At 39.9% G+C, this 144179-nt stretch overlaps 8 protein-coding genes and 1 pseudogene across 8 annotated transcripts; 6 read left to right on the forward strand and 3 right to left on the reverse strand.

Moving 5' to 3' along the window:
- Positions 1–25241: 25241 nt before the first annotated feature.
- On the reverse strand, positions 25242–26771 carry LOC122043812. The gene is made up of 2 exons (XM_042604388.1): positions 26427–26771; positions 25242–26282 (listed from the first exon to the last, which is right to left on the reverse strand). The coding sequence occupies exons 1-2, from the start codon at positions 26769–26771 to the stop codon at positions 25242–25244; spliced, it is 1386 nt and encodes a 461-aa protein (XP_042460322.1).
- A 15038-nt stretch (positions 26772–41809) lies between these two features.
- Positions 41810–43044, reverse strand: LOC122039807 (chaperone protein DnaJ-like). The gene is made up of 5 exons (XM_042599247.1): positions 42754–43044; positions 42587–42677; positions 42428–42498; positions 42293–42349; positions 41810–42172 (listed from the first exon to the last, which is right to left on the reverse strand). Exons 1-5 carry the CDS (start codon positions 42874–42876, stop codon positions 42023–42025), a joined length of 492 nt encoding a protein of 163 aa, XP_042455181.1. The 5' UTR covers positions 42877–43044; the 3' UTR covers positions 41810–42022.
- A 20622-nt stretch (positions 43045–63666) lies between these two features.
- LOC122041566 (two-component response regulator ARR2-like) lies at positions 63667–68130 on the forward strand. The gene is made up of 7 exons (XM_042601291.1): positions 63667–63982; positions 64082–64234; positions 64536–64946; positions 65195–65271; positions 66104–67399; positions 67547–67611; positions 67709–68130. The coding sequence occupies exons 1-6, from the start codon at positions 63850–63852 to the stop codon at positions 67556–67558; spliced, it is 2082 nt and encodes a 693-aa protein (XP_042457225.1). The 5' UTR covers positions 63667–63849; the 3' UTR covers positions 67559–67611; positions 67709–68130.
- A 178-nt stretch (positions 68131–68308) lies between these two features.
- On the reverse strand, positions 68309–73672 carry LOC122041567 (acetate--CoA ligase CCL3-like). Its single transcript, XM_042601292.1, has 3 exons — positions 73365–73672; positions 69487–70077; positions 68309–69371 (listed from the first exon to the last, which is right to left on the reverse strand). Exons 1-3 carry the CDS (start codon positions 73575–73577, stop codon positions 68475–68477), a joined length of 1701 nt encoding a protein of 566 aa, XP_042457226.1. The 5' UTR covers positions 73578–73672; the 3' UTR covers positions 68309–68474.
- A 13717-nt stretch (positions 73673–87389) lies between these two features.
- Positions 87390–90538, forward strand: LOC122041568 (sulfite exporter TauE/SafE family protein 3-like). The gene is made up of 12 exons (XM_042601293.1): positions 87390–87803; positions 87913–88072; positions 88340–88540; positions 88617–88681; positions 88772–88799; positions 88871–88941; positions 89030–89116; positions 89208–89261; positions 89355–89576; positions 89743–89836; positions 89926–90066; positions 90158–90538. The coding sequence occupies exons 1-12, from the start codon at positions 87588–87590 to the stop codon at positions 90241–90243; spliced, it is 1425 nt and encodes a 474-aa protein (XP_042457227.1). The 5' UTR covers positions 87390–87587; the 3' UTR covers positions 90244–90538.
- A 5332-nt stretch (positions 90539–95870) lies between these two features.
- Positions 95871–99212, forward strand: LOC122041569. The gene is made up of 8 exons (XM_042601294.1): positions 95871–96268; positions 96363–96563; positions 96657–97145; positions 97520–97630; positions 97856–98038; positions 98109–98450; positions 98860–98980; positions 99070–99212. Exons 1-8 carry the CDS (start codon positions 95906–95908, stop codon positions 99180–99182), a joined length of 1923 nt encoding a protein of 640 aa, XP_042457228.1. The 5' UTR covers positions 95871–95905; the 3' UTR covers positions 99183–99212.
- A 1366-nt stretch (positions 99213–100578) lies between these two features.
- Positions 100579–104854, forward strand: LOC122041571. The gene is made up of 4 exons (XM_042601295.1): positions 100579–101032; positions 102767–103028; positions 103673–103850; positions 104339–104854. The coding sequence occupies exons 1-4, from the start codon at positions 100588–100590 to the stop codon at positions 104711–104713; spliced, it is 1260 nt and encodes a 419-aa protein (XP_042457229.1). The 5' UTR covers positions 100579–100587; the 3' UTR covers positions 104714–104854.
- A 2539-nt stretch (positions 104855–107393) lies between these two features.
- On the forward strand, positions 107394–109858 carry LOC122043813 (annotated as a pseudogene).
- Positions 109859–123617: 13759 nt separating this feature from the next.
- LOC122041572 (ubiquitin-conjugating enzyme E2 variant 1C-like) lies at positions 123618–127022 on the forward strand. The gene is made up of 5 exons (XM_042601296.1): positions 123618–123932; positions 126107–126246; positions 126349–126474; positions 126549–126675; positions 126757–127022. The coding sequence occupies exons 1-5, from the start codon at positions 123905–123907 to the stop codon at positions 126813–126815; spliced, it is 480 nt and encodes a 159-aa protein (XP_042457230.1). The 5' UTR covers positions 123618–123904; the 3' UTR covers positions 126816–127022.
- The last annotated feature ends 17157 nt before the right edge of the window (positions 127023–144179 follow it).

Below are 144179 nucleotides of genomic sequence, written 5' to 3' on the forward strand. Positions count from 1 at the left end.
GCTCGAGCTCGGCTCGATTATAAACAAGTCAAGCTTAAACATTTAAAAATTCGACTCGACTCGATTACACCCCTATGTATTTGAACCCGTACCCAACCAAGAATTCTGTCTCGTGAGAATAAGCCGCGCTACTCTTTGGGACTTTATTAAATTGAATCAAGATCGATGAAAATATTATCGCCAATAAGTAATTTCATGAGAAAGCCATTAATTTAAACACAGTTTTAGTATTCGACTACAAAGAACCACTTTTTTTTTAATATTTTTTTTATTTTCATTTAGCAACAACAGATTTAATATTAATTAAATGTTAAAGTGTTTTTTTTTTCAAAAAGGCTAATGAATATGAAAGATATTTTTAAAATTATTTATTTTTTAAAATAATAATGGATGAAAGATAGCCATATAAAGTTAATATGCGCATATTTTGTGTGTGTAATATTCATTTTTTCTCATACAAATTAAGATTTAATTTCAATTTAGAAGGAAATTCCAAACACTATAATTTATAAATAATTAATAATTGAGAAACACAGAAAAAATCAAATAAAGACAGGAGACGGAAAAAAATAATGGACCGGGTAATATAGAATCTGGAAGTAGAATATAAATTATTCTGATGTATACAATTTTAGAAAAATTAATAAAAAAATAAGAGAAAAATAATGAAATAAGAATTAGCTTAAGGTTGAAAAACCTTATAAAAAAATAAGTACAGAAATAGAAGAATAAATGAGATGTGGTTTAAATGAAACCAATTGATTAAATATCAAAATAATTTATTATAAATATCATCTAAACATAGATATAGCTCTTAAAATCTTTAAAAAAATCTAAACGAAAAAAATAACTAAATTTATTCCCTGAGATTTAAGATAAATTAATTAACAAGACTTAGTTCCCTAAAAATTTAGGATAAAATTAAATATAATTAAGAAAAAAATAAACTAAACTTAATTAATGGATAACTAATTAAAAAAATTCAAATGATGTAAATCTGAATACTTTGTATCCCCTTCTGCATTAGTCATCCGGAGTTGAAGAGAACTCGTCTTCTAGTTTAGGGTGGGTGTATCCAGCTCCACAACACATTAACTTAGATATTTCACATTAAAAACATCAGAAGTTTTTAAATAATTAGGAAGTTGCAACCTGTAAACATTATTATTAATCTTTTCTAGTATCTTGTAATGTTGAATCTTCCGATCTTTGAGCTTATCATATTTACCAATAAGAAAATGGTCACGAGTTAATACAGCCTAAATCATATCACCAATGTAAAAAAGAACCTAATGTCGATGTTGATATACCTTTATCTCACTACAAGAAATTTTACATTTTGTGGCGCTGAAACACATCGCCAAATGTAAACAAAATGTGTCGCTGAACATTTGGCTACGCCAAAACGCGTCGCCAAGACGCGTCGCAAATTGCTCATATGTAAATGTCGATTTGCTATTTGGCGATGCGTTAAGGAACACATCGCTAAAGGTGTAGGCATTTGGCGACGTTTCCCGTACGCGTCGCCAAAGGGTATTAACCATTTGGCGACGTTTACCTTGCGCCGCGAAATATATTTCTCGATTCAATTTTTTGAAATTATTATAATCATTTGGTGACGCAAAAATGTGTCGCCAAAGATATTAAACATTTTGTGACGCACTTCAACCGTCATAATTTATTTATTTATTTATTTATTTTATTTTTTATGATACTATGAAAGCGTCGCCAAATTGTGTCATAAATATGAATATGAAATAAAATACTTACAAACAATGAAATTTAAAAGATGTGCAATTTACTATTCACAAGTCAAATATTTTTCAAAAAGTTAAACAACTACTAAAATAATGTCCAAAACATAATTAGTCAAACACCAATTAAAAAATGTTTCAAAATGAAAGACTACATAGGTGTTGCTGAATGCCAATGATATAATGGAGGAAATCATGTGGAAGAGCTTGTCGGCGGAGGTTGAAAAGAGAAACCAGGAATGACATGTTGAAGTTGTTGCAATAATGCATCAAATCTTTGTTGCTGCTAACCTATCATCTTTTGCTGCTCACATAAAGTGTATTTTGTTCATCGATCATTTGCTGCATAGTCGTAATTTTTTCACCATCATTATTATACTTTGAGCTGATGTTTGTGGCCCTAGGACCACCTGTTATAAATAGTTTAGGTAATGAACCTAAACCCTTGATGTAACGAGACCGTGAGTCTAAGACTTACGTCATGATATCAGCATCTTTAGGATGGCGCACATTATCGACAGTAGAGACAGAAACTTCACTTTCTAGCTGAGTCGACCGAATTTCCACCATTTCAGCCTAAAAAGAAAATAAAATTTTAGTATGAAAATTAACTAGATATAATGTGAATGTCATCTAAGGCAAATAAAACTAATGAATACCTAAAAATTATACAAAGACATTTAAACCAAGGTTAAGATATTTGATATAGCAAATAATTAGAATGACACCTCAGAATCCGAGTCACTCAAGAAATGTTAATGAATAGCACAACCTACCAAAGTTAACACCCAGCACTAAAAAAGAAAAATCAAATAAAGAGCAAAACATATGAATACTGACTTTCTGTTAGTGTGTGCACTTATATGCCAACATATTCGTTATATATTTTGTGGATAATTATTTAATAAAGGTAAGAATTTATCATTAATTATTTACTTTTCTGTACGTATATGATTAATGATAAAGTCCCACAGATTAATGGGTATATTAATCTGAAAACAGTTCTTGATCGGATAGATATTTAGAGGGGACATGGATATCTAGATCAACGCTGAGTATGACTAGGTCGAGATAGACCGGAGGGATGGATATCCAAATTGTACTTGGGGGTGCCTTGAGTCTAGAGGTACACTGGACACGCCCCGCTCAAGAGGAGACCACATATTAAGCATCATTGGTTATTCCTCTTATGAACGAGTGTAACTAATCTTTTGACTTGAGACCTTCATTTATTCTATGCGTAAAGTTATGTGCTTTGACGCCATTAAAAGCAGTCTTTAATCGGATTGTGATTAATACGGTAGTTGGGTGTATGACAAAATGTAGAAAGAATAGTGTTGAGTCAATAGAGGATTCATCGCTCTCTTGGATTAGGAGTTAACATCCTGGCCGCTTGATAGAGATATTAGTGACTCAAAATCCATGGCCATGGGAGGAATGATTTATCATTCAAGAGGAGTCTATTATATCTTGGAAATCAAGTAAAACAATTAATTTGGTAATGATGCATAATGTATCGAATTAATTGGGATGTAGACTTTAGATGAAGAGATTGAATTACACAGTAATCGGTTCATAGTGTTGGGGTTGCAAGGTTGCAAACATAGTCCCATATTGAAAACACATGGAAAAGATCATGGGTTTATAAGAGAAAAGATATCTCCATTGGCATGAGGCCTTTTGGGTAGAGCCCAAGAGCAAAGCCATGAGGGCCTAGGCCCAAAGTGGACAATATCATGTCATTATGGAGATATCTAAATTCTTTTCAATCCTACAATTGGTATCAGAGCCCGGACTGCCAGAAGGTTTAACCACCGGCTGTGCACAAGAGCTATGGTCTGATTGAGCCATGTGGGTACAATATTGACCTCGAACAAAGAAAGTGGGGGCTTCTATGTTCGGATCAAGAGGACCAGACACCAGGCAGGAAGTCCTAGTTGCGACTAGGCAAGGAAGTCCTAGTAGGTCAGGTGGACCGAGGGGCAGGAAGACCTGGTGGGTCGAGAGTCCTAGTTGCGACTAGGCAAGCTAGGCAAGGAAGTCCTAGTAGGTCAGGTGGACCGAGGGGCAGGAAGACCTGGTGGGTCGAGAGTCCTAGTTGCGACTAGGCAAGGAAGTCCTAGTAGGTCAGGTGGACCGAGGGGCAGGAAGACCTGGTGGGTCGAGTATCGGACGTAGGAAGCCTATGGTCCTTTGTTTGAGGGGGAGATTGTTAGGGTTGCAAGGTTGCAAACATAGTCCCATATTGAAAACACATGGAAAAGATCATGGGTTTATAAGAGAAAAGATATCTCCATTGGCATGAGGCCTTTTGGGTAGAGCCCAAGAGCAAAGCCATGAGGGCCTAGGCCCAAAGTGGACAATATCATGTCATTATGGAAATATCTAAATTCTTTTCAATCCTACACATAGTGGTTTACAGTTTATGACTGATATTAATTTTATCGCGTTGGGTGGCTAAAAACTGTTGTTAGACGATTACCTTAGTCTGTGTATGGATTTACACTGCCTTCGTGTATAAAACCTAGAGGGTCGTCGCACGCATAGCACATAGACATGAACAATGGTATCGGAAGCTAGTCGAGATCAAGATCAAATATGGATTTATTTGATACAAAGAAGAGAGAATTCGAAGAGTCATCATAATGATAATTAATGAAGAATTTGAAGAGTTATCATAATGAAGGTTATAAATGAAGAATTTATAGAGCCTATAACTCTTCATCTTCCTTATTAATGAAGATCATAAATGATGAATTAATTGAAAGCTTAACTCTTCGTATTCCTTGGAAGCTATAAATAGCCATCCTCGGAAAGAATCAAGGTAAGGATTTCATTCTCTCCATTTCTCCTTCGTCAACTTGGTCTTCCACCGGAAGAGATCGGTAGTGCTTCTAAGATTTTGTCGATCCAAGTGGCTAGCACCTAATGGATCTTATCAAATTCGTGATCTAGTGCGCGTGGATACCGCTAGAGGAGTCACACGTGGGGCTCTTATCTGTCTATCTGTCTGTAATATCATTCACACCTATCGAGGACTCGAGGTATGTTTTATATTATTTTTATGTAAAACTATATGTACCACGAAAGATCCATGATTTAATATATGTCTTCTGCTGCGCTCCGAACCCAACATTGGTATCAGAGCAAGGTTCATGGTTGGATCATATAGTACGAAGCAGATTCTTCAAAATTTATTTGAGGAATCAGTGTTTCGAGAGATTTCAAAGAAATCTTAATTTCTTTATTTCAAGTTATATGCCGTAGCATTTCATGATAGAAATTAATTTTATCTAAAAACATGTGAAGTAATTCATGTTGTAATTTAGATATAAATTCCTTGTGGCATAAGTAGATTAACATGCTAAAAATCTCCGAGACCTATTTGTCTTAAAAGACTATAAGGATTAATGGAGATAAATCCCGTAATAAGATTGTGCAAATGACAAGTAGTTAATTATGGTGAGACATTTTAATAATTACAAAAATCCCTTAAATATATTAAAGTCAAGATTTGTTAAATGCCCTCCACTAATAACTATGATGATAGTTAGGGTTTTTACATAAGTCGGTACAGCTCAGCTGTGGGCTTGTGTCCAAACATCTATAATTTATCATAATTATTAGTGGGTCGACTTAACTCAAATTCGTTGACTTGTTTAGCTCAGCTAAGGTTAACTGATTTGAGGGGCGAGAGTTGAGAATATAAGGCTCGACAAGAATATACCGAAAGTCACATAGATTTGTGATTGGCAAGTTAAGGCCTACTTGATGAATGTAGCATGTAGGTACAACTCAGCTGTGTGCATTCTATATGATTCAGGGTTTCGGTCCTATTAGGAATTATTACCAACTAATTCCCGATTCTGACAGTGAGGGCTGTTGGACTTGAATAAAATAATAGGAGTTATAAAAGACCTTTATTAAATAATTCCATAAATACTAAAACTCTGCTTTAAATTTTAGATGGCAAACACAAGTTCCTTATCGCTGCGAAGCATTCTCGAGAAAGAGAATATCCTCCTTGGTTCCAACTACCTAGATTGGTATAGGAAACTAAAAATCGTCTTAAGACATGAGAGAAAAACTTATGTGCTTGAAGACGAACCACTGAAAGAGCCTACACCCGATGCTTCAGAGGAAGATCAGTCATATTATTCACAGTATATGGAAGATGCACTGGATGTGCAATGCATTATGCTGTCTTCTATGTCTCCCAAGTTGCAGAGACAGCATGAGAACATGAGTGTTAGGGAGATTGATCAGCACTTGCGTAAGCTCTTCCAAGAGAGTGCGAGAGTAGAGAGGTATGAAACCTCTCGAGCACTATTTCGTACCATGCTGGAGGAAGGAAACCAAGTTGGGTCTCATATACTCAAGATGATCGGGTACATAGAGAGGTACGAGAGCTTAGGTTCCAAGTTGGACCAAGACTTGGCTGTTGACCTAATCTTGTCGTCACTACCTCCATCATTTTCTCAGTTTGTGTTGAACTTCAACATGAATAGCATGGACAAGAGTTTGACTGATCTGATGGTAATGTTGAAAACCGCTGAGAAGGATATGAAGGTAAATCCTTCACTGCATGCAATGATGGTCAGAAAGACCAACACGCGCCCTAGCACCGAGAAGTTTAATCCTAAGGCTAATGCAGTGAAGAATCCTAAATATCAAGCTCAAAAGAAGCTTAAGAAAGGGATGCAGGTACCCCAATCTGATGAGAAGGAGGTCATATGCTTCCATTGTGGCAAGAAAGGTCACTGGAAGAAAAACTGCTATATTTTCATGAAGAAGAATGCCAGTGGAGCGGATGCTTCAGGTATCTTTATGATAGAGTGCAATCTTTCTGTTTCTTCATCATGGGTCATAGATTCTGGAAGTAGTTCTCACATTTGTGCGAACATGCAGGGTCTAAGTGACTGTAGACGGTTGTCCGAGGGCGAAATGGACCTACGAGTAGCTAATGGAGCGAGAGTTGCTGCGTTAGCTGTAGGAACCTATTCAATAAATTTGCCTAACGGACTTGTTTTGAATTTAGAAAACTGCTATTTTGTTCCTAGTTTCTCAAAGAATATCATTTCGGTGTCAAGTTTAGACACCAAAGGATTTGTATTTCAATTCAAGGACAAGTTATGTTCCTTTTATTTGAATAATGTATTCTATGGGAATGGTTCATTGAATAATGGTCTTTATGTTCTTAACTTAGATGAACCGATCTATTGTATTGAAAGTAAGAAACAGAAATTACATGACTCAAACTTAGCATATCTCTGGCACTGTAGACTTGGTCATATAACCTAGAAACGCATCGCTAGATTACTCAATAATGGGTATTTGGACTCTTTTGAATTAGAGCCCATAGATACATGCGAAGCATGTTTACAATTAAAAATGACCAAGAAGCCTTTCACCAAGATAGGTGAACGGGCAAAGGAACCACTAGAACTCATACATAGTGATGTTTGTGGGTCATTGCAAGTTCAGGCTAGAGGAGCGTATACCTACTTCGTGACTTTTACTGATGATTTAAGTAGATATGGATATGTTTACTTAATGAGACATAAGTCTGAAACTCTAGATAAGTTTAAGGAGTTCAAGAATGAAGTAGAAAATCAGCGTGGCAAGAAGATTAAGGCCCTTCGGAGTGATCGAGGTGGCGAGTATCTAAGCAAAGAGTTCATTGATTACCTAAAAGAGTGTGGGATAATTTCCCAACTTACACCTCCTAGAACATCGGAGTGGAATGGTGTTTCGGAAAGGAGAAATCGCACACTCATGGATATGGTTAGATCAATGATGAGTCATGCAAGTCTTCCAATGTCATTTTGGGGCTATGCCTTAGAAACAGCAGCATAAACACTTAACCGAGTTCCAACCAAGACAGTAGATAAGACTCCTTATGAATTATGGTTTGGAAAGAAACCAAATTTATCTTATCTTAAGATATGGGGTTGTGATGCTTACGTGAAGAATGAAAATTCTAATAAGCTTGCAGCAAGATCCATAAAATGTACGTTTGTAGGTTATCCCAAAGCAACAATGGGATATTATTTTTATCTCCCAAGTGAGCACAAAGTTATTGTTGCTCGATATGATACTTTCTTAGAAAAGGAATTTATTTCTAAAGAAAATAGTGGGAGTAAAGTAAGCCTTGAAGAAATTATAGACTCTACAAACAGGTTGGAAGATGAACAGTTGGATAATGAGACAGTGCCACAAGCACAAGTGTCTCCTTCATCCGGGACTGCTCAAGAAACGCGAGATCAACGTAAGTCTACAAGAATACATCGAGAGCCAAACAGATATGGTTGGCTGGTAACCTAAGATGAGGAAGTGTTACTCATCGAAGATGATGAACCGTCGACTTACGAGGAAGCAGTTGCTTCAAATGATTCTGAGAAATGGCTGGAAGCCATGAAATCTGAAATGGACTCCATGTACACCAACCAAGTTTGGGAGTTGGTTGATGTGCCAGTTGGGGTAAAACCCATAGGGTGCAAATGGATCTTCAAGAAAAAGATTGACATGGATGGGAACGTAAGTACCTATAAAGCTAGGCTTGTGGCAAAGGGTTTCAATCAACGTCTTGGAATTGACTATGATGAAACATTTTCGCCTGTTGCATTGCTTAAGTCCATTAGAATTTTGCTAGCTATAGCAGCTTACAAGGACTACGAGATTTGACAAATGGATGTTAAAACTGCTTTCCTAAATGGAAAGTTACAGGAGGAAGTATATATGGTACAACCTCCCGATTTTATAAAATCCGAGAACGCCAATAAAGTATGTAAGCACAAGAAGTCCATTTATGGACTAAAGCAAGCATCTCGGAGTTGGAATCTACGATTTGGCGAAGCCATTAAAGATTTTTCTTTTGTCAAGAATCCAGAAGAACCTTGCGTTTACAAGAAGGTTAGTGGGAGCAAGATTACGTTCCTAGTGTTGTATGTTGATGACATACTTCTTATAGGCAATGACATCCCTAGCCTAGAATCTACCAAGACTTGGTTGGGAGAGTGTTTCACAATGAAAGTTCTTGGAGATGCAACCTATGTCTTAGGTATTAGAATATACCGAGATAGACAAAGAAGGTTACTAGGGTTGAGTCAAGGTGTATACATTGATAAAATGCTGAATAGATTTGGTATGCAGGACTCCAAAAGAGGATATTTACCAGTGTCACATGGTGTGCATCTTTCCAAAGCTATGTGTCCAGGAACACATGAGGAAAGAAGTAGAATGGACAAGATACCTTATGCTTCGGCTATAGGGTCAATAATGTATGCTATGATATGCACTGGACCAGATATCTCGTATGCATTAAGCATGACGAGTAGATATCAGTCAGATCCTAGAGAGGGTCATTGGACTGCGGTAAAGACTATCCTCAAGTATCTTAGAAGAACAAAGAACATGTTCTTAATTTTTGGAGGAGACGAGGAATTAGTCGTCAGAGGATATACTGATGCAAGTTTTCAAACAGATCGGGATGATCTGAAGTCGCAACAAGGATATGTGTTTTGTCTGAATGGTGCAGCTGTTTGCTGGAGGAGTTCCAAGCTAGGGGTGAGCAGTCAATCCGCCAAACCGACCAACCCGCTTATACCGACCCGAACCGAACCGAAAAAAAATGATCCGCCAGATATAGGGCCGGATGTAGGGTCCTAATATTGCATTATCTGATCTAGTAGGGTCGGATAGTGTTTTATCCCAATAACCAAACCAACCCGATCCGATCACCCCTACTTGTAACAACTAATATTGATAAGCTGTTACACGTTGTAGTAACTACTGCCGATAAGCTGCTACACGTTGTAATAGTTATTTCCGATTAGCTGTTATAACGTGTAATGAGTAATGTCTATTATCATTTTAAAAAATTTTATTTTTTTTGTTATATTTATATTTATATTTATATTTTATATTTCATTGGATATAGGGTCAGATATCCAAATAACTGATAACCCGTCGGATATCTAAAACATAAGAACCGCTGGATATAGGGTCGGATGTAGGTCCCGATTTTGCATTATCTGATCTAGTAGGGCCGGATAGTTTTTTACCCCAATAACCGAATCAACCCGATCCGTGATCACCCCTATTCTAAGCAGGAGACAGTTACAGATTCAACAGCTGAGTCCGAGTACATAACAGCTTCAGAGGCAGCAAAGGAAGCTGTGTGGATCAAGAACTTCATAGCGGAGCTTGAAGTGGTTCCTAGCATTGTTGATCCAGTTGTGCTATACTGTGACAATAATGCGGCCATAGCACAGGCAAAGGAGCCAAGGTCTCACCAACGATCCAAGCATGTACTAAGGAAGTATCACCTCCTTAGGGAGATTGTTCATAGGGGTGATGTGTTGGTTAACAGAGTAGATACCAGCGAGAATATCGCAGACCCACTCACAAAGGCCTTACCTCTACAGAAACATGAGACCCATGTGAGGAGCCTAGGACTGAGAGTCCGTAGTGTTTGGCAATAATGCAAGTGGGAGATTGTTAGTGTGTGCACTTATGTGGCAAGACACTCCTTATGTATTTTGTGGATAATTATTTAATAAAGGCAAGAATTTATCATTAATTATTTATTTTTTGTACGTATATGATTAATGATAAAGTCCCACAGATTAATGGGTATATTAATCTGAAAATAGTCCTTGATCGGATAGATATTTAGAGGGGACATGGATATCTAAATCAACGCTGAGTATGACTAAGTCGAGATAGACCGGAGGGATGGATTGTTGGAGTGTATACTGAAAGCCTAAGCTTTGTAAACATTCATTATGAATAAAGAATCACATTTGGTCAAATTGTCTACATTTAGTTGTAGTTGTTCAATTAATTTATACTGTAGATAACATAGTATGTAGTGCCACATGCAGAAGATGATGTTATCAGTACCTTATAAATTATAAGCAGTAGCTCACGACCAAAATGGAAAGGAACAAACCATTAGAAGGTCGTAGTGTAATTAGGTATCAGTTTATCTTGACTGTATAATTACACTAGTACACTTAGAGTGTAATGAGTAGGACCATTTGAGGTCGTTTCTTTTATACTGACTTTATAAAGAAACAAAGACCTCGGTTATTATGGAAGTGTGTGCTCTTAATCCTAATATAATAACAAGCACATATATTTGATATTTATTTCTTTAATTTATCAATGGGTGAGATTTAGTTCGATGAATCAATAAGCCCGATAAGTTGGGAAATGGTATCACTTATAGTGTGTGTTGTTGATTATAGAAGGAAATTGTGTCCTAGAGATACTAGGTTGATAATGTCCTCAAGAGGAGCTCATAAGGATTGTCATGTTAAACCCTGCAGGTGGACTTAGTCCGACATGATGATAAGGTTGAGTGGTACTACTCTTGGACTAAGATATTAATTACATGAGTTGTCAGTAACTCACTTAATTAGTGGACATTCGATATCTTAAACACAGGGAGACTAACACACTCATAATAAGAAGGAGCCCAAAAATATAATTTGGGATTGGTGCGGTAGTTCAATAATAGTTCTCTAGTGGAATGAATTATTATTGATAAAATTAAGTTGTGTGTTCGGGGCGAACACGGGATGCTTCATTTTATCGGGAGACCAAAACCAATTCCTCCTCTCGGTCCCTATCGTAGCCTCTTATTTATAGAGTACTATACCCACCTATACCCACTTTCTATACCCACCTATACCCACTTTCTATACCCACCTAATAGGGGTCGGCCAAGCTAGCTTGGGAACCAAGCTAGGGCCGGCCTAAGCATAAATTGGTGTGGCCGGCCCTAGCTTAAACCCAAGCTAGAGGGGCCGGCCATATTAAATTAAAAAGGATTTTAATTTTAATTTTTATTATGTGGAAGATATAATTTATTTAAGAGAATTAAAATTAAAATATCTCTCTTGTAAAAGATCTACAAAAGATTAAAGAAAGAGATTAGATCTCTTTCCTTATTTGTAGATTGGTGAGATATTTTATTTTCTTTTTAAAAATTATTCACATGTTGTTAAATTAAAATTATAGAAATTTCTTTTTATCAACCATGAAGAGATTTTTGAAGAGAAATTTTATTTTTAAAATTTCCGGAAACAAATTAGGAAGTTTTAATTTGTTGATTAAAACTTGTCTAATTTATTTCTTTTGATGTGGCCGGCCAATATTGTTTTAATTGGAAATTTTATTTTATTTTTCTCAATTAAATCATGTCAAGAAAATTAAGAAAATTTTATTGTAATTAAATTTCCTAATTTGCCTAGGCCAAGGAATATAAAAGAATGGGTGGGGGTGCCTTCATGAGAGACAACCTCTATTATTTCTCTCCCTCTTTTGTTCCTTGGTATGGCCGGCCATCATCATCCTCTCCCTCTCTTCCTCTTGTGGTGGCCGAACCTCTCTCTCCCCTTGGAGCTCTTGTGGTGGCCGGATACTACTTGGAGAAGAAGAAGAAGAAGAAGAAAAAGCTAGCATCTCTTGGAGCTTGGTTGGTGTTTTGATCTTCTTCCTTTGTGAAGCTTCCTTGTTGTGGCCGAACCTAGCTAGGAGGAGAAGAAGGTGGTTGGTGGTTTCTCATCTCGGAAGATTGTTGCCCACACAACGTCCGAGGTTAGAAGAGGAATACGGTAGAAGATCAAGAGGTCTTTCTAGAAGGTATAACTAGTAGTTTTTCCTTTTCCGCATCATACTAGTTATTTATGGAAATAATACCAAATACAAGAGGCTTACGTTCTAGTATTTCGAATATGTTTTTCGGAGTTGTGTTTTTTTTTGTTTTATTTTTCCTTGTGATTTGATTGTTCTTTTCGGTTAACCTAAAGTTATTTTAGGAAATTAAATATTAGATTTCTATAAAAGGCTTTGTCTAGTCGGTGGTGGTTGCTCCCATATCCAAGAAGGTCATGTGCCTCGCCACGTCAGTACTGGGAACCAATTATGGAAATTAATATTTAATGGAATTAATAACTTAAGGTGATTTGGGTCGAACGTGTTAAGTTCCGCAGGAGATCCAAGTCAAAACCTAAAAGAACAAATAGATTAAGTTTTGGATCAAACGTGTTAAGTTCCGAATCAAACGTGTTAAGTTCCGCAGACGATCCAAAATTTAATTTAAAAGAACACATGGTAGCTAGGAAAAGGTTCAGACATTTGTACAAAATTTTTATACAGTGGAACCTCTAGGCTTTCCGAGTAGCAACCAACAATTGGTATCAGAGCTAGGGTTTTGCCTCTGTGTATTTGGTATTAGTTTAATTATGCACATGTCATACATAATTTAGGTAGGTTAATAGTAGGATGTGCTAACTTTGTGGATGCAGGATCCAACTATTATGACTTTTAGTTATTATGTGTGATTGGACCCTTGGACACGTCAAGGGCATTTATATGTGTGTGCATGATTGTATTAAAAATACAGCAGGAGCTGTATTTAGTTTTATTAGGATTTTATTTTTGATCTAGATACATGTACATTCCTTTTATGGAATATAGGATCAAAAATGTAAAATTCTATTTATGTCGTGGATCAAATCTTGCAAAGCGTGGAACCTTCTAAGGACCAGAGGCGCAGCGGAACTAGGAGCAAGATGGATGCGACAGCTAGACCCGGTGGCGGTGGCCAAATATGGCAGCAGCTTGGGATGACAACACACGGAGGACAACTATAGATAAAAGTCATAATAGTTGAAAATTAGATTTTCTATTTATTGCTTTTATATTGTGTTGTGTGTGCATGTTAGTATACATGACTAGTAGGCTAGCATAGTTAAAATTCCTCGTTTATAAATAACTAAGTGGGAGAGGGATTTTTAAATAAATCCCATGGTCTCCATTACTGGTTTGTAAGTGATGCAAACAAGCTTGCGCATTGGCTCTGAGTGCCTTCCTCCATAACGGATGAGCTTGTTTGTGGATCACTAGAATAGACTTCCATTTTTGGATGACTATAGGAAGTTAATTAAGAGCATGTGATCTTCTCCAACGGAAGGGGCATAATCTTATTAATGGACTTAGTGTCAAGTAATGGTATACACTTAGACACATCTAATAGTATCCTCCCCATCGGAGTCACTGCTATTATTTGTGTGACCAAAAGACACCAACTATTAATTTTATTTGCCAAAAAGTTAGGTTGATAAGATAATAAAATTAATGGGTTAAAATCCTCCTTTTACAAATATTGAATTTGTATACGTCCACACTAACGTGGCATACAAAATTCACGGTGTTTTGAGGTGTTGGTTAATTTAAAATAGTATTGTTTGAGGAATCAATATTATTCTAAATTTAGAGTTCTGACCAAAAGTTATTTGTGATTCTTAGGATGACTTTCAACCCACTGTCCATCATACTTCAACAGAATAGACTTACTGGACCCAATTACATAGATTGGAAAAGGAACCTGGACATTGTTCTTACTGTTAAAGCTATAAATTTGTACTGACTGAGTCTTGCCCTGAAGCACCTACTGGTGAATCTACCCAAGAGGAGATTGAATATCATAGGAAATGGGTAAAAGCATATGAGATGGCGCGGTGTTACATTTTGGCTTCAATGTCAAATGTATTACAACATCAGCATCAAGATTTACCAACAGCTTATGATATTATGAACAATCTCAAGGAACTCTTTGGTCATCAGGATAGGGCTTCTAGACAAGAAGCCATGAGAAAAATAATGACAACCACCATGCAAGAGGGTACTCCTATGAGGGATCATATCCTAAAGATGATGGTTTATCTGAACGAGATACAGATCCTTGGAGGAGAAATTGATGGGGAAACCCAGATCGATATGATCCTCCAAACACTACCTAGAAGTTTTGAGCAATTCCGCCTGAATTACAATATGAATAAAAGGGTATATTCATTGGCGGAACTACTGACAGAACTTCAGGCAGCAGAAGGATTGTTTTGTCACAACTCTCATATTCACTATGTTGAAAATGGTTATACTTCTAAGCCAAAAGGAAAGAAGAAGAAGAAACAAGTTGGTTCAGCAAAGAAAGTGAATAAAACTCAGAGTACAGGATTTAAAGCTGGAGTGAAGAAGCCGAAGGGCAAGTGCTTCATCTGCAAGCAGTCAAGGCATTGGAAGGCGGACTGTCCTCGTAGGAATCAGAACAACAAAGGTATATCTCATGCTCTAGTTGTTGAAACATGTTTAGCGGTGTTATCTACCAGCACCTGGTGTGTAGATACGGGAGCCACTGATCATGTCTGCAATTCCCTGCAGGGGTTCCAGGAAACCCGACGACTAACTGAAGGAGAGATTACCGTCTACATGGGCAATGCTACTAAGGTGGCGGCTATTGCAGTGGGAGACGTCTACTTATCTTTTAGTAGTAATAGAAATTTGGTTTTAAGAAATTGTCTTTATGTACCTAGTTTTAGAAAAAATTTAATTTCAGTTTCTAAACTGTTTTTAGATGGATATTCAATTTCTTTCAGTAACGATGTAGTTATAAAGAGAAATAAAGTGATTATCTGTTCTGGTACATTAGTTGGCAATTTGTATACTTTAAATCCAATTTCTTCCACAAAGCAAAACATGGAAATTTATAACTCATCTTCTAACTCAAATAAAAGAAAAGAACCTTCAGAAATGAACCAAGCATATCTTTGGCATCTAAGGCTTGGTCATAGTAACTTAAGTAGGATTCAAAGGCTAATAGCCGATGGACTTTTGGGTTCATTAGAGTTGGAAAATTTTCCAACTTGTGAATCTTGCTTGGAAGGTAAAATGACCAAGAGGTCATTCAAGGCCAAGGGGTATAGAGCCAAAGAAGTGTTGGAATTGGTTCATTCTGATTTGTGTGGTCCTATGTCTGTCCAGGCAAGAGGTAGTTTTGAATATTTTATCTATTTTATAGATGATTATTCAAGATACGGATATATTTACCTAATGCGCCGTAAGTCTGAGTGCTTTGATAAGTTCAAAGAATACAAGGCTGATGTGGAGAAACGATTAGGTAAAAGTATCAAGACACTATAATCTGATCGTGGTGGCGAATACCTCTTAGGAGAGTTTAGGAATTACTTATCAGAGGCCGGGATTCAATCCCAATTATCTGCACCTGGAACACCCCAACAGAATGGTGTAACAGAATGAAGGAATAGGACTCTTATGGAGATGGTTAGATCGATGATGAGTTATTCAGAATTACCAAATTCGTTTTGGGGATATGCTCTGGAAACAGCAGTGTATGTTCTGAACTTAGTACCTTCTAAATCAGTTTCTTCTACTCCCATAGAATTGTGGAATGGGCGAAAACCCAGTCTAAGACATATTCGGATTTGGGGTAGTCCAGCACATGTGCTGAAACCAGATGCTGATAAGTTAGAATCCCGTACAGAAGTTCGTGTGTTTGTAGGATATCCCAAAGGAACGAAAGGTGGTTTATTTTATAGTCCTAAAGACCAGAAGGTCATTGTTAGCACCAATGCCCAGTTTTTAGAAGAAGACTATATAATGGATCACAAGCCCAGTAGTAAAGTTGTTTTAGAAGAACTAAGAGAGGACACGTCTACTTTAGTACCAACAGTACAAGATGAAGTACCACAAGAGACTGCAACACGTGTCACACATGATACACAACCATAGACAGTGCCTCGTCGTAGTGGGAGGGTTGTGAGGCAGCCTGAGAGATTCATGTTTTTGGGAGAGTCTTCGGACTTGATCCCGAGTAAATATGAACCTGATCCCCGGACATATGACGAGGCATTCCAAGATATAGATGCAGCATCTTGGCAAAAGGTGATGAATTCTGAAATAGAGTCTATGTACTCTAATAAGGTCTGGGAGCTTGTAGAACCACCTGATGGTGTAAAAGCCGTTGGATGTAAGTGGATCTACAAAAGGAAAAGATGGACAGATGGGAAGGTAGAAACCTTCAAAGCTAGGCTTGTTGCGAAAGGGTACACTCAGAAAGAGGGAATCGATTATGAGAAAACCTTTTCACCGGTAGCCATGCTTAAGTCTATCCGGATACTCTTATCCATTGCTGCTCATATGGATTATGAGATTTGGCAAATGGATGTCAAGACAACTTTCCTTAATGGAAGTCTTGAGGAAAACATCCATATGTGGCAACCAGAAGGGTTCATTGAAAAAGGCAAAGAGCATCTAGTGTGCAGGCTTAATCGGTCCATTTATGGACTGAAGCAAGCTTCAAAATCTTGGAACATCCGGTTTAATGAAGTAATCCAGTCATATGGATTTATTCAAAGTCCAGATGAGTCTTGTGTATATAAGAAGTGTAACGGAAACGTGGTGGTATTTCTTGTACTATACATAGATGATATTTTGTTAATTGGCAACAATGTCAAGGTATTATCAGACGTAAGGGTATGGTTGTCCAAACAATTTGATATGAAGGATTTAGGAGAGTGTGCACACATTCTTGGGATCAAAGTAATAAGGGATCGCAAGAAAAAATGTTGTGTCTGTCCCAAACTTCATACATAGATACAATCCTTGCTCGTTTTAGTATGCAAGATTCCAAGAAAGGTTTCTTACCTTTTAGGCATGGAATAACTCTATCTAAAGAGATGTCTCCAAAGACATCAAAGGAGATAGAAGACATGAAAGTGGTTCCTTATGCTTCGGCTGTAGGAAGCCTTATGTATGCAATGCTATGTACGAGACCTGATATCTGCTTTACCGTGGGCATGGTCAGTAGATATCAGAGTAACCCTGGACAAGGACATTGGACTGCGGTAAAGCATATATTAAAGTACCTGAGAAGGACTAGAGATTATATGCTAGTTTACCAAGCAGACGATTTGCTCCCTATGGGTTACACGGATTCAGATTTCTAATCAGATAGGGACAGTAGTAAGTCTACATCAGGCTATGTGTTTACTTTAGGAGGTGGAGCTATTTCATGGAGGAGTGTTAAGCAGAAATGCGTTTCGGACTCAACCATGGAAGCTGAGTATGTAGCAGCCTCTGAGGCAGCTAAAGAAGCAGTATGGCTCAGGAACTTTCTAATGGACTTAGATGCGATTCCTGGTTTGGCCAAAATCATCACAATTTATTGTGATAATAGTGGTGCAGTCGCAAACTCGAAGGAACCACGAGCTCATAAGGAAAGTAAACATATAGAGCGCAAGTACCACCTGATACAAGATATCGTGAAGCGAGGAGAAGTTGTCATCGCCAAGATTGCATCAGCGGATAACCTGGCAGATCCTTTCACTAAGGCCCTTCCGGCGAAAGCTTTCAATCAGCATGTGGAGAGAATGGGAATCAGATGTATTGTAGAAGATATGGCAGCTTAGTCATTAGTATAAGTAGGAGATTGTTGGAGTGTATACTGAAAGCCTAAGCTTTGTAAACATTCATTATGAATAAAGAATCACATTTGGTCAAATTGTCTACATTTAGTTGTAGTTGTTCAATTAATTTATACTGTAGATAACATAGTATGTGGTGCCACATGCAGAAGATGATGTTATCAGTACCTTATAAATTATAAACAGTAGCTCACGACCAAAATGGAAAGGAAAAAATCATTAGACGGTCGTAGTGTAATTAGGTATCAGTTTATCTTGACTATATAATTACACTAGTACACTTAGAGTGTAATGAGTAGGACCATTTGAGGTCGTTTCTTTTATACTGACTTTATAAAGAAACAAAGACCTCGGTTATTATGGAAGTGTGTGCTCTTAATCCTAATATAATAACAAGCACATATATTTGATATTTATTTCTTTAATTTATCAATGGGTGAGATTTAGTTCGATGAATCAATAAGCCCGATAAGTTGGGAAATGGTATCACTTATAGTGTTTGTTGTTGATTATAGAAGGAAACTGTGTCCTAGAGATACTAGGCTGATAATGTCCTCAAGAGGAGCTCATAAGGATTGTCATGTTAAACACTGCAGGTGGACTTAGTCCGACATGATGATAAGGTTGAGTGGTACTACTTTTGGACTAAGATATTAATTAAATGAGTTGTCAGTAACTCACTTAATTAGTGGACATTCGATATCTTAAACACAGGGAGACTAACACACTCATAATAAGAAGGAGCCCAAAAATGTAATTTGGGATTGGTGCGGTAGTTCAATAATAGTTCTCTAGTGGAATGAATTATTATTGATAAAATTAAGTTGTGTGTTCGGGGCGAACACGGGATGCTTCATTTTATCGGGAGACCAAAACCAATTCCTCCTCTCGGTCCCTATCGTAGCCTCTTATTTATAGAGTACTATACCCACCTATACCCACTTTCTATACCCACCTATACCCACTTTCTATACCCACCTAATAGGGGCCAGCCAAGCTAGCTTGGGAACCAAGCTAGGGCCGGCCTAAGCATGGTTTAGCTTGAACCCAAGCTAGAGGGGCCGGCCATATTAAATTAAAAAGGATTTTAATTTTAATTTTTATTATGTGGAAGATATAATTTATTTAAGAGAATTAAAATTAAAATATCTCTCTTGTAAAAGATCTACAAAAGATTAAAGAAAGAGATTAGATCTCTTTCCTTATTTGTAGATTGGTGAGATATTTTATTTTCTCTTTAAAAATTATTCACATGTCGTTAAATTAAAATTATAGAAATTTCTTTTTATCAACCATGAAGAGATTTTTGAAGAGAAATTTTATTTTTAAAATTTTCGGAAACAAATTAGGAAGTTTTAATTTGTTGATTAAAACTTGTCTAATTTATTTCTTTTGATGTGGCCGGCCAATATTGTTTTAATTGGAAATTTTATTTTATTTTTCTCAATTAAATCATGTCAAGGAAATTAAGGAAATTTTATTGTAATTAAATTTCCTAATTTGCCTAGGCCAAGGAATATAAAAGAATGGGTGGGGGTGCCTTCATGAGAGACAACCTCTATTATTTCTCTCCCTGTTTTGTTCCTTGGTGTGGCCGGCCATCATCATCCTCTCCCTCTCTTCCTCTTGTGGTGGCCGAACCTCTCTCTCCCCTTGGAGCTCTTGTGGTGGCCGGATACTACTTGGAGAAGAAGAAGGAGAGAAAGCTAGCATCTCTTGGAGCTTGGTTGGTGTTTTGATCTTCTTCCTTCGTGAAGCTTCCTTGTTGTGGCCGAACCTAGCTAGGAGGAGAAGAAGGTGGTTGGTGGTTTCTCATTTCGGAAGATTGTTGCCCACACAACGTCCGAGGTTAGAAGAGGAATACGGTAGAAGATCAAGAGGTCTTTCTAGAAGGTATAACTAGTAGTTTTCCTTTTCCGCATCATACTAGTTATTTATGGAAATAATACCAAATACAAGAGGCTTACGTTCTAGTATTTCGAATATGTTTTTCGGAGTTGTGTTTTTTTTTGTTTTATTTTTTCTTGTGATTTGATTGTTCTTTTCGGTTAACCTAAAGTTATTTTAGGAAATTAAATATTAGATTTCTATAAAAGGTTTTGTCTAGTCGGTGGTGGTTGCTCCCATATCCAAGAAGGTCATGTGCCTCGCCACGTCAGTACTGGGAACCAATTATGGAAATTAATATTTAATGGAATTAATAACTTAAGGTGATTTGGGTCGAACGTGTTAAGTTTCGCAGGAGATCCAAGTCAAAACCTAAAAGAACAAATAGATTAAGTTTTGGATCAAACGTGTTAAGTTCCGCAGGCGATCCAAAATTTAATTTAAAAGAACACATGGTAGCTAGGAAAAGGTTCAAACCTTTGTACAAAATTTTTGTACAGTGGAACCTCTAGGCTTTCCGAGTATCAACCAACATGGATATCCAAGTTGTACTTGGGGGTGCCTTGAGTCTAGAGGTACACTGGACACGACCCGCTCAAGAGGAGACCACATATTAAGCATCATTGGTTATTCCTCTTAGTAACTAATCTTTTGACTTGAGACCTTCATTTATTCTATGCGTGAAGTTATGTGGTTTAACGCCGTTAAAAGCAGTCTTTAATCGGATTGTGATTAATACGGTAGTTGGGTGTATGACAAAACGTAGATAGAATAGTGTTGAGTCAATAGAGGATTCATCGCTCTCTTGGATTAGGAGTTAACATCCTGGCCGCTTGATAGAGATATTAGTGACTCAAAATCCATGGCCATGGGAGGAATGATTTATCATTCAAGAGGAGTCTATTATATCTTGGAAATCAAGTAAAACAATTAATTTGGTAATGATGCATAATGTAATGTATCGAATTAATTAGGATGTAGGCTTTAGATGAAGAGATTGAATTACATAGTAATCAGTTCATAGTGGTTTACAGTTTATGACTGATATTAATTTTATCGCGTTGGGTGGCTAAAAACTGTTGCTAGACGATTACCTTAGTGTGTGTATGGATTTACACTGCCTTCGTGTATAAAACCTAGAGGGTCGTACGTAGACATGAACAATGGTATCGGAAGCTAGTCGAGATCAAGATCAAATATGGATTTATTTGATACAAAGAAGAGAGAATTCGAATAGTCATAATCATGATGATTAATAGAGAATTCGAAGAGTCATCATAATGATAATTAATGAAGAATTTGAAGAGTTATCATAATGAAGGTTATAAATGAAAAATTTATGGAGCCTATAACTCTTCATCTTCCTTATTAATGAAGATCATAAATGATGAATTAATTGAAAGCTTAACTCTTCGTATTCCTTAGAAGCTATAAATAGCAATCCTCGGAAAGAATCAAGGTAAGGATTTCATTTTCTCCATTTCTCCTTCGTCAACTTGGTCTTCCACCGGAAGAGATCGGTAGTGCTTCCAAGATTTTGTCGATCCAAGTGGCTAGCACCTAACGGATCGTATCAAGTTCGTGATCTAGTGCGCGTGGATACCGCTAGAGGAGTCACACGTGAGACTCTTATCTGTCTATCTGTCTGTGATATCATTCACACCTATCGAGGACTCGAGGTATGTTTTATATTATTTTTATGTAAAACTATATGTACCACGAAAGATTCATGATTTAATATATGTCTTCTGCTGCGTTCCGAACCCAACACTTTCTAGGTGAGTAAGATATAGTTATATTCAGATAAGGTAGATAAAGTCCCTCAGGCTCTACGAGAACAAAATACTAAAACCATTGAGTTGTATCCTTGGTGTCCATGGAAAGCCATAAGAATGTTACAACTTACAAGACATGGTGAAGAATAATGTCAAACATAAAGTATGAGATGTATGCAGTAAAAGATGATTTTAACAAATATAAGATCAATAACTCAATTATAGAAAAACATCAATACATATTTGACACATGCCAAAAAGGTGTAATCAACATTCAAAGACACAATCAAATATAATTCATGCCAGCAAAATTGTTGAGAGAATATTCAATCTACCAAACTAGAATCTAGTAAAACTAATTCAATCCATCAAAAACCAAAATCAATTCCAAGACATGAATACACCAAGTGGGAAAAAAATAATTAGTATCCATCGCTCTCCTACAACAAAAATAATAAAATATACTTACATATTTTTGTGCAGCCCAATCATTCTTTCATTGTCCTCCTTTATGAAACAATTGCTCAAAAGTGTCGACCATGCTTGGAAGCTCTCCCGTCACAGTATCGGCCTTAAAAATTAAAGCATTATTATCATATAAATTTTAAAATAAATATTATTTTTAAATAAAACTTGCAGTAGCGTGATAGTGTTGGACCAAAGACTTCGATCCATGAGCGCCCTCAAGTGGCCTACAAAATCGATTATTCGTATTCTTCTCAGATTGTTCCTGAAAAAATAAAGAATAATATTAGTTTCGGTAATATTAAAATATTTATCAACTAATCTCATTATTACTAACCATTTGTTCCTTTTTTCCAAAATAATCACAAAGAAAATTCCAATCATCTTGGTTTACTCCCTTATACGGTTTCCTCTTTGGCACATCCTTATTTTGCAACCCATCGAGCTGCTTCCAGTGCCTCCTCATCTTACACCTTCATTCTCAAATTGCTCTCATGGCGAGTCTCTCCACCTCTGCCTTCACCAAGCTCGTCTTTGGATATATAAACTTGTTCTTAAAAAAAAACTCATTAATGCTTAGGTTATTATTATTATTATTATTATATAATTAAAATAGTATAACATAATTTTCCAAACTTACATCAAGACGATCAAAAATGAATTGATTTTCAACCAAAGCCACATCCTCCCAAGCTGTAATACGAGGAGATATTGTATCTCGAACAATTTGAGCTATTAAGTTATTAAACCATTTTCCAGTTTCTCCAACACTACCCCCTGTATACTCTTCAAACTCAACCTCCAATTTATCATTTTTTCGTTTTCTTAATGCCTTCTCAAAAACTTTACTACAAGATTGCCCTCTCCATGTTGTTTGTCTGCCTCCATTCTCTCTTGATCCACCATCTCCAGTACTAGAACCACTAGTATTCAAATTAGACATCCTGTAAAAAAAATAAAAAAATAATAACATGAATAATGAATGACATCATAAACCATGGAATAAATGGACAAAATCATAAAGAATAGATAAACCAACAGTAATATGAATAAATATATTTCTTACTTCTTCTGATGTTGCATCATTAGTCTCATTTTCAATACTATCATCATCATCAATTTCAATACCACCATCATCTTCTTCATTATATTCTTCTATTGTGTCATCCTCAAAATCGTCATCATCAACTATAAAATCACCTATATTGTGCAACAAATGATCGATATTTATAATCTCTGTCGGTTCGATATCATCACGATGGAAGCTGGTATTCTCAAACTCGGGTAAGTCTACCACCAATTGCAATGATCGTGAATTAATTTCTTGCACTATGTGAGCAGCGATAGTAGTTGTGTCAACATCATTTTCAGCTTCAATATTTGGATAGTCCCATAAATTCCGTGGGGTATAAGCCTGAACCAATTTCCACATTGGGTCATTCTTGTTGTCATTCAAGTAATACACTAATTTCGCCTGTGATGCAAGTATAAATGGATCATTCTTGTACCATTCTGCCCCAGTATAGATGCTTGTGAATATATTGTCCACTTGAATTCTTCTTTTCCTAGGATATGTGTCAAACCATTTGCACTTGAATATTAACACTATGCAATCTTTTAAATAACACAACTCTATAACTTCTTGAAGAACACCATAAAAGTTTTTCCCTCCTACACCAGGTACAAGAATACCGCTATTTTGTGTGGTTCGCCTCACATCTCGTTCTTCCACAAGTAACTTAACGCCATTGATAAAAGCACCAGAGTATGAGTACACACTGAAATTGGATCTATTAGCTAATGCATACAATTCATCTGTGGCTTCACATGACCCCGTTGCTCGCATTTCATTAACCTAAAAAATGTTTAGAGAAGTACGATACAAAGATTTAATTTGATTTGAAATTATTCAATTCAAATGCAACCTATTTTTATTTAGGATTGAACAATTTATCATATTGACTTGAACATGTTTTTTACTTACCTTATCCCGAAACCACATTGGAAACTCAATTTCTTGTTGTTGTTCCACATTCCGCACTCCCCTAGCTAGTAGATCATTTCGATGCTCCCTACATTTTAAAATATTATTATTAGCTACATGAGATTTAAAATAATATTATTAGCAAATAATATGAATTTAGTTATAGATGACTTACTCAAGGTACTTTTCAACTTATGATAATTATTTAACACATACCACTCTGCCTTACTCCGTAAAGAAGGTTCAAGAACTTTGAACTCTTTCTTGCCCAAGGGTCGACCAACATGCTTGAATATAGAAATAACTCGGGAAGGGCATGTGTTCACCCTATCATCATTTCTTTCTGGGCGATTATATCGGGTTTCGATATCTCGAAAATACATCGAACAAAAGGTTAAAGCCTCATTAACAACAATGTAAGCTTCAACAATTGATCCCTCTGGACGTGCTCGATTATTAACATATTGTTTGTAAATACCCATAGCTCGCTCAATGCAATACATCCATCTAAAATGTACAGGACCACCCATTATTGCCTCTTGTGGTAAATGAACAATCAAGTGAACCATAATATCAAAGAACGCTGGAGGGAATATTCTTTCCAACTTGCATAAAATAAGCACAACATTTATCTTCAATAATTTAAGATCACTGACATTCAAAGTCTTGGCACATATTTGTTGGAAGAAATTACATAACTCAATGATAGTTTCACCCACTTCTTTCTTCAAGTATGGCCTGATTCCTGCCGGTAATAAACGCTGGACCAAGACATGACAGTCATGAGACTTAAGTCCCAAAATTTTACAAGTGGTCTCATTGACATTTTTTGATAAGTTGGCAGCAAAACCATCCGGAAACTTCACCGATTTGATAAATTGACAAAATAAACGTCTCTCTTCAGCACTTAACATATATGTTGCTGGTGGCTTCTTCCATTTATTTCCATCTTTGTAGAGATGCAACTCTTTCCTAATCCCCATGGCTTGAAGATCTAGTCTCGCCTTTTCTGTGTCTTTTGATTTTCCTTCTATGTTCAACAAGGTGCCAAGAACACTATCACATACATTCTTCTCGATGTGCATTACATCCAAGTTATGTCGAAGTGGTAAGTGTTTCCAGCATTCAAGATGGAAAAATATGCTTTTTTCGACCAGTTAAGCTCGATAACTGAACGTTTGCGCTTTATACCTCCATATTGCTTATGCTTTCCTGGAAGACCAACATGCACATGTTCTAATTGAGCTAATATATCTTCAGCAGTTAATTCTCTAGGAGGAGATCTTGGTTCCACCTTACCATCAAATTGTTTGCTTCGCCTCATTGGATCATTTAAAGGAAGAAAACGTCTATGTCCAATGTAAGCTATCTTACTCCTTATGCCTTTTGAAGGAGTGTCTTCGTTACAAGTTGGACATGCTTTATACCCTTTTGTACTCCATCCAGACATTAAAGCATATGCAGGATAATCATTAATGGTCCATAAAACCGCTGCACGCATTAAGAAATTATCATTAGTCACTGCATCTCGAGTATTCACGCCTTCCCATAATTTTTTTAACTCTTCAATTAGTGGTTGAAGGAAAACATCCATGTCTTTTCTAGGTGATGTTGGTCCAGGAATTAATAAAGACAACATTATGTTTTCAGACTTCATACACTTCCAAGGTGACATGTTATATGGAACAACCATAACAGGCCACATGCTGTAAGTCATGCTCATGCTACCAAATGGATTAAAACCATCTGTTGCCAAACCAAGGCGCACATTTCTAGGATCAATGGCAAATGTTGGAAATTTCTCATCAAACATCTTCCAAGCAGAACCATCCGCGGGGTGCCTTAAAACACCATCATCTTTTAGCCGTTCAGCATCATGCCATCTCATATCTCTTGCAGTGTGCCTAGAACTATACGAACCCTTTAATCTCGGAGTTAGGGGAAAGTATCGCATTACTTTTTTTGATATTTTTTTACCTTTCGTATTTTTGTCAACCCATCTACTCACGCCACATATAGGACAATTCAGAAGCTCAGCATTCTCTTTCCAATAAAGAACATAATCATGTTCACAGACATGGATTGACTCGTACCCCAATCCTAGTTCACTTAACTTTCTCTTTGCCTAATAGTGTGAGCCAGGTAATATTGCTTGAGGAAATGCCTGCTTCAATAACTTAACTAACATATCAAAAGATTTGTTACTCCATTTGTTTAGTACTTTCACATTCATTAATTTTACCAAGAAATTAAGCGTTGAGAAATTTACACATTCGGGATACAATTCTTTCTCAATCTCCTTCAACATATCATCAAAATTTTCAGTTTGGAAACCTTGATGTCGAACAGGCTCACTGGATTCTCCTATCTCTACTGGTCCAGTCAAATCAGCCAAAACATCTATCATTTCATCTTGGGCATCACTATCAGATAAAACTTCATGCTCTATTAGTGGATGTTCATATTGCTCACCATGGTAATCCCACACTTTGTATGACTGTTGTATCCCATATTTTATTAGGTGTATCTCTACTAAGCGTAGTGGCTGATACAGATGATTCAAACAAGTATTACATGGGCATCTTATTTTTCCCTCTTCATTGGTGTACTCCATAGCTTGTGTTACAAACATCCGAACACCATTTTTATATTCGAGAGAGATTCGATTCTTCACACTCATCCAACTTTTATCAATCGTCATTTTGTAAAACTACAGAGCAAGCAAACTTATACATTAAATTTCATTACATGCCATGAAATCAACCAATTCCATACATTACTATCTAGTTGAATATTACTAACTGAAGAATAAATTGCCAACTTCTAAAACTGATCCATTAACATTTATAAAAAACCTCTAACAAAAATTACAAACAAACCATATAAGACAAAGGAAAAAATAACATTTTAAAAATTGAATTTGAATAAATGATGACTTCAATAATTTAGCAAGAACTGAAAGGTTGAATTTTATGGCAAAGAGAAGATTTTGAGTAAAGAATTGCAAGTAAAAAAAACAAAAAATAATACCAAAACACTAACGAACAATGATTTCAAGCAGGCTTGTAAATAGTTTCCATCCATAAATCTCTCCTTCTCTTGAATATATCTGAATCATATGCATAAAGAAACAAGTATAACAAGATAAAACATCGTATAGCCAAAAACAACCATAAAAAAACTTACAAGAAAATAACTTTTTAGTTTATGAGGCACAAAAAACAATTCTTGTCCAATCCAACTATTTCACCGTCAATACAAGTTTAATATAGCAATGCAAGCAAATGCCTAAAAAAGGAGATATAGGCGGGAAAAAAATTAAATACAACTAAATAAATAATAAAAAATAAAAAGAAACTGAAACGAATAGAGAGATGACTAACAATGGGTTGTTATTGGTGATATGCACAGGTGTGAGCGGCGTACCCAAAACGTCGAGAAGTAGCCTTAGATCGGACCTCGAATAACCCAACTTTGAAGTCGAAACAGGAGGAGCACGACAAAGCCAATGGGCCCAACTCTCATTCCGCGATTCCCCTTATCGATTGCAATCAAATTTTGATCCTGCCTCTTCCGATTAACAGAAGCTCCCTGAGAATCCTTCACTTGAAGCCACTTCCCAATAGAAAAAATAGATTTGGAAGGAGATGATTTGGGGATTTTAGGCGGGGAGAGAGTGTTGATGATTTTTTAGGGATTTTGATTGCGACGGGAAGATGTGGAGTGAGGAGGGTTTTGGTGGGAGATGAAATTTTACACATTATATATACAATAATTATTTAGATATATAATACTTATAAGAAATAATATACCAATTTTGCTATGTTCAACCGTTAATGGAATAAGGAAAGAGAAATTACGGTTTGGTAAAAAAAAATACTATTAGGCAACATTTGGAATGCGTTGTAGAATGATATACCTATTTTGCAACGCTTCTAGCTTATCTTTCTGCGACGCATAATTGAGTCGCGTTGCCAAAAGATAGAAAGCGGGGGAGAGAAAATTTCCTACTACATTTTAGCGATGTGAGCGTTCTTCGCGTCACCAAATGCTCACATATGGCGACGCATTAACTTTGTCCGGTCGCCAAATAACCTAAAATAAAAGAGGGAAAAAGTAGCTGCGCAATTCGCAATTGTAGCGACGCTGAGCATATTGTGCATCACCATATGGTAACATTTGGCGACACTGACCATGTCATGCGTTGTAAATGTTAGGATCTTTCGTACGGCTAGAGAGGGGGGTGTGAATAGCCGCCCCAAATTCTCGCGTTTCTTCCTACGATTAGGGTTAGCGCAGCGGAAAATACAATGTAGAAACGACAAAGAAAGAGATCAAACCTCAACGCATCGATGTAACGAGGTTCGGAGATGAAACTCCTACTCCTCGGCGTGTCCGTAAGGTGGACGAGCCCTATCAATCCGTCGGTGGATGAGTCCCCGGAAAACCGGCTAAATCAAACACTCCTTCTGGGTGGAGAAACCTCGCCACAAAGTCTCTTGCAACAGCAAGATAAGTGTACAAGAAATACAACAAGAAGCAAGAACAATAAGAATGTAAAAACACACACTATCTTGCCTTCGACTGGTTTCCGTTGACGAAGCAGCAACTTCTCGGAACGATAGCAGCAGCTGACCAGCCGGGGAAGCTCACACGAAGCTTCACGAAGTAGAGAGCTCAGCAAAGCTCAAGCACAGCAAGAAGCAGGGGCAAAGAGAAGAAGAAGAAGAAGTTCAACAGTAGCTTCTCAACCTCTTTTATAACCTGCGAAGAAGACAGAAGAAACTAGCCGTTGCGTCGCAACGGCTAGAACCCTGATCGGTCTGTGGACCGATCAGGGAAGAGTCCTTTGTTGCTCGCCCCCGATTGGTCCACGCATCGATCAGAACTCTCCGATCGGTCCGGGACCGATCGTGGAAGAAGCTTGTTTGTCCCCCTCGATCGGTCCATGGACCGATCAGAACTCCTGATCGGTCCATAGACCGATCAGGAATCTCTGATCGGTCCGGGACCGATCAGCTTAGGCTGATCGTCCCCGACCGATCAGCCCTCTCGCGCCCGCCTCCTGCTCGCTTCGATCGACTCGATCGGTCACCGCACCTATCGCTTATCACACAATATGTTATTATTACCGATCGGTCACCGCACGATCCGAATATTCATGATCACCGGATCGATCACCGATCGATCCATCATGGTTTTCGCCCAAACCAAGTTCAAACCAACATCCGGTCAATCTTGACTGTTGGTACATCATGCTTAGCATCCGGCCACCCTTGACCCGCTAAGACTCTCCACCAAGTGTCCGGTCAATCCTTTGACCCACTTGACTTTCTCCTCTTCACAAGTATCCGATCACCCTTGATCTACTTGGATTCCCAACACCCGATGTCCGATCACCCTTGATCCATCTGGATTTTCCCTTGCCTGGCTTCACTCACCGGGACTTTCACCTAGCTTCACTCACTAGGGTTTTCACCGCTTCACTCACCAGGATCAATCGGCTTCACTCACCAGACTTCCAAACCGCCTGGCTTCACTCACCGGGACTTTCCACTGCCTGGCTTCACTCACCAGACTTCCACTTTCACCTAGCTTCACTCACTAGGATTTTCACCGCTCCACTCACCAGATTTCTCGACCGCCGGCTTCACTCACCAGACTTCTCCACCGCCTCGGCTTCACTCACCAGACTTTCTCATCCGCCTGCTTCACTCACCAGGACTTCTCCGACCGCCTCGCTTCACTCACCAGACTTTCCACACCGCCAACATCCCGCTTAGGACTTTCCCACCGCCTCGGCTTCACTCACCGTGACTTCTCCGACCGCCCGCTTCACTCACCAGACTTTCCACACCGCCTAACATCCCAGTTAGGACTTTCCCACCGCCTTGGCTTCACTCACCAGACTTTCCTCTAGCTCCCTGCTTGGACTTCTCCGTGCCAAGTCTCCATACTTGATCTTTCCAAGCCAAGTCTCCATACTTGGACTTTTCCTGCCAAGTCTCCATACTTGGACTTTTCAGGTCAAGCCTGCTTGGACCTTTCCAGGCCAAGTCTCCATACTTGGACTTTTCAGTCAACCAGTCAACCTTGACCTACTATTCACCAATAATCTCCCAAACATCTATTCTTGTCCCATATCAAGAATAGAACCCCTCACGAGTGTCAACATCAACATGCAACTCAACTAGGTCAACCTTGACCTAAAGTTGCATCAACAATCTTCCCAAGTCAAACATCAAAATACAACTCGAGTCAAGTCAACTTGAGTCGGGTCAACCAGGTCAACCTTGACCTAAGGTTGCACCAACAATCTCCCCCTTTTTGATGTTTGACAAAATCATAATCAAGTTAGGTTAACCCGATAACCTAACTTAGGTTTTCCAACCATCTTCCAATGTCCAATGTTCTTTCCTTGAACATTCTCTGGACATTCTCCCCTTAGGTTAACCCGATAACCTAACTTGGGTTCTCCAATAATTCTCCCCCTTTTTGACACACATCAAAAAGAATTCCAATGTTCTTCCTCGAACATTCCTTGACATTCTTCCCCTAGCTTAGGTTAACCCGATAACCTAACTTGGGTTTTCCAATAATTCTCCAATGAACGCTCTCCCCTTTTTGACACACATCAAAAAGAAAAGGAGGGTATCAAGGTCAAGAGTTTCTTCCTAATGAAAGTCCCATACCTTTCATTGAAACTCTTAATTTCCCCTTGATACTAAGCTCAACAATCCACTTAGTGATAATCCCATATCACTAATCCTCAAGGAGTAAAAACTCCCCCTAAAGGTCAACTGACTAATAGTTAAAACTCTCCCTAAAGGCCAACTCCCTTACCATTGCACCAACAATGTCTTGGAGAGTTTCAAACCTTTATAAATCTAAAACCAACTATCACCAAATTTCGACATGCAATGAATTTCAAGACATTGGCACGCTTATCGACTCACCGGATCGGTCACCGCATCGATCCATAAGACTGGATCGGTCCAAAGGACCGATCAGCCTCTGGATCGGTCCAATGACCGATCCAGACACTGATCACTGGATTTCTGATTTTCTTCTCCCGAAATTCGAAACCCCTAATAAATTCGAAAATTCAAAAATTGTGAAATTTTGAGGATACATTCCTCATAACATACATTATCATGGAAAATAATTTTCTATGAAAATAGTTTCCATTTTCAAATCTTGATAAAATTCAAAACTTTGAAATAGTTCAAAGTTAAGTCAGCTTTGTATCACAATGTTCAATGATGAGTGCTATCATTAGAAAGCTTCATCAAGGTTTTTCAAATCAATTTCAAAATGATTTTAAACCTTTTAATTGGGACCACAATCTTAGGGCTATATGCACATGACTTGTACACAAGCTTTCCTATGATCCCCATTTCTTGAATTAGGCTCATCTAGGTACAAGAACTATGTACCTTGATCCTAACTCATGATCCTAATATCTCACACACATCTAAGGTGTATCAAATCACATTCAAGTCAATTTGATGTGAGATATGGGTTTAGGTATCTTAGACTAAGGTCTCATGCATTTTCTAAACACAAATTTGATCTTAATATCAAAATGTGTTTTTCATCCTTAAATCAATTTCATTGATTATTAATGCAAGAGATGATGACATGGCATAAATTAATAACATAAATGAAAACATGTGCCAATGTCATGATGTCATGGCATAAAGTTTGAAACTAAACTAACACATGACATATAGATAACCTAAGCATTATCATGACATTTCAAATGATAATAAAATAAATATGATGTCATGGCATGGCATATGGCAACCAATCATGGCAAGTTAGCACAAATAAAATACCTAAATTCCCTATCTAAGTATCCTTAATCACTTAGCTAACTTAAGTCCTAATCCTAGATTGCCCAAAGTGCTCCAAGAAAATGTCAAAACCCAAATTGGCATTTCTTGATCTCTTGTTTGATTTATACCATTTAAAATTCTACACGAGTAGCACTTCTAATTTAAGGCCCGGATTGCCTTGATTACCTAAGAGAATATCAAAATCCCAATTTGATATTTCTCTAGGTTTTTCAAAATTGTGTCAACTTAAAGTGAGATTAATATATTCTCACTTTGGCACACTTTACTCTTCCAAGGAGTGAATGATAAAGATTATTCCATTTCATTTTCAAAGGTTCCCAAAAACCTTGAAAATGCTCCTTGAGTGTCAATTTCCTCAAAGTTGGGTTAACTACCCTTCTTATTGGAGTTGACACTCTCTAACCCATTTATGGGGTAGAGAAGATGCTCCTAGGAACCCAATACCTATTTGAGCTCATTGGGTTCACTAAATATTCACTAGGGATGACTTCCCTAGCAACCCTCCTAATGACCCTCTTAGGCTTTAAAGCCTTGGTCATTTGGGTCTCATCAAGGTCAACTATAGGGGTGACTTTCCTTGTGACCTTGGTGGTGGTCTTCCTAGCCCTAGGTTTTGTTCCATAATCGAATGGAACACTATGATAAGTGGGCTTGACCACTTGGGACTTAGGTTTGTGACCCAAACCTTTCTTGTCCTTGAACATTTGACCCTTAGGCCCTAGAGTTGACTTCTCTAAATTTTTAAAGGCCTTTTCTAGGGTATCAAGCCTTGACCTCAAGACTTGATTCTCCGTTTCTAATACCTCAATTTTTGATTTATCACTCTTCCTTGAGGTATTCCTAGGCATATGTCTAGTCTTCTTGGGATTTCTACCTAGGTTTTCCTTAACTTTAGAAGCGTTAATCCTAGGGTTGGTATTTCTAGTGTTATCCTTACCTAGGCTAACATGTTTAGCTCCTAAGCACATGTATTGGTTCCTAAAGTTAACATGCTTATCATTATTAACAATTGCAACAAAACTACTAGCATGAGTTTTATTAGAATTGCAATAATGAACCTTAGAGATTACCTTAGGGTTTGCCTTAGCTCCCCCTATCGATGTGCCCGGTCTCTTGCCCTTGTGAGGTTGCCTCCCCCTCGGACAATGGCTCCTATAGTGTCCCCTTTGCTTGCATTGGAAGCACACGATGTGCTCCTTGCCTTTGCGTGTTGGGACTCCGGCTTCCTTGACCTTTGGTGCCGGTGGAGTCTTTCTTACCCTCTTTGGACACTTACTCTTGTAATGTCCATGTTTCCTACACTCAAAACACATTATGTGTAATTTGCTTGAAATCACAGTGTTTGAGTTACCTAGAGTTGTGAATGGAGATGAGCTTTCTTCTTCAACCCTTCCGGAGGTGGAAACTTCTTCTTCTTGCTCCGAACTTGAACAAGAGGAATTCTCCTCCTCTTCTTCCTTGGATGTTGAGTAGCCCTCAACTCCCAATTCGCTCCCTCCATGATGTGAGCTACTTGGCTCACTAGGCTCCTCTTCATGGCTTGAAGTGGAGCTCTCCTCATGGTACTTGGCCAAGTTATCCCATAATTCCTTGGCATTGTTGTACTTACCTATCTTACACAAAATATTAGTAGGTAATGAAAATTCAATTGTTTTAGTTACCTCATTGTTGATTGTAGATTGGTGGACTTGTTCCTTCGTCCACTTGTTCTTCTCTAGAGGCTCTCCTTCTTTATCCATTGGAGGAGTAAAACCTTCTTGTACACAAAACCAATTCAACATATTAGTCCTAAGAAAATACATCATCCTTACCTTCCAATATGCGAAGTTGTCGTTGTAGAAGGGTGGAATGGTGATGTCTTCTCCGAATTGATCCATCTCTAGCTTTGCTCCCACGGGTGTTGATCCGATGAAGAGCGACCTCGCTCTGATACCACTTGTTAGGATCCTTCGTACGGCTAGAGAGGGGGGTGTGAATAGCCGACCCCAAATCTTTCGCGTTTCTTTCTACAAGCTAGAGTTAGCGCAGCGGAAATACAATGTAGAAACGACAAAGAAAGAGATCAAACCTCAACGCAAGGATGTAACGAGGTTCGGAGATGAAACTCCTACTCCTCGGCGTGTCCGTAAGGTGGACGAGCCCTATCAATCCGTCGGTGGATGAGTCCCCGGAAAACCGGCTAAATCAAACACTCCTTCTGGGTGGAGAAACCTCGCCACAAAGTCTCTTGCAACAGCAAGATAAGTGTACAAGAAATACAACAAGAAGCAAGAACAATAAGAATGTAAAAACACACACTATCTTGCCTTCGACTGGTTTCCGTTGACGAAGCAGCAACTTCACGGAACGATAGCAGCAGCTGACCAGCCGGGGAAGCTCACACGAAGCTTCACGAAGTAGAGAGCTCAGCAAAGCTCAAGCACAGCAAGAAGCAGGGGCAAAGAGAAGAAGAAGAAGAAGTTCAACAGTAGCTTCTCAACCTCTTTTATAACCCGCGAAGAAGAGAAGAAACTAGCCGCGCCGAACGGCTAGAACCTCGATCGGTCCGTGGACCGATCAGGAAGCCTCCTGTTCGGTCCCGATTGGTCCACGGACCGATCAGAACTTCCTGATCGGTCCGGGACCGATCGGGAAGAAGCTTTGCTTCGTTCGTCCCTGATCGGTCCATGGACCGATCGAACCTCCGATCGGTCCATAGACCGATCAGGCTCTGATCGGTCCGGGACCGATCAGCCAGGCTGATCGGCCCCCGACCGATCAGCCCCTCGCGCCCGCCCGCTCGCTTCGATCGACCGATCGGTCACCGGACCTATCGTTATCACACAAGATGCTATTATTACCGATCGGTCACCGCACCGATCGAATATTCATAGATCACCGGATCGATCACCGATCGATCCAGATGGTTTTCGCCCAAACCAAGTTCAAACCAACATCCGGTCAATCTTGACCTGTTGGTACATCATGCTTAGCATCCGGCCACCCTGACCTGCTAAGACTCTCCACCAAGTGTCCGTCAACCTTTGACCCACTTGGACTTTCCTCTTCGTTAGTATCCGATCACCCTTGATCTACTTGAACTTCAACACCGGATGTCCGATCACCCTTGATCCATCCGGATTTTCCCTGCTCGGCTTCACTCACCGGGACTTTCACCTAGCTTCACTCACTAGGTTTTCACCGCTTCACTCACCGAGATTTCAACCGCCTCGGCTTCACTCACCGGACTTCCAATGCCTCGCTTCACTCACGTGACTTTCCCATGCCCGGCTTCACTCACCGTGACTTCCACTTTCACCTAGCTTCACTCACTAGGATTTTCACCGCCTACTCACCAGATTTCCCATTGCCTGGCTTCACTCACCGGGACTTCATTGCCCGGCTTCACTCACGTGACTTTCCCATCGCCTGGCTTCACTCACCAGGACTTCTCCACGCCTCCACTCACCGGGACTTTCCACACCGCCTAACATCCCAGTTAGGACTTTCCACCGCCCGGCTTCACTCACGGGACTTCTCACCGCTAGCTTCACTCACGGGACTTTCCACACGGCCTAACATCCCAGGTAGGACTTTCCCACCGCCTGGCTTCACTCACCCGGACTTTCCCTCGTGCCAAGCTCCCTGCTTGGACTTCTCCGTGCCAAGTCTCCATACTTGGACTTTTCCAGTGCCAAGTCTCCATACTTGGACTTTTCCTGCCAAGTCTCCATACTTGGACTTCCGAGCCCTCTCCGACCTTTCGGTTTCCGCCAAGTCTCCATACTTGGACTTTTCAGGTCAACCAGGTCAACCTTGACCTACGGTTACACCAATAATCTCCCAAACATCTATTCTTGTCCCATATCAAGAATAGAACTCCCTCACGAGTGTCAAACATCAACATGCAACTCAACTAGGTCAACCTTGACCTAAAGTTGCATCAACAATCTTCCCAAGTCAAACATCAAAATACAACTCGAGTCAAGTCAACTTGAGTCGGGTCAACCAGGTCAACCTTGACCTAAGGTTGCACCAACAGTAAAAAGTCATATTTCTTGTAGTGTCTTGTACTCAGTGTTGCTTTCCTAAATAGCCTACTTAAATTGCTCATGAATGACTCGAAATGCTTGGCCATCTCCTCAGCCGTGGGGTTATCTTGTCCTAGACATGAAATAGGGACTAAATTTATTACCCCGGATGGGTTTCTTCCATAAACAACTTCGAAAGGGCTCAAATCAATGGTCTTATTCTTTGATCTATTGCATGTGAATTATGCTTGAGGTGAAACTAGATCTCATTGCTTCAGTTTGGTTCCTGTGAGACATCTTAGAAGATTTCTCAAGCTCTGGTTCACTACCTCGGCCTGACCATCCGTCTGAGGGTGATAGGCGCTGCTGAAGTTTAGCTTCATCCCTAGCTTTCCCCATAAAGTCTTCCAAAATTAACTGACAAATTTAATATCACAATCTGAAGTAATAGTTTAAGGAATACCATATAAATGCACAATCTCTTTGAAGAAGAGAATGGCAATCCGAACAGCATCCATAGTTTTTCTGCATGCCACAAAGTGAGCATCTTGAAGAATTAGTCCACCACAACTAGAATAGAATCTGTAGTCCGTTAGGAGCAGGGTAAACCCAATATGAAATTCATGCTAACCTTGCACCAAGGGGCTTCGGAAATTGGTAAGGGAGTATACAAACCAGCATTGATGAGAGTTCCCTTAGATTATTGACAGACAAAGCAACAGTCCACGAAATGAGCTACGTCATTGGTTAGCTTGGGCCAATAGAAGTTGGAAGAGATGAGGGCTAATGTCTTATCTCGGCCAAAGTGTCATTCGTTATGCAATTCAATGATAATGTGGTGCCTTAAGGAACAGTCTGGAATGCATAATCATAGTCCACGAAAAAGATAACCATTGTGCAAAGTAAAATCGTTGCGAAGCCCATTAGTTACCTCCTAAAATATCTTGCTGATATATGAGAGAAAGATCCAAAGTCGACAACCCTAATGCTCATGATAGTAAGCAAGGAAGAGTGACAACTTAGAGCATCTGCAATACAATTGGGACTCCCGAATTGATGCTTCAGCGTGAAGGTGAACTCCTGCAAGTAGTTTACCCACTTGGCGTGTCGACTACTCAACTTGTGTTGGTTGTTGATGTACTTCAAAGTCTCATAATCACTGAACAAGATAAATTCTTTTGCACGAGATAATAATGTCAATGATTCAACGATTGCACAATAGCGTAGAATTCCAGGTCATAGATAGAGTAATTTTTCTTGGCACCGGATAGTTTCTCGTTAAAGAAGGTAATATGGTATCCTGATTGACTTAGAACACCACCAATGCCAATGCTAGATGTGTCACAATTTACTTCGAATAGATGTTAGAATGGGTGCTTGAGTTATCTTTTACTTCACCAGTTGAAAACTAATCGTAGCCACTTTAGTCCACTTGAACTCATGCCCCTTGGGACACTCAGTGATAGGAGCAATCAAGGCATTGAAATTTTGAATGGATCGACGGTAAAAAGAGATCAATCCATGAAAATTTTAGACATTATGAATGATTTTTAGCTGTGGCTACTCCAAGATTGTATCTATCTTTGATAGATTTGCATGAACACCATTAGTAGACACTATAAATTCTAGAAACGAAATTGAGGTTGTGAAGAAAGAACACTTCCTATTGTTGACGAACAAGTGTTCCACCTTTAGCTTCTCAAAAACAGTTGGAGGTGATTGAGGTGCAAAACCCATGTCGGACTATAAATGAGGATGTTGTTAAAGTATACAACCACGAATCTGTAGGTCCCTTGCGATCAACAAGAGGAGGGTAAATTGTCCTGCACAAAAAAAGACTGTTTACTGACATGGCACGGTCCAGGCGCCCGGACCCTCTTCGAGCACCCCAGCGTGGTAAATCTTATCGTCACGCAAACGGCTACGCAACGGGTAAAATATAATATTTTATCTAGTCCAGGCACCTAAAACAGCTTCGGGCACATGGACCGCCTTTGAATAAGGGTGCCTCGCCGAGGCGCACCTGGTTGGACCAAAGTGGTCCGAGCGTCCAGACTTCAGTCAACATAGTGTTGATTTTCTGCCTGGGAATTTCTCTCTGGCTTCTCTCTCTTGGGTGATTTCAACGATCTGGAATAGGGCTCATCGAACTCATTTTTCAGCCTTCTCAAGCAATCTTCTGCTTTAACTTCTCGCCTCTCGGAAATGCCGCTTGCTTCCTTCTCGTCCGCCAACGTACTCTTCCACAGCGCCTCATCCCTCGGACGCACTGAGCCTGTCGATTCTCTCATGTGTCGTCCTTCTCGCTAGCTGCGTCTTTCGCTCAATTTCCTGTGCTCCTAAGTTCCTACACACTTAGACACAAGGCATCAAAAGACAACAGGAGCTAACTTAACTTGGTTGATCACATGAAAACTATTACAGGGTACTTACAGAATCTTCCTATGAAAGGTCACAAGACCTGATGCATGAATCTCATGAACGTGTTGGGTGCATTGGACAATCCGAAAGGCATGACCATCCACTCATACAACCCATGTTGTGTCTTGAAAGCGACCTTCCATTCATCTCTAGTCTTGATTTGAAGCTGGTGGTATCCACTCCTAAAATCGATCTTGTAGAAGATCTTAAAGCCAGAAAGTTGATCCAACATATCATCTAAGCGAGGAATCGAAAATCTATACTTCACTGTGATTTTGTTGATGGCTCTACTATCAACACACATGCGTCATGAACTATCTTTCTTTGGCACAAGTAGGGCAGAGACTGCACAATGGCTCATACTCTCATGAATATAGCCTCGTCTCAATTGCTCTATAATTTGTCACGTGGTAGTTCTTCGACATCCTTAGGGCTAAGAAGGTATGCTAGCCGATTAGGTAAGCTTGACCCCAGAACGAGGTTAATCTGGTGTTGAATGCTCTCATAGGGGGCAATCCCAAAGGAAGGTCTTCGACCATCAAATAAGCAAAGTTGAATAGGAGTTGGTACACCTCTAAGTCTAAGTCTATTACATCGCTTTCGTAAGGAAGCAAAGCATAGACCATGCCTCCATGCTTCATCTCGTTCAAAAATCTAGACATAGAAAGTAGTGTAGAGTTATTGATTACCAAATTTGAAGGGGTTCCTTTTCATCCAAGAGCCAATATGATGTTCCTCCCTTTGATACTGAGGGTGTAGGTGTTCTTCCGTCCATCGTGGATGATACTACGATCATATTGTCAAGGTCATCCCAACAATATATGGCATGCACCCATTGACACAACATCACACCATGCTCGATCGTAATACTTGTTGCCAATAAAAAAAAAGTTAAAAGACATCGTCTATCTACAGTTATCTCCCTCTCTTTGCTCAGTCATGGCAACTTGTAGGGTTTTAGATGATGATCCATCTTCAACTGCAACTTTTGCATAACTTCTTAAGATACAATATTTCCACAGCTTCCACTATCAATAATCATCTTGTAAACTTTTTTTGCAACTGTGCAAGTTGTGTGAAAGATGTTAGTTCTCAACCATTCATCTTTTGATTCTTCCATGGGGACCAGTAGACTTTTGCGTATGACGAGTCACATGACCATCTCCATAAAGAATCTCGTCATTGATGTCATCGTAAATCAGCTCATCAATCTATTTGGATTCATCTTCCATGTCTTCCTCAAATAGTAGGGTTTTGTTTTTTTTATTAAGGGATCTTTTACAATCTGAAGCTTGATATTCCTATTCACCACATCGAAAACACTTGATAGATTAGGATTACCTTGTGGTGGCTCCTGGGAAGGGCACAACTCTTGAGGGCGAACAACTCGATTGTTTTGATTGCTCATATTTGTTGGTCTTTGGTTTTACTACTTTTCAATAGTCAAGGCTCATTGATAAGCCTTTAAAACAGTCCAAAGTGAGTGGAGGCTCAGGTAATCTTGTAAAGACTGTCGTAATCCCCCTAAATATCTCATTGTCGTTTGTTTCTTGTACTCAGATAGATCATTCCTAACAATAAGCTGATAGAATTCCTTCGTATAGTCGTTGACGGTTCTAGCCCCTTGTCTCAATGTATGGAATTGCTGAAACAACATTTGTGCGTAGCCAAAGGGAAGAAAGTGGGTTATCATCATTTTTTTTAAAAAAAAAATCCTAATTGGTAATTTTGAATTTACCTTGTCTCTCTCGTGATCACCGAAGTTGCTCCCACCATGCTGAAGCTCGGCCTTTGAACTTGATAATGATCAATTTTACTTTGACGTGATCAAGTACTTGTACTCAGAAATTCTCTCTACTTCGTTGATCCAATTAATGAAGTCTTTCGCTTATAATGTGCCAAAAAAAATCAGGAAGATCAACTCGGAAACCAAAGTTTCCATATCGTTCTTCTCAACCATAGTGTTCCCGGTACACAGTTCGATGGTGATATGAATTCTCAAATGTAGACTCAGAGTTACGATCAGAGATCTCATGATCTTCAAAATCCTGTGCTGTCAAACGTTGAATTAATTCCACAACTTGCTTCTGCAAATTCTCAATTATCATTACATCCTGGATGTTATGATCACGGTGTTGGGTTTTCTCATTCGGAACTTGCCTTTAATGACCACGTCCACGTCCATGATGACCCTCTATTGATCTTAATGAGCTCTGATATCAATTGGTGTCTAGTAGAAAATAGATTATTTCGAGACGTGAAGTTTCAGAGGAATTATTAACTAGAAAACAAGAGAGAAATAAGTAGGGCTGTAAACGAGTTGAGCCGAGTCGAGTTTTGGGGTGTTCAAACTTATTTGATAAGATAACCGAGCCGAGCCGAGCCGAGCTTCCAATGAACCAAGCTTTTAAAATGAGTGTTCAAGCTTGGCTTGATTTATTTTTTATGAGCTTGAGCTTGTTTGAAACTTGGCTTGAGCTTGGTTCGTTTAGATGTTATCAAGCTCTCAATTCAAGCTTGGCTTGAGCTTGGTTCGAGCTTGGCTTGAGCTTGATTCATTTAGATGTATCAAACTCTCAATTCAAGCTTGTTTGATTGTTTGAACTTTTAATTGTTTGATTGGTTATTAAAATTGATAATTTAAATTTATTTATTTATTTTATTGTTTATTTAACATATTGAAAAGAGTTTTATTAATAAATATGATTCGTGAACATTGTTCACAAATGTTGTTCACGAACGTTGTTCACGAACGTTAACGAGCTGAACATATATGTGTTGAAGCTTATTTGTTTAGCTTAACGAGCTGTTCAAGCTTGTTTGTTTAATTAATCTTATGTATATTGAACGAACATAAACAAGCTCTTATCAAGCCGAACACCAAGCTTCTTCACGAACGCTTGGTTCATTTACAGCCCTAGAAATAAGGAGAGAAATAAGGAAATAAGAAATAACCCAAGTTAGATTTGAAAACTTTTTTGATAAAACAAGAGCAAGAATAGAAGAATAAAAAAAGATGTGACTATAACATAGCTTAAGCGAAATCAATTAATTTAATATCAAAATAACTTATCCAAAATATCATCTAAATATAGATTTATATAACTCTCAAGACTTTCAAAAAAAAATATAAACAAAAAAAATAATCAACTAAAGTTATTCTCTAATATTTAAGATAAATTAATTAATAAGACTTACTTCTCTAAATTTACGATAAAATTAAATATAATTAAGAAATAAAACAAATTAAACCTAATTAACTGAAAAAAAATATATAAAAAATATAAATTTGAATAGTTTATATCTCCTCGACATAAATAACACTTGTTTTATGAAATTTTTTTATCAGTCGTCAGAAAAAATTGAAAAGTGCGACCGTCCAGAAGTTTCGAATTTTATAAAGAAAAAAAAATTATAAATACACCTAACCGGTAGATGCCCCTTAGTACGGAATAAAAAAACTGGAGAAAAAGAAAGCACAGGACTAAGAGATTGACAACATGATTGATGGAATTCTTCTCAAGTTAAAGGATCGCTTTTTAAAATGGTCAGGATTCAGTCATTCAGATGCCATTTCACCTCCTCCTCGTCGGACCGCCGCCGCGGCTCCTCCACGCCGCATCCGATGGCTCCCGCCGGCCGCCTGCGTTCGCCCCGCCGATGCCGCTCCCCATGTTCATTATCTCCGCCAGCATCCGCTGCAGGTCCTCCAGAGTATCCGGCTTCTGCCATTTACTTCATTTTTTTTAATATTTTCAACTCCAGAAAACGCAAAACGAAAGAAAAAAAAAATCGTTTTTTTCATGGCGATCGAAGAAATTAGATCTCGAAAGAGGGGGAATTACCTCGGGTTTAAGCCGCTCCATCGTCGCCAAAATTTCTTGCATGAAATCGGCGAAGCCCTGCGCGTCCCGACCAAAAATAAGAGTAAAAAAGACAACATTTTTGGATGGAATTCCGTATTTTCTTTTGGGTAAAACCTGATCGTCGTCGTCGAGTGGGTCGTAGAGGCCGGCGTCGTAAATGGCACGCTTGCTCGTGTCGGAGAGCACTGCGGAAGCATCACCCACATAATCGCCGGAGTTAGCCAGCCACCCGCTTAAAGTAGCAACAACAAGAAAACCACAGCAAGCACTCACCGGAGTAGGCTTCCTGAATCCGCTGGAATCTCCGCTTCGCCTCGCAGGACGCGGCCGCTGACTCCTTCGCCCACCGGTCCGGGTGCCACCGCTGCCCAATCCCGCCTCAAAATCACAAACTCGACCAGGTTTAAGAACGAAATCGAAGGGGCGGGGGAGAGATTTACCAATGCGAGGCGGCGATAGGCGGCGCGAATTTCCGAGTGGTAGGCGTCGCGGCGGATCCCGAGAAGGGAGTAGTAGCAGGAGGAGGAGGCGGCGGCGTCGGAACCGGCCGGGGAAGCGTCCATTGCCGCAGAGAGATCGAAATCAAGATCGATGGATCCGTCGGCGTCCGCTAGAGCATGAGATCGAAGCAATGGCGAAGGATTTAGGGCGAGATAGGAAGAGGCGTTTTAAGAGAACGAGTGAAGCTTCCAGAGATGAGAGGCTGCGAGATTTTTTTTCTTGGCCACTAACGTAAAGGCCCCGATACTGAGCTTATAACTACTGTTCTGCCACCATGGTGCCTCTATCATATGAATTTCTTCTCTTTCATTTACATGATCTCCAGTTCATTGGAGAATAATAAATTTATTATAACAGAATTACAGATTAATTTCTGATGAATATATATCGTTTAAGTTAAAAAAAAAAAAATCTTTCACCTTCTAAGTAATTTAATTCTGTAATTTAAATTTCTTCATATAACTCGAGGATAGATTATAAAAGACGTCAAAAGTAAATGTAGATGATATTTTCTCTCAAGAATATCTTTACATAGCGGTAACAAGATTATAATATTATTATTTAGTTTCAGCGCTATTATAATCGCCACTATAACATTTAACAATTAATGCCAAAACTATTGTAATATTATAGTAATTTTTATAGTTTCGGCTACTTACATAACCGTTATAATTATTTTAAAATAATTTTGATTAGTTTAAAGTGATTTTGATGACGTTGATACATAGTATTTTTTTTTTTTTTTTGGTATAATAGTTGATTCTGTCTGAAGTTGGTTGGGAACGTGGCTCTAAGTTGACTAAATTAAAACTCCTCACTATCCTACGTGTTAAAGGGAACATTAACGACCGGGACATAGAAGGGGTCTCTAACGTTGACCCTTCAAAGTTCAAGTCAATAATCGACATTCAGAAGAAGAACAATGAAACGAATAGTAGTAACGAGCGTGTAAAATTACGTAGTGTTGCATATCTCTGCTTATAGATGAAGACTCGTGTTTATAATATTATCGTTGTGTCTATGAACGAATTTCGAAACACTTTCAAAAAAAAAAAGAATAGGTCATAAAGTGACTCTAACATCTTTCCTAAAATGAGTCCATAGATTTTTGTGATTTGACAACCTGAAAGATTTGAAAGTATGATTTATATGCAGAATATTCTTTGTCATCCGTGACACAAAATGTCAAAAAAGCATATTAATTTGTTAGGCTAGGGGCTCGCAATAGACTACTTTGATCAATCAATCGAATTAATAATATAGTCTGATTGACCCTTACTCCCAAGAGGTACCCGGTCGATGTTTATGAATGAAGTCGGCGACTCAGCTTTCACTTAGCTTCTTTATTTGAACCGCAAGCAATTAAGTGTCTAGCATGTCCGATTAGACCATACATCCAATCGGCTAGAACACTCGGTCAAGATAATTGGTACTTGACTCTGTGCTTCATCATTGTTTATGAAATCGGACTTCAAGGCTCGACCGACCAAAGGACCCGATCAAGCAAGCCCCTGCCTTAACATTTCGTCCATGCACAAGATTGGAACTCAAGACTCGGCTAGCTCGGCCAGCTCGGAGCTCCTATCGGACATTCTCTTGTTCTGAATGATGTTGACCACCCTTTGACTTTGACTCCCATGTCAACTGACCTCCTAGACTTTAACCCATCCCAGAAGGGGTCCATCTTAAATATCGTATCACAAGCCTCCCCTTTAAGTCTAGTCAAAGGAGGTTACAAGTCCGACTGACTAAACTCTGATGTTGTCTGTGCCCCTTATCCTCCAATCGGCCATTTACTTGTTGTGCCACCGCTTGGCTCGAACGAATATTATGCTTAGCTATCCTTGCCTATGAGATCCTCTATTTCCCAACCAGAGAATCATATATGTGATGTCGATCGACCTGCATGGATGGTCTGCTTAGTTGTTGTCATTTTCAAATTTCTTCTTCTCCCAAGCGAACACTAACTCATGTTGTCATTGTTCGGCTTAGGCTGACATCATTTTGATTTTTTGGAAATCGAGCAAATCACTTGTCATTAATGCGTAGCATGATGAACATGATTTTTCATCAGAAACATGTTCATTGTCTCACATCCCTCATTAATGCGGCTTGTATTGTTGACACATGTTGTATGACTGCACAGAGGGATATTTGATGTGACAGACAACTATTGTGTTGTGATGTAACTACCGGTGATTTAATTTTGACGGTCTATCTCTCTTTCTTCATCTCCCTTAATCAAGCGACAGTAAACAACCTTTACTAAAGTTTTTAAGTCTTCCTTTTTCAATGCTACTGTATCGTTTTCATTGTTCTTTTCATCCTCTTCCTTTTCGCTTTCTACTTACTGCCACTGGCGATTAGTGTCCAGTAAGTTTCATTTCACTTCTTTTTTCAATTGTTGCCATCTTCTTTTAATGGCCTCTTCATCCTCTCCTCCTCCTGCCATTTCCAGACTTTGATATACTTCCACCTCATTTTTCTTCAACGGGGATGAAGTGGATCAAATGAGGCTTACCTACTGTATCTCTTGCGATTATCAAATTGTTATTCCTTCTGCCTATAATTGTCTTTACACCCCTCCAGCCAGCTTCATTACTTTTTTTCAAAGATCAACTCTATGTCAGTCTTTGTTTTCCTCTGCATCTATTTTTTTTCTAAAGTATGTGCATACTTTCACATTCCTTTATAACAGCTAACGCCTAACTCTTTTAGGCTACTATGTGGGGTTATAGTACTGTTTCATTTGTACAAGATTCCTCTACACCCCCATATTTTTAACTATTTTTATTATCTAAAAAAATCTGAGCCAAATGTTTTTCTCTTCCAAGCCTGAGTGGACACTATGTATTTTGATAAGATGTCATCCTCCAATGAGGGCTGGAAATCACATTACTTTTATCTCCGACTGCCCCACTCAGTACCTTTCCCGACCGACTAGCAAATGTTGCTGTCAACCCTCCAGAGATGGGTAAATATCAATGGGAGCTGGTCTACCTTAAAGTCGTTGCTCAGCTGACTGCTTAAAATATCATATTCACAAGTTGTTGCTCGAAGGAGCGCCATATATGTTTGGACTAAGTCCTGTTTACGTTCAGTTATCTGACTCTTTTGGTGAGAAATTCTTCCCTCTACTATTAATGGATCTAACTTATTTTCTTTTCTAATTTGAAAGCCCTGCTAAGTGACTCCACCAAATTAGATGATGAAGAAATTGAAGCTCACGGGGCAGCCAAGCTGGAGAGCCACGAGCTCTTGCCGATCGGAACCTCAAAGCAGCTGACCGACAAAGAAGGGGCAAGCCAAGCAGTAAGGAGTGATGCAACCGCAAACACTGAAGAGATACCCTCACCGCGACCTTCCTTGATGCCCATAGCAATTCTTTCAGAGTCTGCAACTTCAATCGAGTCACTGATCCAGCGTCAGAGTTGTAAAAGGCCCCGAGTGACAACACCTGTCCAGTCAGCAGCTCCTGCTCCTCAAACATCTGCCTCCGCATCGACCATATGACCACCCTCTAAGCCAGGGGGGCTCTACCTCCACGGTTCCTAAAATCCTAAAATAGCAGTCGGTCGTGTTAGGACCAAAAGTAGCTAGAGGGGGGGTGAATAGCTCGTCGCGTGCCCGGTGTTCGGCGTTGCTTGTTTCTTCAAAGATATGGCAGCGGAAAATACATAAACAAATCACACAACGCTAACACGGTTGGTTTGCTTGGTATCCACCTCACAAGAGGTGACTAGTCCAAGGATCCACACCAACACACACACCCTCCACTAATAAGACTCAATACAAGAAGAGAGGAAAGGGATACAAGAAATACAAGCTTACAATGAGTGCAAAACCCTAACCCTAGTTTCTTTTCTTGCTTTGATCCGCCTCTTGACTTGGAAAACTTCCAAGATGCTTCAAGAACTGGCGATCTGAGCTTTTAGCTTTTTGAGAGCGCTGTGGAGAAGCTAGTAAGAAAATCGGAGATGAATCTGTGAAGAAGAAGACACATAAACTAGCCGTTGTATCGCAACGGCTAGGGCCTGGACCGATCAGGCACACTCCTGATCGGTCCAGACCTTCTCTGATCGGTCTTGGGGACCGATCAGGACCTATGTTGATCGGTCCCCAGACCGATCAGCATGCTTCACAGAGAGTTGCGCAACTCTCTGATCGATCTGTGGACCGATCAGAACTAAGGTGGATCGGTCCACAGACCGATCCCCCTCTTTCTTCTCCCGATCTTCTTCGCTTCTGATCGGTCACCAGACCGATCAGGTAATTCACAGAAACACTTTGTTTGGTTCCGATCGGTCACCGCATCGATCAACGATCGATCGGTCACCGATCGATCCAGTTTAAACTCGACCCCAAACTCTGGTCACGAGCGAGCTCACCCTCTCGGCCTGGTCCGAGAGCAGCACGAGCCCTCTCACTTCATCGGTCGAGAACGAGCACAGAGCCCTCCAACTCGTCGGTCCAGAACGAGCTCCGAGCCCTCTCGACCTAGTCCGGAGAACGAGCAGCCGAGCCCTCTCCGACGCATGCCAGCATCCATACTTGGACTTCTTCGCGTGCAGCTCCTGCTGACTTTTTCCGCGCAGTCTCCATACTTGGATTTTCCCGTGCCAGCTCCTGCTGGACTTTTCCGCCTCCTGCTTGGACTTTCGATGCCACTTCATACTTGGACTTTTCTCGTGCCAAGCTCCTTGCTTGGACTTCTTCATGGTTCGGACTTGGCACTCTTGACTTGCTTGGACTTTTCACCAAATGTCGGTCAACCTTGACCTATCCGATTTCCTTGCTGCCAAGGGACTTCCAGCCTGGCTTCCTCACCGGGACTTTCCTTGCACTCACGGGACTTTCACTGGCTTCACTACCAGATGGTCGACTACACCCGGGTCACTACCTTGACCAAGATTGCACCATCTCCCAAGTTTGTATTCAAACATCGAATACAACTTTTCATTCTCGTCAAATATTAGAATAGAACTTTCATTCTCGTCAAACATCAAAATACAACTCGAGTCAACTCGAGTCGGGTCACTAGAAGAAGGCAGAGTTGGTCTCCTGCCTTTGACAAAATCATAATCAAGTTAGGTTAACCCAATAACCAAACTTAGGTTTTCCAATGTTCTTAACATTCTCCCCGAACTCTAATGTTCTTCCTTGAACATTCTTTGGACATTCTCCCCTTTTGACACACATCAAAAAGAGTTTCTTCCTAATGAAAGTCCATACCTTTCATTGAAACCCTTAATTTCCCTTGATACTAAAGTCAACAATCAACTTAGTGATAATCCCACACTCATGACTAGTAAACTCCCCAACTCCGCGACGATAGGTAAAACTCCCCCTAAAGGTCAACTGCCCCTTGACCATTGCACCAACAATGTCTCGGAGAGTTTCAAACCTTTAGAAATCCAAAACACAAACTGTGTTTTAACTTTCAACTGAAATTTCAGAAATTTCAAACAGCATATTTCAGAAATTTCAGACAGAATTTGGCACGCTCGATCGGTCACCAAACCGATCAGGAGCTCCCTGGATCGGTCCAGTGACCGATCCAGCATCCCCTGGACCGATCAAGGAACCTCCTGATCGGTCACACATCTTATTTCTGAATTTCTTCCTCCCAAAATTCAGAAACCCCTACAAAATTACAGAAAATTCCAAAAATTATAAAATTTTGAGGATACATTCCTCATAACATATATTATCATGAAAAAATAGTTTTCTATGAAAATACTTCATATTTTCAAAGATTAACACAAACTTTAAAACTTGCTAAAACTTTAGTGTTTTCTTCAAGTTTATGTCTAACTATTCAATGGTGAGTACTATCAAAAGATAGCCTTCACCAAGGTTTTCCAAAATCATTTTGAAAATATTTTCAAAACCAATTTCCCACCATGTTCCTTGGGCTTAATGCACATAACTTGTACATTAGCTTTCCCAATGATGGGAAAACACATAACTATGTGTTTTGATGAATTTAAAACTCAAAAGAATGCACTAAATCAACATATTGCTAAAACACTAAAGTTTTAGCAAGTTTTAAAGTTTGTGTCAATCTTTGAAAATATGAAGTATTTTCATAGAAAACTATTTTTCCATGATAATATATGTTATGAGGAATGTATCCTCAAAATTTTATAATTTTTAGAATTTTCTGTAATTTTGTAGGGGTTTCTGAATTTCGGGAGGAAGAAATTCAGAAATCAGATGTGTGACCGATCAGGAGGTTCCCTGATCGGTCCAGGGGATGCTGGATCGGTCACTGGACCGATCCAGGGAGCTCCTGATCGGTTTGGTGACCGATCGGGCATGCCAAATTCTGTCTGAAATTTCTGAAATTTCAGCTGAAAGTTAAAACACAGTTTGTGTTTTGGATTTCTAAAGGTTTGAAACTCTCCGAGACATTGTTGGTGTAATGGTCAAGGGGGAGTTGACCTTTAGGGGGAGTTTTACCTATTAGTCAGGCAGGAGTTGACTTTTAGGGGGAGTTTTTACTCGTCATGATTAGTGATATGGGGATTATCACTAAGTTGATTGTTGACTTTAGTATCAAGGGGGAAATTAAGGGTTTCAATGAAAGGTATAGGACTTTCATTAGGAAAAAACTCTTGACCTTGAATCACTCTTTTTGATGTGTGTCAAAAAGGGGGAGAATGGGAGAATGTCCAAAGAATGTTCAAGGAAGAACATTAGAGTTTGGGGAGAATGTTCATGGAAGAACATTGGAAAACCTAAGTTAGGTTATCGGGTTAACCTAACTTGATTATGATTTTTGTCAAACATCAAAAAGGGGGAGATTGTTGGTGCAACCTTAGGTCAAGGTTGACCTGGTTGACCTGACTCGAGTTGTATTTTGATGTTTGACGAGAATAGAAAAGTTCTATTCTGATGTTTGACGAGAATAGAAAAGTTGTATTCTGATGTTTGACAGAATACAAACTTGGGAGATTATGGGTGCAATCTTTGGTCAAGGTTGACCTGGTTGACCCGAGGTGAGTCGATGATCGGAAACTTGGTGTGAAATCCTGGTGAGTGAAGCTGGGTGGAAAGGCCCTGATAGCTGGTGGAAATCCAGATAGGTCAAGGTTGACTAGACATCGTGAAAAGTCCAAGTATGGAGACCGCGGAAAAGTCCAAGTATGGAGACTCGAAAAGTCCAAGCATGGAGCTTGCACACGGAAAAGTCCAAGTATGGAGACTTGCACGGGTCCAAGCATGGAGCTGGCACGGAAAAGTCCAAGTATGGAGACAGCACGGAGAAGTCGGAGCTTTGCACGAGAAAAGTCCAAGTATGAAGACTTGCGGAAAAGCCAAGCAGGAGCTTGGCACGAAAAGTCCAAGTATGGAGACTTGGCACGGAAAAGTCCAAGCAGGGAGCTGGCACGGAGAAGTCCAAGTATGGATGCTTGGCATGCGGAGGGTTCACTGCCTCCTGACTATGTCGAGAGGGCTGGAGCTCGTTCTCCTGCCAGGTCGAGAGGGCTCGGAGCCTCGTTCTGGACCGCAGAGTTGGAGAGGGCTCGTGAGCTCGTTCTCCGGACTAGGTCGAGAGGGCTCAGCTCGTTCTCGGACCGGATGAAGTCGGAGAGGGCTCAGCTCATTCTCCGGACTAGGTCGAGATGGCCGTATGGCTCGCTCGGGACCGTAGGGTTTAGGGAGTTCTAAACTGGATCGGTCCGTGACCGATCGGATACTGTTGATCGACCGGTGACCGATCAGTAACCAAACAGTGTGTTTCTGTGAATTACCTGATCGGTCTGGTGACCGATCAGAAGCGAAGAAGATCGGGAGAAGAAAGAGGGGGATCGGCTGTGGACCGATCCACCTTAGTTCTGATCGGTCCACAGACCGATCAGAGAGTTGCGCAACTCTCTGTGAAGCATGCTGATCGGTCTGGGGACCGATCAACATAGGTCCTGATCGATCCCCAAGACCGATCAGAGAAGGTCTGGACCGATCAGGAGTGTGCCTGATCGGTCCAGGCCCTAGCCGTTGCGACACAACGGCTAGTTTATGTGTCTTCTTCTTCGCAGATTCATCTCCGATTTTCTTACTAGCTTCTCCACAGCGCTCTCAAAAAGCTAAAAGCTCATATCGCCAGTTCTTGAAGCATCTTGGAAGTTTTCCAAGTCAAGAGGCGGATCAAAGCAAGAAAAGAAACTAGGGTTAGGGTTTTGCACTCATTGTAAGCTTGTATTTCTTGTATCCCTTTCCTCTCTTCTTGTATTGAGTCTTGTAGGGCTTCTCCGCCTTTAGTAGTTACCATAAAGGAGAGTTTTATTAGTGGAGGGTGTGTGTGTTGGTGTGGATTCTTGGACTAGTCACCTCTTGTGAGGTGGATACCAAGTAAACCAACCGTGTTAGCGTTGTGTGATTTGTTTCTGTATTTTCCGCTGCCATATCTTTGAAGAAACAAGCAACTCCGAACACCGGGCACGCGACGAGCTATTCATCCCCCCTCTAGCTACTTTTGGTCCTAACAGGTCGGACCACTCCCACTTCCTATGATTGGACTCCTTCATTATCCGAGTTGCCGATTGGCCCTATCCTCGCTCAACCTATATCTTATCTGTTACCTCTGATGACTGAACCAACACGACCCCTCTCAATGATACGCTCAACGCCTCTTTCCAAGTCCAAAAGTAAGTCTAAGTCCACTTCGACAGAACCCAACGAGTCAGGTAAGAAGAAGAAAGTTCGAGCAATCATTAGGCAGCCCACTTAGGATTTGTTATCCACGCACTCCATCAAGCCCTTGGCACTAGAACATAAATAAGGATTTAAGGGCCCTTAGCTCAGACTTGGGTAGATATACTAGCCCGAGCGACTACCAATTCCTCTGAAGAGCTAGTTGATCGCTTTAGTAAAGGAGCCACCGGGGTAAGTTTCTTAATACCTTTGCCCTTCTTATTTACTTCCTTTAACCCTCTTTTCATTGTGATAGTTTTGGGTAGACGGTTTAGCACTTAGCCAAAAATTGGCCAAGCTAAGCCACGAGCATAAGAAGTTGCAAGACTTGATCAGGCAAACTGGCACATTCACTTGGCCAACACTAGAAAACTTAGGATCATTAAGGACTTGGATATCAAAAATAAGGAGGTCTGAGCTTTAACTAATAAACTTGAAGAAACAGAAGCTACTCACTTATCCAAAAATTGGCCAAGTTGAGCCACGAGCATAAGAAGTTGCAAGAATCGATCAGGCAAACTAGCACATTCACTTGGCCAACACTATAAAACTTAGGATCATTGAGAGCTTGGATATCAAAAATAAGGAGGTCTGTGCTTTAGCTAATAAACTTGAAGAAACAGAAGCTACTCACTTATCCAAAAATTGGCCAAGTTGAGCCACAAGCATAAGAAGTTGCAAGAATCGATCAGGCAAATTAGCACATTCACTTGGCCAACACTATAAAACTTAGGATCATTGAGAGCTTGGATATCAAAAATAAGGAGGTCTGTGCTTTAGCTAATAAACTTGAAGAAACAAAAGCTATTCTTCTTGTTGAACAAGTTAGTCGAACAACTAAACATGTGACACAAGAGCTTCAACTCGAGGAGCAACAATAGGCCTTAGATGCAAAAGGCGCTGAGTTGGTTGCGCTCAAAGCTGAGCTGGCTACGCTCAAATCTAAGCTTGAAGCTTCCTGGGTGAAGATGACAAACTATAAAGTTGGTGAGTTTGATCGGATAGAGCCCTTCAGAGTGAAGTATCTTTAATCTAGAAGCTTCAACTAGACGCTAGCTGATCAGACTAATAGAATATTGGGCTATGGTATTGAAAGGACCCTCATGCAATTGAAGGAGGTGGTTTTCTATCTACAGAGGTTCCCAAAAACTTCATCAAATGTTAGAAAACCACGAAGACTATTTCAGACGATGCTCTTGTTGGTGTAATCTGTAGGATTGAAAGAGTGCGATAGCGGAGGAGTGAATATCGCTCTTTTAAAAACACTCATTTTCTTTTTGTAATGACTCAAATAACAAAGCGGCGGCGAAAAACAATACAAAAGACTCGAGTGGTTACTTGGTTCAGAGAAAATTCACTTATAGCTCGGTTGATCAGCGCAAGAGTTTGGGATTTGGTCTTAAGAGCAAGCTCACTTATAACTCGGTCAATCAGTGTGAGAGTTTAGGACTTGATCATTAGAGCAAGCTCACTTATAACTCGGTCGATCAGGGTGAGAGTCTGGGACTTGGTCGTGAGAGCAAGCTCACTTATAACTCGGTCGATTGGTGCGAGAGTCTAGGAGCTTGGTTGATCGACCGAGAGTCTAGGACTTGATTGTGAGATCAAGCCCACTTATAACTCGATCGATCGACGCAAGAGTCTGGGAGTTGGTCGTTTTCCACTTGAATATGCTTGCATTCATTAAATATAGATTTTTTAAAATTACATAAATTTAGCCTAAACATATTATCAAGTTTGATAGGGTTGTAGATGGTTTGCGCTTTAGGACCAGTTTAAATTTTTCCCATTTTCATCCTGCAAGTAATAAGAATCCGAGCTAAGCTTCTGCACCACCTTATACGGCTCTCTCCACTACGGCTCCAACTTGCTGACATCCCTGACTAGCTTAACTTTCTTCCATATTAGGTCGTTGACTTAAAAAAAAAATCTAGGAATAATGCTCCTGTTATAGCTCTGCTTCATTCTTTGCTGATATGTCATTAGCCGAGCGGTTGTCTTATCTCTAATTTCCTCCACTAAATCAACTCCATAAAGCGTCGATCGGAATTCTCCTTGTTATATAGTTATCTCTAATCGGATTCAATGCTGAATTCCACCGGTACAACTGCCTCTCCTTCATACACTAGGTGAAATAGGGTTATGCCCATAGTCTCTCGAGGCACAGTGTGATGAGCCCATAGCACACTCAAAAGTTCATCGACCCAACTTCCTTTGAGACGGTTAAGTCGGGTTCTAAGTCCTCTAATAATTTCTTTGTTAGTGACTTTCACCTGGTCGTTGCTTTGGAATAAGCCACGGAAGTGAAAGCTTGTAGTATGTCATAACTCAGACACCACTCTCTGATCCTCCACCTTTGGAATTGCTTTCCATTATCAGAAACAATCTTATGAGGAATATCGAACCAGCACACGATATTTTTCCTTAGAAATTTAATGATCATTTGTTTCGTTATCATAGCGAGTGGCTCGGCTTCCATCCATTAGAGAAGTAATCCATTGTCACGAGTAAGAATTTCTTCTGACCGGATGCCATTAAGAAAAATCCTACAATGTCCATGCTCCACTAGTCGAACGGGCAGAAGACAATTGACATCTTCAATGCTTCTGTGGGTCGGTGTTGTATATTCTGGTGTCTTTGACATGATAGACAAGTGGCGACCAGTCGAGCCAAGTCCGCTTACAGGATGGACTAAAAATATCCAGCCAATAGAATTTTTCAAATCAACGATTGGCCACCGGAATGACTTCCACATGAACCTTGGTGTACTTCTTGTAAAATATATTGAATGGCATCCAATCTGATACACTTGAGCAATGGTCTTAAAAAGGTTCTCTTATATAGATGATTTCTAATCAACATAAACCGACCGACTCTCTTTTTTATTATACATGCTTGCTCTTGGTCGGCCGACAAGTTTCCTGCTTGAAAGAACTCTATCAATGGTGTTCGCCAATCGTTTTGTATTTCTGCTTCAACTAGTCATTCGATATAAGCCACCAATAGTATTTTCTCGATCGGCTTGTCTAGTGATAAAGGGCTAAAGGAACTAGCTAACTTGGTCAACCCATCCGCATATTAATTATTCGCTCAGGGAATCTTTTGTAGTATACCTCTTGAAATCACGACTTCAACTTTTCAAATGCTTCTGCATACAATTTCAACCGTTCATTATTTATTTCAAAATTACTCAAGAGCTACTGAGTCACTAGTTGGAAATCCGAGTAAATGAAAACTCGGGTAGCTCCCACATGTTTAGCTACCTGCAGTCCAATTATCAATGTTTCATATTCTACTTCATTATTAGTAGCTCAATAATCCAGCTGAACTAACGGCTACATTCTATGTTCGTACGGTGGTATCAAGAGGATTCCAACTCCATTGCTCTGCCGAGTGAATGATCCATCCATATAGATTTTTCCAATTCCATGTGGCTCAGGATTTTGTATCTCTATTACAAAATCAACTAAGGCTGAGCCTTAATGGCCAACCGAGGTTGGTACTGCATGTCATACTTGCTTAACTTCGTGGTCCACTTGATCAACATTCTGGATGTCTTTGGGTTGATGAGCACTCATCCCAGTGTGTTGTTAATTAAAATAATTATTGGATGAGAAAGAAAATAAGGGTGTCACATTAGAATTTGGTAGCTAAACTTCGTGGTCCTCCAACGCGTTGTTGCACTTGGCGTCACATTAGAATTTGGTAGCTTAGCGAAGTATCTTGAAGAATGACAAACTCCTGTCGGACGACTTTGAGATGAATCGAGAGAGAGTTATGATCCGCCTTGCCAGACGCTATGCTTCAGGTTATGAGACAGAGGCATATCTTGGAAGGTCTTCACCTTGCTGGGGTTAGCTTCAATTCCCAACTTAGTCACGATGTAGTTGTGGAAGCATCCACTTCTAGCCCCAAACAAATATTTGTCAGGGTTAAGCTTGACTCTATACCTCCTTAAGCTCTAGCATGTCTCCTTAATGTTTGCACATAAATCATTAACTTGGAGACATTTTATTAATATATCGTCGATATATACCTCTATATTTCTACCAATCTACTTTCAGAACACCTTATTCATGATCCGCTGGTATATGACTCCTGCATTCTTCGGTCCAAAATGGCATAGCATTATAACAGTATGTTTCTGATCTTCTTTGACGAGCGAGACTTGATGATACTCTTGATATGCATCTAGCATGCATATCAGTTCACAACCAGCAGTAGAATCCATCACTTGATCAATGCATGGTGAAGAATAGTAATCTTTTGGGCATGCCTTGTTTAGATCTTTGAAGTCCATGCAGACTTGTCACTTGTTTCCTGACTTAGACACCAATACTACATTTGTGAGCTAGCTCGAGAATTACACTTCCTGAATATGTCTAGCTTCAAGTAGTTTATCCACTTCTACTCGGATGATTTGATTCTACTCTAATCCAAAAAAAAATTTCTTTGCTTGACCGGCAAAGTATCCAATCAGACATGAAACATATGTTGCATTATAGTAGGCGAAATATCCGAGAGCGCATGGGTCGCCCACGTGAAAACGTCATTATTATGTCTCAGGCAAGCCATTAACTCTACCTTTTTCTCGAGGCTCAAAATGACTACGATATAAGTAGTAGCCTCTGATCGGTTGGGATGGATTTGTACTTCTTGCTTTTCTTTATAGATTAAAGTTGAAGGAGCTTTTAGGATTGTATTAACTTCGAGTCGCCGAATTTTTAGAGCAACCCGAGATTCAGTCTTCACGATTTCCACGTAGCATTTACGTGCTACGAGCTGATCTCCTCTGACTTCGTCGACTGAGTCATCTACTGGAAACTTAATTTTCTATAAAAATATAGAGACGATGGCCCAAAATTCATTCAGCGTCAGTTGGCCAAGTATCACATTGTATGCTGAGGATGCGTCCACCACAATGAAATTCGTCCGGCAAGTCCTCATGAGTGGCTCTTCTCCGAGAGAGATAGCCAACCGAACTTTCCTGGTCAGTTGTACTTCATTTCTAGTAAACCTATACAGCGGTGTTATTATTGGTTGGAGCTCATTCTTGTCTATCTGAAGTTGATCAAACATCTTTTTGAAGATGATGTTGATCAATCTACCCGTGTCAACAAAAGTACGATGAATATTATAGTTAGCGATCATAGCTTTAATAATTAAGGCATCATCATGGGGTATATCCACCCCTTTTAAGTCTTTAGGATTGAAACTAATCTTTGGTCCTTGTGCTTTATTCCTACTGCACCCGACTGTGTGAATTTCTAGTTGTCTGCATGTGATTTTTTGGCCTAATTAGAATCACCATCGATCGGGTCACCCGCTATCATATCAATGTCACCTCGAGCGGCATTGCCATGATTTTCTTCCTCTCGAGTCAGTTGTCATGATGGTCGTTCGGTCGACGCCTAAGCAAGTCTTTGGTTGTCTTTTCATTGGGGTAGTTGCTGGTTCCACTCCACTGGCGCGTTGTTTCGACCTGGGTTTCCATTCGGTCGGCGATAACGTTGGCGGTTAGGAGAAGGAGATCACCGACGGAATTCTTAATGGCTCAGTCGGTGCAGGACTTGATTAAAATTATAGCAATTTCTTATGTTGTGAGTCCCCGAGCGATGGTAGGTTCAAAACATTAGAGTCCACTATCGAGATTCGAGGAATTGCATCCAATTGACTTCCACATCCTAGACTGTGTACGACCTTGACTCATGATGTTGTGGCAGAGGGCCTAGTTAGGGGCCTTTTGGGGGTAATTTATTGTTGGTCGATCGACACTCAGGAGCGGCGTCAAGCTCAAGAACTTTATTTTTCTGAGCGGACTGAACTTCTTCAACATTAATATATTTTGTGGCTCGTCCGAGTAGATAGTCGAAGTTCTTTGGAGGCTTCCTGATGAGAGATCAGAAAAAAATCATTATCTGTAAGCCCTTGGGAGTAGGCACTCACCAAAATTTCCTGAGTGACCGAGGGGATATCCATGATCACTTGATTAAATCTCCTTATATAGGTCCTCAGTGTCTCCTTAGGGTCCTGCTTGAGTGAGAACAAGCTCAGCGTTGTCTTGTGGTAGCGACAACTGCTGGCAAAGTGATGAAGAAAGGTCGTTCAGAAGTCCTGTAACAACAGATGGACTCGGCGGGCAGTCGTTTGAATCACCTCTGCGCTGAGCCATACAAGATAGTGAAGAACACTTGGCACTTGACTCTGTCTGTATACTGGTGGAGTATGACTGTATTCTCAAACTTGAGTAAGTGGTCCTCTGGATTGGTTGCTCCTCTGTATTCCTCAATCGACAAGGGTCAGAAATGAGCAGGCAGTTGATCATCAAGGATTTCTTAGGAAAATGACATGTTTACCTGCTCGGGAGAATCGTTTACCCTTGGTGCTTTGCCTTTACAAATGTCCCGGGTGGGCACATTTTTAAAAGATGATCCTTGCGTCCTCTCCACTTGGCCCATGTCCTCAAGGAGCATTCGGAACAGCGCCCTATGATATGCAATCGGTGAAGGCAACACCGGTGGCAGGCTGATCGGCGAAATAGGTACTTAAGGAAAGGTAGTCGGAGGAGGCTGAGTCAGTTGGAACCCGGTCGGGACCTCCACTCGAGTTCCATATTCAGTAGAGCCGTCAATTTGGGTTGGGCCCGTCGGGTTGGCCCGCCCCGCCAAACAATTTAAGCGGATTGGGTTAGAATTTTATCTACCCAAGTCCGCCGTGGGCTGACCCGCCTAGGCCCGTGACCCGCGCGGGTCTGCCCGCTCGGGCTTGGGTTGGCCCGCGGGTTGAAAAACACATGTAAGATAAGTTTTAGGCCAATTTATTATCTTTCTTTGTTATAATTTTGAAATAAAAATAGTACTTTTCATCCAACATAAGTACTCGTTTGTGTTCATTTATATTTAAAATACATGTTTATGTATACATTTAATTGTAGAAAACTTTTTCGAAGTAAAATCTTAAAGATATGAAATATTTTTTAAAAAATTTTTGATGGGCCCGCGGGTTGGCTCGCCAAACCCGCAACCCGCCTTAGAATGGGTTGGGTTGGAAATTTCCTAACCCGCCAAGTTGGCGGGTTTGTCCGCCCCGCCCCGTCAAATAGTTAGCCCGCCACGGGCCGACCCGCCCCGTCATGGGTTGGCCCGTCTGACAGCTCTAGTATTCAGCCAGTCGCCCGGTCATCAAGATAGTGGGATTGTTAGGCAAACGTCCCTCGCCTATCGCTTGTTGTTGTTGAACCATTCTAGCTGCTCGGGCATTTATCAATATCTCTAGTTCTTCTTGTGTCAAGGTCACTATGGTGAGTTGTCCAGTCTCATCCATCTTCACATCTCATATGCAGGCGAGATTCCTATAGACGACGCTAAATATGCTCCTGTCTGAAAGCGATAAAGGTGGCTGGTTGGAACGTGGCTCTAAAGTAATTAAACCTTACCACGGTTCAAAATGGACAGTCTAATAGTTCGAAGTTGTTGGTTCGACAGTTCTTGGCAAGTCGACCCTTAACCTTAACCGTCCAAGACAGTTACGGTTTGGAGTTGTCGATTCACTGTTTAAGATTATTATATTAAAAATTTTAAATTTTAAAATTTATTTTAAATAAGGCTTACACTCATTTAAGTTGCTTACGTATCTCCTAAAGGTATAGGGGAATTAAAGCCTACGTAGTTCTTTTACATTTTTACCCTTTTATATTTGAAAGTGACATTGTCACTCACTTCCATTTTCCGTTCCTATTGTATTCATTCCTTCGGTATCAAAATCTTCAACTTTGTCATTTGAAAGATGCATTCCTTGGATTATTTTCTTGGCTTTGGTCCAATCATCCAGTAATGTTTGGGCTTCCAATAAGTCAGGAGACAAAGTTGATCACCGTTCGCCGACACTGAACGTCTGCTCTACAACAATAGTTGACATTGGAAAAGTTAAAATTTATCTGGTGATCACGAAGAGGATAAGAAAGCTTTGAGCCTTCTGTAACCACCACTTTAAGATATCAAAATTTTCGCTATCTGCTTCATTAAAATCAAAAGAAGACATAAAATAATTCTCAAGTTTCTATGTGGAACTTGAGGATCCTCATGGCCATTTCATCCATTCTTTTAATAAAAGCTATACTTTTGTAAGTTTTAAATTACTACAAGTAGTTTATTGTATTTCAGAAATATTAGTTTGTATTCTATATTTTGCATAATATTGATTATAAATATCATATAAATAAATTTTAACATTATATATAATATCAACTGGATTAGAACAAAGAAAAATCTTTAATTGGAATTAAAACATCATAATATAAAGTTAATATTTTTTTGTAGAACTTTTAATTTAAATCTAGGATCTAAAGAAAATACAATTAAATAAATTTTAAGAATAAAATAAAAAAAAATCCCATTTAGTTTTCATAGCTAATATACAAGAAGATAAAAATTCATTATTAATATGTTCATTTAAAACTAATACTATATTAAAAAAATTTAAAACTAATTGAGCAGTGGGATAATAAACACCGAAAAGTTATTTGGTTGCATCATTAAATACTTTTAAAATTTTACAAATATTACTATAAATATTCTATTGTTGTGAAAATAAATATATATTAATATTAATATTTTGTGCAAAGAATGAACATAATAATTCTTTATATTGAAATGAATCTTGTAATAGTTAGTATGTTGAATTCCAACATGTTAGTATATCACGTGGAAATTTTTTAGATCTCATTTCATTAGTTTTATAAAACCTGCCCCATTGTTTCATTATTGATAGATGTGACCCTAAATAAGAAATTGTAATTATAATTAGTTTAATATAATTTTCTAAAATTTTTAATCCTTCTTAAACATATAAATTTAAAAAATGACATACACAATGAATATAAAAAAATAAACCAACAATAATAGGTTGACAAACAAATTTTAAATCATCTATACAAGCAGTATTAGAGCTAGCATTATCTAATGATATTGAAAATATTTTATGAGTTAATCCATATTCTTCTAAAATTAAACATAATAATTGTGCAATGTTATGAATATTATGTGATTCATCAAAAACTCTATAAGCTAACAATCTTTTTGGGAGGTTCCAAGAGTTATCGATCAATGGCAAGTCACGCCTATATACGAATGTATTTGCCAATGATCACTCCAAACATTGGAACATAAAGAAACTTTATTATCTAATTTACTAAATTCATCAATTAATTTTTTTTTCTTTTTTACTAATTTTTTTAATTGTATAAATTAACATAGTCCTAGAAACATGTTTAGCACATATATTAAAAGATTCTTTACAAAAATCTTCAAATGTACATTTAGATCTAAAACTAAAAGAAAGATGTTCTACAGAAAAAAATTTAGCTAATGATTCTCTTAATTTATTATCCGAATATAAAAATAACAGAATCAGTACTACCAATAGTTGAAAAAAAAATTCTAGATAATTATGTTTGAGAATAGTCGAGTCCATATTTCGTCGGGTGCTTCATTTCTACATATTGTTTCAACAATCCATAGCCACCATAGACTTGAAATTTATAGGAAACATTGCAGTGTTTATATTTTGCACACAATTCTCCAGACGGAAGAGTGGCATTCTTAAAATATTTAGTAAAAATAGAAGACTTTAGAGGAAGAATTTCCTAAACCTTATAAATAATTACATCAGTACTTCCTTATGTTTCGGATGTCGGATTCAGAAAGTGCTTGGTCTCATCATTGGTGGATTGAATGTTGGGGTCCTCACACGGATTCACTATTTCCTTTTCCTTTTGAGCTCCAGATAATACACCTCCATAATATCTTTCTATTATAATTGAAAATTAGAAACAAAAGTGCATAGAAATGGAGAGGAAAACATATAGAGAATGCAAAATTGAGATTAAGAGTAGAGAAGTGTGTGGAAATGATGAAATAAACTTTCTATTTATAAAGTTTAGATAGTAACAGACACTAAATTATAGTCATTGATAAAACCGACCAAATAATCTTAACCATTGAAAAAATACCAAAAAAAATCCCTCCCCCCTAATGGCTAAGAACTGTCGATTAAACGACTTGGAACCGCCGGTTCCAACGAGCAAAAAAGAAATTGGGGTGAACCGGCGGGCCATCGGTTTTTGACCCTAGAGTCGGAACCTGCCCGACATCTTGCTAGGCCAGTTTCGGTTTGGCTCGGCGAACCTGGTCAACGGGCAACCGACCCATTGACCTGATTACGAGCCCGGGCTAGGTCCAGGCCGTACCGGGTGGGGGGTCGGGTCTACTTTGAAGTTGACCAAACATAGACTCCTTGTTATCCTGCGTGTCAAAGATAGCATTAGCGATCAAGTCAGGGAAGGGGCTCCCGACGTTGGCCTTCGATGCTCAAGTCAATGATCGACTTTTAGGAGAGGAACAATGAAACGAATAGTTGTAACGAGTGTGTAAAATTATGTAGCATCGTGTACCTTTGCCTATGAATGAAGACCCCCTTTTATAATGTCACTGTTGTATCTATGTATGAATTTTGAAGCACTTTCAAAAAAGGACAGGTCATATATAGTGACTCTAACACTTTTCTTAAAATTAGTCTGCAAATCTCTGTGATTTGATAGGCTGTAAGTTTTGAAAGTGTGATTTACCTGCAGAATATTCTCTGTCCTCCGTGGCATAAAATGCCTAAAAAGCATATTAATTAGTTGGGTTGCGGGGTTCGTAATAGACTACTTTGAACAATCAATCAATTACTCATATAATCCGACCGACCCTTACTTCCGAGAGGTACCCTGTGAATGTTTATGAATGTAGTCGGAGACTCAGCTTCTTTATTTGAACTACAAGCAACCAAGTGTCTAGCATGTCTGATTGGCTAGAGCACTCGTTCGAGGTAATTGATACTTGACTTCATGCTTCATCGTTGTTTATGAAATGGGGCTTCAAGGCTCGATCGGTTGAAGGACCCGATCCGACGAGCCCCTGGCTTAATACTCCATCCGTGCACAAGATTAGAACTCAAGGCTCGGCTAACCCGGAGTTCTGTCAGGCATTCTCTTATTTCGAATGATATTGACCATCTTTTAACTTTAACTCTCATATCAACCGATCTTCTAAACTTTAACCCATCCTAAAAGGGCTCATCTTAAATATCGTATCAATAGTATTCAAAATTTATGATTTAGAGTTTTAGTGTAATAATCATCTAGTAGCTTTTATAACTACGTTATAATTATTTAAAAGTAATTCTGACCCTAAAATAATTATTTAAATCATCAAAATGATATATTTTTTAAAAAAATTAAAAGAATGATATTTTATCTCAAGTATGTCACTTACTTTTAGGACTATTAAACCAGTTATGATTAACTGTTAAAATATTATTTCTTACTTCCATTGCTATTACAATAGTTTACAACATTATTGTATTATTTTACTTCTAGTGCAAATAATTTTGATAAAATTTAAATAGTTATTATCAAGTTTACTTATAAGTTAGTAAAGAATATTTTTATAAATTAAGTAGCTTCTATAAGTGCCTAGCAATTATAACTATTATAATTGTTTTAAAATAATTTTAATCATAATTTGATGAAGTTTAAGTGATTTTAATAAAATTTAAATAATTTTAATCAAGTGAATGAATAATAGTGATTTATGTATAATAACTTTGATTATAATAAAATAATTGATTTACAAAATATTGGAATAAGAGTTATTTTAAGTATAAAATATCTAATGTGAAGTGTGTTTTTTTTTTTTTTTTGAAAACTTGCATTTTTACCAAATACTTTTTAGTTTATTTCATTTATCATTAATTTAAATATTTTTTAAATAAAAAAAATATTTTAGAATATTCCAAGACATTCTATACCATTTATGGTGATTTTAAAATTGTAAAAGGAATTTATTTAGTAATGATTGATTGGGCACTAACAAATATTGTAGCCTTAAATAGCAATGATCTAGGAAGGAAATTTTGAAATTACGGACTTCGTAATTAATTATACTGTATATATAAACATTACCAAAACAGGTATTAATTCATAAAAGGTAATAAAAGATTTGATAAATCTCAAAATTCGGCCGAGAATTATTATTTTTTCCTCGCGTGGTAAAATTAGTATTTTTAGGAATGAGACGATGCGAAAGATACGATTTTGACGAGCCTCATAAAGAAACTGAGCTGGTCCTGCTGTTCTTATCGCCATCACAAAATTAACAATTATAAAATCCGGAGGAGGAGGAGGAGGAGGAGGAGGATTTGAAGCAGAGATCGGGAGAGAGTTGAAACCTCGTTCGCGATAGATCTCGCTTGGATTCCTAGCTCTTGCCCCGGATCGAGGTATATTCTGCAATCTAATGCTGGATTCGGGTGGAGCCGCTGCGGCGGCGCCGGCGGAGTTCCCAGCTGGCCTCCGGGTGCTCCTCGTCGACGACGACCCCACCTGCCTCATGATCCTCGACCGGATGCTCCGCAAGTGCCTCTACCACGGTACTTTCTTCCGACCCCGCGTTGCGAAAGATTGCTTCTTTTTTTTAGGTTTGGGGGCGGGGCTTATTCGTTAGGGCATCGGCTGTTGTTCTTGGGCAGTGACGACTTGCTCCCGGGCGGCGGCGGCGCTTAAAATTCTACGCGAGAGGAAGGGGTGCTTCGATTTGGTACTCTCCGATGTTTACATGCCCGACATGGACGGGTTCAAGTTGCTGGAGCACATCGGGCTGGAGATGGATCTCCCTGTCATCAGTAAGCAATTTCTTCTCTCCTGATTCTTCTAATGTTCGATTTCAGTTCCGAGGCCATCTTTCCAATGTTACGATTGCCCCGTAACCAATTTCTTCTCCCTCGTTTCATCTCTACGTTGGATTTCAGTTCAAAAACCCTTTTTCTGCAACAATTCTGATTTCCACCTTTTTACTTGTTCTTCAAGTAATCTTTGAGTTAATTCCAGTTCAAAAACTACTTTTTTCCCCCTTCTGTTCTTAGGTTCGGCTTTGGTTGGAAGAGTTTTAATTTGATTTGATTCATTGTATCTGTTGCTGCGCAGTGATGTCTTCGGATGACCATAAAGATGTTGTCATGAAAGGTGTCACCCATGGTGCATGTGACTATATCATAAAGCCGGTTAGGATGGAGTCGTTGAAGAATATATGGCAGCATGTGGTGAGGAAAAAGAGAAATGGATCGAAGGAGTTGGAAAACTCGGGGAGCCTCGAGGATAATGATAGGCAGAGAGGGGGTGTGGATGAGGGAGACAATGCTTCCTCTGCGTGCGCAGGGAGTTGGAAGAGTGTGAAGAGGAAAAAGGAAGAAGTGAAGGATGATGATGAGGATGACGACGAGGAGGAGGCGTTGGAAGAGCATGAAGACCCTTCGCATTCCAAGAAACCCAGGGTTGTGTGGTCTGTTGATCTCCACCAAAAATTTGTGAATGCTGTCAATCAATTGGGCGTCGACAGTAAGTTCCTCCTCACATTGCTCAAGTTGGTTGGTATACACTTCTTTAGTGGTGTGGTTTGTTGATTTTGAATTTTGTATGGAAATTGGTTTTAGACAAGTGCAAATAGCAAACGTTTCAAAACTTATTGATGTTGATTCGTAATTGATGTGCCAATTGATCCATTATCATTTGTCATTGTGAATACTACCACTGGAATCTCCATTTACTTATTGTCTCACTACTACGTATGCTTTCTCTCCCTGCAGAAGCTGTGCCGAAGAAAATCCTTGAGTTGATGAGTGTGGTCGGACTTACTAGGGAAAATGTTGCAAGTCACTTGCAGGTATCTCTGCGCATCGTTTTGAACTTTATCCAGTTGCTCTTAAACTCTCTTATTGTTACCATTACCATGAATAGCAACTCTTCTTATCGTCAGGTGTTGCAAATTGTAGGAAGAAATGGAGTCGATTGAGTAAATGATTGACTTACTCGTTGAAATCTAAAAGTTATCTTAATTTTCAGGGTTAATTAAAGCCAATCAGCTTAGACTTTTCCTAGAAGACCACCATAGTTTCTTGAATCCAAGAAAGTTAACTAGTCACATATTCTTGATTTAGCTACATAACTAGAATCTTACTTAAATTAAAACAAAAATTGGTCATCTCAATTGTATGTTGCCAAGTCGTGTGCTTCTGCCTTGTTTTTACAATCTAATAGTAATTGGATGCTCCTGAACCGAGCTTTTGAGAGGAGGAACTCTGAATCATTAGACAACTCTTTTGTCGTATGAATTTGGTATTCATAAGATGCAAACTCATGCTACATCTGTTGTTAACTCCATCAAGACTTTGCTTAATTAAGCATCATCTTAAAGCTGTAGTATACTCTTTTCCATTGCATCAAATAATTCAGAGTTCTTCTTCTATACCAACAAATATAGGTAGACAATTCAGAGTGAATTAAAAGGGGCCTGTGCATGCAAGAATAGATTCTGAAGTTATAGCCCTGTTGCAATTTTTTCTTGAGTTCAGCTTTTTTATACAGATAAGTTTTTCAGAGACGAAATAATCTGATGATTCCTGCACTTTCTAGTTTATTTTATTATTTGCTTGATGTTTTTATCATTTTCTCTGTATGCTGCTTCTCTAAACCGTGTCCTTTTTGTACATGAATAGAAATATCGCCTGTATTTGAGGAGAGTGAGTATGCCGCAACATCAGGGAAGACTGGATTCACATTTTGCAAGCGGCCACGATGCGTCGTATGATCCAGTGAGTTTGATTGACGGATTCGATGTTCCAGGGCTCGCTGTTGTTTCTCAGATTCCACCACAAGGACGAGCAGCAATACATCCAGGACCGAGAAGTAACATGAATGTCGGCATCAGTGCATCATCTGTCAATCAATTCGGTCTCATTGCCTCTGGTATACAAATTGCAAATGCATCCAACATGGTTTCCTCATCGGCGCAGCAAATGAACAACAAACGGATGAGCAATCCCCAAACACCTTCTAACAACATTCAATTAAGTCAATTTGGGCAGACACCCTCAGCTGTTCAACCATATGGAAGCATGAATCTACAGTTTGGCAAAGGAATGCCAAACTTTCTTACATCTTCATCACAACCATCGAGCTTCTCATTACCCGGCGGCACAATGAGCGGACAAATGAATGTGTCTTTAACCATGCATCAGGCTCAGCATTTGCATCAATTTTCTCTCTCTCAGCAAAGGAGCAATATCAATATCCCACATTCGAGCGGACAAGTATTGAACAACAATGCAAGTCATAGTTCTAGACTCTCGTCTGCCTTGACACTGCAAACCTCTTCAAATGAGAGTTCAAATCATATTTTAGGACAGCTCCGTGTTAGTACGAGCATCACGTCCTTGCCTGCCAACTACATTAAGTCGCCATTTAGTGCATCTCGTCGCGACCTTTATGTCGATGGACAGAGCAGCTTTGTGAATGGATTATCTGGAAGTTCCTATCCTTCTGCAAGTGGTGTTGGAGTTTCACAACAGACGGCAAGTTTCCAATCGTTCAGTAGCAATCACGACCTGAAAGGAAAATTTGACAATGTGACTGCTTTCAACACCATCAGTGAACATCAAAACAAGGGCCATGAGTGGAAGCTGCAAAGAGTTAATCTTCCATACCAAACAGGCCATATCTTTGGCCTCGAGCAAAGCAATCTACTGTCTCATTCTTCGCTAATGAGCCATCACAATTCAGCTGCTACTGCGACTAATAGGGATAACAACACCGGTGCTACAGTTAAAGACAAAATAACATCTCTAACAAATGATATCAATGTCGAGAAAAGAACAAGTGTTGCGCAGCACAGAAACGTATATATTGATGATAACTCAGTCAGATTAAATTATGGAGTCAGTCCAGACATGAGTTACCAAGATGTGTATCTCGATGATATGCAAAATGAACTCATGAGTGTCGTTGCAAAACAGGTTACTTTCGAATATTTCTATGATGATTATCTTGCATAACTCTTTAGCAATGAAACAATGCATGCCATTTAGATTAGAAGAATTTTGAATCTTGTTGTTTTTGCGATCTCGTTGCATTTATCACAAGAACTTTTCTTTTTCATGCAGGATCCATCCTGATCATGAAAGGAGTATACTTTACGAGACACAAATCCTCTTTTTTCTAGAGCAATGTATGTGTTGATCTATTCCCTTCACCCACACTGAATTTAAACTATTTTTGAATCTGTGAATATAGAAAAGCAATAAACTTTTAGAATTATTTTGCAGCGGCGACATGGAACTGGAAATGATGTTCTTAAGCTTAACTTCTCAGTGGAGTCGATGGAGTTCCAATTCCACCAACAAATACGAAACTCTCAAAGCGGATTCAAATTGTTACACAAAGCCAATAAGTTCTGGTTTCAAAAAAAAAAAAAAAAAAAAAGAAGAAAGATTTCAGGATCATCTATTCTGCAAATCTATCCACAGAGTGGTCTCATTTGTACAGATATGAACTTAATTTGCATAGTTTCGATTTTGTATCATTTTTAGCATATTCTAACAAGCTACTTTCTCATTTATGGAGCTTGGCTTTATGATTCTCCAAAGTCTCTTGCCTTGAAGGAAGAAACTTCTTCTTTTTTAGTTCCAATACTTGTGTACAGATCTCGTTTCATGGTCAAGAATATAGTTGTGATTGTGTTTTGATACATTTTGTGTTCGACTCTTTAACTTTCTTCCATTTCTGCAATGCCATGTTTCTAATGAATTTATCTCAAATCTTGGACTGGAGTTGAGATACAGTTTCATAGAGTGAAGAAGAAGTCTACCTAACTTGATACTATTTGCAATCGAGGGCTTTGAGGGAAATTTTATTTTGGACCAAAGTTTTTGAGTTCAAACAGAAGTGCATAACTTTTTGCAAGTTTATCACACACAAGAAGATATAAATTACAAACCACTAAGAAAAGCAGTAGCATAATATCTCACCTGGAAAGAAAGAAGATGATAATGGAGACATGATGTGGAGAAGAGAGCAGCGAGAGTCAAAAATTTACAGCCTGCTCTTCTTGACCGGTCCCATGGCTTTCGCCTTTGTCCTCAGTTCGTGCTTCTTGATCTTCCCGGTGGCTGTCTTCGGCAGCTGCCCGAAGACGACAGACTTGGGGACCCAATAGGCCGGCATTTTTTGACGGCAGAACTTGATGATGTCCTCTGCCAATGCCTGCTCATTCGATGAGTCAGTGCCGTTCTTCAAGGTTACAAATGCACAAGGGGACTCCCCCCACTGTTCATCCGGTCGAGCCACCACTGAGACCTCGAGTATCGCAGGGTGCATGTACAAAAGACTCTCCACCTCTAAGCTACTAATGTTCTCGCCCCCGGAGATGATGATGTCCTTCGCGCGGTCCTTGACTTCTATGTATCCGTCTGGATGCTTCACGCCTATGTCACCGGAATGGTACCAACCATTGGCGAAGGCCTCAGCATTTGCCTTTGGGTTCTTCAAGTATCCCTTCATGACAACATTCCCTCGCATGACAATTTCACCGAGGGTGGTGCCATCTGCAGGGACCGGCGCCATGGTTTTCAAATTCACCACATCAAGGCCTTCCAAGCCGACATAGCGGACGCCTTGGCGGGAGTGGACACGCGCCCTTTCATCAAGTGGAAGCTGGTCCCACTCAGGCTTCCATGCACAGACAACTGACGGGCCAAAGGTCTCTGACAAGCCATACGTGTGAGTAACTCGGAAGCCAAGTTTGGTCATATCTGCGAGGACTGATGGTGGCGGAGCAGCACCAGCAGTATTGACATTAACCGTACGAGGGAGAGGCAAAATAGTGTCGCTTGGAGGTGCATTGACAAGCGAGTTTAAGACAACCGGGGCAGCACAGAAGTGGGTGACACCTAGATTGGCTATTGCCGAATACACAGCCTTGGCCGTCACCTACAAAAAAAGCAACAGCAAGCTGAAGTTCTAAAAATAGAGTAGCTAAGGCACACTTGGCTGAAATATTGAATTGATAATATGCGGCGCGAGGTGAAGAAGATGGCGAATGTACCTGACGCAGGCATATGCTCGTCCCACAAAGAGCAGCCAAGGTCCAAGGATAACACCATCCGTTGCAGTGAAACATCGGCAAAGTCCACAAGTAGATGGCTCCTTCAGTCATGTTCCATATCAAAGCACAGCTGAGAGCCATTAGATAAGCGCCACGGTGATGCAGTACCACTCCCTTAGGACTCGATGTTGTCCCAGAAGTGTAGCCCAGTGCAATGCTATGCCACTCATCCTTCGGAGGCTTCCAGGCAAATTCAGGGTCACCGGACTCCAGAAATCTTTCATACTCGATTGCGCCTTTTCCTACAGCGTATTTGAGAGAGCCAGGATCACAGGTTTCATCGCCGACAACGATAAGCAAAGGAGGCTTGAAAGCTGCTCTCTTTTCCTCAGCTAAAATCTTGAGAGCTTCCTCAGCTAGTTTGAAGAACTCTTGGTCCACTATAAGAACAGTTGCGGAAGAATGGCCTAGCAAAAATGCGATAGTAGCAGCGTTTAGCCTAATGTTCACAGTGTTGAGGACTGCTCCGGCCATTGGAATGCCAAAATGAGCTTCGTAGATAGCCGGAATGTTGGGTGCAATTACAGCTACCTGAGAATGTAACCAGTGAAGAGTTCACTATCTAAAGAGGAGAATTATAGAGTTAAAATGAGATCAGATTAATGAATAGATCAGAAAAACTACTTTTTAACTACACTACATCCAGTTAGATCTTTCATATAACTACATATCTTATTTGGCTAAATTGTCACTACAGCCGTCAGCTTTTCATTGAGCTCCCTAAAAAGTACTCTATACAAAGTTGAGGAACACTGCTTAAGAAACTTCTATCTGGTACCAGAATCTATCCTTAGAACTAAATAAGATGTTTTTCCTTCCTGTAAAGCACATGCAAGAAATTCTTTAATCTTTCTAAGAGGAATCACAGCAGTACAAATCCAACAAATAATAGTTTGTGGTTGATTGAGCAATCTCAAAATCATCTATTTCTCCCAGATATTGCATTGTTATGTTAAAATTGAGTAATTGTTCAAGTTATTAGAAGAGGGGACTATTTTCACACTAAGATTACAGATAACGCAGACTACTTAGTAGGTCAAGCTTGAATCATGAACCAAGATAAGTATAATCAGTGAGCAAAACTAGAAAAGTACCCAGAGAAAAACAAGAAAAAATTAGAGAACCATCAGATGGAAGGTTTGGAACAAATGATCTAAGTTGTGATACCAGCAAGAGGGTGGATTTGAACTATCAACTACAATATCATGTTAGATTTGATTGCTGGACAATGGTTATGGAAGCAAAGTTGTTATAAAAGAGACTAGTTTAGATAGTTATCATCACACATGCCGCGACCTAATCAGATATTTTAGATTAAATTGAATTTCCTCAAGAAAATCACATTAGGAGAGTGTTTACTTGATGGAACAAGTGACAGTGGTGCCACAACTACCACCTTCCTAACTTAGGATGGAGGAGAGGGTATAGATGGAATTTCTCATTCCCTCAACCTGCTTCATTCAAGATTCCATGTAAACATGATTGATCTCTTCCCTCCCTTCCTCTCCCTTTCCTTTCTCTTCAATCTTGACCCCTTCATCTAAATAAAACTTAAAGCTCAATGAGATGAACTGAGAAAAGAAAGCATACCAAAAACAAGCAGGTTCAATTGTCCAGCTTAAACTTGCTTACTTATGTACAACTGATCGCTTTATATACAATCCCATCTGTCACTGTGACATTCTCATCTATATTGCATTAACTGTTTGCATGTGTATTTCCTAATAACCAATATTTCAATTCATAAAGTATGATGGTTATGTTAGAGCCTTATAAAACTTTTCTTTTCTCCTTTTTGTACACGGAGCATCAATCCCAGAAGCTCGTCAACCACTCATTTTGTTTCTATCAGTAATATCTTCATCAATATCCATTTTTTATTGAGTACTATATCTAATCTCTTACTCGGAGATTTCATACTACTCCACCTTAACTATTTCATCAATTATTTTCTTTTTACTGAAATTATATTTAACATATTCAATATTTGATTTTACATGTCTTGAGACTTTTAGTTTCTAAAATTTTTCAATACAATTGAAGCCTTTTAACCTAACTTATCAAATAGAAATACTAGACACCAAGAAGGTTTGTTTTAACGTAATTATTTTGAGAAATTTTAGTTTCCAAGTGCTACAACAGTTCAGAGCAAAGGTCAACTCATCTTTTATTTGAGTTCTGCCTGAAGTTGAGGTTGCAAAACCAAGGCTTTACCCTCCAAAAAATATTATATTTCAACCTTAAGGCATAAGACATATGTAACAGTTTAAATAAAAGAGAAATACCCCGCCACTTGCATCAGATAAACCTAAGTCCTTATCCATAAAAGGGGATTTTATCAACTGATGCTATACAAGGCATTTTGACGATATTGGAACTTTGGGAGGGACTATGCAAAAGGAATTAAGTCAAAGGGTGTTTTGCATAAATGAGTAAAGTTCTGAAGCAGTTTGAGAATATTGAAATGCCTGACATTTCAAGATATAAGAACTGAAGCAATCATCAAAACATATGTATGTTTGTTTGGTTTTTTACTTTCAACCTTCAATTTGCAAAACCTGATATCTCATTATCTAACAAAAACAAGGGTGGGAGACATGCCTGGATTGATTGAACAAAACCCAACCACTGGATCCCAAAACACAACAAGAGAAAAAAAACAGCAAAACAGGGAAAAGCCCCAGAACCTTACTAAATGTTAAGTGCATGTAGCACGCATAGTAGACAGATGCAGAGATAATAAATGATATAAACAAACTTCATTCAGAACCAGCTCATAACATAACTCCACAACAGTAATACAAAAGGTCAGATAAAAAAAATCAAAGGGATCCGGACTTTTTCCATCTATGACCTGTCAAAGCTACCCTTATCCTTGTCAATGATACTAATTTAATATCATAAATTTATAGACAGAAATTTGTCAAATGGGTAATTCAAAACTTATGACCTGTTGAACGACAAAGATTAAGCGAGTGTAATAATATGACTATGTATACGCCAAAACATAAGTATACAAAGAAGCATTGTTCTGTCCTAAAAGTTTCTGGTGGAAACTAGAATTGCTAAAAATAAAATAAAATAACATGTATCTAAATTCATCCTGACCAATATAAACTACGTCCATAAGTATCCGATCCCGTATCTAATCTTGAAAGGATCCTCTGAAAGATAATAAGCAGGGGACAAAAATAGACGAGTTTAAAGATTTCAAAAACTAAAGCGTAGAAAAATTGGGAGAATGAATAAAATACATGAATCATTCACTACCCAACACGAAGACTAAAGTAGTTAGCTCCAAAGCTTACAATTTTTTTTTTTTAAATTAGGTTTTGTCGGGATAAAATCCAATCCGCAAGTAGTCGGATGAGTAATTGAAGGAGTGGACGGGCAGCAAAGGTCCCAGATTGTAAAGAATCAATCAAGACGGATCGTAAAAATATGAATGAGATTAAAATTAGAAATCAACGGTTAACCCAAATCACAATAAATCAAGTGACCATTGACCAATAGGAAAAACAAGACCATAAAAAATCAGGAGAACGGATAATTCATCGAGGTAAAATACACGAAACGCTCGGTACCAAACATGAAGAAATAGATGATCTAAGGTAACAAGATCCAAAGCTAAAATTTGAATTTTTTTTTTTAAAACAGATTTTATCCGGTCGTCGAATCCCTAAGCAGTCAAAAGGAGTAAGGAAAAACAGTAAACAATGAAGAGAATAACCAATAAATCCGCGCTCATCCCGAATCTTAAGGCACCCTAAACAAAGCGATCGATGAATCGCAGAGAGGGAGAGGAGGGAGGAAGTCACCGTCTTGCCGTGCCCGATCGAGCGGGCGTGCAGGGCGGAGGCGAGGCGGCGGCACCGCCGGTAGGTCTCGGCCCAGGTGAAGCGGCGGGAGCCGTGGACAACGGAGAGGCGGTTCGGGTGGACGAGGGCAGCGCGGTCGAGGAACCAGAGCGGCGTGAGGGCCGTATGGTTGGCGTCGTTCCTGGGAAGGTCGTCGATGTCCGCCTCCGCCATTTCCCCCGCTCTCCTGCTCTCTCTCTCTCTCTCTCTCTCTCTCTCTCTCTCTCGCTACGGCAAAGCTCGTTTGGCGGCGTACCTCATCAGCCGAGGTCGCGCCGCTCGGTGCAGTATTTATAGGCGGAGCCGCGAATACGGAGGAAGGGCACGTGCCGGTGGCGTCACCGGCGGAATCAAGCGCGCATCGGGCTATCGTGTCTGACGCGGAACACGAAACATAATTTCTTCCTCCACATTTAGCTGTGGGTCCCACGTTTAACGAACAACTGAGCTAGCCCACTCACTCCAATCTTACTCGACTCAGCCCAACCCAAAATGAGTCTAAGTCAACTCGACTCAACCATTATTGTATAAGATAAAATCCATCATTTCAGCGGTCTCAATGAATATGATCGATCTTACTATTATCATAAAATAAATCAAAAAATTATAATTAACCACTATAAAATGATATAATATAGTTAACAAGCACGTATATCTCATAGCTTTGAACTCAACCCAACAAATCTTTTTTTAAGAATCCATGCTAAAGATTAGGTCGACTTATAATTTCTAATAAATGCTTTACATAGTAAAAAAAAATATTTAAAGTATCTCAATTGTTGATTATTTAGATTTTTTTAAAAAAAAACTTTCTCAATCTTAATTTAAATGGTCCTAGCACTTTGTGGAAGATCCACTCAAAAGTCAAAGTCAACTAATGCTTATAGATACGTCCCTATCTAAATTCCCGCCGATCAAGGTATCCTTATCGTAATTGGAATAAGTTTTGTGGAAGACAAATTAAATTGATCTATTTTTTAATATTTATTTTATTTTAAGAATAAAGTGTTAATTTCATGTTTCGATATTTAATTCTCACCATTTAATGATTGATTTGAGTGATTAATTATTTAATAAACTTCTTTAAAATAAAACTTTAATTTTTTTTCTTCTAAGATTCGGATTGGATAAGTACATGAACAGTAGTAAATGATTCAGGATTGAATAATTTAGTAGTCCAGTTAGTATTCGGACCGAAGTTATTAGGCATGGTTTTAATTGTAAATATTATTTTACGTTATCTCGTCCTCCTATTTCTATTTAGGAAGATGGTTAGATTAAAATTGAATAAGTCCTTGATTTACTTCGTCTATACTGTGTGAGACTGTATTGAGATTGGAACTTTTATATTTATATTAAAATAATCTTTTATATATAAATAAAAATATAAAATAATTATTATTATTTTAATTTTTTATCGAACCCAGTGAATAAATTTTCAAATATCAAAATAATGTATCATAGTTTTAAAATTATCAAATCACGTATCTACTTCTTATTTTACTCTCGTCTTCAAAAAAAAAAAAAAATCATCAGTCAACTGATTATTTTGTCGGTCGAATTAATTTTTTTCTGTATGTTTAAAAAAATTCATCAAGCGATTTCGGTCCAAATCAACTGATAAATCTAGAGATATCAAAACGACATAAAACTAATTTCTATGTGTTTATATAGTTCTCGTAATTGTAAAAATGCTATCAAACATCAATTTGATCTAATATATCGAGAGCAATAATTTTTTAAAATACGAATGTATCCAAGAATTAATTCATATTTAAAAAATCATTACTCTCAATATACTCTTAATATATATTCGGTCAAATTGATGTTTGATAGTATTTTTATAATCAAGAGAACTAAACGAATATATAAGAACTAGTTTAATGTCATTTCGAGGTCTATAGATTCATTAGCCAGTTTCAGTTAAAATCGGTTGATGGACTTAAAGACCTCGAAATAACATGAAACTAGTTTTTATATGTTCGTCTAGTTCTCCTAATTGTAAAAATACTATCAAATATCAATTTGACTGAATATATCGAGAGCAGTGATTTTTTAAACATGAATATATGGAAAACTAAATTCATAAGAACTAGAATCATAAGAACTAGAAAAACTCATATAATGTAATTTCACTTTATTCCAAGCTCTTTAAGTTTATCAATCGATTTTAGATGAATGAACCTACATTATTTTTATTTAGGTTTATTCGCCCCACGTTAAAAAAAATCATTACTCTCAATATATTGGGTCGAATTAATATTTGATAATATTTTTACAATCAGGAGAACTAGACGAACATATAGAAACTGATTTCATGTCATTTTAAGGTTTCTAGGTCCATCAGTCGATTTTGGCCAAATGACATAAAACCTTGAAATGACATGAAATTAGTTTTTATGTATTTGTCTAGTTATCCTGATTGTAAAAATACTATTAAAAATCAATTTGACGCAATATATTGAGAGAAATAATTTTTTTAACATGAATGTATTCTAAAAATTAATTCATATTTAAAAAATCACTACTCTCAATATATTGGTTAAATTGATATTTGATAATAATTTTACAAACAAAGGAACTAGACAAATATATAAGAATTGATTCATATCATTCCGAAATCTCTAAGTTTATCATCGGATTTTAATCGAAACCGGCTGATATATTTTTTAAATAGAATGAAATCGATTTAATTAAAAACATTCAGTTGACTAAGTCGAATTAATTTGAAGATGAAGTTAAAAGAAGATATAGATATGTGATTTTATAATTTTAAAATTATGATACATGATTTAAATATTTTTGAAACTTATTTACTGGTTCAGTAAGAAACTGTAATGTTTTAGTCTTATTGATTAATTAATTAACTATTAATTTTAGTTGAAACTAATTATAATTAGCAACATGGAGATCTACCGTTATAACAACCGTTAATGGACTATGTAACAGAGATCTATATCGGCCGACATCTATATATATATATATATATATAGCGAAGCGTTACGATGAAGTATTAGGCCTCGAACTCAACGGGTGACTCCAGGTCGCTCTTTCGAATCGATCCATGGAGGATGGTGGCGCGCGAGGCGGGAAGAAGGCGTATAACGAAGTTATCCTTAAGAAGCAGTTGCTTTTGTTCCTCGATTGATCGAAGAGCTGCGCGGGAATCGAGGTTTAAAGAGGACCAAGAGGTGAGGACACCGAAACGGAGATCCTGCTGCTTCGCATTGTGTCGAAGGAGATCTTTCTCAGACAGCCCATTCCGCTGGAGCTCGTGATTCCCGGTATAGTGACGGAAAAAGGAAGTTTTGATTTTTTAGTTCGATTTTGAATTTGGTTGTGATTTTTGTTGATTTTTTTTTCCTTCGTGTTTGAGGTCGTTTGTCTTTCAAATTCGCAAACCATTTATATTGATTGTTTCTTATACAAAAACATAGAATTTATTGATGACGCCGTATTCATTATTATGCCATGGAGAATCCCTAGTATCCGGGATCTTTCTGGCCATTAAGAAAGCTACTTATTCCATTTTTTCTTATGTGTTTGTTTCATTTTTTTTACAATTCCTCCTTAGGATTGCATATGCAGCTGGCTAGATGAACTTGGAGGGGCTACAGAGAGACCAAATGTGATCACATGTAGTGTAGGTGGTCTACATGTGCAGCTAAAAAAACCTTATTAGGTACATTTAAACTAATTTAAACTTAACCAAATTGATTTGAGACTTCGTTGCATAGATAGTCTTTCTTTTGCACGAGTAAGCATGCAACTTGGCTGAGTGGTCGTGACGATCAGGCTAAATGCATTAAGGTAATCTTACACGTCTAAATGCAGGGAATAACGTGTTTGTCTGAAGTGTGCATGCAACCATTAACAAACAACTTGTGCTGATGAAGTCTTATCGTATAGGAGCATTCATCCCTGTTCAATTGCCTTTCAAGATTGCTGGAAAGTATTTCTCTAGTAGTATTACTATAAGAAGGAAACTATCCGCCTAGCTAGATATTCCAATTCACCTTTCAACTGCGAAAGGTTTTGATTACATATTTAAGGAAGTTGTCACAATATCCAGCGGCAAAAGCAAGAGTTTTAATGCATATTGCAAAAAGGAAAGATAGCAGTGTATGGAATCATGGAATTCTGTCAAAAAATATGGGTTTATTTCAAGAAGAATCCATGACCATGTCCTTGAGAGGATGCAATACACAGTGCAAAGAAACGGTACGTCTTTCATTAACCTTTTGGTACAAGGAGTAACTGTATGCCAACATTTCCAAGTTTTGAGAGAGATGGGTGTAGATAGACTAAAATAATTGAGACCTGTAATTTATTGATGTTGGTTTTGTTGTACTAGAGGGTTTTGGTAAGCATGGAATTCTTTTCTGTAGAATATTTTGATGTTGATTTTATTATTATTTTTTTGGTAGGAAAGCCGTCAGTAGTCTCAATGCTATGCTTATATTCTGTATTAAAAGGAACTAGAGAGTTTATTTATTTATTGTTTAAAAAACTTGAATTCTTTAGATGGAGGAACTATTTTGAAAGCGTTATTGCTCGATTGGTCTTCATTGTCCTGTATGATAAAGGAGCAAACAAAATTCATTAGAGTGGATTTTTTTGTAATCATTATTCATTAGATTTAGCTGTTTATTAAATTTTGGCTGTTGATGATTGTAATATCCCTTAGCTAGCTATTCAGCTTACCAGGCCAAGCATTGTCCACTAACTGATGTGCTATCTATGTTGCCATATACATAGACCTGAAGAATTTGGAAATGAATTTTGATACTTTGTCAATATTCAACTTTTGTTGTTGCAGGAGACGTTCATGGGCAGTATCCCGATCTTCTTCGGCATTTTAAATATTCAACTTGTTCCTTGGGGGCTATGTAATATGTTGAACGTGGTAAACAAAGCATAGAAACCATATGCTTGCTTCTTGCCTACAAAATTAGGTACCTAAATACCTTGTTCCTTCTTAGGGGTAACCATGAATGTGCTTCCATCAATCGGATATATAGACAAGACAAAGTGTCGGAGTTTCTTGAGAAGCATTATCTGGATCTCATCTGTCGTGCCCACCAGGTTAGTGGTGGGATCTTGAGACTTCATTTATGTTATTAGATTCTCATATTTATTGAACAAAGTCCGATACTGCGAACTTGTGTTTTTGCAGCCCCATTCATCTTTACTATCTTGTCAGCTTATGTAAATGAAACAGTATTCTTAAGTAGATCCACTATGTTATACGATTTTTTGCAAAGCAACAGCTGCTGACAATATTCTCTGCCCCAGATTATTGTGGGGAATTTGATAATGCTGGTGGTATGTTGAGTGTAGATGAAACTCTCATACGTTCGTTTCAGATTCTTAAACCAGTTGACAAGAAGAAGGGATTAAAGAATAATTTCTTAAAACCAGGAACACCTCCAAGAAAGGTAATAAAAATTAGTTTTATTAGCAATTTACTGGTCGTATAGATGAACTTACTCTATGTTAGTGTGTTTTAGCCATCTTGCAATTGAAGATTAATGAAACTTCATGTATCTATAACATGTTTCTCTTTAAATATCTCACATAACTTCCTGGAGATCTCGTCCTCTTGAAAGTTTTGGTTTAAACTGGCTCATGCTATGGGTTAATGTACATATATTTGAAAGTTGACTAACAAGTTCATGTGTCGATGATGTATCAGGGAGTGGAAGATTGAGGGGGTGTTTGGTTCTTTCCTAGGAATAGGAATCGGAATGAAAATCATTGTATTGTGGAATGGAATGTGTATGAATATGAATATCGCTCTTAAAAGTAATGTTTGGTTAGTTGCATATTTTCTATCGGAATAAATCAAAAAATTTTTTTTTACCTTAAAGGAAAATAAGAGAAAAAATTAGATGTGAGAAAAAGATGAATGTGAGAGAAAAATACGATGAAAGAGAATGATGAAAGAGAAAGTCTGATGAGAGAGAAAGTGTGATTAGAAAGAATAAAGAGAGAGAAAGTGTGATGAGAGAAAATGAGAAAAGAGAGTGTGATAAGAGAGAGCATGATGAGAGAAGATCAGAGAGAAAATATGATGTGAGAGAAAGTATGATGGAAGAGGATGAAGAGAGAGAATAAAATGAGAAAAATGAGGAGAGAGAGTGTGATGAGAGAGCTTGAGGAGAGAGAAAGTATGGTGAGAGAGAAAGTATGATGAGAGAAAAAGTGTGTTGAGGAAAAAAAAAAGGAAGTGTGACAAGAGAAATTGAGGAGAGAGAAAGTGTGATGAGAGCGAAAGTGCGATGAGAAAAAGAGAAAAGAGAGTGTGATGGGAGAAATTGAGGAGAGAAAAAGTATGATGAGAGAAAAAGAAGGAAGAGAGTGCGATGGAAGTGATTGAGGAAAGAGAAAGTAAGATAAGAGAAAGTGTAATGAGAAAAAAAGAGGAAAGAGAGTGTGCTATGAGAGATTAAGGAGAGAGAAAGTGTGTAATAAAATGATAAGAGAGGAAATATGATGAGAGAGAATAATGAGAGAGAAGTGATATGAAAGAAAAAATAAATAAATATTTTTTGATATTTGATATTAAGGGAGAAAATCTTAGTTTTAGGTCAAGGGTATTTTTGGAATAAGGAAATATTTTAATTGATGAAAATAGAGTAATGACTCATTGAAGGGGAGGTATATGGGAATGAGTTATTACCATAGTTTGTAGAATCGCGATCCTACGCAGGATCGATTTAGGGTCAGGATCGGATCGGTCAGGATCGGATCGTAGAATCGTACGATCCTACCAAAAACCCTTAAAATCTTATTATACATGATTAATAATTAGAAAAAATACCTAAAAATCTCATTTACATATAAATAAATAACTAATTTTGTATATATATGCAATCATTTACACTAACACCTCAAATTATATATTACTACATGTACAAATTTAAATTAATTTATAATTCAACTATTATTCTCTTATAGTAATAATATTTATATTTTCATATCATAAAATGATAAAAATATAAAATTTCTATTAATACAATAATAATAACACATTCAATGTAATAAATATTTTCTTAGTTTATAAGATAATTTAATTTACAGGCCACCTAACGTATATAATAGAAGCTATTGAATTCTTTGATTCAAATATGAACGCCGGAAATAATCTTCTAAAGACTGGTTGATGTCACACAATACTAGATAATAGGCATCCAAAAACTCATTATTTTGAGGAAAATAAATGACAGGATATTATTGATAAAAAACTAACTAAAAATAGTTAAACATATGTTTAAATAATTTAAACCCCTAATAAGATGAAAAAAAGATAATAAAAAAAAGATAAAATCTCCTAGACATCTGAAAAAGATTTAAATGATATTTTTTGGCTTTGAAATAGGGTGGTTAAGGATAAACTTTGAAATTTATTAAAGATCTCTAAACGAGCTTTGATTTGATATATTATAGGCCCCATGGTTCAATCCGAGTCAAAAGTTATGACCTCTCAAAGCTTTTACCCATCCTGCTCCGATTATGCTCTGATTCTGCTCCGATCCTACCGATTCTGTTCCGATCCTACCGATTCTGCTGCGATTCTACTACAAAACTCGATTCTGCACGATCCTGGATCGATTTTGGGTTTCCGGATCGTAGAATCGTACGATCCTACGATCCGGATCGCGATTTTGCAAACTATGGTTATTACCCAATTTTAAGGATTCATTTCCTTATTTGCATTCATATTCTCATAATCCAAATATTAATAATGACAATCAATGATTCTCATTCTCATTTCAGCTATGAAATTATCTGAAATGGCCTCCTGACTCCAAAAAAAATTAGGAAAATAAGCAACAATGTTAGACTTCTTGGTTTGGTTTGTCGTAGCCCATTCATTGTGCCAGATTTGTGAAGTATCTAGCTGCTGACCCAACATTCCTACATTGCATTTTTTTCTGACCAACTGGTTTGTTCATAAATTGTCGCATGTTTTTAGATGTAAAGGTGGAATGACTTTGTCATGATGCTAGACTTCAAGAAACAAACCAAAATCTTAATATGTGGCTCTACCTTATTACTTCTACTTTGTGGTTGCCTGCTAACCTCTGAGCAATGATTTCTACTTCTACTTTTTTTTTTTTCTCCCTTTTTGTGGATTAGCTTAGCACATGTCCTACTTGTGGATCTTATTCACGCAAAGCAATTATTGCCATCTTTGCCTAAGATATAATCTCTGAACCCACTCGTGACTGATGATTCATGGTGTTTATGAGCTGTATCTTATTGACTTGTCTTGTTCGATAGGGTCCTTCAATCAGCCAAAAGACATCTCAGCAAGCAAATCCTGCAGCTTTCCTGTCTGCCCCACACTGAACTCTCCACGTGATTACTTCAGTTGCCAACACAAATTTGATATTGAACTAGTCTTCTATTCAGATCTACCAATTGATGATTTGTAGCTGTTTTTCTCTGACCGATGAAGAATTCGATGTTTGGATCAAACTCTTTTTGACTCTTCCAGTGTTCATTGATATGAGCTGTGAGGAAGCAAACAAGATAAAGATAAGCACAGAGAGCTGATTCAACAAGAAGCTTTTATCAGTTATCAACAGGAAGAAAAAGCTTTCCTTGTGGATTGGTTTCCATGGAATTTCCATGCGTGAAAAATGTTCTTTGTGTGCTGTGTTTACTTGAAAGTGACGAGAGAATATTAAAAGAGAGTAGAAAGTTGGTGCACGGGGAGTTAATGAGCTCTCATCAATCGTCAAACATTCAAATTTTCCTTGTGGATAAGTTTTCATGCATGAAAAAACTTATTTAAGTTCTTTGTTTTCTTCAGAGTGGCAAGAAAATGTAAAAGAGCTAGAAAGTGTTGGGCTTTCTTTGGATAAAATGGAACAAGATGAGCAATGAAAAGGAAAGTGTCCTGTTTTTTTTGAAGGGAGAGGTTTCTAAATATTTTTCTTTTAATCAACACACAACTTATGAAGAATTCATACACTAAAATTCATGATCTAGTAAGTAAACAAATAAAAATGACTACAAGCTTAGGGAGAAATATCTAAATATTTTTCTTTTAATCAACACACAACTTATGAAGAATTCATACACTAAAATTCATGATCTACTAAGTAAACAAATAAAAATGACTACAAGGCTTCGTCAAACAAGCAACAGAGTTTGGTCAAAATGTGTTTATACATGTGAACCAATTAATTATGACTAGGTTAGGCACTAATCAATAAAAAACAAAAAGGAGAAAAAAACGTTTTAAAAACACTTCTCATCTCTTGCAAGTGCTCAAGAACAAATTTTTAATGATCCATTATTAATCATAGTGCTTCATAATTTTGTGCATGCCTCCATTAACATGCCAACATATCACATGTATAAAGTTGTCCTCACCCATATGGAAGCATTACTTTTGTTTGAGTTTTCAAACACAAATATTGAATTTGTTCATTACTTGTTTTCTAAATAAAAAATGGCACTAGAGGTGATAAATGCTTAAGATTATCCATTAAGTTTAATAAAATTAGTTTATGATTTTTATTGTCCATGGAGAAGTGACCATTTAATTTGATTTATTTCCTATTTTATGATTGTTCATAATATTTTTTTTTCTTTTCATAAATTATACCATGAAATTAAAAATGTTACAAAATTTATTTTTTATATCATGTGGATGATATTTATGTTTATATTTTCCCCCTTATTTTTAGATATTACGAGATATCGTTTAGTGACGTGTATCCGAATAGATTGATGAGAATCTTAATTAAGATACGACAAATGGTCATTGATCACGTGAGGACCCATATGCTTATACGGCCATAATTATTGTCATAAAAATATTTTATTAAAAAATATGTGAATATTGAGGCCAATTATTGCTCTTTGCTTATATTAGTTTTTGACAATTTTTTATGAATTTATAGTTCGAATTTAATTAATTTATATTCCTTAAAATGCATTCTAGAAGACCAATTAAATATAGAGAGAGATTATGAATATTATCAATCTCCTGTACGTTGCCCAACAGGCTTCTCCATTTTCTGCCATTTACAAACGAAAGAATCGAGAACCCTGTCTGAAACCATGCAGTCGATCGCTCTGATAGATCTGGATTGGATCACGTGTACGTAGCATACAAGCTTTGATTCATCAGATGATACATACAAGACAGACTACAGGAAACAATTAAATTCAATAAACTATTTCCAATTTAGTCCTTGTTATTTGAAAATTATAATCCATGTGTTAAAAATAATTTATTGACTAAAAAAATTGATAATTTCAGTTAGTCACATTGACTATCATCTGGAGGTGATCGGTTCGATCCCATAAAAATTTTCCATTAGTCAATAGGGATTAATCAGGAAGGGCATATGGCGGCCAGTCTAGAAGCCCGACATAATATGTTATATCTGGGGTTCGAACCATGGGTACTTGTATGACAATTTGGATGTGCTACCGCAACACTATGACCTTGGGGACAAAAAATAATAATCCCAATTAGCCTCATTGATTATCCTTGGGTGACCGGTCCAGTTCCATCGAAGTTTTCCACCGATCACTAAGATAAATCGGGAAGCGCACGCGATGACTAGTCAAGAAGTTCAGCATCCTTTAGTTACATCTCTCATTTAGAGGAAAAATTAATAGTAAATATCTGGATGATAATATAGATATCCTACTGCGATATAACTTCGGAGAGAATAATTTATTGACTCATAAAGTTAGCTAGGGTGGTCCCTCCCACATAATTTATTGAATTTTAACGGTTGATATTGCACACAAATTAATAATACGATACGTTTCCATTTCACACGTCAATTCAAAATAGTTTTACGATAAATACTTTTAATAAAAATAAAAAGACATTTTTTTATTTAAGGATGAAAATTTAAAACATGATAGAATTTTAATTATAAAATTCTGCCATCACATGGACCACGAGCCACGTTGATTGGCCTCTCCGGCACGTGCCGCGCTCGTGCGATCAATCATTCATTCCGACCGACACCGTCACCCAATTAAATATTTCAATCGACGGCCATGAATTATTGCGTGTCATCGCACTAGAAACCGCCACTGGATTTCCACATAATTACACTGGTGCCCTCACGTGAACCAAAGGAGGTTTTTTTATTATTATTTAATTTAACGTGATTTGGATCCACTAATCAAGCATGATTATTATGGATCTACATTATTTTTGTTTTGTTTTATTTTTATTTTTTTTAATGTTGTTGTCTCATTCACGGGATGGATCAACGTGAGCGTTTTTTTATGCGATCGATGTCTTTATTAAAACAGCAATTTACCAACAAAATAGCTAGTTTTAAATATTATAAAATATATATATATATATCTATAAAATCACATTTTCTTTTTTATTTTCTTTCCTATAATACCCCCATCTTCTTTTCTACCGTTCATCTGAAAAAAAAAACTTCGAATTATTTTATTTTTATCTTAAAAAAAAACTTATCTTTTCTTTTATCTCTGCCAAAAAATTCACTTACAAAGCGAGTTGATGACTTATTCCCTCATGTATTGAGTTTTGTCTAAGAGCCTATGATTGTCGTCCAAGGTAGGGTTGCCACAGTGTCACCATCGATAAGACTGCCATTGTAACCAAAAAGTATCTTTATAGCATCAGAAAAATCATGTGGATTGCTAGCCTTAGCCTCGTAGTTCCCCTATCAACAAGATGAACTGTGAGCAGTAGCTAAATGAATTGGAGATGTAATAGTCAGTCATCTTTATCATCCCCACCACCCCCACACCCCTCTATATCACCACTGTATCATCTAAATGAGAAAAAAAAATGAAATAGTTATGGTCTAATTTTATACTTAAATAGGTGATAATAGTAATTCATGTTTAAGGTAGTGCATTAAATTTGGTGAATTAAAAATATTTCTCTTAAGGTTGATTGAAAATAATAGATGACTTCATAACTGATTTATTCTAAGACTATAATTTTAAGTTTATTTAACGTTTTTCATATAGCGATTAATTTGTTGGATCAATAATTTAGTGTCAAAACTTTAAATTTCTAACTAATTACTTAGACTAGATTGATTTTCTTAATATATACAAAAGCCACATTAACAATATATCAATTATTCAGTTCTAGTTTTTTATTCTTATATTTAATTGTTGTTATTCAAATATTTTAGCTTTTAAAAAATATGGAAAAAGAATGACATAGTTATGAAATAAATTATGTTAACAAACATCATAATTTTATACTAGATTTGAATAATAATACTAAAAGATTATTTATTCTTATAATTATAGAAGCATTAATTCTGTTATATTTTTATCCCTTCTAAATTAACAAAAAAAAAAAATTTGTTAGTTATAGAATATTTATTTCTTTTTTGAAAGACTAAGAAGCAAAGTAAGACCAAGGAGTCTAATTAGACCCCATTTTATATCTTCTTAGTCAAAATCCACTAATGAGTTTAGACAAGTTTGATTAGACCTATTTTAGGTCATTTAGCTTTCTAAGATTGTAAGGAGTTCAATGATGACTTCTATTACTTATTTCGATTTCTCCGGAGGTATTAAAATGATATTGGAACAATCAATATTAACTTCCAACGTAAACCTAATATGAATTATATCAGACCCTAAGATCAATAACAAGTTCAATACATGGGAGAGCAAGCCATTAGGCCACTTTGTAAGTGAACTTTTAGACAGAGATCAAAGAGGATATTAGATTTTTTTTAGAGTAAAAAACATAATTTAGATTTTTTTTTTCCAAATAAACAGTTAAATAGAAGAGTGAGGTATTATAGGAAAAAAATGGGGGAGGGAAAATACCTAATTTCGTCAATTATAAAATGGATATTCTTTTTGGGTAATATATAAAACTAGCTAACGTTTTTGGGTAAATCTTCATTATTAAAATGCATAAGATAAACATAACGTGTAAAATTTAAATTTATAATAAATTTTCCACTATTTAAAATTAATTCAATAGTATTTATAATATAACTTAATATTATCTATAGGATAATTTAATAGTAATTGAAAGCAACTTCCTAGTGTCTATATTCTATAAATAGAAGTTAATAATTTTTAGAAATATAAATTTATTCATTAATTCCCTTCTAATTCTATCCGATTTTATAATCTTTGAAATTGTGGCAATTTACCTATTTGCTTATTTATAGAATGTAAATAAGGAATCAACTCATAGTTTGTCATTGTTTCGATAATAATAATTAATTTTTGTAAATGATCATTCGCCTTTGTTCGATGCACTAATTTTTACTTATTTATACAATTTAAATATTAGATTATTCAACCGTTAATTAAAAAATTATTTATTAATTCACCGAAATTAAAATCAAATATTCATAAATAAAAAAAAACAGCCTCTCCACCCGGCGGCAATGAAGCATGCACATTCATTTTATCACATGTCGATAAAAGTCAATTTTTTTTAATTTATATTTATTGCTTTTCCTCGCATGTCTTTTAGGTCTTCCTTATTTCTTCCACGTCACCGTCTCCTAATATATAGCACATAAAATAAAAAATTGTTAATATAATGACTAATAAAATCCTTGATTGAAAAATCAAATTACTTGTTAATCTATATTTAATACATCACTAATTTATAAAAGGAATTTAATTTATCTATTTTTTATAAATTTTATTTCCTTCCAAATGGATAAACGATATCCAAAAAAGGGGGGAAAAATACTTTTATTGTATTTAAAATTCTTTCCAACCCAAATAAAACTTCATGCTCAAGATTATTATGAAAATAATAATAATTTTTTAAAAAATCACAATTCTCACGCGCGACAATTAATTATTGTTCCAAATGGCTCATTATCTATGGGAAAAAACAGCTCGCTAGCTCATTTGTTGTTGTTATTAATATTTATTGATTATATTAATGCATTCGAAATTAACTCCAAGTGCAGGGGCATTTTCGTACTACATGGTCTTAAATACCACTGCATTTCGCCTCCCTATGAATCCGTGAGCCTTTTTCGGATTCCGGGTCTCCAGAGAATCCGATATTGGCTTCTCCGCCGCCTCCTCTTCTCTATCGCTTTTCCGGCACCGGAACGGAGGCGGAAGCGTTGACTTGCCGGCTTGGGTTGTTTCCGGAAGAGAGGCCTTGAGAAAGTGAGCAAAAGCTTGGTTTTTGAGGAGGGAAGAGGGAGAATGGAGTTCAAATGGTGGAGCGGACAGTTATGGACGAGCCTGCTCGTCTCGCTCGCGCTGGCCGCTGCGATGGCGGCGGCGGACCGAGGGTTTCTTCCCGCGGTCGCAGTTGGCGAGGCGGTCGAAGCCGAGGAGGTCGGGCTGTCTCATTACATGCTCAAGGTCGTAAATTTCTTGTGGCAATCGGATGGTTCCTCCTACCAGCACGTTTGGCCGGTAAAACAATTGCACTTTAAAGTTTTTGAGATTTGGAAAGTTTCTTTCAGGTCTCCTTTCTTCGATTTGATTAAAATTTCCTTTTTTGGATTTATTTTTCACTCTAAAGCCCATGGAATTGGGGTGGCAAATCGTTGTCGGAACCCTAATTGGATTCTTGGGATCTGCTTTTGGGAGCGTTGGAGGTGTTGGTGGCGGTGGGATTTACGTCCCCATGCTTACCCTTATCATCGGATTCGATCCAAAGTCTTCCACTGCGATATCAAAATGTAAGATCTGAAACTCCTATCAAACTTGAACTCACAAACACATTTAAATGAGATCAAAAATAAAAAAGGGTAAACCTAAACAGATGGTTTGACTGGTAATTTTCAGTGCTAATAATTCAAAAGACACAACTTTGATCCACCTACCTTCTTCCTTTTATATTCTACACTGTTTTTGATTCACCTTGTAGTTCTTCAGAATCTTCATTTGTGTCTCATTTGTGCTTCTCTCTTTTGTTTTTATACCTAAACAGTTCTAATTTGGTGCAGGCATGATCATGGGTGCTGCAGGATCTACAGTTTGGTATAACCTGAAGCTGAGGCATCCAACTCTGGATATGCCAATCATCGATTATGATCTTGCTTTGCTTTTCCAGCCAATGCTCATGCTGGGCATCAGTATAGGAGTAGTATTTAACGTCGTTTTTGCTGATTGGATGGTCACAATTCTCCTTATTATCCTCTTCATTGGTAAATCGGCTGATCCCTTGTCAATTCTCCCACTGTGCCCGGTTTAGGGACTCATGTTTTAAGATCGTTGTAATAGGAACATCAACAAAGGCATTCTTAAGGGGTATAGATACATGGAAGAAAGAGACCATCTCCAAGAAGGTGCATAGCTCACCTGGATTTTGAAATGTTTAAGCCCTTATGATTCAATTGCATTTTCTGATTTTTCCTAAATCTCGTTTTGAATTGTAGGAGGCAGCGATGCGAAAGGATGCTGACAGTGAGTTGAATTTTCATCTTTTTGTTAAGAATTCAAATGCTTAAGACTAACCTATCATTTATGTCAAGCAGGAAGAGATGAAGTGGAGTACAAAGCTCTACCGTCCGGCCCTGGGGCCGCGTCAAAGGCTCTGAGGACCGAGGTTAGCAAACTTAGTATTATTATTCATCAGTTTTATTGGCGGCAAACTATGCGATAAGGAACTAAGACAGGTATAATAACCTTTGCAGGTCCCGATCATGGAGAATGTGTGTTGGAAGGAGTTTGGCCTTCTTTGTTTTGTGTGGATATCATTTCTCATTCTGCAAGTTCTGAAGGTGAGAGCAGTCTGGTCCAAGTCATCGACATAAATTTAATAACGATATAATACGGAATTTTGATACAATTTGTCTTTGTATATCCTTTCAGCAATACTACACATCAACCTGCTCCACGTGGTATTGGATTCTCAACTTTCTTCAGGTTCTTGTTCTATTAGCGATTGTTTACTTTTGAGTCAACTTGATAATTCATAATGATTTCTATAATCACATCGCACCTGTGAAAATTTTGCAGATTCCCGTGTCTTTGGGGGTATCGGGATATGAAGCTATTAATTTATACAACGGAAGGAGAGTAATTTCATCAAAGGGGGAGAATGGATCAAACTTTACGGTTCTTATTCTCATATTCTATTGTTTGATCGGTGTTCTTGCCGGCATGGTTGGAGGGCTTCTTGGTCTCGGTGGCGGGTTTATTCTAGGTCCTGTATTCTTGGAGCTCGGTGTTCCTCCTCAGGTGCGTGCAGTGCACTTCTAATCGTTTCGCTTTGTTTAAGACATTCGAATCTCAGTAGTAACATGAATGCATAAAGTTCAAAAGAAGGATACAATTCACATATGTTGATTAACATAGACAAGATACATCTCTTTGAGCACAATCTAATCGAATTCGTGCTTTTTAGGTCTCGAGTGCTACCGCAACCTTTGCAATGACATTTTCCTCATCGATGTCCGTCGTTGAATATTACCTCCTTAAGCGTTTCCCGATCCCATATGGTAATAATTCCCTTTGAAATCCATATCTGAAATCATTCACATTGCAGTTGACACAACTAACCTTCCTGTTCTTTCTCTAAATCATGCAGCATTATACTTTGTGGCCATTTCTTTAGTCGCCGCCATTGTCGGCCAGCACGTAGTCAGGCGATTGATTGAAATATTGGGGAGGGCATCACTCATCATCTTCATTCTCGCATCCACCATCTTTATTAGCGCAATCTCGCTAGGTAAGAAGCCATGAATTCCTCCATTCATTCGAAATATGTCCATGTCAAAACTACTAGAAAGTATGCAATTCTTCCTTTCGATGTTTAACAGGCGGAGTTGGCATTTCAAACATGGTTTATAAGATCCAGCAGCACGAGTACATGGGATTCGAGAATCTCTGCAAATACGAAGTATAGCAGCGACCACCGAAACATCAAAGTAAACTTATCAGTTCGATCGGTTTTTTCGGAATGACTGGGGGACGTGATCAATGATCGAACATGGTGTCTTGCCAGTGCTACAAAAATCGAATTTTTTTTAAGATCTTGTTTTGAATAGTTAATTTGGCTGGAGATGGTAAACGATGGGAAGAAGTTTTGAACTCTCTTGTTCTATTGTTGTCGCAAGTAATGTTGTTGTAATATTGTCATCTGTTTTGTTCAGTCAGATCTTGCAGTAATGGCTATTCATTCACACATCTGTTTAAAGAAATCCTCCTTTTTCTTCTTTCTTTCTTTTTGTGTTTATCCCTCCAAGTAAACGAGCCTAAAGTGATTTCATAAAAGATAAATAGCTTTAAAAAAATCCCATAATTGTTGATGAATTTAGATATTATTTATTTATTTATTATACATTGATAATAAATTAATATAGCATGAGTAAACGGGTTGATCGTATTAAGTAGTATCCCAGTCAGAATCCGACCCGATGCGATCAGGCTATAAAGGAGCAGGCCTCTTTCTCGTGTTCTTCGTGCTTCGCCCAATCGTCTCCAGTCAGAAGCCATCCTTCGAGCTGCTGCTTCTTCTTTCTTTCTCACAAGAAGCGGCAGATCCGATCTCATCAGAGGAAGAAACGGAGGCGATGGAGGAGGAAGAAGAGAGTCGCCAGTCAGTCGCTTCGCATTCTGTTTCTGGTATGAAAAGCCCTATTTTGTGTGCTAACTATTTTGGGTTAAAGCCGGCGTCGTAGAAGGAGAAAAATTTAGGGCATTTTTGGTTGTCCTTGTTCAATGTTCATGAAAGTGTGAATCGATAGGAACAAGTATTCCCTAGTTTCAAAGTGTTTTGCTGTCTTGTGAGATGAAAGTGCCTTACAATCATTCATGATCCTTTTAGGATTCTTTTTTTTTTCGTACCGTAGAATCAATGGTATGTTGTAATGATTCAACTCCAGGAGAAAAGGTGATAATGGTCATCCTATGCACTTCAGTATTATCAACCCCAGATTAAATAAAGATGGATAAATTTTGATTTTTTTAATGATAGATTTTTTATTTTTTTTATTAGAGTTGATAGATTTTTATTGAGTTTTATTGACATTTGTAAATTTTACGGAAATTAATAGATTTAAGAGGGTGTATTCAATTTTGAAAAAGGGTAGGTGGTCATGATTTTGGATGATATTTATTTTCAAACAAAACTTAAAATACCTAATTAAATTTATTTTCTTAATAAAATAATAATAATATATTTATCCATAAATTTTTTTTCAACTTTTTATACTTTATTTTGTTTTGGTTAAAAAAAAAGGAAAGTTAACGTCTCATTTTAAAAAAACTTTAATAATATAATTTTAAATCCAACAATATTATAATAATTTTAAATATTTTTATTTATAATTTTGATCCAAATTAACTTGAAATATTGATTAACCCTTTAACTTGTCTAACTTTTAATAAAATATTAAATTAATAAATTTGATTAGTAATCAAATTAATAATATTTTTATTAATTTGATTAGTAATAATATTATTAAAATAAATAAATATAAATATATAAAATTTATTTAGATTTTTTTAAAATTTAATAAATTTTATAGAATATTTTAAGGTCGAATTTTATTAGACTTTATTAAATTATCTATTAATTAAGCTGAGAATTAATTTGATTTATTAATATATATTTTATGTTAAAAACTACTGTCTCAAGTTACTCTTCCCTCTGCACACATCGTCGTCGTCCAAAGTGACTTTAACTTCGACCTGTTTGCAAGTAGTCAACGGAAGCATCACTGGCCGTCTCAAATAATTATTTTCTATTTGTTTTCCTCCTTTCCGGCATACTGTAGGCTTCACTGGATGACACTCATTGTTTCTCATTACGAGCAACCTGAGAAAAAATCTCCGCTTGCAGCATGTCGCCGTGAGTCACCGCCGAAGAAAAGACTGCAAGCAGCTGTATTCCGTTCCAGCCATTCTGATCCATTCTTTTGTCGTTATAATATCATAAAACGATATTTTAGAGGTCTCTCAGCTTCGTATGAAATGCATGCCGCGAGATTGATGTAGGCTGCCGAGAGGTTGAACAAGGACAGGGCCTTTAAGATCAAAGAAATAATTAAAATTAAGGAGCAGGAAGGGAAATGACTTATTTGTAAAAAATTAAAGCTATTTGAAGTCTATTGAAATCTTAAGGATGAGGAGAAGATTTTTTATTTTATTTTTAAAATTATACTGAGTATTGTGGAGAGCTCTTATTGGTGGCAATTTATATACAAGGATTTCTAAAAGAATTCATAAAAATCTATTGAAACTTTAGATACCAAAAGATTTTCATAGAGTTTTAAAAAGTCAAGTTTGAATATCACAAGACTTTTTAAAACTTTATAAAAATCTAATTTAGATACCACTAGATTTCTATAAAGTTTATAAAAGTTTAGATTGATCCAGGGGGTGTATTCAATGCTAGACTTTTAATTACTTTGAATGATTTTTTGTGGATTTTAAAAGTGTAAGTGTAGTTAATCTAGACTTTTATAAACTCTATAGAAATCTAATGGTATCCAAATTGGATTTTCATAGAGTTTTAAAAAATCATATGGTATTCAAACTCGACTTTTCAAAATTCTCTGAAAATCTTTTGGTATCCAAAATTTTAATAAATTTTTATGGATTCTTTTAGAATTCCTTAGATATAAATTTTAACTAATGAGAACTTTCCAAAATATTTGGTACAAGTTTAAATATAAAATAAAAAGTCTTTTCCTCATCATTGAGATTTCTATAGATTTCAAATCGTTTTAATTTTTTACGAATAAGTCCTTTCTCTTTCCGCTCCTCGATTTTGATTATTTCTTTGAGTCCCGTCCAGAGCCTACCAATACAATAGTACACAGTCCAACTTGATGCATATTCAACAAAGAATTTAGCGCTCTGGCTGACAACTCTGAGCCGCAGACTTCCCTCCCTTATATGTTACAAAACTAACTATGCATGTTTTTTTAACTTTATTATTATTATTTTTTGAAATTTATGTTTTTTTAGTTTAGTTTTTTTTAAGTTTTATTACTTTACGTTTTTCATATGGTTTTTTTTTTTAACTTTTACGTTCTTTAAAAAAGTTTATGTTTTCTTTAATTTTTTTAAAGTTTATGATTTTTTTTAGTTTTGGTCTTTTTTTTAATATGTTATTTATATTTGATCTGATTTTATAGGTAAATATTTTTTAGTAGATGGTGGATATCCGAATCGGTATCAATTTTTGACTTCATTTCGAAGTGTGCGATATCATCTCCAGGAATTCACTGGCCAAGGTCATCAACAAGAAAATGAAAAGGAGTTGTTCAATTTTCATCATGTCTCTTTGAGGAACGTCATTGAGAGGGTATTTGGAATATTTAAAAATCACGATTTAAAATATTCAAAACAGTTTCTCCATTTACATATACTACACAAGTCGAACTTATTTTGGCTTGTGCCGGATTGCATAATTTTCTTCGCAAGGAGTGTCGTTCTGATGAATTTTCAATTGAACCAGATAATGAAGCTTCATCATCTTTACCAGAACAAAGTTCATGGTGTCGATTGCTTGATCAATTATCTGATACTCAAGAACAACAATGAGCAAATACCAATTCATGGAGAGATACAATAGCGAATCGAATGTGGATGAAACTTAAGAATTTTTCTTTCTCATAAATCCACAAGTTTCCATGAAAAAATTTATAAATGTATATAAAAGTCTTGCAAAAAAGTCTATAGAATTCCATAAAATTCTTTTCACAACTACGCGAGATTCTATACAAATCAATAAAAATCTATCAACTCCATAAAAGTCTATTAATAAAAAAAAATCAATGAAAGTCATTCAATCTTTTGATTGAATACACCCCCTAGACTTTTAAAATCTAGAAAAATCATTCAAAGTAATTAAAAGTTCAATATTGAATACACCCTCTTTATCTTAACACAACAATCCTTTGCATGTGAGAGACCAATCATCCAATGGAATATTTTGTACCCAATGGGGTATTGACCCAAGACCTATTATATCAACTATCAATGTAGTTATCAGCTGTGTCAAACTATGGGGGCAAGTTATGATTCAACTATTCCCTCACATGTTGACACAGTTAACAACTACATAGGTGATTGCTCCAATAGATTTTGAGATCAATTTTTAGATGTAAAATGTCCTGTTAGGTGCTGACCTCCCTAGTACAAAGAGTCATTATGCTATGGTAAAATGCCCCCTCATGATTTATCTACCTATATCTAGTCGGGAGTTGGTGATATTAATCACTTTTTGCTCCAATGGTAATGTTTTATGGGGTCGAGTTAGTCACTTCCAGAATTAGTCGATTCGAAAAATTGGATATCTGGATTAAAAATGATAAAATAAAACTAAGAGAATACTGCCCCCACGAGTTGGTTCAGTTGATCACTGCATGAGTGATTGCTCCAATAAGTCTTGGGGATAATTTTCAACTGTTGTAAAATGCTTTGTTTGGTATCCCCATGTAAAGGGTTGTTATGCTAGGATAAAATGCCTCTCGTGATTCACCTTTTGTTCCATTGATAAAAGTAAAGTTATCCCTATGGGTATCCAGTTGGTTAGAGGGTGACAAATTTACTATAATGGGAAGAGATCAATTCCCGACAAGGCTCATACCCTCAGGGAAAAACTTTTTTGACCGCTTAGCCATTTGGCAGTCGGCTATAAGTTGACCATATGATTTACCCCCCTTTATATAATTTGAGGATATAATATGAGGATCGTCTGAGGTGAGCGTAATCACATTTTTCTACAATGGTAAAAGTAAAGATGTGTCCCACTAGTTAGCCCAATTAGTGGTGGCAAAAGGTGAATACGCTCGCCCCCAGTGCCCCCGCCAATTCGTCTCAGGGTTAACACGGAGGAGGTAAATCACGGGCTGCTCCATTGGAATAGTGACTAGCACATAAGAGAGGTATTTATCTCGACTTTACCGAGATTCAAACCCTAGATCTCATGATGGTAACATCTCATGCGCTAGCCACTAGACCCATCCGAGGGAACATTAGTTAGCCCAATTAGTGCATGCATGGATGATTACTCCAATAAATCTTGTAGTCAATTTTTAATTGGTACAAAATATCTTATTGGTGTTTGACATTCTCATGCAAAGAGATCGTTGCATTAAGACAAATATTTACTGTGATTTACCATCTTTTGGAAAGTGTGGATCCGTCCTTGGGTTAATTCGATCCTACCTGTACAGGCAGTGGCCCAACCTCTCACATTAGGATGGTGGGATCCACACTTAAGTAGTGGGTCTCATCATCTCATTGTAAGAGGTTGGGGCACTGCCTGTACAGGCAGGGTGAAATTTATCCCGTCCTTGAGGGAACTTCAATCTCAAATGGTAAACACAAGGCTATCCGGTACAATGATGTAATAGAGAATACTGACGTTTAGATAGGTGATTTACATAAATAGCGGGTAAAAAAGTTCTCTGGGTATGATTAGTTAGGATTTATCCGTTCGTAATTAAAAAATAAAGAATTTTAGATAATTAGGAGGGGGCGAAATGGAAAAAAACAAAGGAACTTCCTTGTACTATTACTGCCCTAAACCAAACAGGCGTCGAAGCTTCGAGATGGCGGTGCCCCTCCAAGCTCCTGCTCTCCCTCTCTCCTCCCTTCTCCCCCCACGAGCCCTCGCGCCACGTGGTCTCCGACTCCGCCGACGGATCGCAGCGCTCCACGCCAACGACGACGAGCTCCTCCGCGCCATTACCTCGAGTGCCGGCGCTAGCCTTCCAGCCATCCGTTCCTATGACGCTGACCTCGCCAGCCTCACGCTCGTCGGAGCCGTCGGCTTCGAGCAGGCCGTCACAGCAGCTGCTGCCGACGGAGGTGGCGCCGCCGAAGAGCATCTCTCCAGTGGTTCCTCAACCATGGTCGTCGAGACCGTTTTCCCTGGCGGCGCCGATGAGCGCAGCACGGTTTCCACCAGGCTAGTTAGTTCTGATTTAACCTGCTTTCTCTTTTCCCACAGTGTGATGGAATTGTATGAATCGGGTGTTCGGTGTCTGAAAATTGCTCTTTTGATAGATTTTACCTGCTAAAAGGGTGAAAGAGAAGGCCAAGAAATTGCGCAATAGTCTTAACTCTGATATTCTAGCTGGAAATACCACGAACATACTTGCAATGACATTCAGGCAAGTCACCTTGCAGAAAGTTTGGAGTTACAAGCTCACATCCTTTTGTCCAGGGACAGAAAGGAATATGGAAGATCTTGCAAAGCCTAGAGAGGTTCTTAATATCGACCATATATTGTCTTTGTTTGCTTTAGTTTATGTTTTGGTCATTTGTGTAAATGCGTTGCGGTTATTGGCTTATTTACAGGCTCCATTTCAATTCACTGTGAGCTCTTCAGATGTGAGGTTTCTTTCTGTGCTGGCCGAGACCATCTGTTCTTTTGCTCTCAATGAAACTGAAAGGAGGTGCTCTGGCAAGGTGGATAGTTCTCGTCTGATGTCAATGTTTAGTTGGTTACAGAAGCCTCATGGGAAGTGCTCGGCTGATTCTTCAATGTGCGTATATAAAATTGCTGAACGTGGAATAGTAATGAATGCAATGAGTCAGGTGGACAAATTTAGCTCGATCAAGGGGATACGCTACACTGCTAGGAAACCAGGTCATAGTTGGTGGGTGGCACCTAATTATCCCAGATTGGAGAAAGCTGGTGGTCCTGGATTGAGTTATTGGACAAATGAATTTGTTCCTGCCTATAGAGTACAAATTAGTGCTGATATTTTTAAGGACGCAAAGCTTGAAGGATGGCACAAGGTTGCCAATAATAGGTGGGAAGTTCTTTTGACCCATTACCAAATGGTATATTGATCCTTTCCTTTTTCCTTCAATCATCTACTCCAATTAATTTGTAGCACTGTTTATTTTATTTATTTGGATATACAAGTATGATTTATGAGGAACTAGGAACTTGTCATTAGTTGCTAAAGAAAAATTTCCATTCCAAACATTTATGAGGAGGTAAATGGTTTAATGCTTCAGATATAAACATAAAGTATTGTTTCAAACTCAATTGGTTATCAGCTCTGCTATTCTTTCTCCTTGAGTTTCAATTTCTTGCTAGCGAGACATTTTTTTGTAATTGATGTATATGTTGTAAGATTTGTTTGTTCCATTCGAATTTGAACCTTTCATCTACAGAAGTTTTGAAGCTAATAAATGACAATTGAGTGCAGGTGGAACTTGCAAATGTTCTCGACATGTACTATGAAGATCGATTTATGCTCCCTGCCAAACAGCTTGTCTGCAGTTTACTGACTAGATCATCAAATGTCCAGATCAAAAAGGTGCCTTCTTGTTTTGCCATGTTAGTTTTCTAATCTATTTCTCTCAAGTACCGTTAACAGAAATTTGGCATCTTATCTACCACATGTTGAGAAGTCAACTTGCTTGATATAAACACAGATAAACCACTTTCTGTTTTGCCTGTTGCCTAGTTCCGCTGGCACTGATGCCACAGTTAAAGATGTAGTCAGGCCTAATTTTGCAACATCAAACCTGATTATTTGCAGGGTTCGTCCTTGAAAAAATTGATTTTTGCATTAGCTGGAGCATGCACTTTTATTGCCTTGAGTATTCTAGCTCAAGCACACTGGCAACATCTTCTAAAACTCAAAACATCAACAGAAAGGAACAATTCTGTTTCTTCAACTAATTTAGGTGACTACCATCTCCAGGATTATGGAACAACTGAGGTATGTGAACAAGCGTATGCATATTAGTTGTTCTTGGATATTTAAGTGATTACATATCTGCGTTGGATAGGGAGGAAGTTATGCGATATCAGTTGTTGAAAATATTAAAGATGCACTTGGTTGGCCTGGGGATGTGCTTTTTGACGTGAGCATTGGTGCATGGACTGGTGTACTTCCAAACGACTTGATGAACAACTATCAATTTCACCTTGATATTCATAATGAAAAAGATCACATCAGTAACTTCCATGATACTCCTGCAAATCATGGAACAAAACCATATGGCAGCTTGATTTCTCCTGAAACTCAAAATGCAGAATGTTCTCATATTGAACAGTCTACCCTCATGCATACTTCTGGAATGAACAATGTGGATTCCCATTCTAATGCACAAGATATTGCTAGTTTCCAGGTGTGTTTCAGTTGAATCTTTTTTTTCATCAAAGGTCTAAAACAATGATCTTTCCCTCTGACGAATGTTTTATCTTCCAAAGTGCATAAAATTATGACAACTTTTTTTGTCCGATTACCAGACAACACGGTGCAACCTTAAATCACATGAAATATGCTGATTTTTGCCATGCAGTTATTCATTTTCATGTAAAATTTCCAAGTTCATGAAAATGTTGTTCTGGTAATTGTCTGGGACTTCCATGTTTATGCTGCGCTCTTAATTCTAATGGATTTTTACAATTCGATCTTTTATTTGTTCAAAATTGTTTTGGTATGTTTGACTTCCATCTCTTCCAGCATCAAGGGGAAGGTTTGATTCGTTGCTTTTGCAGCCGATATGTAAAGTTGAACTGTTCTGTGCCATCCAGGTTGTGCTGTCTGGAGATGGGAAAATTATTGGGTTTCAGCCTACAAACCGTGTGGCCGTCAATCAATGGGCATCCAATCCCTTGGCAAAAGCATTATACGGCGGACGGAAGTTGTCCCCAGGTAAACCCGACATTCCTTGTTTGCCTCTTTGTTTCATCACTCTTGCCTTTGGATATGATATCTTCTTTTAACTCAAATACCCTGCACAGGTCTTTTCGAACCAAGTCTGAAAATTCCCACTCCACCCAAGGTTGTTCCACTTGAACTATTGATGTCAGCAAATCCTGAATCCTCGTTTGCATTGGCTAGACCTATCAGATAACCATGCAAGTAATATTCAACCCTTCACCAGGTTTGTGTTTTTGATAACAACATTTTATTCATCCATACATTCATTCGATCTCTGTCTCTAACTGCAAGGTCCAAATTTCCTTTGAGCAGAAAACAAATCGACATTGTGAATTGCAGATTGATGTTAAGAAACTTACCTGATAACAATTTGAGTTAAAGAGGGGTGTCCAAGTGCTATACTTAGAAGTGGATACAGAGTCACGGCATACCCAGATAGGCTTCATACTTCATGTCTTGAAGGATTATGCACATCACATGGGAGTCAACTTTATCATTTTTCTACTCCACATTGGTATTTGTCAAGGCCTGGTCTTTTAGTTGGAGTTTGAGATCAGTAGTGTTTAATATTGTTCATCCAAAACAAATTGTTATTGGTTTTTTTGTTGCAGTTTGAGATCAGTTCAGTGTTTAATACTATTCATCAAAATGCAAATTGTCGTCATCATATCATATTGTCTGAGATCAGTCGTGTTTCATATTGTTCATCCAAAACAAATTGTTATTGTTTTTTTTAGTTGGAGTTTGAGATCAATTCAGTGTTTAATAGTGTTCATCAAAATGCAAATTGTCACCATCATATCATATTTGTTTCAATTATGGATCTTACATCAAAATTTAGCAAAAAATTTAAACTATTTTCCATCCCTTCAATGCTCAGGTCAATGTGATTCATTTGTTGTGTTTATTATTTCAAATGTTCTAAACTATGAGTTTCCTTTAATCATCTTTCTTTTTTCGTCATTAATTGTTAATCATCATTGTCATGGCCATTATACACACACATTTTAAGTTTATTTTTTAAAAACATAAAGATTTAAAATTATTAATATTAATAATTTTATTTACTAATTTGAACATCAAAAAGAAAATAATAGTATTAGTATATGAGTTTAAACAATATAACTTTCAAATTTAATATAATTAGTAACTTTAAATTTAAAATTCCTTTTAAAACTGATATTGATTCAAAGTACATTTATATTATTGTTTATCGAAATAAAGAAAATATATTATCTAAAAAAAATTTACAAATTTATAAATGATGAGAAAATTATATGAAAAAATGTTGAATTAGTTTGAAAAAGAAGAATCTTATTATACAATCTATTGTACTAAAAGACAAAAGTAAAAGATAATATTAAAAAACAGTGTTTTATTCTAAGCTTTTCTACATATTTAATGATAATTAATCTCGTTTATTTATCAAATTGAAATCAATTTCGATTCATTTGTTTTTTCTGTGACTTAAGCTGGACTGAAAATGATAATAGCAAAAGACGAGGGAGTTAAACTAATAAATGTAGAACCAAAGGGCCCTTTCAGGAAACGTTAAAAGTATGGGGTGAAAGTGCAATTTTCTCGAGGGTTTATGATATATGCCATTGTCTTCTCATGCTTTCTTGCGACCGCCAGGAGGGATATCAATGTCGCAAGCGCTTGATGCAGCCGACGGAGCAACTTCGGTGGCGGTGGAAATCCTCGATGTCGCTTTTAGGGAGCCGTCAGTGCAGGAAAGCGGCGAACTTGGGCTAGATTTTGAGGCAGGAGGGAGCTTTATGGAGAAGTCGGTTCGGGAACCCGACGCGACTGGAGAGAAAAGGGAAGGTCGAGAAAAAGTATCCAGGTTTCGCTATTCAACGAAGGAAATACTGGAAATGAGGTCTTGGGGTGAAGCGGAGCAGCGGCGGCTGTGGGAAGAGGTGTACGGGGCCCTGGGGGAGGTTATCGCTCGTGAGTACGATGGGCTCCTTGAAGTGGGTGGCCGGAAGCAAAAGCGTGGAGGGAAGAAGAAAGAAGCAAAGGCCTCCTTGTTTGTTGCTGGTATGCTCTCTTATGAAATCCTTAGAAAGTTTTACCTTTTCAGTTCTCTTGTTTTTCTAATGATTGATCGAACATGAAGAGTCTTTAAGTGCCTCTTGATTAGCCGATGAGGCCTATCATTTCTATCAAGCGTTAGTGAATTGTGTTCTTTCTATTAGTCTTTTCAGTGCCAATGTCCTATTACCTTTGTTGTCACCACAGGGAGGGCTCTGTTCCACGTAAGGGAAGGGCATCTCACTCATGACAATTCGTAGTTCACAAACCTTATTATATTATCATAATCAGGGAAGGGGATAAATGTTATGTTACCATCAAGTATAATCACTTGCATTAGGTGAACCCTATAACTAAGACCATAAATTAGAACGTATCATTTGATACATGAACCAAGGCCCCTAATTACAACATGAAAATGAGTCATCGCTCTAGATCACACAACTTTCATAATAGTGTTCACTATTTTCACTTTTTATTCTTTCTAAATTTTTACCATTATACCTTTTGTTTTAATCAAATTATGCTTTAATTCACTCACTTTCACTTGCATCAACACTGGTCCCAATTCTTAGACGGATGCATTCATATAGAGAATTAACCCAGTAGGTCTTCCATCAATGTTGTGTTACATTCTGATCCTTCTAGTGATGATGGGTTCATCCTCTATACAAACATGTTGATCCAAGGATTATGAACAGTACTTGTACAACATGGTGTAATTGTGTCATATGTTTCTTGCTGACTAAAGGATCACCAATGAAACCATCTAGTGCATGATCTTCAGTCTGCAAGCCTCATCTTTTCTCTTGAGATTTGGAGGCACTACTTGTATGGGTCACATTTAAAAATTCATTGACCGTAAGAGTTTGAAGTACCTTTTCACTTGGAGCATTGGAGGAGATGGATTGGTATCCTTAAGGATTATAATTTCACCATTAGAACCCATTCCGATAAAATTAATATTTTGGTAGACATTCATGAACCCTAGTGGGATGATACCGCACTTCATGCACTCCCAATCTTAACCTATTGTGCTTGTTAGTGTTCATTGTGTTGCCTATTTTGCCCTCCAAATTTGTAGGTGAGACTGATCATTGTAGCGGCTTGATTTGGTTGTGCAAGTTATTAAAGTTCCTTAGCTACATCCTAAGACCTATGTTGAAAATTAGATTTATCTTTTATAATTGTTGTTTTACTTTTGTTTCCTTTACTACCGGTTTTTCAAAGTCGAACATGATTCTGTTTTCTCAGGAATATACAATGCAATTAACAATTGTTTCTTATTTCAAAAGACGAAATTTAGTAAATAAAACCTGTCTAAATTCCTGTATGTGTTTCTTGACTATGATAATGTAAGATGGCACATGAGTCATGAATTATTACCGGAGAGAGTGGTGTAATGCCCTTATGAGGAGTGGAATCCTTTGGTCGGGACAATTGATAGTTGTCTTCCAAACATAAAATTTGTCATGAGAACAGAAGCATTTCGAATGTGCTTTCATACATGCTGATGAAATCAAATTAGTCATTGGTTACACTTGCTATTGCTAACCTGATGTTAAATATCTGAATATTTGATCTTTCTCTTTTGTGTGGCATATCATCAGAGTGGTGGCGATACTTGTCTTTTTGGATATTTACTGCATTGGTCTTAAATAAGTGTAGCAAATGTTTTTGTTGTTGATATAATTAATGTGTTTTATATTGTGAAAATAATTTATGGTTTCTAATATACAGATGACAGTGCTGTTGTAAATACTTCCGAAAGTAGTCACGTCTTAGATGTATCTGAAATCCTTGAAAATGATGCTAATGTTAGTAGCCAGAATGACCAAGCTGTAGGAGAGTGGTTAACTGAATTCGAATGCGCCAAAAATGTAGATGGCAGCAGTGATGATGAAATTGGAAGCATCCAGAAACCTGCTTTTTTAGTTGAAGGAGAACCAGATTTTGATTCTGGTCCACCGTTAGATGGTATGGAGTACCTGAGACGTGTCAAGTAATCTTTTCTATCCTCCATATTATTATGTTTTCATACTCCATTGACACTGTATGTATAAAAAAGGCATATGTGAATGTGTTCTTTAATAGTATTATTTGTTTTTTTTTATTGTTAACATTATTTAGATTAGATTTTGTATGAAGTTAAATGGTTCATGATTTAACTATCAATGATCTAGATCGTCTTCCATGTTTCTCTCCTATTTGCTGTTATCCCTACCGCTCTCACTTATATTTTCCCTCCCTCCAAAGAAACATAACCTTAATGTATGGTTAACAAAATTGATTCAGTTACTCTACTTGCATATCGACCATGTTGGTTTTATTTTGACCTAGTAAAATATTTTCTATTCTCTTAACTCCTAGATTTCCATAGCGACTCTAGACTTCTCTACAAAATTAACTTTTGTTGGGGTAAAGTTGAAACATAATGGAACATTTGGTCCATGAAATGAAATAAATGAACTGGTTTTGTTTGCTGTGCAATTCATCATAAACTGTAAAAGCAATGAATGTCATTGCAAACCTTTGGTTCGTTGTTCGACATTACTTTTCACATTAGACTCCTAAGAGATGCACATCCTTTTTTTTGACTTCCGATACAAGAATTTAGAAGTAAATGGGTTGTTTGAACCTTAACAGGTGGGAAGCTGCTCAAATTCCTAAAATTAAAGTGGCCAAGCTCGAATCAAGTAAACAAAGCAGTGAACAAACGTCATATATGCCCAAATTACTAGAGATTGAGAAGTGCCCTCCTAATTTGCAGCCATCAAAAATTTGGGAAGATACATTCCTATCAGAATATTCTGAGTTAAAACAGGTAAACACCATAATTGTTTTTCTTTCTTGATTACCATTAGTAGTGACTAAACATGTAATATATTCAGTATAATTCACCTAGAAATCTCAAGGCAATGATGAGAATGCTTACAAGAATTATCTTTCGAATGATTGTATACGTTAATTCTAAACACTGACACATATGAATATGATCAGAATCACTGAAGCATTGTCTCGACCATAACTTAAGATAACCGTAGGCAAGTTACGTGGCATCTTTCATGAAATATTTTCAAGTTATAACTTGATTAAGCGCTAAATTAGTGATACCATACTTGATCTGCATTCTTATATTGCCAAGGTTATCATCTGTCTTCCATTGAATTCTCTAAGATGCAATCGATTGGTGAGTTCATAGATAATCATGGCGCTTAAAGGCAATACTTAGCTAATGCATTTTCTGATACGTATTGTAGTTGCTTAAAATATATCATCACTCTTAACCATCATTGCTGTCGACTGTACCAGGTTTTCTTGCAACTAGAAGATTCCTGCAACCAACTTCCCGCGAGAAACCAAGACGACAGTGATAAGCCAAAGAGTTCTCCAACTGCATCGTTCTTACTCAGCATGGATGCTGTTTCTCGAGCATCCAAATTGCAGAAGCACATAAGCTTGCTTGAGAGTGCAAGTGAGCTATCGCGGGATGAATGCCTGTGGCTGTTTGCCCTTTCTGTGGCAGTTGACACTCCTCTCGACGCGGACATGTGCGCTTCCATGAGGTGCCTGTTGCGCAAGTGCTCAAGCCTTCTTTCTAGGAAAGCCGAGCCAGATGATGAGACCGCAATGCTGAACATACTCATCGCAATCGCAGGAAAATATTTTCGGCAATCTGAGAACTAGAGGATGTGCACCCACTTATGATATTAAGATTTCATAACGCAAAACTTCAAATTTGTAACTCTTGAAATGTTTGTGGAGCAGATTAAGAACATGATCTTCTACTGTTGGAAGTATTTTGTTTATTAGAGGAACAATTAAGAGGATTAAGATTTCAACTCATTAGGGATGAATATTTTATATTTTAAATCTATCTAGTATTATAAGTAGGGGATGAAAAAAAAAAAGAAAAAGAGAATAATAATAATAAATATAATGTGATGAAATTATAAAAATGTAATAATTTTGTGCAGAATGAATTTTTTTCCTTTCAATATTTGTGATAAAATCTAAAATAATTTAATTAAATATAAGATAAAATTAAAATCTTTTACCTTCTAAATTCTTACCTTGTGTTTAAGTAAACTCGACCATTGATATAAACTCGGGTTTAAGATCGTCGTTTGACCGTTGATGGAGACACGTGTTTAAGGTCATTGCTTAATCGTTGATGGAGACGAGAGTTTAAGGTCGTCGCTTAATCGTTGATAGAGACAAGAGTTTAAGGTCGCCGCTCGACTGTTGATGGAGACACGCGTTTAAGGTCACCGCTCGACCATTGGTGGAGACGAGAGTTTAAAGTCGCCGCTCGACTGTTGATGACGACTCGAGTTTAAGGTCGTTGTTCGACCGTTGACGTAAACTCGATGTAGACCTGGGTTTAAGGTCGTTGCTCGGCCGTTGATGTAGACCCGGGTTTAAGGTTGTCACTCGATCATTGATGTAGACCCGGATTTAAGGTCGTCGCTCGACCATTGACGTAAACTTGATGTAGACCCGCCATTTGTTGTCCGGCTTGAAGACTAACACAACATTAGCTAGCCAACTCGGGAATTGGACTTCCCTAATATGATCGGCCTCCAGCAGCTTCTCTATCTTCGCCCGGATGATCACATTTTGCTCCGTGCTGAACTCCCTCTTTCTTTGCTTCACCGGTCGAGAGTCCGGTCGGACATGAACCTTGTGCTGAGCCACGCTCGGGAAGATACTGGGAAGCTCATGGGCCGACCAGGCGAACACGTCGTGACTTCGCCTACCTGGTCATCTACCGAGAATTTGATTTTTTAGCAGTAAGTAGATACTACCGCCCAGAACTCGTTGAGGGTCGGTCGGCCCAGGATAACATTGTAGGCCGACGACGCGTCTACCACGATGAAGGTGGTCCTGGTTCTCCTCAGTGGCTCCTCTCCGAGCGAGATGGCTAGTCGGGCCTATCCGAGCGGCACCACTTTATTGCCCGTGAAGCCATAGAGAGGAGTCGTCATGGACAGCAGCTCGCTTCGATCAATTTGTAATTGATTGAACGCCTTCTTGAAGATGATATTCACCGAACTCCCTGTATCAACAAAAGTTCGGTGAATAGTGTAATTCGCGATTACCTCTCGGATGATCAACACGTCATCGTGAAGGATCTCCACTTCCTCCAAGTCGCTGGGGACGAAGCCAATTTGGGGCCCTTCGGCCTTCTCTTTGCTGCATCCCACGACATGGATCTCCAACCGCCAAGCGTACGACTTTCTGCTCTATTGGAGTCGCCGGTCAGCCCTCCGGCTATCATACCTATCTCTCCTTGGGAAGCATTGTTCCTGTTTTCTTCTTCCCAAGCAGATGGTCTATTTCGCTCGGCCGGGACTCGGGAGGGATCAGTGTCGCCCCTCCGCTGATGTTGGTGATGCCACTCGGGCTCCCTTCTTTCTTCCTCTCGCCGCCCGGCTGATCGATGCCTTTGTCGCCGATCGGGAGAAGGAAATCGGTGGCGATATCCTCTTGGGACCGGTCGGCTGACGATTGATGTCAGACGCGGCAATCACGCTTGTTGTGAGTCGTCGACTGATGGAAAGAACAGAATATCGGTGTCCACAACTTACTTTTTGCTGTCTTCGGTCGATCGGAAGCCACATGTTGCACGACATGTGTCCTGATCTCCTTGTGCGGCAGCACTCCTTCAGCCCTCAGCCCCTTGGGCGGCTGATGGTTGCTCGATGGTCGGCGCTCGGGCGCTGAGGGTTCGGTCGGCGCCTCTTTTCTTCTGGCCGCTTGGGCTTCTTCCACGTTTATATACTCGTTGGCCTTCTTGAGCATGTGGTCGAAGTCCCTGGGCAGTTTCTGATGAGTGATCAGAAGAAATCTCCCTCAACGAGCCCCTGGGTGAAGGCGTTCATCATTGTCTCAGATGAGACCGAGGGGATGTCCATGGCTACTTGGTTGAAACAGTGGATGTACGCTCGGAGCGCTTCCTTGGGCCCTTGCTTTAGGGCAAAGAGGCTGATGCTCGTCTTCTAGTAGTGTCGACTGCTGGTGAAATGATGTTGGAACGCGACTCGGAAATCTTTAAAACTTTGTATTGAGTCGTCCGATAGTCTTCGGAACCAGCATTGCACCGATCCGAAGAGCGTAGTGAGAAAGACTCTGTACTTCACTCCGTCTGTATATTTGTGCAACATGGCCTCATTGTCGAACCGATCCAGATGATCATCTGGATCAGTCGATCCGTTGTACATCCCGATCGCCAACGGGGTATAGTGTCAGGGCAGAGGGTCTTGTAAGATCTCCTCTGAGAGCTGCCAGTTGATCCGTCCGGGCGACGTGTTGCTCCGGGGCACCTTGCCCTTTCGTGCATCCCGAACGGGAGCATCATCCGAAGATGATCCCCGCTTTTGATACGCCTGGGCTATCTCTGAGGGGATTTAGAACAGGACGCGATGAAAGGGGATCGGTGTGGCCAGCGCCTCTCCCTGTGTGCCGGTCGGCCTTCGATTCTGCTCCCATACGGAGTGTTGCTCCGCTTGGTCTTTCGACCCCGCTTGCCTACCGGCCACCTATGTTGCAGGCTGTGGCGCTTGTCGATCGGCTAATGCCTGCTGTTATTGTTGCTCGATCATTTTTGTTGCTCGGGCTTGAACGAGCATCTCAAGCTCCTCCTGAGTGAGCGTCACGATGGTAAGTCGTCCAGCGCCCTCCATCTTCTTGGCTTAGATGCAGGTGACGTTCCCACAGACGACACCAAATATAATTTTGACCGAAAGTCGAAGAGACGGAAACCTGAGCATGTGGCACTCATGCTGACCTCCGATGGACTCCGTGCGGACCTGCAAAATAGACTACGTCGGTGTCGAGCCAGGGAAAGGGTCCTCGGAGTTGGTCCTCCGACGCTTAAGTCAGTCACCGACGATGAAGTGGAAAGCGGAGCAACAAGAAGACTGTATCACAAACAGTGAATATCGCATACCTCCGCTGATGCTTGGGCCCCCTTTATATAGAGCTTCGGTAGCGCGCGTGCATGCTTCCCAAGGTGAGCACACTTCTCAAAGCTTTCCCTGAAAAGATTTGTTAATAAAGTGTCTCTGACACAGTACCTTAATAGGTCGAGCATATATCTGAAGTGACAGTGGAAGCTTCTGTCGTACGATCTTTTGGCTGTCCATGACTAGTGTTGGCGACATTAACTCCCAAAAGGATGTCACTGGATATCAATGTACTGTATTGCTAGGCCGAGCAGGTTGGCCGCTCGACCGGTGATTCGCCGCTTTGGTGTCTCGGCCGGTCGACCAGAACCTCATACTCCTTTGCGTCTCTGCTCGACCGAAGTTCCACTCTGCCATTGTCAAGACCTGTTATTTGGCCGAGCGGGGTAGCCGTTCGGTCGAAGTTGAACTCTGTCGATGTCATGATCAACTGTCTAGCGGTGCAGGGTAGCCGCTCGACCGTAGTTTCGTCCGCCGATGACAAATATTGGTGTCTGCCGAGCGAGGAAGCCGCTCGACCGTAATTTCGTCCGCCGATGACAAATATTGGTGTCTGCCGAGCGGGAAAGCCTCTCGGGTGGCTTTTGCACATTGTCTTCCTTGAGCGTCGGTCGTTTGATTGCTCTGTGTCAAAGGCGATGGCGGGTCGGAGCTTTCTCCCCGATCGAGGCATACTTCTCCCGACCGACTGATGCCGTCTACGCGTTGACCGCCTTGACTTTGACCTCTATCGTGGCAGCAGGGTAGGACCCCTTATCATCACCATATCAATGATATTATCGGGACATAGATGAACAGTGTAAGTTTGAGGTTTTTGCAATATTTCCAAGGTCCAACTAGCTTACTTAATGGGTTGATGTGTGTTGATCATTGCCATATGTATTAGGAAACAGCATTGTGAATCAATGTCCTTTGTAAATTGAAGAATAAGCTATCAATATGTTTTTCTTTCTATTTATTGAAGGCCACAAGCTAATATAGCTAAGTAGACAATTGTGCAATCTGCATACCTTGGTTGAGAAAATATAATTTGGACATTCAAAAAATCACAATGGGGCTTTTACAAATTTACTTTTGTTGTATCCCAAGTTGGTTTTACTTTAATTATCTTTGCAGGTTTGAGATGCCGTTTAATGTCTGGTGTGGTGGATGCAATCATATGATTGCCAAAGGTGTAAGTTTAATGGAGAGAAAAAGCAAGTGGGCAACTATTACTCAACTAAGGTAAGCTGTGAAGTGATCTTTTGACACTACCATTTTTCCAACGTTTCGAAACACTGACTAAAATTGTAGAGTAATAGAAACAAAATAATATCTTGTTTATCTGCTGGTCTCAGTCTTATTTCTGCTGTTGTTTTTTCTGTTCGAGTGTTTGTAAGTTCTCTGCCAAATCCATATACGTCTGATTTGATATTGTCTTGTTTGTAGATATGGAGCTTTACTATGAAATCAGATTGCTGTCGACGTGAAATAGTAATACAGACAGATCCAAAGAACACTGAATATGTTATAATCAGCGGAGCACAATGGAAGACAGGAGATTATGACATCGAAGATGCAGAAACATTTGCCCTTCCAGCAGATGAAGACAGAGGGAAGCTTTCTGATCCATCTTACTTTTTTATTTTTATTGTTTATCTAGATCGTGCAGATTCCTTCATGCATTATGTTCTAATTTCAGAATCAAAAGAGAAAGGTTGCAGAAGAAGAAGAAGCTTCAAAAAAGATGGGCTTCGGCATCAGACTCCTTCGTCCCTCAATAGAAGATGCAGCTAGTGCAGCTGCTGTTATATTTGTTCCTGCTTCATTACTAGTTATGCTTTGGATAATATCTTATTTGTGGATCTTTGTTCATAGTTTTTGATGAAGCTTCACCTCGATATCAAGTTGTAAGTTTACTAAATTAGCTATAGTTGAATAAAATATGTTTGAGATATTGTGTAAATGTTAGAAAAGTCTTTAAGGATTGTGTGTTGGAATATATTTTTCAGTGTAAACTATTTTTGGGCAAAAATAAAAAGGACGTTCCTTTCTTAAGGGCGCCCTATCCCTTATGAATTGACATGAGTATTCTCTGACATGCTGCATACTTTTAACATACACTTTTGTTTATATTTCTATCTAAATCGGATTATGTTGTAGTAGTTATGAAATTATAATTGTTATAATTGTGTGGTAACTTAGTTGTAGTAATTACGAAATCGTAGTTGTAACAACTATAAGTTCAATTTTGAGAGGTCATAACTTTTGATTCAGATTGAACCACGAGACACATAATATATCAAATTGAAGTTTATTCAGAGATCTTTAATTTGATATATTGTGCGTCCTGTGTTTCAACCTAAGTTAAAAATTATAGTCTATCAAAATTTACTCGGTATATACGGTGTAGCAGCTACGAAATCATAACTGTTACAATTACAAGTTCAACTTTAAGATATCATAACTTTTAATTCGAGTTGAATTATGAAATACAAAATATATCATATCAAAACTTGTTTAGAGATCTTTGATTTGATATATTGTGCATCTAGGGGTAAAACCAAGATTTTATTCTAAGGGGCTAAATTTAAAATAAATCATTATTTTTTATATGAAAAAATTTTGTTCATCCAAAAATTAATGCATCATATTATATAACAAGTCTTTCATATCATAATGATAATATTTTAACAAAATATTAAAACAAATAATTCAAAGAACAAAAACAGATTAAAAAGGGGTAAATTATTCTAAACTAAATTATCCTAAATTCCCTGCATGCAAACTCAACTTCCTCCTCAGTCCTATGTTAGAGAAAATTTGTTTTCACTCATTGCATGCAAACTTTTTTTTGTTTCAACTCCCTGATGCACACTGATTGACCTAATTGCCTTTATTTTTTAGGTACAAAAAATCCAAAATGAAGTATAATTCCTTCTAAATTCAACACATTTAAACTAGAATTTAGAATATTTTCTATCAAATTGAGCACGACTCTTTTTTCACCTGACCAATCAATTGATATACTCGATTCTAGTTATATGATGTTGGCTTTAGGATGAATTATAGCACTATTTTTATAAAACAGAATCCCTCATTATTTTTTATAGGTATAAAAGGTCCAAAATGAGATATACTTCTTCCTAAATTCAACATCATTTAACTAGAATCGAGTATATCAATTGATTGGTTAGGCGAAAAAAGAGTCGTGGTTAATTTGATAGAAAAAAATTCTAGATTCTAGTTTAAATGTGTTGAATTTAGGAGAAATTATACTTCATTTTGGACTTTTTATATCTAAAAAAATAAAAGCAATTAGGTAAATTGGTGTGCATTAGGGAGTTGAAACAAAGAAAAGTTTACATGCATGGAGTGAACAAATTTTCTCTGACACAAGGACTGGAGAGGAAGTTAAGTTTGCTATTAGAGATTTTAGGGCAATTTACCGTTAAAAGAATATAAAGTGAATAACCATACAAGACACCAGAAATACAATCAATTAAGTTCATTAATATTATTGGTGGCAAAAAAAAGGTGAACACGCTCGCCCCCAGCGCCCCGACCAACCCGTCTCAGGGCCAACACGGAGGAGGTAAATCACAAAAAAACTGTATGGGTAAACTTTTTGTAGTGACCGACACCATCGCCGAAACAACCCCTTATCAGAAACCCCCGAAGGGATTTTTGGGTGAACGGTACCACTTAATTGATAAGAGCTTGCGCAGGGGGGTGCTCGAACCTGGCACCTCAGTCAAAGGGTACAACGTCATAACCAGAGCACCCCTGGTTCGGTTGTAAAAAATAAACTGTATGGGTAAACTTTTTACAGTGACCGACACCACCATCGAAAACCCCCGAAAGGATTTTTGGGTGAACGGTACCACTTAATTGATAAGAGCCTGCGCAGGGGGGTGCTCGAACCTGACACCTCAGTCAAAGGGGTATAACGTCATAACCAGGTCATTAATATTATGCTTTAGTATACAAGACTTCTCATCAAACTTGGGTTAAATTTGAAGTCTTGAATTATGAAGAAGAGGATATACTAGGCTAGTTAGAAAATTTATAATGACCTTTGAATATTTGAGCTAGGTAGTATACTCCTATAAGGAGGGGGTTAGCCTGGGCTCCCAGGCTAGCCCCCTCCTATGTGTCGCTTTTGTGTGCATCTTATGATTTAATCTAAATAAAAAATTATGACATCTTAAAATTTATCTAGTATACATATTGATCCTGTCCGAGCGCTGAGTCGATGGACGCTGGGGGCGTGACGCTCTCCGCTATCCTCTGATGATGGTGTAGACCTCCGGCGAACCTGCAAAGAAGCCGAGCCGGGAGGGGTTTCCCGGCGACGACCCTCCGACGCTCAAGTCAGGCAGTGAAGAAGAAGAGGAGCAAAGTAACGCTACTGTGGCTACAGTGATCAGAATTACATACCTCCATCGAAGTTTGGGGGTCCTTATATAGGGTCCCGGGGAGGTGTGAGCACGCTTCTCAATGCGTGCATGCTTCCCCAAACATACCTCAGTAGGGTTGTGTCAGAAAAGCATGTCTGACGCCATTCCGTAATCATCCGAGCATATCCCGACGTGACGGTGGAAACTTCCACCGTACGATACTCTGTCCGCTTCGGTCGCCGACCATGTTGTTTGTCGGCGGCAGGTGTCTCGAGGATGATGTTACCAGCGGTCCCTTTTGTCCCTTTGCGCCTCTTGCCTGTTCTCGGGCCGAGCGGACCGGTCGCTCGGCGCTCATGGCCTCCGGGAAGGCACATACCTCGGACCGGACGGGGAAGCCCTGCTCATGTGCTCGGATCGGAGTGCGCCTTATTGTCCTGTGGCTCGACCGAGCGGCCTATCCGCTCGGCCCAGAGACTCTTTTATCTTGAGCATCGGAAACCCTACCCCTGGTCGGGCTGTCTTTCATCCGGCCTGGGAGACCCCTGGCTGGGCGTTCGGTCGGCCAGATGCTCGGTCGGCCCACCAGTCCGCTCGGCATGACCTCTGTCCGCTCGGCATGACCTTGGGATTGACCCTCTTGACCATTGACCTCCATGTGTCGTTGACCTCCCGCGCGACGAGGGTCCCCCGTCCTTACCACCGGATCACATGCCTCCCCTCAAGTCTAATCGAAGGAGGCGTTAAGTTCGACTGACTAGACTATGAGTTTGGCCAAGCGACAGCCATCCTACCACTCCCGAAAGTGTACCTCCGCTCAGCCACTATGGGGTCGAATAGCGCCAGTCGGCTAATTGTCGAGGGCTACCCAACTGGCCTGTCGACGGCATGTGATGATGTCCGCGGGATCTTCTCGGAATGCATGCAAATCTCCGCCATTATGATTGAGCACGCGGGTTCTGCCTTGTGATGGGGCTCATTAAATGCCCTCCTCTGACCGAGTGCCACGTGGCGCTGTTGATGTCATCGTACGGCCGCCGCCTTACGCCCGATGCGACGTTCATCAGTTTGAAATGGATGGTTGGATGCGGGCCTCGGGTTATGTGACCTGCATCCGACAGCTTGGGCGGATCGAGCTCATCCTTATAAAGCTCTCATCGCCTTCTTCCGCCGCACTTTCGTCGTTGCGTGCTCAGAAGCCCTTTCCTGCGCTCCTTGATCCGGTGACCTCGTTCCTCGGCACTCCGGCAACCTCTTGCCCTCTTCTTTCGATCCTCATCTTCTCTGTAAGGTTCTCTGCCTTTCTCCCTTTGGTTCTCGTGTTTTCTTTGCGTTCCTTGCCGCGTCCTTGCCTTCTGGTTACTGTTCCATTCATCTTCCTTGAGCCTTTGCGTTTTCTTCCGATCCCTGCCTCCTCTATTGTTCCGGCGATGGCTAGCTCTTCCCAGCCCACGGACCTCGCTCTCGACCCATGGTATACTACCATGGAGTCGCGGTTCGATTGGCGGGAAGCCGAGAGGCTGATAAACGCTTTTGACATCCCTTCTGATTTCGAATTGATTTTACCCTCGCCTTCCGCTCGGCAGCACAACCCTCCGCGCGGCACTATCTGTTTTTTCCGCGATCAATTTACAATCGGTCTGCGATTTCCTCTCCACCCCTTTATCGTTGAAATTTGTAACTTCTTTGGCATTCCGGTCGCCTAGTTGGTTCCCAACACTTTTCGCCTTCTGTGTGGAGTTGTTGTGTTATTTAAGATACACAACATTCCCCTCCGCCCGGAGGTCTTCTATTATTTCTACTATCTCAAGCAGTCCGAGCCGGACACTTATCTATTTCAGGCTCGGCCCAGTTTAGTCTTTTTTGATAAACTGTCCTCTTCCAACAAACATTGGAAAGAGAACTTCTTCTTTCTTCGTATTCCCTGGCGGCTCCCTTTCCGCACTAAATGGCAAGTCGGACCACCCACCTCCCCCGAGCTGAAGAAGTATAAAACCTGACCGGACTACCTTCAAGCAGCGAATATGCTAGCCGGTCTGAAGCTCGACATCAACAAGCTCCTACCTGAAGGAGTGATGTATATATTCAGTTTGAGTCCGAGCCGGACCCCCCTCCCGAGCAGCTTTGGTAAGAAATTTACTTGTGCATTTGCCTTGAGTTCTAACTGATTTTCTTCTCCTTTCCTTGCAGCAAACATCGTAATGGAGTCTATGCTGTTCGGGATCTTGAAGAGAAAAGCAGTCACGCTCGAGACGGCAGCGGCCAAGGAAATGGAGCAGTTGGGCATTGCTCCGGTCAGCTCTCACGAGGGTGAGAGCGAGACAAATGCAGGGGAGTCGGTCGCTCGAGCTTCACCTGCAGAAGCGACTGGTGGTGCAACTTCCAGCAAGGGCCCTTCCGTTCAGGAGGATGACTCTGAGCCGGACGACAAACTCCCCCTCAACCAGAAGAGACGGCGTGTTGAGATGCCACTCCGTTCGACAACCTCCGCAGTGCAAGCGTCCGAGCAGACGGGCACGTCATCTCCCCGCGGCAAGGCGCCATCGATCGAGGCACTCTCCTCCGACCAGACCCCCTCCCAACTGGATCCGCCTGCGGTCCCCATCGAAGCGGTGTCGGTCAGCTCTCTTCCTTCTGTACCCCCGCCGAGTCTGCCGCTCGGGCATTCTGTCCTCGATGTCCAGCCCGGCCTCCGATCCCTCGACGTCCGCTCACACTACTCCGGGTCGGCGCCGCACTATTAAGGCCACCCTGCACCTCCCCACTGAGGTGTTTATGGCCGAGTCAGTTCAGCTGACGGCTCATGAACACATGATCACTATCAAGGGGCCCCTTGCTGAGATGTGGGCGGACGCCCGGGCCCGTGTTGCCATGATACCGCTCGACAAACTAGCTAACAGCCACATGCAGCAGTCCACAGGGGTAAGCCTCATTTCTTCTCTTTTATGTAATCTTCCCGGTCGGCATTTTAACACTCCTACGTACATTAGAGATGGGTGGAAGAGATCGCTGTCGCCAACCGCTTGGCCATGGTGGAGGAGGAGCTGAAGAGATTAAAGAGTCCGGGCGGCCCGTCTTCTTCTCAAGGCCCTTCATACGCCGAGCTGCAGAAGGAGCTCGCAAAGGCCAAGGACTTGTTGGAGGCCGAGCGGAAGAAGACGGCTGACCAGGCCTACATGCTGGCCCAATTCGAGAAGCAGGTCAAGACCTTTGACCGGAAGATAGAACTTGCAACCACTTGGAAAAATACCGTTATCTCCGATCTAGAAGCGAAGAATGTGGAGGCCCGAGCTTTGGAGCAGTGTGAAGGAGCTAGCGGATTTGCTGGACCGCGAGAAGAAGGGCCGTTCGGCCGAGGCGACGACTCTTAGGGATGATTTGAAGGCCCTGCAGGAAGCTCCCGACGCTTCCCGCGCCGCCTTCAAGGAGTACTAGGAGGCGGAGTCAGGCCGCGTCGCCACCTTGAGGTAGACGTACATCCGCTCGACGGAATTTGTTGAGAAGGTCTGCGACCGGATGGTCATTGCCTTCGAGTTGACCATCACCGCCACGGCGGACTATCTGAAGTCTAAGGGTCAGCTCCCCGAATCCGTGGTCATCCCTACTACGGAGCATGCGGCTCTTCTCACCACCATTCCGAAGCATGTTTTCAATTATCTTGAATGAAGTGTTTTCTGTAACCCTCTCGCTCGGCGAATTTATAAATGTAACTTTGGAATGCCAATTTTTGCTCTGTTAGCCTTCCGTGAAGTGTTTCTTGTAACTGCCCCGCTCGGTTGAACGACCTTCATTCCGCATGAAACTTCTGTTAGTTTTTCGTTGAAGTGTTTTTCTCAACTACGTCGCTTGGTCGAACGACCTTCCATTCCGTTAGCTTTTCGCTGGTCAGCATTGGTAGGCGCACGCCATTGTTTTTTCCTTGTCCTTAGGGTCAAGGCTTGCTGATCATCGGCCCTAGACGCTCGGCCTTAGTATATCCGCGCGACGCTGTCCCATCCGGGGAGTTTATAGTCGCCGGTTCGACTCTAGAGTTTAACGTCACCGCTCGACGTTCTCCCGACCGGGGGGTTTATAGTCGCCGATCCGACTCTAGAGTTTAACGTCGCCGCTTGACAGTCTTCAAGCCGGGGGGTTTACAGTCGCCGGTCCGACTCTAGAGTTTAACGTCGTCGCTCGACGGTCTTCGAGCCGGGGGGTTTATAGTCGCCGGTTCGACTGTAGAGTTTAACGTCGCCGCTCGACGGTCTTCCGGCCGGGGGGTTTATAGTCACCGGTTCGACTCTAGAGTTTAATGTCGCCGCGCGACGGTCTTCCGGCTGGGGGGTTTATAGTCGCCGGTTCGACTCTAGAGTTTAACGTCGCCGCTCGACGGTCTTCGAGCCAGGGGGTTTACAGTCGCCGGTCCGACTCTAGAGTTTAACGTCGCCACTCGACGGTCTTCAAGGAGTTTTGTCGTTCGGTAACAAATGCTCATATCCTTTGTCTTTTTTAATTTTTACTCCTGCAGCCAAAGGATACAAACGATCAAGGCATACATGAGATAGATTACATTGGCACACCTTTTACCCCCCTCGGTACGGCTGGAGGTGGTTCGCGCTCCATGGTCTTTCTAGCCTCCGTCCATCCTCATCTTCCAGGTAGTATGCACTCGATCGGAGCTTCTCGACAACTCTGAAAGGCCTCACCCAGGGAGCTTCCATCTTGCTCACATCGCCGACCGGCTTCACCTTCTTCCATACTAGGTCGCCGACCTGGAATACTCTAGGAATTATACGCCTGTTGTAATTCTGCTTCATTCTTTGCCGGTACGCCATCAGCCGGACGACTGCTTTAGCTCGTGCTTCGTCAACTAGGTCCAACTCCAGCTGTCTCCGCTCAGCGTTGTCCCCATCGTGGTTCTGGATCCGATTGGACTCGACTCTGATCTCGATTGGGACGACCGCTTCGCCCCCATATACCAAGTGGAACGGTGTTACCCCCGTCCCCTCCTTTGGGGTTGTGCGAATGACCCATAGCACGCCGGGCAGCTCGTCCACCCAGCTTCCTCCCATGTGATCGAGCCGAACTCGAAGTATCCGCAGGATCTCCCAGTTGGCTACTTCGGCTTGACCATTGCTTTGAGGATACGCCACAGAAGTGAAGTGTTGTTCGATGCCGTACCCCTTGCACCATTCACCGAGCTGTTGACTGATGAACTGCCGCTATCCGAAATGAGCCATCGAGGAATGCCAAACCGACAGATTATATGCTGCCAAATGAACTTCTTGACCATCTGCTCGGTTATCCTAGCCAGTGGTTCGGCTTCGACCCACTTCGAGAAATAGTCAACCGCCACTAATAAAAACCTCCACTGCCCGCTCGCCATGGGGAAAAGTCCTACTATATCCATACCCCACTGGTCGAACGGGCAGGACACAGTAGACGCCTTCATCTTTTACGTTGGCCTATGGGAGAAGCTATGGAACTTCCGACAGGAAAGGCAGGTAGCGACGGTCCGAGCGACGTCTTCCTGTAGAGTTGGCCAGAAGTATCTGGCTAGCAGGATCTTCCTAGCCAACGATCGGCCGCCCGGATGACCTCCGCAAGATCCTTAATGTACTTCCTGGAGAATATATTCTGCGTCCTCCGGGCTGACACACTTCAGCAGCGGGCGAGAGAACGCCTTTTTGTAAAGCTGGTCCCCAATGAGCGTAAACCGGCCGACTCTCCTCCTTAGTAGCTGGGCTTCCTCCCGATCGGACGGCGTGGCCTCCGAGAATAAAAATTTTATTATAGCTGTTCTCCAATCACTTGGGAATGTGAGGCCTTCCATCCGGTCGATGTGCGCCACCAAGGACACCTGCTCAATTGGCTGTTGGATGATGATCGACGATATTGAGCTAGCGAGCTTGGCTAATTCATCCGCTGTCTGGTTCTCGGCTCGGGGGATCTTCTGTATGATAACCTTGGTGAAGTTAGTTTTGAGCTTTTCAAAGGCCTCCACGTAGAGCCGAAGCCTTGCGCTGTTTATCTCGAAGGACCCCGAGAGTTGTTGAGCGACCAATTGGGAGTTAGAGTACAATATCACCCGGTGGACTCCCACATGCCGACCGGCCCGTAGGCCGGCTATGAGGGCCTCATACTCTGCCTCGTTATTTGTTTCCCGATAATCCAGACGGACGGATAGGTGCATCTGCTCTTCTTGAGGAGAAAGTAGTAAAATACCTATTCCGCTCCCAAGCCGAGTGGACGATCCGTCCACAAATACTTTCTACAAAGCTTCGGGCTCGGGATTCTGTACTTCAGTTACAAAATCTGCCAAGGACTGCGCCTTGATCGCCAAGCGGGGTTGATACTGGATGTCGAATTCACTGAGCTCCGTCGTCCACTTGATGAGCCGCCCGGACGCTTCCGGATTTAGGAGCACTCTCTCTAACGGGCTATTTGTCATAACGATGATTGTGTTCGCCAAGAAATAAGGGTGGAGCCTCCGTGTGGCCAGGACCAGCGCGAAAGCAAGCTTCTCGAGACCGGTATAACATGACTCAACATCTTTTAAAATGTGGCTCAGGAAATACACTGTCTGCTCCTCTCCGCCTCCCTTTACCAGTGCCGAGCCGACAGCATGCTTGGTTGATGACAGGTATATACGGAGTGGCTCGCCCACTTTTGGTTTAGCCAGTACAGGTAGTGAGTTGAGATAGACTTTTAGCTCTTCGAACGTCCGGTCGCACTCTTGATCCCACTGGAATTTTGTGTCTCGGCGCAGGATCTTGAAAAATGGCAAGCTTCGGTCGACTGTCTTAGAGATGAACCTCGACAATGCCGTTATCCGGCCGGTGAGACGTTGCACTTTCCTCAAATTCCTGGGAGGCGACATGTCTTGCAGTGCCTTCACCTTGCTAGGGTTTGCCTCTATGCCTCGCTTGGTAACGATGTAGCCCAGGAAGCGTCTACCTTTCGCTCCAGACAAACATTTTTTGGGGTTCAACTTGATCCCATGCCTTCTCAGTGTTTGGAAGGTCTCCTCTATGTCCGCACACAGATCTGCCGCTCGGAACGACTTAATGAGTATATCGTCCACGTATACTCCCAGGTTGCGCCCGATCTGCTCCCGGAATACTTTGTTCATTAGTCATTGGTAGGTAGCCCCAGCGTTCTTGAGTCCGAACGACATCACGTTGTAGCAGTAGGTGTCGTCCGCAGTAACGAAGCTCACTTTGTCCTAATCCTCCCGAGCGAGCTGCACTTGGTGGTAGCCCTGGTATGCATCCAGCATGCATATCAGCTCGCACCCCGAGGTAGAGTCTACCAGTTGATCGATCCAGGGAAGAGGGTAAAAATCCTTTGGGCATGCCTTGTTTAGATCCCGGAAGTCGATGCAGACTCTCCATTTGTTGCCCGGCTTGGAGACCAGTACCATATTCGCGAGCCAACTGGGAAATTGCACCTCCCATATGTGGCCGGCCTCCAACAACTTCTCGACTTCCACTCGGATGATGACATTCTGTTCGGCATTGAAGTCCCTCTTCCGCTGCTTTACAGGGCGAGCGTCCGACCGGATGTGTAGCTCGTGCTGCGCTATGCTTGGCGAAACTCCTGGAAGTTCATGAGTTGACCAAGTGAAGACGTCGCAGTTTCGCTGGAGACATCTGATCAACTCTTCCTTCTGGCCTGCCTCCAGGTCGGATGATATGAAAGTCATGGCCTCCGGTCGGGTAGGGTGGATCTGTACCTCCTCCTTTTCTTCATAAACTAGAGAAGGTGACTTTTCAGTTATAGCGTTTACCTCGACTCGTGGCACTTTCCGAGCGGATTTAGCCTCGGCTCGGACCATCTCTACGTAGCATCGTCGGGCTGCCAGTTAATCCCTTCGGACTTCCCCCACCTGGTCTTCCACAGGGAACTTGACTTTCTGGCAAAAGGTCGCGACGACCGCTCGGAACTCGTTGAGTGTTGGTCGCCCCAAGATCACATTATATGCGGAAGGGGCATCGACCACAATGAAGTTGGCGGTCCGCGTTCTTCTGAGTGGCTCCTATCCCAGCGAGATAGCCAGTCGGACTTGTCCGACTGGCAAAACTTCGTTACCAGTGAACTCGTAGAGGGAGTTGTTATCGGCAACAACTCGGCTCGGTCGATTTGCAATTGGTCAAATACCTTTCAAAAGATTATGTTGACCGAGCTGCCTGTATCAATAAAGATGCGGTGAATAGTATAGTTAGCTATTACCGCTTGGATGATGAGGGTGTCATCATGCGGGACTTCGACTCCCTCGAGGTCCCTAGGCCCAAAACTGATCTCGGGCCCGTTCGCCCGCTCCTGACTGCAGCCAACCGCATGGATCGCCAACTGCCTTGCGTGCGCCTTCCTTGCCCTATTGGAGTCGCCTCCGGTTGGTCCACCAGCGATTATGTTAATTTCTCCTCTCGACGCATTGCCTCTATTCTCCTCCTCCCGAGTGGATGGTCGGGGTCGTTCATGCGATGCCCGAGGAATGACCCTGTGTTGCTGGTTATGTTGTCGCTCGGGAGATCTCCTTTCTGTACGTCGGCCGGGACTTTGGTGTTGATGTCGTCGATTCGGCGAAGGTGATCGACGGCGATAGCTCCTTGGCGTAGGATGAGTGATTTGGGGGAGGCTCCGACAGTCGCGGGTGTTGTGAGTTGCTGACTGATGGAGCGAAAAAAACATGGGAGTCCATATCTTCCCTTTCGGTTTAGGCCGATCGGCTGCTACTTGTTGGACGACGTGCGACCTCTGATGAGGACGGGCTACCTCTGCGCGAGGTCCTCTCGGTGGTTGATAATTGAAAGGCGGCTTCCGCTCGGCATGAGCTGGTGGCTCGGATGGTGCTTCCTTTTTCCTCGCCATCTGAGCTTCCTCCACGTTGATGTACTCATTGGCCTTGTTCAACATGTGGTCATAGCTGCGAGGCGGCTTTCTGATGAGCGAACGGAAGAAATCACCGTCCACCAATCCTTGTGTGAATACGTTCATCATGGTCTCCGAGGTGACCGTTGGGATATCCATAGCCACTTGGTTGAAACGCTGGATGTAGGCTCGGAGCGTCTCCCTTGGACCTTGCTTTATTGTGAACAAGTTGACGCTGGTCTTCTGGTAACGCCTGCTGCTCGCAAAATGATGAAGGAATGTCGTGTGGAATTCCCTGAAGCTTGTGATCGATCCGTCCGGCAACCTCCGGAACCATCATTGGCCGATCCCAAGAGGGTGGTGAGGAACACTCGGCATTTCACACCATCCGTATATTGATGCAGAGTAGCGGTGTTATCAAACTTACCCAGATGGTCATCCGGGTCGGTGGTCCCGTTGTATTCTCCGATCGCGGGCGGAGTGTAGTGCCTGGGCAGCGGGTCTCTCAGGATGGCGTCGGAGAACTCTCGGTTGATCTGCTCGGGGGATAAATCCGCTCGGGGTGCCTTGCCTTTTCTATTGTCTCGTGCGGGGGGCTTCGTCAGACAAAGATCCTCGGTCGAGGTTGGCCTGAGCGACTTCTGACAGTGTTTGGAATAAAGCCCGATGGAACGGTATCGGGGCGGGCGGGGCTTCTACCTGAGTGTCGGTCGGACCTTTGTTCTGGCCCCATATTGAGAGCTGCTCCGGGCGATCGTCTGGTGCCGCCCGATCGCTTGATGCCGACGTTGTCTGTTGCGCTATCTGATCGGCTTAAGCCTTTTGCTGCTCGATTATCTTGGCCGCCCACGCTTGGATGAGCGCGTCTAGTTCTTCGGGAGAGAGTGCCACAATGAGTTGGCGTCCAACTTCTTCCATCGTCTCTGCTCGGATTCAGGTGCGTTCCCACAGACGGCGCCAATTTGATCTTGTCCGAGCGCTGAGTCGATGGACGCTGGGGACGTGGCGCTCTCCGCTATCCTCTGATGATGGTGTAGACCTCCGGCGAACCTGCAAAGAAGCCGAGCCGGGAGGGGTTTCCCGGCGACAACCCTCCGACGCTCAAGTTAGGCAGTGAAGAAGAAGAGGAGCAAAGTAAGGCTATTGTGGCTACAGTGATCAGAATTGCATACCTCCGTCGAAGTCTGGAGGTCCTTATATAGGGTCCCGGGGAGGCGCGGACACGCTTCTCGATGCGTGCACGCTTCTCGATGCGTGCACGCTTCTCGATGCGTGCACGCTTCCCCAAACATACCTCAGTAGGGTTGTGTCAGAAAAGCATGTCTGACGCCATTCCGCAATCGTCCGAGCATATCCTGACGTGATGGTGGAAACTTCTATCGTACGATACTCTGTCCGCTTCGGGCGCCGACCATGCTGTTTGTCGGCGGCAGGTGTCTCGAGGATGATGTTACCAGCGGTCCCTTTTGTCCCTTTACGCCTCTTGCCTGTTCCCGGACCGAGCGGACCGGTCGCTCGGCGCTCATGGCCTCCGGGAAGGCGCATACCTCGGACCGGGCGGGGAAGCCTTGCTCATGTGCTCGGATGGGATTACGCCTTATTGTCCTGTCGCTCAGCCGAGCGGCCTGTCCGCTTGGCCCAGAGACTCTTTTACCTTGAGCATCGGAAACCCGACCCCTGGTCGAGCTGTCTTTCGTCCGGCTTGGAAGACCTTTGGCCGGACGTTCGATCGGCCGGATGCTCGGTCGGCCCACCAGTCCGCTCGGCATGACCTCTGTCCGCTCGGCACACCCTTGGGATTGACCCTCTTGACCATTGACCTCCACATGTCATTGACCTCCCGCTAACGAAGATCCCCCGTCTTTACCACCGGATCATATATTATAATAATTAAGAAATTATAATAATTATATAGTAGCTATGAAATCTAGCTACTATAATATGTAATCCGATTTTATAATAGGACGTGGAGCATTTTGATAAAAAAAAAAAAACTTAAAGTAGTCCTTTGACGACAATTGGATAACGAAATGGTGCTTTCTTAACTTTCGACCAACTATTTTATGATGGAATTGTTTCAAAGAAAAAAATGAAGTATTTTTATGTTTAATTCATGTGAAAAAAAAAATGGAAAACAGCTGTGCCATACAATATTTAATTCTTTCGTTATCATCCATTTGTATTATTTGAAGTGTTGGCCAAAACTAAGTTTTCAGGGAGAAAAGACACACAATTCTCTTATTAAATTTTTATTTAAAAATATATATTTTTTAAAATTTTTATTTACCAATTTAATTAAAATGATATTTAAAAAAAAATAAAAAGGAGAAAAATATCATCTTAGTGATGTTTTCGCTGCCACCACTTTCTATATTTAAATAACCGCAAATTCCACCATCGCTCAGTTCATCTTCTTCTTACTTTCCCTTTTTTCTCCTTTCTCGGTTTCCTCGTGCTGCCGCTCTTCGACGCTGGCGATGTCGCTGTAAGGGGACGGAAGAAGTAACCCTCCTCCTTCCCGCTTTGCTTGTCGGGGAAGGATACTGATTCCCCTGACCCCAGCGCGGCAGCTAACCGCGGAGGGAAGGCTTCGCGATCCGCTTCATCATAGTTTACTTTAAGTTCGATTCTACCCCTCCCTCTTGTTCTCGTTTCGTGGAGTTGCAAACTGCTCGAAGATGGCCTCCGAAGGATCGCGTGTTGTTGGTGCGCTTTCTGCCCACCTTTGAGTTTTTTGTTTTTCCTTTTCTTTTTTGTTCGTTTGCTATTTTCGGCTTTCTTGGGATGCGCTTCCTGGTACCCTCAATTTTAAAATGAGAGATTGTGCTTCGACATATGAGACGCCGGAGGTGATTCATGTGTGTTATCAAGTTTTCGGACTGACCGATTTCTGTAATTGGAGGAGTCTAGATAAGATGCAGAGAGTGACAGATTCAGTTTGTTAGTAGGTTTTGAAAATAAGTAAATTTTGAACACTTTAGTTGAGAACAAACGAAAGGAGGTGTATGAAAGAGTGCCCTTGTGTCATTGGCGAAGCAATTTATTTTGGTACTTTTCCTTTGTCAATTCATTGACCATTGTTACTCCACTTTTGTATGATAAACATGTCATTGATAGTTTATAGAAGTTGTTTGTTCAAGTATTGCTATGTTAGCTTTCCCTGTTACAAATCAAGTTTGCGTTCTTCTTTTTAGCTTATTTAATATACTTATTTTTCATCTCCTCCAGTAGGCAGTGCAAAGAAATGAAACTGTGTCATTCAGGATTGAGTGTGGAAATTGAAATACAGTTTTGTAAGGCAAATATCAGAGAAGTCAAATATTATTGTCCTAGCTCCTGATGTCATAACTCATTAGCATATAAAATAGATTCTTTTAACAATGGAATTTTTTTCTGGCCTAATTGAATTTAGACATGCATCAGAGCTATAGTCATGAAATCAGAACTCCTCATCTACTTTTGTTTGTTTTTTTGCTGCTTATATTACCAGTTTTATGCGCTGCATACAGATGATCTGTTTAGTTGAACTATTTTATACTTTACATGCCATTACATAAGGACTTTTGTTTTGGTCGGAATTATAACAAATAGTGAAGTTGGTTGATCAGACATGTGTGCTTCCAACCATTTTCACAACTGTAGCCTTTTAATTGTCAAACCAGTGGTGATAATTCAGCATTTATGTTGCAAAGGTATCTAACAGATCATTGGTGATTGTATTGATATGTTGGATTTACAGTATTGATACAATAATTATATTGATATGGCAGTATTTAACTATTATGGTGCATCAAATTCCCTACCATATTTCTATTCCCATCCACCAAAGTTCCCCTCAACTTGTTAAGGTTTGGGAGATTTGTGATACTTCCCAATTATTCTTAATGGAGTCCTTTGAACCATTAAATGTTAAAATTTGAAGTCCTTATTTTACTTCTGCTTTCATCCAAAGCCACAACTACGAATGGCAGTAAATAGAAACCACCTCACTTGGATCATCATGAAATGAAATGGAAAGGAACTCGCTTGCATATTTTTAATGTGCTGAAGAGACAAAGCAGAGGCATGTGCATTTTATCTATTAGGAGTAGCTGAAATTTAGTAGGAAAACTAATATAATCCAGGAAACATCTGCTCTTGTGTTTGGTTGAGGGAAAGCTCCTTCCAGAGATTTTATTATTTTCTGAACAAAATTATTGCCTACCAAATCAACTTTTGCTACAAATGATTTGTCCTCACCATGTCACCAACTACCGAAAGACTTCCAAGCATCAATTCACTTCTTAGGGATGCTGGCATCAAAAACGTTTTTTTCCCCCTTAACTACCTCTAATGCATTAAGGAAGCCCCTTGGTAATATTCCTTGCATCAAGAATTTCTATATTTTTTTCTTGCAGAAACTCATCCTTCTGAACATTCCGAACAACCTGCACTAATCTCCTTTTGCACCACATCAACAACAATCAAAACTGTTATTGACTAAACTGATATAGCCTAAATTAATTTGTTTTTACTGTATACTCCTTTGTATCGTGCCATTTGGCATTCTTATCCTCTGGATTTGCATCGACTCTTAATAATGCTAGAGAAGATTTTGAAGTAGCACAACTTGTTTCTGCATTTTGCAGTGCATTTCTCAACTTTCTCCTGAGGTTCTTCCAGTCACTTTTCACGTTACTCAACCTCAATCGACTTACATAACATATTGAGCTTAACCTCAATTCAGTTACTACTTCGCAGTACTGGAGATTTGCTTTTCTGGTTTGGTTAATAATTGCATTGATTTGCAGTGATAGAATGATGCCAGAGAAGATTAATTTTGTTCTCCACTAGCAATTATGGTTTCATATCAGTGAAACTTGTAAACCTTCTCTCTGCAGTTCCAAGAAGCTTCAGGTTGCTGGAAGAGCTCGAGAGGGGAGAAAAGGGCATCGGTGATGGCACTGTCAGCTACGGAATGGATGATGCTGAAGATATTTATATGCGATCGTGGACAGGGACGATTATTGGTCCCCCAAATGTAAATTTTCTTATCTCACTGTTTCAAAAATGTCACTAGTCTTCTTTATGCTTCCATTACCATATGTCCACTATTTACCCATCTGGCTCACTCTGTTTGCAGTCTGTTCATGAAGGGCGGATATACCAGTTGAAACTCTTTTGCGATAAAGACTATCCCGAAAAACCTCCGACCGTCCGTTTCCAGTCACAAATCAACATGACTTGCATCAATCAGGAAACTGGAGTGGTAGTTCCTATAGACATTCGATTTGTTTCCATACAAGTAACAATAGAACTTCATCTCGCTCTTAAAAATTTCAGGTCGAACCTAGCTTGTTCCCAATGCTCGCTAATTGGCAAAGGGAATACACAATGGAGGACATTCTAACATGCTTGAAGAAAGAGATGTCAGCTCCCCAAAACCGAAAACTTCATCAGCCAACAGAAGGTATAACTACGAACAAAAATCATCTTCACCTTTCTTTCCGCCCTTTCTCAGTGTAAAATCACACCTCAATGAACAATTCAGGCAATGATGATGAGAGGATGGAACAAAAGGATTTTGTGGCGAGATGTGCTATTCTTTGAGAAGGAGAACTTCACTCAAGAATGCTCCTCTTTTGCGGCTCGGTATCGACCAGTAGATGGGTAAATAGTCATCTCTTGTAATTAAGTAACAATAATTATCTCTCATTTCTCAGCCTAAACTATTCTCTGAGATTATCATTAAGTGATCAGGTGCCAACTGATGCAGAACTTACTTCCCCTTTTATGTTGTCATTGAGTTTATGTCAAGTTTGCGCTACCCTTGTAGCAGATCCAATGAAAATTCTTTCATGGGCCCTTTTCGTCGATGCCACTCGGGTTTACTCTACCTGGTCCGGCACATTCAACTTTGATCGAATCGAACATGAATCATATCAGATCATTAAGGTTCGAGTCTTAGTCCTGATAAGACTAGGTGGCACCTAATATAACTCAAGTAGTGAGCCTAAATAGAGAAACACATGGATACATTGCTCTGTAAGCTTACCTAATTTAGGGATTTAGGATTTAAGATTTATGGATATATCGATCCGTCCCTAGGATTTGATGTGATGATAAAAGACAGGTGTATTTTTTAAGTAATTTCAATTTTTACTCGGGACACACGATTGATCTATTAGTGAAGTTATGAGCCACAGCATTTTATACTTGTTATAAAAAAATAGATATCCTTTGTTGGATCCCATTTAAAATAATATAAATATATATTTAGATAAAAAATAATAATTGCTCTAGATAATATAAAATTATGATAAATATACCTGATAGATAAATAAATAAATAAACTTAATTAATAATAATTAAAAAATATTATAATTTTTTTCATGATAATTTATCTTAAGGCACAGGTAGGTTTATGGATTGGTAAAAAGGTATTATAATTTGGTATTTATCAAAGCGCACACTCAATTTTTTACGAGTTGTGAACTTTATATTGCTTGTCATGAGTTAAGTTTTGAACTTGATTGTTTGAGTTGTTATGTGCACGTGTTTGAGTTGTGTGTTGATTGTTTGAGTTGTTTGTGAATGTAATGAGTATCAGTTGTAAAATGTGTTGTTAGTTTGTTTGTAAGTTGTAAAATTATTTGTCCAAAATCGTCGCAAAAATTGTATACTAATATATTCTTAGGTGTATTGTAATCTATAGGGGTTTTTTAGTGTATCGTAAATATTGGCGACGAATTTAAATTATTCGTTGCTATAAAAATAATTTTAGCAATGAATTTATGATTATTTTGTTGCTAAAAAATTATAATTTACGACGACTATTTCATAATTCGTCGCTAATTCTTTGAAGTTAGTGGCGATTGTGGAAACTTTAGTGACGTTAACATTAGTTGTGAATATTAATGACGAATTACTTTAGTTCGTCGCTAAATATGGTTGGCGACATGTTTATTGTAAAAAGTTAGTGACGATATAATATTAGCGATGAAAAAACATATATTAGTGACGAATATGTTCATCGTTAAATTACATAATTCTTGTAATCCATTCTACCACTTGAGCCTTTCTCTTTTTTTTTTCTCCTTTCTTTCTCTTTTACATGCATGCATAACGTGCCGACCTATGGGGTTTAGGTTTAGCTAATTTTTTTAATAACATTTTAACACTTTTGAAAATCTGAAATAAATAATGGAGGACATCGTTGGATTCTTTGCTGCTTTAGAAATCTATAGGATCTGAAATGGATCCAATTAGACATGTCTAGGTCTATTAACGAGTTTTAATCAAAATCCATTAATGGACTTAGACGGATTATTGGACATATTTCAAGACCTATGGATTTCTAAGGCTGCAAAAAGTCCAACGGTATCCTCCATTGTTTATTTCGACTTCTCCGAAAGTGTTAAAAATTTATATTAGTTCCACGGGGTTTAGGATTTAGTTAATTCTTCCAATAACATTTAATCACCTCCGGATAAACCGAATAAGCAATAGAGGACACTGTTAGACTCTTTGTAGTCTCAAAAATCTACCGTACCTGAAAATGAGTCTAATCAGATTTGTCTAGTCTATCAATGAATTTTGGTCGAAACTTACTAATGAACATAGATGGATCCATTTCAGATTTTGTAGATTTTTGAGATTGCAAGAAGTCAAATGGTGCCCTCCATTGCTTATTTTAGTTTTTTCGAAGGTGTTAAAATGTTATTGAAAGAATCAGCTAAACCATAAACCCTGTAGCTTGATATGATTGCCTATTTCGATTTATCTAAAAGTGTTAAAATATTATTAGAAGAAATAATTAAATCCTAAACTCTATGGCCGCCTGATATGAATCATATTAGATTCATATTATGCATACATACAAAAGAGTAAGGAAAGAGAAAATATGTTGCATATGTAGGAGAGAGGAAAGAGAAGAGAAAGGCCGGAGGGATAGAATAGACAAGTAGAAAATTGAGTAAATACTAAAGTATAATGTGTTTTTTTGGTTAATTCCCAAATTTACATGCGTTGTTTGTTAAATTGTCATTTTTTCTATCATTTCAATTAATAAAATAACAGTTAACGGTTATCTATTTTATCATAATTTTAATTTTATTTTAAAGTGAAAATAGTGTTTGATCCTATCCGAAAGTCAGGGAGATGGATGTTGGGGATGTGGCACTCTTACTGACCTCCGATGGACTTCGCTCTCGTCTGCAACACAAGCAGCGTCAGTGCCAAGCCAGGGAAGGGGTCCCCGATGATGGTCCTCCGACACTCAAGTCAGTCTCCGTCGAAGCAAGAAGAAGCAAAAAGAACTGTAACGCAACAGTAGAAATCGCGAGAAAAGCATACCTCCGTCGATGCTTGAACCCTCCTTTATATAGGGCTCCTGTAGCGTGTGTGCACGCTTCTTAAAGCGGGCACGTTATCCCAAGCTTTTCCTGAAGAGACATGTCAGTCAAGTGTCTCTAACACAGTACCTTAACGGGCCGAGCATATCTCTGAAGTGACAGTGGAAGCTTCCGCCGTAAGATCCTCTGTCTGACCATGCCACCTGTCAGACACTAGCTCCCAAAAGGATGTCGAAGGATACCCCACCGTTGTTTGTTGCTTGGCCGAGCGGAATGGTCGCTCGGCCAGGATTTTGATATCCTTGCGTCCACTGCCACACTGAGCGGGATAGCCGCTAGGCTGAAAGTCCCTTGTCCAAGTGTCGTCCTGTTGCTGGGCCGAACGGATGGCCGCTCGAACGGAAGCCCACTGTCCACATGCTCTATTGTTTGGCCGAGCAGGATAGCCGCTCGGTGGGCAGTTCACCATCCGTGTGCTGGGTTGATGTCGAGTCTGTTGCTAGGCAAAGCGAAGGAGCTGCTCGGCTTGACTTCTGCGCGTCCCTTGAGCGTCGGTTTGATTACTCCGTATCGGAGATGGTGGGGCGGTGCTTAACCCACGGTTGAAATATGCCTCGCCCGACCGGCCAAGACCGTCCATCTATTGACCGTCTTGACTCTGACCTCCATTGACTTCCACTGTGGCCCCTCATCATTACCGTATCACACAAGCCTCCCCTTCAAGTATATTCGAAGGAGGTTGTAGTCCGACTGACTAGACCATTGTGTGAGCAGATTCCCTCCCAAACAACCTTCGTCACTGTATGGACTCCGATTAGGATAGGCCCGATCCTCACCGATCGACCTTTTGAATCTTGCCGCTCGATCACAAGCACGCTCCCTCGATCCGATCGGACGAACAAAGGTTTGCACTTGTAGAACTTTTTCCTCAGGCTGTCTTGGGCGAGCGCGGGCTATGCTGACGTCACCCCGATTTCTTAGGAGTCGTGCAAATCCCCTCTCATTAAGGCAAAACAGGTTCCCACGCCTACATTAACTGCCGACCTGTGGTAGCATGCCACGTGTTACGCCCACCGCCGCCGCACGCCTGACGTATCAGGCATTGATTGCGACGCTTAGCAGTTTGAATTCAACGGCGAGATCTCGTCCTAGGTTTTTGCGACCTAGATCGGACGACTCTGGTCGGCCGAGCCCGGGGTATATGAGCCTGTTGCATCGCCGCCTTCTCCACGCTTTCGTTGCTATGTTTCCGACGACCTCTGTGCTTCTGCGCACTTTGCTCTTCGGCGATCCTCTGCCGGCGACCCCTCTTTTTCCTAGTAAGCTATCTTCCCTTCACGTTCATTTTTGAGCAGTTGACTCGTTTTTTGGTTCCAGTGAAATCCACAGCGACCTTTTTTTCCTTTGATTGCGTTTCTGCCTCCCGACTGCCCCCCTTTTCCTTTATTTTCGAGATGGCAAGCTCTTCGCAGCCGTCGACTCCCATCCCTGGACTCTGGTATACCGCCATGGAGTCTAGGTTTGATGAGGTCGACACTGAGGGCCTTAGAAATGCCTTTGAAATTCCATCCAACCTCGAGATCGTTCTGCCTTCTTCATCCGATCGGCCAAATACCCCGCCGACCAGACGCATCTGTCTGTTCAGGGACCATTTCACCACTGGTCTGCAGTTCCCTATCCATCCTTTCATCATCGTAGTTTGTAAATACTTCCGCATCTCTCTTACTCAACTCGTGTTGAACTCCTTCTGTCTTCTGTGCGTCGTCGTCGTTTTGTTTGAGTTGCACGATATCCCTCTTACACCTCGGGTCTTCCATTATTTTTATTACCCAAAACTGTCCGAGCCGGGGACCTTCCTCCTCCAGTCTAGGGTCGGTTTAGTGTTTTTTGATAAAATGCCAACTTCCAATAAATATTGGCGGGATTACTTCTTTTTCATGCGTCTTCCCGAGCGGCCGGAATTCTCGACCCGCTGGTAGCTCGAAATGGCACCTCAACCCCCACTAAAAAGCTACAAGAGCCGCCTGGACTATCTGAATGCTGCGCCGATGCTGGCCGGTTAGAAGTACGACATTTATAAGTTGCTGCTTGAGGGTGTCCTCTACATCTTTGGCCTCAGTCCGATCCGTACTCGACTCTCGACCAACCTAGGTATGCAACTACTTTACCTTTTTTCCTTTGATGCTAACTGATTTTTCTTTTTCTCTTGCAGCCGAAGTCATGATGCGAGCGCGGATGACAGGCAAGGCGAAGCTTATGGATAGCGCGATCAAGGCGACGACTACCGAAGAGCTGACGAGCCGAGGTCTACAATTGATCGGCTCACACGAAGATTCGCTTGGCCTGAGCGAGGAGACGCCCGTGATGGTGGGCGAAGGTGAGGCTAGCCATGCACCGAGCGGCGGAACCGTCCCAGGATCACAGCCTCTGTCTGCACAACACCCCATCATACCTATCGAGGAGTCATCGGGCTCGGCCTCCTCTGGCGTGCCACTGACCAGGCGCAAGAGGTGCCGAGCGGAGCCATCTTCGCGTTCTGCTACCTCGGACGCGCAGGCTAGCCGAGAGGGAGGAGGCCTGAAGCCTTGTCCATAAGCTCAAGGAGACTGGAGATTTTTTGGTGCCCGAGCGGAATAGCCGCTCAACCGAAGAAAAGTCCCTCCATGACTAAATTGTCTCCAAGGATGCTGCGCTAGCCGCCGCCAAGGATAAGCTGGAGGGATCTCGTACCGCGCTGCGGATTTACCAGGATGCCGAAGTGAGTAGGTTTGAAACCATGAAGCAAGCCTACCTCTGTTCGGACGCATTCTGTGACAACTTCACCGATCGGGCCCTTTGACTGTTTGACTTGGCGATCAAAGGGACGATCGGTCAACTTCGCGAGGGGGGTCACCTGCCGGCCACTGTGACTAGTAAGGTCATAAGTCGGGACAAGCTGACAGCCACTCTGCCCGACGACGTGCTAGATTACCTAGAGTGAGGCTGAGGGCTCTATCTTTGTAATCTCCGCTTTGTAAATTTTGAAGTATTAATGCATGCTTGGCCGTTCGACGGGGCTTCTTCGTATTGTGTTTACTTTTTGGTCTTCCTTTGGTCGTATTATAACCCCATAACTCCTCCGCTCAGTCGTGGTTTGTATGCGTGTTTGCTCGATTTGCCTTTCTTTTCAAGTCGCGAAGCTTGAAGTATTTTGGTACATTCTCCCGAACGGGCCGTTCATCTGCAAATTCGAGGGCTTGGGCAACCCTTATTCGCAGTTAGCCGTTCGACAGCACGCATAGACTTGAGTCTATCGTCGTCGCTTGGCTATTTAATGAAGCCCCGGGATTAATGTCACCGCTCAACGATTTGAAGTAGGTTCGTGTTTAAACTCGCTGCTCGATGATTTGGTGAAGACTCGAGTTTAACGTCGTCGCTCAACGATTTGAAGTAGACCCACATTTAAGGTTGCCGCTCGACCATTGATGGAGACGAAGATTTAATGTCGCTGCTCAACTGTTGATCGAGACGCATGTTTAACGTTGCCGCTCGATGGTTGATAGAGACACGCATTTAACGTTGCTGCTCGACGGTTTATCGGAGACACGCATTTAATGTTGCTACTCGATGGCTGATGGAGACACGCATTTAATGTCGCCACTCAACGGTTGATGGAGACACGCGTTTAACGTCGGTGCTCGATGGTTGATGGAGACATACGTTTAACGTCGTCACTCGACGATTGATGGAGATGCACGTTTAACGTCACCGCTCGAAGGATGATGGAAACACGCGTTTAACGTCGCCGCTCAACGGTTGATGGAGACGTGTGTTTAATATCATCACTCAACGGTTGATAGAGACACGCGTTTAACATTGCCGCTCGACGATTGATGGAGACGCGTGTTTAACGTCGTCGCTCAATGGTTGATGGAGACACGCGTTTAATGTCACCGCTCGACGGTTGATGGAGACGTGTGTTTAACGTCGCCGCTCGACGGCTTGTTGGAGACTCGCGTTTAATGTCGTCACTCGACGATTTGTTGGGGACACGCGTTTAACGTCGCCGCTCGACAGTTGATATATACTCGCACCCGAGTTTAAGGTCGCCGCTCGACCATTGAGGGAGATGTACTTAAAAGAGGCCTTTGCTTTTTTATTCGATCTTTGCCTTGCATTCGGCAAACATACAACAACTATGAAATATAGGATTTACTTGTGCACCTCTCATCCAACCCTGTAGGGTTGAAGATGGTTCGCGCTCCAGGGCCTCTCGAGCTGCCTCCCTTCTTCGTCCTCCAAATAGTAGGCGCCCGATCGGAGCTTTCGCACAACCTTGAATAGTCCTGCCCATGGTGCCTCGAGCTTGGCGACGTCACCGACCGATTTCACTTTCTTCCAGACGAGGTCGCCGACCTGGAAGAACCTCGGGATCACTCGCCGATTGTAATTTTGCTTCATGTGTTGCCGGTAGGCCGTTATCCGAACGACCACTTTTGCCCTTGCTTTGTCCACCAAGTCGAGCTCCATCAACCTCCGTTTGGCGTTCCCTTCGTCGTAGTGCTGCACCTGATCGGATTCCACCTCGACCTCCACGAGGACAACTGCTTCACTGCTGTATACTAACTGAAATGGGATTACGCCGGTCGCCTCTTTCAGAGTCGTGCGGAGAGCCCATAGCACACTAGGGAGCTCGTCGACCTAGTTGCCTCCCATGTGGTCGAGCCGAGCGCGCAAGACTTTGAGGATCTCCCGATTGGCGACTTTCGCTTGCCCATTGCCTTGAGGGTAGACCACTGAGGTGAAGGATAGTTAGATGTCATAGCCTTCACATCATTCTTTCAGCTCCCAACTGATGAATTGCCTTCCATTGTCGGACACTAGTCGACGCGGGATTCTGAACCGGCAGATAATGTTCTGCCAAATAAATTTGGTGACCATCTGCTCAGTGATTCTTGCAAGCGGCTCGACTTCTAGCCACTTTGAGAAGTAGTCCATCACCACCAGTAGAAACTTTCGCTGACTGATTTCCATAGGGAAAGGTCTCACGATGTTCATGCCCCATTGGTCAAATAGGCATGATACCATAACCGCTTTTATCTTCTCGGTCGGCCGGTGTGGCATGTTGTGGTACTTCTGGCAAGATAGGCAGGTTGCCACCGTTCGAGCGACATCCTCTTGGAGGGTCGGCCAAAAGTATCCAGCCAGAAGTATTTTTTTGAGCTAATGCGCGGCTGCCCGGATGACCTCCGCAAGAGCCTTGGTGCACCTCATTCAGGATGTAATCGACGTCTTTTGGTTCGACGCATTTGAGTAGGGGTCGGGAGAAGACTTTCTTATAGAGCTGGTCGCTGATCAATGTGAACCCCCTCTTCTTTATCAAGCGAGCATCCTTCGGATCGGCAGGTGCAGTCCCCGAACGTAAAAACTCTGTCAGAGTCATCCTCCAGTCATTCGGGAAGGTGATTCCCTCCATACGGTCGATGTGGGCAACCAGTGAGACTTGCTCGATCGACTGACCTATGACGATCGGCGTTAGCGAGCTGGCCAGCTTCGCTAGCTCATCCGTCACTTGGTTCTCCAATCGGGGGATCTTTTGTATAACCACTTCCTGGAAGTTGGCCTTCAACTTTTCAAAAGCCTCTACATAGAGTTTTAGTCGTGTGCTACTTATTTCAAAGGCCTCAGATAGTTGTTGGGCGGCGAGCTGGGAATCCGAGTAAATGAGGACTTTATCCGCCCCCACGTGTCGAGCAGCTTTCAGGCCAGCTATCAATGTCTCATACTTTGTTTCGTTGTTAGTAGCTCGGTAGTCCAGCTAGATGGACAGCTGCATCTGGTCTTCCTACGGTGATATGAGGATTAAGCCGATCCCGCTGCCCTACCGAGTGGACGAGCCGTCCATATATATCTTCCACGTCGCCGCCGGCTCGTCACTTTGGACTTCTATGACAAAATCCGTCAGGGCTTGAGCCTTGATCGCCGCTCGGAGTTGATATTGGATGTCGAACTCACTAAGTTCGGTCGTCCACTTGATTAGCCATCTGGACGCCTTTGGATTAAGGATGACTCTTCCCAGAGCATTGTTAGTCATTACTATTATTGAGTGCGCTAGGAAGTACGGGCGAAGCCTCCGCGCGGTGAGAACAGTACATAGGACAACTTTTCGAGACCGATGTAGCGAAATTCAACATCCTTCAATATATGACTTAGAAAATATACAAGTTGTTGATCTTGACCATTCTGCCTGATCAGAGCTGATCCAATGACATGCTCGTTGGATGACAAATATATCCAGAGCGTCTCACCCGCGACTGACTTGGTTAACACAAGTAGTGAGCTTAGATGCTTCTTCAGCTCCTCCAGCGCTTGGTCATACTCGGTGTCCCATTGGAATTTTGTGGCTCGGCGCAGTGTCTTAAAAAAATGATAGACTTCGATCAGATGACTTAGATATGAACCGGGACAACGCCGAGATCCGACCGGTCAACCTCTGAGTTTCCTTCAAATTCCGAGGCGGAGGCATGTTATGTTGGAGCAATCTAGGTGCCCTAGGTTTTGATGTTTGTGCAAAGGTTTAAGTTAGGTTTATTGTTGTATTTGATATGCATCGTGAGTGTGCAGGATACAGGTATAACAAGGAAAGTCCAAGTATGATATTGGTAAAGGAGGAAAGTCCAACGATGAGTCTTGGCAGTATAAGTCCAAGCATGTAGTCTTGGCAACATAAGTCCAAGTGTGATTTGGCAATGGATGAAGTCCCGGAGGCATAACTTTTTGGCAAAGGAAGACCCGACAATAATGACAAGGCCGATGGAAGCTCCAGAAGGCAAGACGTAAGGGATAGGGAGACATCCGAGGGGCGCAAGGTTGATGGAGGAGGCTAGAAGGCTAGGTCTAGGTTAGTCGGGCGAGGACGAGTACTGAGTGAATGTACTCGGGGATTAAATCCTAGGACTAGGGAGTTACTGTAGTGTTACTATAGCACACTGTAGTATTACTGTAGCAGTCGACTGATGTTTTCATTAGTCGACTGGTAGCCGATTGTTGGCCTGTAATGGTCAGATTTCACTTAGGATCAGTCAACTTGTGGTTGTACCAATCGATTGGTGGCGGGGAAAACAGTAGGTGTTTTCCTCCCGAGCTCTATTTAATAGAGCTCGGGGTGCTTGGCCAAGGTTAACAAAAATAGAGGTGGTTAACCCCTATTAAAGTCTCTAAGGTCTTCTTAAGTGATCAAGAGCTTATGCAAGTTTATGGCGAGGTTTCTCCACCCACAAGGAGCTACTCGATCTAGCCGAAGGTTTTCCGGGGAGTCATCCATCGACGGATCAGGATCGTCCACCTTACGGACACCCGTGAAGTAGGAGGTTTATCTCCGAACCACGTTAAATCAACGTGTTAAGTTTGCTTTCTCTTGTTATATTTATTTTTGTATTCCGCTGTGCATACTAACCATTGTAGGAAACAAACGTTGGATGAGTCGCTATTCACCCCCCTCTGGCGGACGTCAAGGTCCCAACATGTTCTGCAAAGCGTGGAACTTGCTGGGATTGGCTTCGATGCCCCGCTCGGTGACGATGTAGCCTAGGAAGCGACCACTCTTTGCGCCGAACAGATACGTGTTCGGGTTCAGCTTTATTCTGTATGCCCTTAGCGTCTGGCAGGTTTCGTTGATATCTGCGCATAGGTCAGCAGCTCGAAGGGATTTGATGAATATGTCATCGACGTATACCTTCATATTACGACCGATCTGCCGTCAGAACACTTTATTCATTAGCCTCTGGTAGGTGGCTCCGGTGTTCTTCAGTCCGAATGACATGATGTTATAGCAATATGTTCCGTCGGCCGTGATGAAGCTGACCTTCTCTTGGTCCTCGCGGGCGAGCGACACTTGATGGTATCCCTGATACGCGTCGAGCATACAGATCGGCTCGTAGCCCGCCGTCGAGTCCATCAGTTGATCTATCCTGGGCAGTGGATAGAAGTCCTTCGGGCATACCTTGTTTAAGTCGTGGAAGTTGATACAGACCCTCCATTTGTTGCCCGGCTTGGAGATTAGTACCGCGTTGGCTAACCAGCTCGGGAATTGGATCTCCCTAACGTGGCCGACCTCCAATAACTTTTCTATCTCCACCTGGATGATCACATTCTGTTCTGCGCTGAAATCTCTTTTTCTTTGTTTGACCGGTCGAGCATTCGGCCGGATGTGCAGTTCGTGCTGGGCCACGCTTGGAGAGATGCTGGGAAACTCATGTGTCAACCAAGCGAACACATCATGATTCTCCTTGAGGCAAGCGATCAGCTTTGCCTTCTTCTCCTCCTCCAGGTCGGCAGCCATGAAGGTCATGGCTTCCGATCGGCTTAGGTGGATCTGCACCTCCTCCTTTAATTCATATACAAAGGTGGGAGGTTTCTCGATAATAGCATTTACTTCTAGTCATGGAGCCTTCTGAGCTGCTTTGGCCTCGGCTTTGACCATCTCTACGTAGCAACTGTTGGTTGCTACTCGGAAAACCTAGAGGTTCCACTGTACAAAAATTTTGTACAAAGGTCTGAACCTTTTCCTAGCTACCATGTGTTCTTTTAAATTAAATTTTGGATCGCCTGCGGAACTTAACACGTTTGATCCAAAACTTAATCTATTCGTTCTTTTAGGTTTTGACTTGGGTCTCCTGCGGAACTTAACACGTTCGACCCAAATCACCTTAAGTTATTAATTCCATTAAATATTAATTTCCATAATTGGTTCCCAGTACTGACGTGGCGAGGCACATGGCCTTCTTGGATATGGGAGCAACCACCACCGACTAGACAAAACCTTTTATGGAAAGCTAATATTTAATTTCCTAAAATAACTTTAGGTTAACCAAAAAGAATAATCAAATCACAAGGAAAAAAAAACAAAAGAACACAACTTCGAAAAATATATTCGAAATACTAGAACGTAAGCCTCTTGTATTTGGTATTATTTCCATAAATAACTAGTATGATGCGGAAAAGGAAAAACTACTAGTTATACCTTTTAGAAAGACCTCTTGATCTTCTACCGTATTCCTCTTCTAACCTCGGATGTTGTGTGGGCAACGATCTTCCGAGATGAGAAACCACCAACCACCTTCTTCTCCTCCTAGCTAGGTTCGGCCACAAAAAGCTTTACCAAGGATGGAGAACAAAACACCAACCAAACTCCAAGAGATGCTAGCTTTCTCTCCTCCTCCTTCTTCTTCTTCTCCAAGTAGTATCCGGCCGCCACAAGAGCTCCAAGCCTTTGAGAGTTCCGGCCACCACAAAGAGGAAGAGAGAAAGAGGATGGCCGGCCCTTCAAGGAATAAAAGAGGAAGAGAAAATAATAGAGGTTTTTTTTCTCTTGAAGGCACCCTCACCCCTTCTTTTATATTCCTTAGTCTAGGCAAATTAGGAAATTTAATTACAATAAAATTTCCTCAATTTCCTTGACATGATTTAATTGAGAAAAATAAAATAAAATTTCCCCAATTGAAATCTTATGGCCGGCCACATTAATGAAATCAAATTGGACAAGTTTCAATCAACAATTAAAACTTCCTAATTTGTTTCCGGAAATTTTAAAAAATAAAATTTCTCTTCAAAATCTCTTCATGGTTGATAAAAAGGAAATTTCTATAATTTTAATTTTACAACATGTGAATAATTTTTAAAGAGAAAATAAAATATCTCACCAATCTACAAATAAGGAAAGAGATCTAATCTCTTTCTTTAATCTTTTGTAGATCTTTTACAAGAGAGATATTTTAATTTTAATTCTCTTTAATAAATTATATCTTCCACATAATAAAAATTAAAATTAAATTTCTTTTTTAATTTAATTTGGCCGGCCCCCACCAGCTTGGGTTCAAGCTAGGGCCGACCACCCAATCTTATACCTAGGCCGGCCCTAGCTTGGTTCCCAAGCTAGCTTGGCCAGCCCCCTATTGGTGGATATAGAAGGTGGGTATAGGTGGGTATAATACTCTATAAATAAGAGGCTACGATAGGGACCGAGAGGAGGAATTGGTTTTGGTCTCCCGATAAAATTAAGCATCCCGTGTTCGTCCCGAACACACAACTTAATTTTATCAATAATAATTCATTCCACTAGAGAACTATTATTGAACTACCGCACCAATCCCAAATTACATTTTTGGGCTCCTTCTTATTATGAGTGTGTTAGTCTCCCTGTGTTTAAGATATCAAATGTCCACTAATTAAGTGAGTTACTGACAACTCATTTAATTAATATCTTAGTCCAAGAGTAGTACCACTCAACCTTATCGTCATGTCGGACTAAGTCCACCTGCAGGGTTTAACATGACAATCCTTATGAGCTCCTCTTGGGGACATTATCAACCTAGTATCTCTAGGACACAGTTTCCTTCTATAATCAACAACACACACTATAAGTGATACAATTTCCCAACTTATCGGGCTTATTGATTCATCGAACTAAATCTCACCCATTGATAAATTAAAGAAATAAATATCAAATATATGTGCTTGTTATTATATCAGGATTAAGAGCACACACTTCCATAATAACCGAGGTCTTTGTTTCTTTATAAAATCAGTATAAAAGAAACGACCTCAAATGATCCTACTCAATACACTCTAAGTGTACTAGTGTAATTATACAGTCAAGATAAACTGATACCTAATTACACTACGACCTTCTAATGGTTTGTTCCTTTCCATTTTGGTCGTGAGCTACTGTTTATAATTTATAAGGTACTGATAACATCATCTTCTGCATGTGACACCATATACTATGTTATCTACAGTATAAATTAATTGAACAACTACAACTAAATGTAGACATTTGACCAATGTGATTCTTATTTCTAGATAAATGTTTATACCAAAAGCTAGGCTTTTAGTATACACTCTAACAGCAACACCGAGCGACCAGTTGGTCGCCCTTGACCTCACCCACCTGGTCATCCACTGGAAACTTTATCTTCTGGCAGTAAGCGGATACTGATGCTCGAAATTCATTGAGGGTCGGTCGACCCAAGATGACATTGTAGGCAGATGGTGCATCCACAACTATGAAGTTGGTGGTCCGGGTCCTCCTCAACGGCTCTTCTCCTAGCGAGATGACCAATCTTGCATAGCCGATCGACAATACTTCATTGCCGGTGAACCCGTAGAGTGAGGTTGCCATGGGCTGTAGCTCGTTGCGATCGATCTGCAGCTGATCGAACGCCTTCTTAAAAATGATGTTCACCGAACTTCTTGTTGGTTGATACTCGGAATATCGTACCGGTTCCCCTGTACAAAAATTTTGTACAAGTCTTAAACCATTCCTAACAACCTATTGTGTTCTTTAGAAATTAAATTAGGAATTACAAGCGGAACTTAACATTATTGATTCCAAATTTAACTTATCTGTTCTTAGAGGTTTAGACTTGAATCGCAAACGATACTTAATATTATTGATCCAAATCCACCCATGTTACAAATTCAATTAAATATTAATTTCAGATATTGACTTCCAAGTTAAACATGGTGAGACACTAGACCTTCTTGGGTATGAGAGCATCCACCATTTCCTAGACAAAGCCTTTCAATGAAATTTAATATTTAATTTCCTTATAGTAACCCTAGGTTTAACCAAAAGGAGTAATCGAATCACAAGTTCGAAAAAACAAAAAAACACAAACTTGAATTACAAATTCGATACCTAGAATCATATGCCTATTGTGTTTGGTATTTCAAAATCTATACAAAGAAAACTAGTATGATGCGGAATAGAATTACTAGTTATACCTTTCTTTGTAAGCAACAACCTCTTGATCTTCTATCGTATTCCTTTTCTTATCTTGGACGTCGTGTGGGCGATGATCTACCAAGACGATAACCACCACAACATTCCTCCTTGCAAGTTTCGACCACCAACCTTCAAGCTCCAAGGGATGCTAGAACAAAGCCTCCTTTCTCTCCTTCTTCTCCAACCAAAATCCGGCCACCACAAGAGCTCCAAGAGAGGGTGCCACCAGCCACTAAAGAAGAAGAGAAAAGGAAGACTAGGGGCCGACCACACCAAGGAAGAGAAGAGAGGGAATAATAGATGAGATATTGTTATTAGGTGAGACACCTCTACCCTCTCTTTTATATTCCTTGGTCTTGGCAAATAAGGAAAGTTTTATTAAAACTTCCTTATTCTCTTTGCCAATGAAAAGAAAGTTTAATAACATTTCTCTTTCAAACTATATATGGTCGACCACCTTAATCTCTCCAAACAAGGAAAGTTTTAAACACAAAATTAAAACTTCCTAATTTGTTTCCGGAAATTTTTAAATAAAAATTTCTCTTTTGAAAATTCCCTTCATGGTTGGTCATAAAAGAAAACTTTTATAAATTAAAATCTCTCTATTAAAACATGTGGATGATTTACAAAAAGGAAACTTTTCTTTAAAATTAAAATCTTCCTTTCAATCTACAAATAAGGAAAGATATCAAATCTTTTCTTAATCTTTTGTAGGAACTATAAAAGGAAAGATTTAATTTTAAAACTCTTTTTTAAAATCATGAGGATGATTACAAAAAGGAAAGTTTTATCAAAAATTAAAATATTCCTTTTAACTACAAATAAGGAAAGATAACAAACCTTTCTATTAATCTTTTGTAGAAAACTATAAAAGGAAAGATTTAAATTTTAAACTATCTTTTAAAACCATGACTTCCACATAAGAAAGATTTTTAAAAAATAAAATCTTTTTATTTTAATGTGGCCAACCACACCAAGCTTGGGTTCAAGCTAGGGCCGACCACCTAATGAAACCAACTCACCTTGGTTTGGCCGACCCTAGCTTGGCTCCAAGCTAGGCTTAGCCGACCACCTTAAGGTGGGTATGAGTGGGTACAATACTTTATAAATAAGAGGCTACAATAGAGACGGAGAGGAGGAATTGGTTTTGGTCTCCCGATGAAATTAAGCTTACCATGTTCGCCCTGAACACCCAACTTAATTTCATCAATAATAATTCATACCACTAAAGAATTATTATTGAATTACCGTACCAATCCCAAATTATATTTTGGGCTCCTTCTTATCATGAGTGTGTTAATCTACTTGTGTTTAAGATATAGAATGCCCACTAATTCAATGAGTTACTGACAACTCAATTAATGTATAGCTCCAAGAGTAGTACCACTCAACCTTATCGTCATGTCAGACTGAGTCCACTTGCAGGATTTACATGACAATTTTTATGAGCTCCTCTTGGGGACATTATCAACCTAGATTACTAGGACATAGTTTCCTTCTATAATCAACAACACACACTATAAATAATATCATCTCACAACTTATCGGGTTTATTGATTTATCGAACTAAATCATACCTTTTGATAAGTCAAAGAAATAAATATTAGATATATGTGCTTGTTATTATATCAGGATTAAGAACACACACTTCCATAATAACAAAGGTCTTGTTCTTTTATGCAGTCAGTATAAAAAGAACTTACCTTAAATGGTCCAGCTCAATACACTCTGAGTGTACTAGTGTAATTTTATAGTTAAGATAAACTAATACCAAATTACACTACGACTATTCCAATGGTTTATTTCTTTCCATCTTAGACGTGATCTATTGTTTATAATTTATAAGGAATTGATAACATGATCTTCTGTGTGTGACACCATACACCATGTTATCTACAATATAAATTAATTGAACAACTACACTTAGCATATAAATGTAGACATTTGACCAATGTGATTCTTTATTTATAAAATAAATGTTTATAGAAAAGCTAGGTTTTTAGTATACACTCTAACAATCTCCCACTTATACTAAAAGACTATGCTGCCATAAATACTGCCATACATCTGATTCCCATTCCTTCATCATGCCCATCAGAAGCTCTTGTCTTAAGGGCCTTAGAGAAAGGATCTTCCGATTATCATCTGATGCAATCTAGGCGACAACAACTTCTCCTCGTTATACGATGTCTCGTATTGGGTAGTACTTGCGCTCTATGTGTTTACTTGCTTTATGGGCTCGTGGTTCCTTCGAGTTTGCTACTGCACCATTTATTATTACAATACACTGTAATAATTTTGGGCAAACCAGGAATCACATCTAAGTCCATCATGAAGTTTCTGAGCCATACAATTTTTATGACTGCCTCAGAGGCTGCCACATACTTAGCTTCTAAGGTGGAGTCCGAAAAAGCATCTCTGCTTAACACTCCTTCATTGTTATGGCTCTACCTCCTAAAGTAAACACAAAATCCCGATATTGTTGGTTAGTCCTAGGAAAATCGTACCGGTTCCACTGTACAAAAATTTTATACAAGTATCGAACCTTTCCTTAAATAACCTATTGTGTTCTTTAGAAGTTAAATTAGGAATCGCAGATGGAACTTAACATCATTGATTCAAAATTTAACTTATCTGTTCTTAATGGTTTAGATTTGAATCACAAGCGGAACTTAACACTATTGATTCAAATCCACCTATGTTATTAATTCCATTAAATATTAATTTCCAAAATTGGCTTTCAGGACTACATGGCGAGACACATGGCCTTCTTGGATATGGGAGCAACCACCACCGCCTAGACAAAGCCTTTTAAGGAAAGCTAATATTTAATTTCCTTAAATAACTCTAGGTTAA

The sequence above is a fragment of the Zingiber officinale genome, chromosome 2A (assembly GCF_018446385.1).
Source record: "Zingiber officinale cultivar Zhangliang chromosome 2A, Zo_v1.1, whole genome shotgun sequence".
Lineage (NCBI taxonomy): Eukaryota > Viridiplantae > Streptophyta > Magnoliopsida > Zingiberales > Zingiberaceae > Zingiber > Zingiber officinale.

What these genes read in the sequence shown, in the direction of transcription:
- LOC122039807 (XM_042599247.1), bottom strand. Translation starts at nt 42,876, where the DNA reads ATGGACGCTTCCCCGGCCGGTTCCGACGCCGCCGCCTCCTCCTCCTGC. An exon ending in CCTATCGCCGCCTCGCATTG is followed by an intron (nt 42,678 to 42,753) that starts GTAAATCTCTCC and finishes GGGATTGGGCAG; the next exon opens with CGGTGGCACCCGGACCGGTG. An exon ending in CACTCGACGACGACGATCAG is followed by an intron (nt 42,350 to 42,427) that starts GTTTTACCCAAA and finishes CGGGACGCGCAG; the next exon opens with GGCTTCGCCGATTTCATGCA.
- LOC122043812 (XM_042604388.1), bottom strand. Translation starts at nt 26,771, where the DNA reads ATGGAGTACACCAATGAAGAGGGAAAAATAAGATGCCCATGTAATACT. An exon ending in AAGAATTGTATCCCGAATGT is followed by an intron (nt 26,283 to 26,426) that starts GTAAATTTCTCA and finishes TCACACTATTAG; the next exon opens with GCAAAGAGAAAGTTAAGTGA.
- LOC122041572 (XM_042601296.1), top strand. Translation starts at nt 123,905, where the DNA reads ATGGCCTCCGAAGGATCGCGTGTTGTTG. An exon ending in CGAAGGATCGCGTGTTGTTG is followed by an intron (nt 123,933 to 126,106) that starts GTGCGCTTTCTG and finishes TTCTCTCTGCAG; the next exon opens with TTCCAAGAAGCTTCAGGTTG. An exon ending in CGATTATTGGTCCCCCAAAT is followed by an intron (nt 126,247 to 126,348) that starts GTAAATTTTCTT and finishes CTCTGTTTGCAG; the next exon opens with TCTGTTCATGAAGGGCGGAT.
- LOC122041566 (XM_042601291.1), top strand. Translation starts at nt 63,850, where the DNA reads ATGCTGGATTCGGGTGGAGCCGCTGCGGCGGCGCCGGCGGAGTTCCCA. An exon ending in CCGCAAGTGCCTCTACCACG is followed by an intron (nt 63,983 to 64,081) that starts GTACTTTCTTCC and finishes GTTCTTGGGCAG; the next exon opens with TGACGACTTGCTCCCGGGCG. An exon ending in ATGTTGCAAGTCACTTGCAG is followed by an intron (nt 65,272 to 66,103) that starts GTATCTCTGCGC and finishes GTACATGAATAG; the next exon opens with AAATATCGCCTGTATTTGAG.
- LOC122041571 (XM_042601295.1), top strand. Translation starts at nt 100,588, where the DNA reads ATGCCATTGTCTTCTCATGCTTTCTTGCGACCGCCAGGAGGGATATCA. An exon ending in GAGTACCTGAGACGTGTCAA is followed by an intron (nt 103,029 to 103,672) that starts GTAATCTTTTCT and finishes GAACCTTAACAG; the next exon opens with GTGGGAAGCTGCTCAAATTC. An exon ending in AATATTCTGAGTTAAAACAG is followed by an intron (nt 103,851 to 104,338) that starts GTAAACACCATA and finishes CGACTGTACCAG; the next exon opens with GTTTTCTTGCAACTAGAAGA.
- LOC122041568 (XM_042601293.1), top strand. Translation starts at nt 87,588, where the DNA reads ATGGAGTTCAAATGGTGGAGCGGACAGTTATGGACGAGCCTGCTCGTC. An exon ending in TTCCACTGCGATATCAAAAT is followed by an intron (nt 88,073 to 88,339) that starts GTAAGATCTGAA and finishes AATTTGGTGCAG; the next exon opens with GCATGATCATGGGTGCTGCA. An exon ending in AGCTCGGTGTTCCTCCTCAG is followed by an intron (nt 89,577 to 89,742) that starts GTGCGTGCAGTG and finishes CGTGCTTTTTAG; the next exon opens with GTCTCGAGTGCTACCGCAAC.
- LOC122041569 (XM_042601294.1), top strand. Translation starts at nt 95,906, where the DNA reads ATGGCGGTGCCCCTCCAAGCTCCTGCTCTCCCTCTCTCCTCCCTTCTC. An exon ending in TTTTGACCCATTACCAAATG is followed by an intron (nt 97,146 to 97,519) that starts GTATATTGATCC and finishes AATTGAGTGCAG; the next exon opens with GTGGAACTTGCAAATGTTCT. An exon ending in AGGATTATGGAACAACTGAG is followed by an intron (nt 98,039 to 98,108) that starts GTATGTGAACAA and finishes TGCGTTGGATAG; the next exon opens with GGAGGAAGTTATGCGATATC.
- LOC122041567 (XM_042601292.1), bottom strand. Translation starts at nt 73,577, where the DNA reads ATGGCGGAGGCGGACATCGACGACCTTCCCAGGAACGACGCCAACCAT. An exon ending in CGATCGGGCACGGCAAGACG is followed by an intron (nt 70,078 to 73,364) that starts GTGACTTCCTCC and finishes TTACATTCTCAG; the next exon opens with GTAGCTGTAATTGCACCCAA. An exon ending in CGAGCATATGCCTGCGTCAG is followed by an intron (nt 69,372 to 69,486) that starts GTACATTCGCCA and finishes CTTTTTTTGTAG; the next exon opens with GTGACGGCCAAGGCTGTGTA.